The 119,438-nt window shown below is 38.9% G+C and overlaps 1 protein-coding gene across 2 annotated transcripts; it reads right to left on the reverse strand.

Annotated features, from left to right (window-relative positions):
• Positions 1-22,078: 22,078 nt before the first annotated feature.
• cacna2d1a (calcium channel, voltage-dependent, alpha 2/delta subunit 1a) lies at positions 22,079-118,478 on the reverse strand. 2 transcript variants are annotated; one of them, XM_026146519.2, is made up of 39 exons: positions 118,047-118,478; positions 96,804-96,885; positions 95,003-95,119; positions 78,683-78,742; positions 74,914-74,949; positions 74,122-74,287; positions 65,888-66,019; positions 64,072-64,141; positions 63,284-63,334; positions 60,596-60,695; positions 55,129-55,287; positions 54,439-54,543; positions 54,264-54,342; positions 52,869-52,918; positions 52,640-52,729; positions 51,534-51,596; positions 50,756-50,839; positions 50,557-50,631; positions 49,851-49,922; positions 49,582-49,653; positions 49,418-49,479; positions 48,992-49,068; positions 44,102-44,162; positions 43,917-44,014; positions 42,080-42,164; positions 41,867-41,929; positions 39,715-39,824; positions 38,204-38,278; positions 37,747-37,814; positions 37,606-37,644; positions 37,449-37,520; positions 34,339-34,491; positions 33,238-33,290; positions 31,552-31,607; positions 30,322-30,439; positions 29,573-29,682; positions 28,825-28,907; positions 26,400-26,488; positions 23,601-23,775 (listed from the first exon to the last, which is right to left on the reverse strand). In XM_026146519.2, the coding sequence occupies exons 1-39, from the start codon at positions 118,124-118,126 to the stop codon at positions 23,739-23,741; spliced, it is 3,252 nt and encodes a 1,083-aa protein (XP_026002304.2). In that variant the 5' UTR covers positions 118,127-118,478; the 3' UTR covers positions 23,601-23,738. The 2 variants fall into 2 exon arrangements, with proteins under 2 accessions (XP_026002306.2, XP_026002304.2); XM_026146521.2 differs by lacking the exon at positions 26,400-26,488 and having other exon boundaries at positions 22,079-23,775.
• Positions 118,479-119,438: the final 960 nt, after the last annotated feature.

Here is a 119,438-nt window from a genome sequence, read left to right on the forward strand (position 1 = left end):
TCAGTCTCACCCTCTGTAAGAAAATGGCTTTTTTGACGAGAGGCATTGTGGGAGATGAAGTTATTCAGAATATGGTTTCCATTAGGTTTTTGTTTAACTCTTTTAGCTTAATTCCTATTGGTTATTCAGTTTTTGTATAGCTTAATTGAGAAAGTGCTAGAAAGTGTTGTTGCCAGGGCAGAGTGCCAGCCTTAAGCAAAGTTAGAGACTCACAGCTCAAACTTAACATCTTAAAGTTTATAAAACTGTTATAGATCTTGAAGATTTGTCAAATTCGTTAAGATCTTAATATTTCATATAAAAAATTAGGACTGAAATTATTTTTCATTAATACATTTAGATCTTTTTTTCAATTAAATACCCATGAGACAATAAGTTCATCAACTATGACACCCACTAATATATTACTGTCAATAGTAAATGTGAATTTATTGATAATGAATTTCTCTGCAATAGAAACGTAACATAGGAAAAAGAAAGAAAAGTCAGATTAAGTTTTGGTACTTTGACAGTCTTTATATTGACAGCAAGTTAAATGGCTAGATCTTGTGTCTTGCCCTATATTATAATATATATATATAATATAATATATAATAATATATTGTATTAAGGGTAGTAAAAAACACCCTCAAAATTCAATCCGGTTGTTCTAGCCGTGTCTGGAACTAAACTCCATATATCAAACGATCACTATGGCATTACTGAGAGCTGAAAAACTGTCTAAAGTCTTTCATCTTTAATAAAACGATCAGCGTTCTGCTCTACCAGGTGTAACAATTGAGTTTAACATCCAGGCATCCATAAAAACGGAATTCATGACATTTAACGGAGTTAGAAGTCAGATACTTACGTTTTATACAGTAAAAGCCGTCTGTGTCCCTCGAAGTATCTTAGAAAGATTCGGAAAGATCCAACAAGGTTCCCGCCGGTCTTTAAGTTACAACTTGTGACGTAATCTGTTGTCACCCGCTCTGATTGGCTAACTACGATTGTGTTTCGTGATTGGACTGCCTTGTAATGATTTTATGTTATCACTGTTTTGGGTTATTTTTGTTTGTTAACTCGTCTAATTTTAATTATGGAATTATCATTACTATTTTATAAGTCTCAAACGTAAAATTTGAGATTTATAAAATCTGTTATAGGGCTTTGGAGTTGACGTCACGCCGCAATGCATTGTGGGAGCATGTCACCATTTTATCAGGCCACGAATCAAAACAAACACACTCGTTTGGACGGAAGATACAAACCGTACTTAAAAGCAGCTCAAAACAAAAAAAAAACTTTATAGATTCAGATTATGTCGGATGCGAAGAGACGGTACTTGCAAAAAATAGCGTGCATTGGAAATGTGGACCCGTATGAAAAAACGGCAGTGGAGCAGAAGCCCCGAAGCCTGATATATTTCCGTACCTGTGGAGTCAGCGCATACACAGCGAACCATTTCGCAATTATAAATGTCTGGAGGCGCACATCCGATTAACCAATGGTTGGTTACAAGATTTGGCTATTTTTAGACTCCACGTTGTGAATACCTCATCATTCAAACAAAGGTAAGTCAGCTTGAGTACTGCGAGTAAAATGCGTTTGATTTCCCTCCGAACATTCAGATTAGTGCAGCATAAATTCATTCATGAGGGGAAATTACAGTGAGAACATGTTGAGGCTGTTAGATGGATAACATAGTGAGTTCAGTGCACTGATATGACCATTGTCCTGAAGGATTTAGTCATTCTCTATGGTTAAAGAAATTGCACTAATGAATCCATATTTATTATATGTAATTCTAATTACATGTCTTGCTTCCGTGTTTGTGTGCTGTGTAACTAAAATACATTTATTTTAGTTTTATATATTGATTAATGACCTGCAGATTTGATCATCACTTAAGTTGAACTTTATGTGTTGTCTTATAAATCATACACAAAATGCCACATTGAAAAAAGGTTTTATTATCATTTTGACACTTGAATTAAATTTATTTCCAGAAATAACTTTTAAAATTGAATATCAGTTACCTGTATTCTAGTGCTATTTATTAAAATTACATTTTAAATAAAGGTATGCTATTTGGGTACTCTGTCGGACACTGAGAAAGGTCAGAGAAATTATACTCTGAGAGACTTGGTAAACAATGCATGCATGGTTGTTCAATTCAGTTCAGTGTTGCTGTTTGTCTACTTGTAAAAAGATAAATTCACAGAATTATAAATGACTCTGACTAATTCAAGCTTCATTTTGAGTGCCATCATCTAGCCCTCTTTGTACCTGGTGGATGTCACAGGCCTCTGCCTCTCAATTATTTTATAGCCATTGTGTGTAATGCTGGGCTCACACTGTGCGATTTTTGGCCCATTTTGAGCCGATTTTTGAGTCGTGCGACCGTTTTGGCGATCGGCCCGATTTTGGCCTTCATCGTGCGTCGTGCATCGTGTAGTATACGTGGGGTAACGACAAGCGATTGACACTTCACGACGAGCTCCCGATCATCAATCGCTTGGTCGTGAGGATTTCAAACCTGTTTGAAATCCTCGCGACCGTCGTGAGGGTGTCACCGCAGTTTGTCACACTGCGCACGCGCAAACACAAATGTCAGCGAAAAAGACGGAGCAGCACGGCTGTGCAGCGTGTGATCTGGACACAAGCGGTGGAGGCACAACTTGTAGAACTTTGGCAAGCTCATCCGAGCCTTTTCGGTGTGGCCTCACAAAATTATCACGAACACAACAACCGTGAAAATAGTTGGATCTACACTGCTGCTCAATCACAGCTGCCTGATCAATGTTTTTCATTAGCAATTTAGCAAAGTTGATGGTGGTGGTGTGTCTGTGTGAGTGAAAGACAGAGAGAGCGAGCGACAGAATTTCTGTTATAACCTTCATTTTATGCACGCACAGTGTGAGCACTCAGGTCGCATCAGAGCATCGGGTCGTATAGTGTGAGACCCTGCACCGTGACCTATGAACTTCTAACCCCTGCGAGTAAATCGCACAGTGTAAGCCCAGCATAAGACTGCCTCTCTGCTGGGCAGACACTGCGACTTTTTTCGGCCCGATTTTGGCCTGCCTCGTGCATCGTGTAGTATACGTGGGGTAACGAGAAGCGATTAACACCTCATGACCAGCTCCCGATCATCAATCGCTTGGTCCTGCCTCGGGACTGTCCTGAGGGTGTCACCGCAGTTTGTCACACTGCACACGCGCAAACACAAATGTCAGCGAAAAAGACGGCACAGCACGGCAGTGCAGCGTGTGATCTGGACACAAGCGATGGAGGCACAACTTGTAGAACTTTGGGAAGCTCATCCGAGCCTTTTCGATGTGGCCTCACAAAATTATCACGAACACAACAACCGTGAAAATAGTTGGATAGACATTGCTGCTCAATCACAGCTGCCTGACGTTTTTCATTAGCAATTTAGCAAAGTTGATGGCGGTGGTGTGTCTGTGTGAGTGAAAGACAGACAGGGAGAGCGACAGAATTTCTGTTATAACCTTCATTTTATGGACACACAGTGTGAGCACTCAGGTCGCATCAGAGCATCGGGCGGTATAGTGTGAGACCCTGCATCGTGACCTATGAACTTCTAACCCATAGGTGTCAAACTCTGGCCCGCGGGCCAAATTTGTCCCGCAGCCTAATTACATTTGGCCCGCGAAGCCATACCAAATTATTATTAGAGCTGGCCTACTGGTATTATCCAGCTTATATATATATATTGTTTAGTATTAAACTTTGCTTGTTCCATATTCAGTTTTTCAGCAAAACTTGTTTGAGTCCATAAGAACAGATTCATTCTTAAATCTGGAGGAAGATTTTTTTTTTCAATAAATATTAATGTTAGCCCGCGACTTTGTTCCAGTTTTGAATTTTGGCCCTCTGTGTATTTGAGTTTGACACCCCTGCTCTAACCCCTGCGAGTCAATCGTACAGTTTGAGCAGGAGCTGAATCACGCGACTGACAAAATCGCACAGTGTGAGCCTTGCTCTTTCAATCAGAAATGAAGCTGAAGGTTGTCTCTTCACACCTACACCAAGACAGAGCAACCGTGAGACAAACCCAAACAGCACTGAGATTCATATTAAGGCCTCACCCTTTAATGTTCTTTTCTAACCTGCAATAAATAATATGTTATATGCTTGTTTGATAAGTATTTTTTTTTAAAAATATTTGTTATTGCTTTTTTTCAGGGGTTGGAACCAGGGCCAGCTATTAAATGGTCATCAGCAGACCAAGGCTCAATCAAGTCGTGGAAGGAGGAATCAGGTGAGATAGTAAGCTGCTGTTATATACAATATTAGTGTACAACAGTCAGGTAACATGCTCCAAGCACAATAGAAAGTGCAATGTTTAAATATAATTAATATGATTATATATACATCCTACAGCAGCTATTCACAAAAGTAAAGACAAATAAACATAAACAGTAAAACTTGTAAACAGACCAAAAACTGTCAGACATTGATAATCCAGTTAAAAGTGATTTAAGTGATGAATAAAGTGCTCAGGTGCAAAACTATTGTGTGCGGGGTAGTTTTTAAGTGTATATATTGTTGTTATTATTATTATTGATATTATTATTATTATTGTCATTATTACACAGATGACTTTCACAGTGCCTCATTTTACCCTCATATTATTATGTGAGGCATTTAACAGAAATAAACTGTACAACGACTTGGCTGGTGACCCACTTCACATCTCCTTGCTAAACACTGGAGAATCATGCAAAGACTTTGATGTAATAGATTGACCTCTAACAGCAACCATGGGCATCAGTGATGAGAAAACCTGTGTTGAGACAGCATTGGTGAGTGTTCTTTGTTACCAGCAGCCCAAATTAGCCACAACATCTGTAAACATTTACCAAGATCCTCTTCTTTACCTGCCACTGCTACTCTACACTGTGAGTACAGGCTGGACCCCACAGAGTGTGTGTGTGTTTAGTGGGAGAGAGAGGACCCTGCCCTTATTTGGCAGCATGTCATTGTAGGATTTAAATTGAATATAGTTAGACTGGTTGACTGGATTAGAGCCTGTGTTTGTGTGTCCCTCTGTGCATTTGTGTTTCAATATGCCTCCATATTTGTAATTTTGTAAGTTATTACTATTCTGCTAAATCATAGTATTTCTGGTACTTTTCGGTACTTGTGCTAAATACAGTATTTCTGCTAAATCATACTATTTCTGCTTTTCATAAGATTTGTGCCTAATATAGTATTTCTGCTAAATTATAGTATTTCTGCTTTTTATACTATTTGTGCCTAATATAGTATTTCTGCTTTTTATAGGATTTGTGCCTTTATTCTTTCTGTTATCTTATACTATTTCTCCTAAATTCTTGTATTTTTGAGAAGTTATGTTTCTGGTAAGTTACAATATTTCTGCTAAGTTCTGCTATGCTATTGTATTTCTGCCAAGTATTATGTTTCCTCTAAGATATTGCAGTTCTGCTAAATTATTACATTTTAGCAATGTTCCTTTGCTTCTGCAAAGTTTTTACAATTTCTGCAACTTTTCAGCTTTTTCAGCTACTTTTTGCATACAGCTTCAGCTTTAAGCATCCACACTGCATTTTCGCAGGAAATGCAAATTTTTCTAGTTATTCTTCAAGTTGCTTCCGTACACTTTTCGCCGTAGAACTACTTCCACAATTTTCAGCCGATTTTCACCGTTCAAATTTTAAACTATTCTGCTATTTTTGCTCTTTCCGGCTATGACTTTTGCTATTTTTTGCTATTATACTTTTTAAAATATTAAGCTTTTTTCCTTTAATTTGTCCCATTGAAATGAATGGGAAACTTCAGCAATTCTGCTAAAATTTGCTTGTTTTTGAAACTTAACTACTTCCTCATACTTTCACCTAGAACAACCATTCAAATTTTAAAATGTTCACAAATTATTGGGCTATTCAGGTATGATTCAGCTTTTTCAAATCTTTTACTGTTTTACTTTTATGCCTCTTAAAGTTTTGAGTTGCAAAATTGTGATTTTTCACAAAATACATGTGTTGTTATGGTTGCTATGCTCTTGGCTTCCAGTGTGCCACTGAAGCTTTTGCAATTTTCACTTCATGTCCGAACAACTTCCTGCTACTTGCTCAATTTTCACTCAACTTCCACAAATTATACATCAAAACGTAGGTATTTTTGCTGGCTTTCAGAAAATGTCACCATCATTGTTGTGGGATTTATATAATTTTGGCAAATCTCCTCAGACTAACACAAGGTCAGAAAACTCTCCATATAAAGTCAATGGAGAGTTTGTTCAAAATCACCGCTGCATTTCTGTAATGAGAGGCATATTCGAATCGTCATATCTCCTTAACGAAGCAAAGTTAAGACATGAGGCTTGTCCCGGTATATCTTCAGACACTCGTGACGCTCACAATTCAAGAATTATTTTCTCACCTATTACCGTTCTGAAATGAGTTGGACTTGTTTGAGGGTAGGAAATTTGTCCTTCGCTCAGATTTCTTCAGATTTCAAACTGTGGAAATGAACCACTTTTTTCTCTCGTCATAACTTTTTGTTGGATTTCCACAGAGACCTGAAAATTTCCATGATTGTTCACCAAACCCTGCTGTCTCTTACGGTGAAAGAATGATATCGATACTCCAAATAGATTTAGAGTTAGAAAGCGTTGTTTGAGGGCAAGTCAAGGCAGTTTTTGCTTCGCTCTACTCAGTTATGGTGCATTAGAAGTCAAATATCTTTAATAATTCATATTTTAATGATAAATTGTAAACACTGGAAGATTCCCCCATGTCTTCTGAACAAAACGGTGTAAGAATGACCGCTCTAGCCCCTACGGTTAGGAAATTATTTTCATTTGTTTGAGGGGAGTCCTCACTATGAGAAATAGGCTGCAATAATCCTGTGCCTCTCTGTGCTGCGTGTGTAAAATGAGGCACATGTTTTGGCGGGAAAAAGTACACAGGCTCTCTGATTGGTGGATTCAAATTCAGCAGCTCCCAGGCTGACCTAGAAACTTACTTCTCTCTCCCTGTGCATTTTTTTGCTGATTTTTTCATTTAACAAGTATATTTGAGGGACCCTCAGCATGTTCAGCATTTTTTCAGCTGTCCATTTTGCTTTTCCAATTTTTCTGTTTAACTTATTACTATTGTGCTAAATAATACTATTTCTGCTAAATTACAATATTTCTGCTTTTTATACTATTTGTGCTAAAACATAGTATTTCTACTAAATGTAGTATTTATGCTTAATCATACTATTTCTGCTTTTTATGGGATTTGTGCCTAATATAGTATTTCTGCTTTTTATAGGATTTTTGCTCAAACATAGTATTTCTACTAAATGTAGTGTTTATGCTTAATCATCCTATTTCTGCTTTTTATAGGATTTGTGCTTAATATAGTATTTCTGCTAAATTATAGTATTTCTGCTTTTTATAGTATTTGTGCTAAAACATAGTATTTCTACTAAATGTAGTATTTATGCTTAATCATAGTATTTCTATATATATATCTGCCAGGTCCCCAGGCAGCCAATCCTCTGTGAGGACTGAGAAATTCAAATTTTCAAATCAGGGCCTGCACGGCTTCCCAGCCAATCATATATGTGTCCTGAGGCATTCAAATTTGCATATTGGGGCCTTCATGGCTTCTAAGCCAGCCAATCATATCTGAGGGCTGAGGAATTCAAATCCACAAATCAGGGCCTGCACAGCTTCCCAGCCAGCCAATCATGTATGTGGGCTCCAGGTATTCAAATTTGCATATTGGGGAATTCGTGGCTTCTAAGTCAAGAAGTCATCCATGTCATATATCTCTAAAAATTCATATTTTAATGATAAATTGTCAACACTTGAAGATTCCCCCATCTCTTCTGAACAAAACGGTGTAAGAATGACCGCTCTAGCCCCTATGGTTAGGAAATTATGGTCATTTGTTTGAGGGGAATCCTCACTATGTGAAATAAACTGAAAGAAGCAGGTCTATGTCTCTGTGCTGCGTGTGTAAAAAGATGCACCTGTTTTGGCGGGAAAACGTAAACAGCCTCTCTGATTGGTGGATTCAAATTCAGCAGCTCCCAGGCTGACCTAGAAACTTAGTCCTCTCTCCCTGTGTGTGTGTGTGTGTGTGTGTGTGTGTGTGTGTGTGTGTGTGTGTGTGTGTGTGTGTGTGTGTGTGTGTGTGTGTTTAGTGGGAGAGAGAGGACCCTGCCCTTATTTGGCAGCATGTCATTGTAGGATTTAAATTGAACATAGTTAGACTGGTTGACTGGATTAGAGCCTGTGTTTGTGTGTCCCTCTGTGCATTTGTGTTTCAATAAGTTATTACTATTCTGCTAAATCATAGTATTTCTGGTACTTTTCGGTACTTGTGCTAAATACAGTATTTCTGCTAAATCATACTATTTCTGCTTTTCATAGGATTTGTGCTTAATATAGTATTTCTGCTAAATTATAGTTTTTCTTCTTTTTATAATATTTGTGCTAAAACATAGTATTTCTACTAAATGTAGTATTTATGCTTAATAATAGTATTTCTATATATTTCTGCCAGGTCCCCAGGCAGCCAATCCTCTGTGAGGACTGAGACATTCAAATTTTCAAATCAGGGCCTGCACAGTTTCCCAGCCAATCAAATAAGTGTCCTGAGGCATTCAAATTTGCATATTGGTGCCTTCGTGGCTTCTAAGCCAGCCAATCATATCTGAGGGCTGAGGAATTCAAATCCACAAATCAGGGCCTGCACGGCTTCCCAGCCAGCCAATCACATATGTGGTCTCAGGCATTCAAATTTGCATATTGGGGAATTCGTGGCTTCTAAGTCAACAAGTCATCCATGTCATATATCTCTAAAAATTCATATTTTAATATTAAATTGTCAACACTTGAAGATTCCCCCATCTCTTCTGAACAAAACGGTGTAAGAATGACCGTTCTAGCCCCTACGGTTAGGAAATTACGGTCATTTGTTTGAGGGGAGTCGTCACTATGAGAAATAGACTGCAAAAATCCTGTGCCTCTCTGTGCTGCTGCGTGTGTAAACAGATGCACCTGTTTTGGTGGGGAAAAGTGCACAGCCTCTCTGATTGGTTGATTCAAATTCACCAGCTCCCAGGCTGACCTGGAAACTTACTTCTCTCTCCCTGTGTGTCTGTGTGTGTGTGTGTGTCTGTGTGTGACAGAGAGAGAGAGAGAGAGAGAGAGAGAGAGAGAGAGAGAAAGGCTTTTAATGGGATGATCTCATTCTAAGATTTAAATTCAATATATTCAGACTGGTTGACTGAATTGGATCTTGTGTGTGGGTCTCTCTGTGCATGTGTGTTTCCGCATGTGTACATATTTGTGATTGTGTGGCTGTAATAAATTTTTTTGCAGATTTTTGTCATTTAACAAGTATATTTGAGGGACCCTCAGCATGTTCAGCATTTTTTCAGCTGTCCATTTTGCTTTTCCAATTTTTCTGTTTAACTTATTACTATTGTGTTGTACTATTTTTCTAAATCATAGTGTTTCTGTAATGTTTAAGTATTTTTGGCTAAATATATTCTTTCTGTTATCTTATACTATTTCTCCTAAATTCTTGTATTTTTGAGAAGTTATCATGTTTCTGGTAAGTTACAATATTTCTGCTAAATTCTGCTATGCTATTGTATTTCTGCCAAGTATTATGTTTCCTCTAAGATATTGCAGTTCTGCTAAGTTATTCCATTTTAGCAAACTTCTTTTGCTTCTGCAAAGTTTTTACAATTTCTGCAACTTTTCAGCTTTTTCAGCTACTTTTTGCATACAGCTTCAGCTTTAAGCATCCACACTGCATTTTCGCAGGAAATGCAAATTTTTCTAGTTTTATTTGTCTTTGTGAATGATAGTAACAATTTATAAAACTTTCTATCCTAATGATTTTGACCAGAACAGGCTAACCCACACAGGTTTCTATCTGCAAAATCTGTAATACATAAAGAAATATTTTTTACGACTCTCGATGGCCGGGAATGTGCAATGTATTTTCCGTCTTCAAGAGCAGCTGAACATTTATTTGTCTTATCCCTGGCACCATCATTTAAAGGCAACGTTTTGACAGCTTGTTTCTTTTTCACCTCCAAGCTGTGCGCAAATCTTTGTAAGTGCTCTTCTGTTTTCTCTCCTCTCCTGCTCTTTTCTCCCCTGAGATAAACACCACTCATATTTCCAGTCAAAGACAGCTGATACAAAACTGTGGGTGTTGCTGGTGATTCAAAAACCACATCAGACCTCTGGTATTGGTCACTGTATAGCCCGCTGAGGAAGAGCATCCCACATCTGTACTCGTTATGTTTCTGGTTTCCTGATACAGCTGGGGCCTCTGCTTTAGCCTCACTTTCTCTGTGGCCAAAAAAACACATGAAAGGAACATGAAAAGCCAATGTTACCAGACAGCATTTACAACAAAGTGAGTACTTTAATAACCAGCAGATGAGTCACAAAGTAACAGAACTCCCAACGTGGATCCGAGGCAGTGCAGAGACAACGAAGCAGGTGGAGGATATTTGGAATTTAAGCTGTTTTGGATATGCCGGGGTAAGGCTAGAACATTGCCAAGCCAATTATGTAAACCTCTGTTTTTATTTAGGAACCTCATTTGGTTCAAGCTTTGAATGACTATGTATCTGGTTTGTATGATTGCTGAAAGTAATGTTAAGCCTATAACTGTGGCTTCTGATATCTGTAATGACTGTAATTTAAATTTTAATTGTTTTATTTTTTGAATGGGAGTCTATAGGATTTATGTGTACTGCCAAAAGTATATATTCTTTTCTCCACCAGGATAAGATTTGGTTGGTTGATTTAACTAGAAACCCCTCAGTTAATGCTTAATGCTAAAGAGAGGGTGATTATTATTATTATTTTATTGATTTTTATTTTATTTATTCTGACTCGGGATGTACTTTTCGATTTTTGGCTATGTGCAGAGATTAAAATCATATAAGGTCGTATAACAATGCCTTGTAAAGTAAATAAAGTAGTGTCATTTAATGTAAATGGTTTGGGGAGTCATATTAAAAGAAGTAAAATTATGTCAAAAATAAAAAGAGAAGGAATAGAAGTTGCCTTTCTACAGGAATCTCACCTACCGAAGTTTGAGCATGAAAAACTAAAGAAATGGAAATTGAACCAGTATTATTCTTCCTGTCCTCAGAGTTCAAAAAGGGGTGTGGTAATTTTAATATCGAGTAGGTTAAATTTTGAATGCATTCAAGAAATTGGTGATAAGGAGGGGAGGTTTGTGTTAGTTAAGGGGTATCTGGAGGGTACACTGACTACTCTTATAAATGCTCCCCCAGGATCAGAGTTAAAAAATTTTAAACAGGTTTTTGAAATGATTGTTGTAGAGGCACAAGGTACTCTAATTTTGGGAGGAGATTGGAATGTTCGACTCAATCCGTCTATGGACTCATCAAACCCACACGCCCCGGGATTAAATAAAATAACCAAAAATATTAAATTAATTTTAAAGTATTTAGGGCTTATAGATGTATGGAGAGAATTAAACCTCATCAAGAAGGACTATACCTTTTTTTCTCACCCACATTCATTTTATTCTAGATTGGATTATTTCTTTATGTGTCAAAAAGACTTTAACAGTGTGGTCAATTGCAGGATAGGAGTGATGGATTTATCGGCTCATGCCCCACTGTATCTGTAAGTAGTGCTTGGACACGAAAGAAGAGTTACATCTTGGAGATTAAATACAAGTACTCTATGTCCGTTGAAAGAGCAAATTAGCCAAGATATAATAGATTATGTAGCGGAAAATGACAATGAAGAAGTCTCTCCGAGTATTTTATGGGATGCCCTAAAAGCGGTTATACGAGGAAAACTTATAGGCTACAGTACTAACTTAAAAAAGAAGAGAAATGAGCATTTAAGAAAACTCCAGGCGCAACTACAATATCTTGAAGATGCCCATAAAATAAGCACAAATATAAATTTGAAATTAGAAATACAAAAGAAGAAAAATGAAATTGATGAAATTTTTTCAAGTGAAATACAAAAAAATATGGCTTTTTTTTTTACAACAAAGATACTATGAGGTAGGAGGCAAATCTGCAAAATTACTGGCCTATAAATTAAAAAAACAACAATCAGAAAATATAATACATGAAATAAAGGATCCTCAAACAAATAACATTGTGTATAAATTGGAAGACATTCCGTTAGCTTTTCTAAAATTTTACAAAGAACTATACACACAATCTGGATGTTAAAGGTATGATATCTTTCTTGGACTCACTTTGCTTACCAAAGCTGAATGAAAACCAGAATATAATCTTAATCAAGGACATATCTGAAATTGAAATTAAAAAAGCTATTTCAAAATTAAAACCTAATAAATTCCCAGGCCCGGATGGATTCCCATCAGATTGGTATAAGGAAATGAAAGAGTTATTGATTCCCTTGATGAGAACATCATTCAATTATGTTTTAAAGATGGGAGTAATTCCCCCATCTTGGAATGAGGCTTCTATTTCCTTAATAGCTAAAGAAGGAAAGGACAGGCTTGATTGTGAAAATTACCGCCCTATTAGTGTTCTTAACCAGGACTATAAGATATTCACATACATCCTTGCCAAAAGAATTGAAAATATTTTTGTTCAGATAATTAGCTTGGATCAGACTGGTTTTATTAAGCAGAGACAAACGCAAGATAATGTTCGCCGAACATTACATGTTATTGATTATGTTGGAAAAAATAAAATTCAGATGGTCCTTATGAGCTTAGATGCTGAAAAGGCCTTCGATCGGGTTAATTGGGAATTTCTATATAAAGTCATGGGCAAGTTTGGATTTCATCAATCGTTTATCAGGATTATTCAAGCACTATATAAATCACCAAGGGCAAGAATTAAAGTTAACGGGGTGCTTTCTAATGTTTTTAATTTACAGAGAGGGACACGTCAGGGTTGCCCTTTAAGTCCCTCACTCTTTGCTCTTTTCATAGAGGCCCTGAGTCAAAGTGTTATACAAAGCAATAATATTACTGGAGTCAAGATCATGGGTCGAGAGCATAAGATTTCCTTGTTTGCTGATGATATTTTGATTTACTTGACAAATCCAAACATTACTTTCCCCAAGCTGTTATCACTTCTGGAGACCTTTAGCTCACTATCAGGTTATAAACTAAATATATCGAAGACTCACATATTAACTTTTAATTATAAGCCAAATCAGGAAATTAAGTCTAAAGTCAATTTGAACTGGGAGTCGGAGCAGATGAAGTATCTTGGAGTAAATATTACTAAAGATCTCTCTAAGATATATAATGCAAATTTTAATCCTTTGTGTTATAAAATAAATGAGGATACTAAAAGATGGAACTTATTAGCATTTTAAAATTTTGAATCACGTATTGATACAGATAAAATGAATATCTTGTCCAGGATGCTTTATTTGTTCCAAACACTCCCAGTTGAAATAACTGATAAACAATTTCAGGAATGGGACAAAATAATCTCTAGGTTCATATGGCAGGGGAAAAAACCACGGATTAAGTACCAAACTATCCAGTTGGCTAAAGACAAAGGGGGCTTGGGGTTCCCATGTTTGAAAGATTATTATATTTCAGCTCAATTGAGGATATTAGTGTGTTGGTGTAATGTAGACTACCAAGCGAGATGGAAAGAAATAGAAACAGAAACAGTGGCCTTAAGAGGTTTTCCAATTCAGGCAAGCTTAGGGGATGTGACACTCATTAAAAAACAAATTAATCAAGGAAACCAATGGACTAACTTGCCTTTAAAACTTTGGTTACAATTTCTTAATAAGAATGATTGGAATGAAGAGGCCAGGATTTTAAGATGGTGCGCTTTTGATTTTGATTTTTTACCCAATAAGTTAGATGTAAGATATAAAAAATGGGCAGGACAAGGCTTAATGGCATATTGTATGTTTTACGATAAGGGAATTCTTATGGACTTCCAATCAGTAAAAGATCAATACCAGTTAAGCAAAATGGATTTTTTTAGGTTTCTTCAAATTAGGCATCACCTACATAACTTTATACCTAAGAGAACAGATCTTTTCTCTCTACCTGTTTTGAATATATTTGTCAAGGCTTACCAGGCAGATCCCGGCCTCAAGGTGATTTCTAGACTGTATAAGGGTATACAAGAGGTTAAGAAGCGGAATACTACCTACATTAAAAAAAAAATGGGAAAGGGAAACAAATACAGCAATTTCAAATGACATTTGGTATCAGCAGTGTGCTTTTCAGTGGAGAATTTCTAGTTCTAATATATGGAGATGTTTTGGTAGGAAGAGTCTCTGTGGGTTTTTTAATACTCCTGCACAAAGTAAACATTATTCTAATCACTAGCTGCTGGAGAAACTGTGGGGCCCAAGGAATAAAACACTTCCACTTGTTTTGGTCCTGCCCATTGATCAACACTTTTTGGGTATCGATTCATTCTGAGTTACAGACCATTTTTAGTATGCAACTTCCCTTTAATTGGGATGAACTTTTGTTTGGATATTTATACTCAATGAATGTAGATAAAACGTCCAAGCTGTTGTATGGTATTCTGAGTCTGGCTGCCCGTAAGACTATTACCAAGAAATGGCTTAGTGCAAAAATTCCATCACTAAATGACTGGTATGAGATTGTTTATGGGATGTTTAAAATGGAAAGAATTACCTTCATTAATAGACTCCAATATGACATATTTAGTGATATTTGGGTTAAATGGAAACATTACATTTTGTCAAGGAGACCCGATTTTGTTTGAATCTCTGTAATTATGTATGCCACATTTCTGAATTGTTATGTGTATATATGTATATGTCAGTATGTATGAGGGTATAGGCGAATAAATATGTATGTAGGTATGTGTATGTATGTCTAAGTATATGGATGTGTATGTGTATGTGTGTGTGTGTGTGTGTATATACACACTAGATGGTACACCCGTTTGTTTATTTTTGATTATCTGTTTATTTTGGTTTATTTGTGTTCTTATAGGTTGTTTGTTAAAAAAAAAAAAAAAGATTTTTATTTATTCTGATAATTTCTTTGCTCATTTGGCTGCTTTAGATCTTCAACCAACCTGGTACATGTCAGCCACGTCCTCCAGGTCTTCAAGAGGGATATTGAGATGTTTGCACGTGTGCTGAAAGATATGATCCCTCCGGGAGGCCTCAGGTCCACCCCAAGGCCTTAAAACACTTCACCTAGGAGGCACCCAGGAAGCATCATAGACAGAAGCCCAAACCACCTCAGCGGTCTACTTTCAACATGGGGGAGCAACTCTAGTCTCTAATCTCAAATCATCAATCACCAATCTCGATCCTAATTCAAAGTCTGAGCCCCAACACCCTTCAGAAGAAAGCTCATTTACACTGCTTATATTTGTGACCTTATCGGGTTCGATTCTCAAGTTATTCAGCAGCGTTCACATTTACTGCAAACGGTGAACCAATCCACCTGTCAATCTTCTGCTCCACTCTCCTCCGCCACAAAAACGCAAGAAACTTGAACCCATCCACTTGCAGCAGCGGCTCCTCCGCAAATAACATTTAAATGTCATCCGTCTGAGAACCTCAGTCTCGGATTTCAAGGTGCTAATTTTCATCTCCTGTTTCATCCTCAGCTGCAAACTGCCTTGGCATGAGCTGAAAGTCAATGCTCAGCGAAGCAAGAAGAACCACATATTTGCAAGAAACCACTGAACCAGAAAGCTTCCACCCTTTTGCTACACCAAGGACTTCTGTTCATTAAAGTTATATGGTAAATGGTAAATGGCCTGTATTTGTATAGCGCTTTTCTAGTCCCTAAGGACCCCAAAGCGCTTTACACAACCTGTCATCCACCCATTCACACACACATTCACACACATTTATAAACAGAATTAGTGACACAGGTGACAAATGCCTGAGAGTAGAAACAGGACTCCTTATTTTCATGCATTCAGGCCACGGGGGCACGTAAGTGCATGAATAAATAGTTAAAACTGAAAAATTAAAACTATTCATAGTTGTTTCAACTTTTATGATGTTCTCCAGTGTGCTTACAGCTTCATCAGCTTCTAGAAATCACACCCGAAGTCAATTGTGCAAAACATTTTTGATTCCATAGAAATGATGAGAAATGACCATTTATGGCGTAATATCGTCTGTATTCCAGATTTCAAGTCACCTCCCTACCTACTGTAATTCTTACGCAACACATTCTCGCGAAGGACAGTCATAGAGAGAACTTGTGCAGTCATCTGGAAAACGCAGCTCGACTTGGCGTGAACCACAGACCACCATTTTGTGCTGGACCATAGATCATGTAAAGTTGGCTGCTGTTAGGCCACACCTGGATTTCAAAGCAAACGTTACACACGAAATCTAACAAATTTCAGCTAAAACATTTAGAAAAAATCTGTTACCAACACAAACGGGACCTTCGGAAGCTTAAAGGGAAAGGATTTTTCTAGAATCCATATAGTAATGACTGTGATGAGAAATCAGAACTGTTAATTAAAACCAGATCATGTCAGTATTTACAATGATTTGTTATTTAATAAAAGCCATCTTTTTGTCCGTATATTTAAACCGTGAGCCATGAGAACTACTTAAACACCATGAAAGAAAGCCATACTTTTACTCTAATCTCGTTCATCGTAATCTAATATCTTTAAAAAGAAAAAGAAAGCACAAGAACGTAGGCAGTTGCATGCAGTTGACTGCTGACCCTCAGGGTATAGCCTTTATGAATAAAAAATGCGGCGGTTAAAAAAAAAAACACAAATTCTGTAGGAAAGAACAAGATATGCTAAACATATCAATTTCAGCTTCTCCCAAATGAGATCCTCTGGTGCCTTGTAAGTATCACAAGATATTTATGGCAGCAGTTGTGATTGGGTTTTGAGCTCTTGCCAAACAAATGCCTTTATGAGGTGTTTGAAATTTAAATGAAAGGGTAGGAAGTTCATTTGGGACTGGGGTGGTTACAGATGTCTCTCTTGAGCCCCCGAGTCAAAGTAACAACCTTTAAAATGACACAAAGGAGCTAAAAAGCAGGAGACGTGGAAATAAAACAAAACCTCAACAATTTCTTGGTGGTCTTATTCTTGTTCTTTGTTGCCAGATGAAGCTCAAAATGCAGTTTCTTCCAACCCCAACCCACAGAGCTGTTCTTCCTTCCCAATAAGTGTGTGCCTGTTGGATTGTTTGAAACATCTGTGCACAAAGCAAACAAACAACAACAAAAAGACTTTCTCAGTGGTGGACAGCGTATTTGTCCATGGGCACAAAGCGTCATCCATGTGGAGAATGTATTCTTTGGTAATCTAAAACTGGCAGTGCTTTAAAGAGTACTTCCATGAAACTATATCTTCTTCATCTGGTGCGGTGAGGAATGCGAGGGTAAGCATTAGATGAGAAGAGGGACAGTAGGGGTTTGAAGAGTGGACATGCATGTAAATGAAGGAGAAAAAGCACTTAAAAGGTACACTTTGGTGCACAAATACGATTCCGTCTCTATAATCTTTGGAAAGCCCATTTTAGGAAAATAAATATCTTGTAATGAGAGGACTGTTAATACTTACAAATTTAATTACCGACATAATAAACTCTTCATATTTACATTAGAAGCCTTTTACTTTTGGGACTTCAGCCCAGATATCAATCAGTGACAGAGGGACGCAAGCCCGGGGACTTAGGATAACAATCAAAAGCACAACAGGAGTGACCTCTTAGTGTAAACCAACAGGGTCATCTTGTTGCCAGACGCGAAATCCAGAACCCTTGGCAGGAAATCCACCGTGTGCTGTTGACATCGCAAGTCATCCGTGACAGACAAGGAATAATACTTTCGGAGAGGAAGAGTTTGGAGGGGGAAAACAATGGAGTCCAACATAGACACTGTGCTGTCACTGGAAAATACAGCTTTCAGGCATGATACTAAATCTTTTGTACATTAAGGAAAGGGAAAGCACTAAAAACAGAGATGAAAAATATGCATCAGTTATAAAATATAAACTTATGAGCTAGCAATTTCTCTGTCTTAATATGATAATAAATTCTATTTTAAATTTGTACGCCTCTTATTTGCTGCAGAGACGTACAAATTATACTTGTCTAAAATGTCACTTTTGATTGACACCATAATCAAGAATTTAATCATATTAGTCTCTTTATAGTCATTCACCAGCCGTGCTACCAACAATATAGGGCATTATAAAGAAGAAAGTCATTGTAATTGGTCTCATTAAAAATGCCCCAAAGCATCCCTTTATTCTTTATGTTTCAGCAGCACACCGTGCAGGAGTACGGTTAGTTTTAACGTCCATAATAAAGCGTAAAATGAGCCTGTAGTTTGCCTTTGGGGGGCAGTGAGGAATAGTAGCTCTGAAACTGTGTGCACAGCTGGTTTCAGGTTTTAAGTGTAAATCGGACCATCTTAATGAGAAACTCACTTACCATTTGATCAGCGTGCAACAGGGAAATCAGGAATCGCTAAATTTATGACCATTATGGGCCTTTGTTAATGGATGTGTAGCAGAGTCAAATTCAGTGTTCAGCGAGGAGAGATGTGGATGGACCTAAGAATCTTTCGTTTCTTTTCTTGGACAATGTTGATTTTGGCTGGATGCAAGTTTCTGATGTTGGCTAGACACTGGGAGAGCAGACTCGGGGTGCTTCCTTCACATTCTCACACACATTTGGATGGGAAATGTGTGTTGGCAAAGTGACAGAAGTTACTAACAGAAATCTGATCCACTGTGGAAAAAAAAACAGTCATTCTATAAGAAAAGGTCATCAGCCAGAAGTCTTAACGCAATGGAATATCTAGTAATGATAAAGTTTTATTCTGTATATACCTTATTTGCACATGAACAAAAACTTTTTTCTTTCCCAGGATTATAAACATTGTTCTTTTTTTCTATTGTACATTTTTTGTTTTAACATGACTCACTCTGGAAAATCAAGTGTAACATACTAAACCACAATCAAGGGAGACTGACAGAGAGGCCCACTTAGACCCATCTGAAGCTGAGACTGTCGAAGTACTTGGTGGCCTGCCGTAAAAAACAAAGGCAGAGAAAGACTGACCGACAGGCCCATCAATCATCTGCCAGACTGGCAGGAAGGTAATAGACACGCATACACACAAAAGGTTCCAGAAATAAAAAGGCCAACCCACACGATCCACACCAAGAGCACCAACAGAATCAAAAACACTTCATATCACATCTAGAGTACATTATTCCTGAGGTGACAGCATCTGATTTTAGCACTTAAGAGTAGAATGAAACATCTGGATGGCTGTGGAGGTTATGTTCTTTCTCCATTGTTTTCCATGCATCTCTAAAGGGATTCTGTTTAAGCGTTTCATCAGATCAAATTACTTCTTTGAGCAAAGCGACTGAATCACCATGCCAGCATTTTTAGCTAAATAACTACATTTCATGTATACTTCAGAACATTTAATACTAGAGTTACTACACTACCAACTGTTTTGCAGTTTTGTTAACACTTGCATGGACATTGGTTTACATTCATTAAAGATCATTACATTAAGTAAGTATCAAGTTTCTTCTATTTTATATTCATACAAACGCATGGAAACTAACTGCTGTCTGTAATGTAGGGGTAAGACAAGACAAATAACTACAGCAATACTAGCTGCTTTAAGATAATATATTGTAGAGCGATATCTTAAGCTAACTGCTAACACTAATATGCAGCATGCTCACAGTCACCATTGTATCATGCTAATGTTGGCAGGTATTGTGTTTACCATGTTCCTTTGTGATTTCCTGTGTTATAACTGTAACATTTCCAAATTACTAATAAAAACAAAGTATAGCCATATACGGTATATAAATAACTGATTAGCCAACACTATATGACCCATTGGTTTATAAGGTCCTGCTTCAAATCAGTGACAGAGGGACACATCATGTCCATCAGAAATAAATAAATAAAAATAGTTTTTTTTAAGCCAAATATTACCATATTTGGACAAGGACGTAAATGGCTAACCATAGGTGCATGCACGGACAGTGCAGAAGTATCATGCATACATGCAATAAATATACAAATACAATAGAGTGAATTTCACTCACTGACTGGAGCACAGACAGCTGCTAGCACAATTAACTGCATTATTTGTCAGGCAGTTGCAATAAAAATGCCTCTATAGGGCCCAACACTGCAAAGATGTTTGATGGTCCCAGGCTGACTCCAGTAAAGATGAGGTGAGGCCTTAGTGGATAGTTTGTCAGTGACAAATTATCACATAAAGCGCCATGCCTCCAAATAACAAACTGAGACAGGGTTTGAAAGGGTTTGCCAAAAGAAAAGTCAAAAGGCATTTTAGGGGACAAGCACACCAATGTCCATGTCTACCCATCCAGTGGCTAAAGCCCATTAATGAATGGTGCAAAAGGAAGTGAACTCAGTAAAGACTATGCCCATGATGCTTCAGAGTCCAGTTCAATCTAATCACTGTGGATATTTATTGGTAAAATATTTACGTGAGCTCTTAAAGTCAAAAGACCAACAAAGCCGGAAGGCTTAATCCTCTGAGTGCCATCAGTTTGCGTTCACCTGATAGTTGAAATACCAAACATTGCAACATGGTTTGGAAAACTACTGGCAATTGGATAAAGTACTCATGAATTGTAGTAAATGAGCTAAATTACTGGCATGCTCCTTAAATAATTGTAAACAACATGGTCTGAATCGATCAGAAAGACTGAATAGTGATTTCAAACATCATGTTTACCTATCTGGTTCTCTTTTGTTCCTCAGCAGAGCCAAATGCTGTCCCCTCAAGAGACGGCAGTATTAGCTGGTCATACCTTAACATATCACGAACTAATGCCGGACACTCAGTATATTATGCTTTCTATCATTACATAGTAAAGCAGGAATATCATGCAGCACACTGAAACAATTTGAAATGTATCTTGCCTTGGTAACATTGCATAAATGTTATAGTAATAGGCTTCTCCACAAGAGAATACAAGGCCTACTGGATATGGCACTTGATATTCGTAAGGGTTAATAAATGCAGAGCATAAATGCCATTGTTATTTTCACCACATTTTTTTTGGAAGATTATAGTTAAAGATAGAGGAAAACATTGGAAATAAAAAGTTCCTTTGCGAAACTTCCTGACAATGATGGTTTTGGTGGTGGTGCCGGTGGAGCTTTGCCACAAAAGAAGCCAGAAGAGCTAGTATGTCTTGACGGGACTTGCAGAAATGCGTCACACAAAAAACTGACATAAGTCATTGTGATGTAATTGTTTAGCCAACAAAAGGATTCTGAAGAGGGTGAATGTTAGTGGTAATGTGATACGTGTAGATTAAATTGTGTGGTTTTCAACTTCCCCACAGAATTAAGTAGTTCTCTGGAAACATCCGCCAGTGTTTATGGAGTATACACAAAAAGACGCACTCCTCGGTCTCGCTTCCTAGCGTCCACAATTTCCTACACTGTTAACATTTCGAGTGCCATAAACAAATAATTGTTGATTTGTTTTAATGTTCAAATCTAACATTTGGTGTGAATGCTCAGCATGAAAGCATTTTTCACATTTAACCACAGAGTACACATCCCGAACTATCTCATGTTACTAAACAAGGAACAAAAAGAAAAAAAAAAGTCTCAACCCTGGGATATGACCAACTTCTAAATGAAAGGCGTCACACGCGTCCTATTTTATTTAAAATGATGTGATTGGTTCCTGTTAAAGTCATAAATATTAATCATCGACAAAACAAACGGTCAAGTCAGCTTGTTTATGTAAAAATGGCAGTTTTATCTTAAAGATTTAAAACTTGTTTCAAACAATCACATCCAAGTTTGAAGTCTGTGTATAAGTAGGCAAATGAGCTGTATAATTGCAGCAAGTGGTTTTCCACATACTGCATATTCAAAATATTTTCCTCCCAAAATTCATGAAGTGTTTTTCATTCGTTGACATTGATATTTGGCTTTGATAGGAATCCAGTTTGGCCCTGTGAAATTTGTTATTGTTTTTACAGCAGATATATTTGCTTTAAAGCAGTGGTTCGACTGATTAGCGCTTTTTTCCCTTCATAAAGAAATGTACTTTACTGTTCTCTCTTTGGCAATTACAATCACAAAAATTTAATAAAACCATGTACAGTAGTATCAGCACATCACATGGATTATGTAGGTATTTTTAATATATGTAATAAATATGAGAAGAAGGCACACAAAATGAAAAAGGATGAACTTTTTTTGTTGAGAAACTGATATATCAGCCAGAGTGATAGTATGAAGCTCTTGTATAGTAGCTGATATCACAGTATAATAAATATGACAGAGGCAACTTCACCACTACACAGATATAAAGGCTGTTCAGCTCTTCAGCAAGGAGATCAAACCGTGAAGAGAAACAGCAGCTGCACTTTGAATTGCAGTGCCGACAGTAGTCATTTAATTTAAAAAGTGACAGCAGTGAATACAAATATACCCCTTTTCCCTTCATTTTGACCAAATTTTGACATAAATGTTGAATACAAATTTCCTGTAACTCTTTTTTTTAAAAATTGTGGCTATAATAAAAAAAAAAAGCAGAATGATATCCTGACTTTTCAGTCAAATAACCTTTAAATAATTAAATACTATTATTACCATTTCCCATTCAGCAGCCACAGTCTAAAAGGGGGTTTGTATGAGTCACAGAGTCCACATGGCACTAGAGATTTTGTCCACTGAGTAGGTACAGGACACCAGCCAAGCTTGTCCTGACTGGTTTATGCGTGCTATGGCAGCAAAGTTTTTACCGGGGCAATCCAAAACCAAGGCAGAAAATCCATATGATCAGCTACAATGTCAAAATCTGTACACTCAAAAACAAGCACTCTGTGGCAGTAGGAGGTTCCGCTTTTGTGCAAAAACATAACAATGAACATGACTTTCACACTGCAAAAAACAGCATCTACATTAAAGAACAGCATAGTGAAGTGAAGACAATGTCCTCAGAGACACTGTGTAAATGCTCTGGGTAATGTTACCTAAAAATCAGACTGAGACAATATTATTACGAGCAACCCAGATGAGGCAAACGAAGGGCAAGAGCTCGTGATGATGTGATGATTTGGCATCTCTTGCTCTGATCTTGGCCAATTCCTTAACCAAAAAAACAATAAATACCTAATAACTAACCACTGCAAATCGATTCAAAATATACTCTTGCAAAGGGCTGCGCTGTTTCTGGCAGTGGTGAATATAACTGCCCAGCATATTCAATAAACAGCAAGTCCACCCATTGTGATTCAAATCCCTCTGATACTATAAGGCAGTTGAGTCTCTTTGTAAGAAACCAAGTCAGACAAAAACTCGCCAATCAAAACGAATCTTTGGATTCCTCTAATCTCAGCTGGCGGGCACCACTTAAGGATGACGGACAGATAGGTTGAGGTCTTTCCTAGCTTTCATATCATTATATTCTGATATGCATTTCTTTCGTCACTTGTGCCCTGGTGAAATCCTTAAGAGAAACCGCTGATAATACAAAAGAAACTGGCAGAACCCGGGGCTCACGTTTTTTTTGTCTGTTTAAAGCGCTTTTCATCGGGCGCTCATCATTTTGGTGGCAGCGCTGCATGCTGGTTGCCATGTTGGAGATACGAAGGGGTGGAGATACAGGGTTGGATTATGTTATTCGGAGGTCATGATGGGATGGCATGGTGTCTGGTGTCAGTCACAACCCAGACCAGTAGCAGTTGAAGGGACAGCACTAGCCACAGCGACGGAGTCAGGCCGGACACTCCGCCACAGTCAGCGTTATCTTCCTAGTGGCAAGCAGGGAAAAAAGAAACTAAAGTTAGTATTTGTTACAGAGAATACATTTATCTCTATACGTACGTATATATATATATACATATATATATATACATATACATATATATCTATATATATATATATATATGTATATATATATATATATATATACATATACATATATATATATATACATATACATATATATATACATATACATACATATACATATACATATATATATATATATATATATATATATATATATATATATATATATATATATATATATATATATATAAGCAGTCCACCAACAACTTTTCCATTGCTTTTGCTCTTTTTGTAACAGAAAAAAAGTCACTAAAACATTTACATATATTACAAGTACATACTCTTATAATACTTTATTTTTCTGAGTGCACTGAATCTGATATATATACACCAATAGGAATTCTGTAACTTAAGCTTAAAAGGAGAAATGATGTTTATAGACAGTTATATGCTGAGTCAACCAGATGAAGAAAAATAAACACTGTATTTCTCTTAAAAATATTATTTCACTACCCTGCTGCTTGTGCCTTTAGTTATATAAAACTCTAAGATAGGTTTATCAGAATGTCTTTTTACATATTTATGGCTTCCCTTGAAAAGGACCTAAAGACTGCCTTGAGTGCAGTTGCTTTGAAAAATCACTGCTGTGTGACCAGTACAGTAGTAGTAACTGAGCTTTACTTCCTAATGTTGTGTTTGGGAATAAAGAAAAGAAATACATAAGCTAAACAAACAGCTGAGCATATCTACATCTGTTTTTCTATTTTTCTTAGCATTTTTTTTTTACAACACTGGCGTGTTCATTTTAAAAATGAATGTGAGCTTCATTATCTAACAGGTTGAATCTGATGATGTCACTTCTTTTTTCAGTACTATGAAAAGGTTTTGAGCCAGCCCTATTTTAATTTATCTTTTGCTGAGAGCAGCTAGGCTTTCCTGTAATTTTTGTAAGTGGTCTCAAGCAATAGTTAATGAGCTTTTCTGAAGGTCTTTCAAAATCTTTCTTTGGACATTGGCTGATTTTTCAAACACAGACCTATGAGTTATTCAAGCTGCAAAAAGGGACCCAACACAAGGGATGAGGCAGCATTGTGTCTACACAAAACACCACTTAGCAAAGAACCACTTTGAAATTGTATCTTTAGGCTGTTTGTTACGGCATGCTGTACCCAACAAGTTGGTTCCCAAAGAGCTACTAACTAAAAAAATATCTTAAAGTTATCTTCTTAAGAAATAGAAAAAATGTGAACATTCAATTGATCCAGGTAAGGTATGGTAAAGTACACAAGAACTGGACTGAAAAAGGTCTTAAGGAGTGCCGAATCCATTTGTTGCTCAAAGTGTCGTCAATACATTCAGAGGTCAGGAGAGGGTATAACAGTGAGTGTTGACAGACATGCGTAAAACACGGTGGAGTTGGTCTGTCATGGTTTAGAGTTGCACTTTAGCCAGTAGTCTTAGGAATCGTATCAAAACTGATGGAATCATAAATGCTTACATACAACGTCATATATAAAGTGCCTCATTGGGAACAGCTTCATTTGTCTGCGGGACAATGATCCTGAACTCATCGGCAGTACAGTAAAAGCATACCTGACTAGAAAAACCCGCAATGGAACACTATCAGTCAGGAACTGACCTCCCCAGAGTCCGGAGCTCTGCAGGGTAGGATCATCTTGACTTCTTGAACAAAAGGCAGGCACGATCCAAAGAAGATATTTGAATGTTCCTCAAGAAGTCTGGAGAAGTGTTTCTGAAGACTACTTCAAGAAATTCCAAGAAGCTGCCTCAGAGGGTTCAGGCTAAGAATAACGGCGGCAATAACGACTTTCAAGAATTGCCATACTCCATTTCCATTTATGTTTGCACCTGTTTCAATAAATCACTGTACCCATTTCCCTTGTCCTTGCAAAATATAAATGAGGGGTGGCTCATGACATTTGCACAGCACTGTGGCTGGTGACATTTCCTTTTGCAGACTAAATCCTGTCCTCTAAAGCTTGACAGTTGCAGGTTTTTTACAACTGTACAACAGAATTAACAAAGGACAATGAAGCATAGAAAGCGCCCTAAATGAGCTATGCAGGTATCAAACATGTGGTCATAAAATATGAAACGATATCAGGATGTTTTTTTTCATACTTGACTGGAAAACTTTGGATAAATGAATTCCCCTGATATTTTTTGGCAAAAGAAAATAAAATCTAGATGTAGATGATAGGTGAGCGGTCTGTTTTTGCTAGCATCCGGATACATCAGTAACCAGTAGACATTTGAAGACAGATAATGATTGATGGGGAATAATACAAAGAGAATGGCTTGAAGTTCAAAGTCAGTTAAGGACAGGCATGTAAGTTGGGAAGGTGAAGTCAGATGGTGATATAAAATAAGAAGGAGAAGCAGGTGAGAAAATGTGTGGAAAAGCAATGGAAAAAGATAAAATAGTGGAACAAAGCAGGGACATGAAAATGGGGGAGGAGACAAGACTTGAAACACCAAGGGAAAAAGAAGCAAGAGTTACGAACAAGATCGAGCATTCGAAAATAATGACAAAGTGTTAACGAGTGAGCGTTATGGGACTGACCCGAGACAGCACATGAACAGTGGCAGCAGTAACATGAGCAGAGAAGAAGCCAATGGGGAGCCTGCGCTCCTTCGGCACATGACCTCATCCTAACCATCAACAGCCAATCATAAGGCGGGAAACAGAGAAAACAGAGAAAGAGAATCATGCAGCAAAGGGTCCATATAGTTAGCAGGTTAGAAAGGAAATATGAGCAGAAAAGGAAGAAATAATTAGGTTACATACACAAACAGTAGTACAAGGCAGATGCATTCCCTTCAGAGACAAGTGTGAGAGAAAGTTAGTGTGTGGGTGGATGGGTGGGTGTTTGCATATGCGTGTGTAAGTGAGCAACAGTGCAGGCAGAAGAGTTCATTTTTAAAACTTTGACGCTGGAAAAAGAATATAGAGTGAAAACAAACAAAGCACTCAAGCACAGGGGTTTCACACGCAAAGATTCTGTGCTGCTCATAAAAATGTTTGTTTAGCTTAGTTATTCATAAATCAAGAAACAACTGACTGTTTATCTTTGCATGGGAAACCTACGCACATACAGCTTTTGAGGGATTTCACAAAAGACAAAAGAATCCAAAAGAGAAGTGGCATGCACGATGTAAAGATATTAGTTATGGAAAGGTGCCATGGGTTCAGCACTGATACATTGTTCCCATACTGGGAGAGAGTCTTAAGGACTTTGAGGAAGTGACTTGAGCTTTGACCAAAATGACTCTGGTCTCTCCTTAATTGGCCTCTATTATGTTGGTACTTCTTACTCTAATAATAAAAAACGCTAAAATGCTTTTCGCACAGTAAAAAAGGCATTTTGAAAACAGGCTTGAATCGTGAAAACTTAAAATTACACTCCCTGGACACTTTATTAGGTACACCTTACTAATGTAGCACCAGCTTGGAACCCTTTTTGCCTTCATGGCTATTTCTTATTTCTTCATGCCAAAGATTCAATAGAGTGCTGGAGAAATTTCTCACAGATTTTGGAGGATATAGACATGATAGTATCGCACATTTCCTGCATATCCACAATGCCAATGTCCTGTTCCACCTCATTCCAAAGGAGTTCATTGAATTGAGATCTGGTGACTGTAGAGGCCATTTGAGTACAATGAACTCATTGTCATGTTCCCGAAACCAGTCTGAGGTGATTTGAACCTTGTATCATGGTGCGTTATCAATAATCAGAGGATGGGTACACTGTAGTCATAAAGTGAATAAATAACGCAACATTTTCTTAAAGGTTGAACAAGGCAGGCTCAGTGCCTCAGCGTTGTTTATACTGAATTCTGAGCCAGCCATCTGAATGTCACAGGAGGAATCGCGACACATCAGACCATGCAACATTTTTCTTATCTGTTATTGTCCAATTTTGGTGAGGCAATGTAAATTGCAGCCTCAGTTTCCTGTTATTAGCTGACATGATTGCAGTCTTCTGCAGCTGTAGCCCAAGTGCTTCAAGGTTCAATGTGTTAGGATGCTCTTCTGCATACCATGGTTGTAACGAGTTACCGTTGTCTTAAAATCAGCTCAAAGCAGTCTGGTCAATCTCTTCTCACCTCATGCATCAACAAGCATCTTGATCTAAACAACTGTTAATCACTGGGTATTTTAGACTGTTTTTGGACCATTTTCTGCAAACCTAGTTTGTGGAGTTCCGAAATACTCTGAAAATACTAGAATGAACAACTGTCACGTTCAAAGACACATTCAAAGACAAACTCAAGTTTCTTGTCCTTTCTGATGCTCATTTTGAACTTCGGCAGGTCATCTTTATCATGTCTATGTGACTCAATGCATTGAGTTGCTGCTTCGCTTTTGCATTATTGAGCAGAGGAACAGGTGTACCTATTAAAGTGCCTGGAGAGTGCATGGTACAAAAAGCTTTGCAATGGTCTTTCTTTCCAATATAACTACACTCAGTAAAGGCTTGTTGGTTGTATATCTAGTTAAAGGTCATTGAGTGTTGCAGATCTTCTCTGAAAAAGTCTGCTGTTATCAGTCCATCCATTTATCTATTCTCTTCTGCTCATCTTTATCAGGGTCACGGGGATCTGGAGCCTATCCCAGTTATGATAGGGCGAGAACCGGATTACACCCTGGACAGGTTGCCAGTCTGTCGTAGGGCTAACATAGAGAGGCAGACAATCATTCAAAGCCACAGTCATACCAATGGGCAATTTTAATCAGCAATTAATCTAACCCCACTAAGTGCATGTCTGAGGCTAAGGAAGAAAGCCAGAGTACCCCAGAGAGAACCCAACAAAGAATCCAAATATCTTCCTTAGAAGATAAACAGAGAGAAAATATTTGTCTCCCATTCACCGGAAAGCCAGACAAAAGGTCTTTGCAGACTGGAGATGATAAACTAGCACAGAACAACCATTTTTTTTAAAAAAGGGGAAAACATCATCCAAGTCTGATTAAAGGCACTTACATGACTATTGTTATCAAAACAAGCTGCAGGTCCCTTCCTGTACCGCGGCTCGGAAGCCAATTGACAAGGATCAGGCCCTTGTGCTGGATTACTGAAGTCAGGAACATGACAACTTCTGATTGATTCTGCATTAGTAATAGCAGCAACAAATAGTGCTTTGTTCAGAATACACAGTTTTTACGTACAGCTGGAATAGTGTTAAATCATACATCTTGATTACTAAACAAAGACACTAGTTGGAATACGTTGCTTAATACTGCAATGACGCAGCCATCATGTTCTACAATGGTGTTTTCCAAGAGGCTTTACCTCTAATTGATCACAGCTCTGTGTATTTGCGAGAACATCATTGATTTGTTTGTAAGCTATTCAGACTTATCCCACAAAACCATCTGCCATACAGACTTAGAAACCAAAGCATTACAAGTCTCTCATTCTGGGCCAATTTGTAAATGTCAATTATGGCGGAGATGATCATTTTTGTGGGTGTGGGATTCTAAAGGACACAAATGAGGGAAATACTCCACGGTAACCGCTGTCGATAATGGAAAACAACCCTTTTACAGAAGCTTGGAGAATGAACATTCAGTTGTTTACCACAAGTCCTCTTTAAATGGCGAGTGGTGAAAAATATCAGTCATAATCAGCGCCTATGTTCTCCAAAGCACAAACTTTATGAACATCTGTTCCCTGAGTCAAGTGTACACACTGTCTACCAGATTATAGCTGGTGTTTAGTAAAAGGATACACTCCTGTTCTTCCTGCTTTAATATCTTTTCCTGACATTCACAGCCATGTTCTGTTTCTGCAACGATGAAGACGAGGTTCGTCTTGGGCAGCCTTTCGACGTGATAGAGCCTGGAGAAGGGAAGACACACAAGAGACACAAAAGCAGTTGTTGACACGTGGGCTTGAGTCCAGGAAAGATATGATTTCATTCAAACATGCTCACAAGAGATACAAGGAAGTTGAATGTTTAACCAGAAAGCAGTGAAGTGAAGATGCAGTAATTGTCATCTCTTTTCCACAAAAGTAGTCAGCTATTGGTCTGCACACACAGTGGATCACTCAGTCAAGTTTGTCAACTATGCTCATAAGGACACACAAACCTGCCTTACCATGCCGCTGTCCTCCGAGAACTTTACTGAGACCCACATGTTGCTGGTGCTCAAATGATTTGCTCCGCTTTTTTATTTTATTTTATTTTTATAGTGGTCGTTAAAAAGAAACGTGTGTGCAGCTAAAGTGCAGGAATTCCACGCGGCACGCAGGCAGGCACTCCATTAGCCGGCAAGAGGGACCTTAAAACACCACACATGCCCGTGCACATGCACAAATCACACATGAAAATGCCAAGTGACTTGACTTCACTTTTATGGCATGCAAATGTTTTGAAAGGTTTTAGGCCCACATCAGGTATTTTACAGATATTATTCTCTGTCAGCGTCTACACAGCAAGTGCCTATTGTGTAGCTGGGACGGGTTTTTACGGTTTACCTTGAGCACTTCTCTGTGTCGATTACGCCTCTAAAAGACAGGCTGTCATTCTCAAAGTAGTATTGATATTCCTCCTTGATGCAGACCTCCTTCTCCACATCCGGTGCATCATCAGTAGCTGTAGAAGTACATTCAGGTATATTTTTGGTTAACACACAATTAAAACAACAGCTCTGATATATTTTCACCTATTATACCTACGCCAAACATTAGCATTCATTTAGTTGTGTTTTGAATTATTTTTATTTAGAGAGCACTTGTGTGAACCCAAAGCGCTTCACACAACGAAACAACGTCATAACGAGTAGATTGTAAATTTTAAGTAGTGTAACATTCATAGTTTGCCTGTGAGCTTTTGAAAGTTTCCAAGGATATCTGCTTATGAGCACAAGTTCTGGCACATTCCTCAATTGACACTTCTGTCAATCTGTTGATATTTTCGTTAACAGTGGGCATTTGTGTCGTTTTGAATCGACAGCATCATCTCCTTTCCCTTCATAAGGATTTTTCCAGCGTTTCATATGCTACAGGAAAAGATAGAGGAATCATTGGAGCATTTTTTCCTGAGTATTTAAAGGGAATTTTGCTATCCTCTGTAAAGCTGATTAAGCTACAGTTTCTTTTACCATTCCATTTGATTTTGTTTGTGTCTACATTTTGCTATGACACTGAGCTTTAAAGAAAACCTAACACAGACAATCATTCTCTGTAGGTTCAACATGAAGGGAGTGCTGTACAAATAGTACATTTATCCTTTGTTCATATGTGACAATTAAAGCAGCTTAAGAGATAAAGTTTATTGCCCTCCTCCCAGGAGAAACCAGCCATGTAAATAGTAATATTTAAATTTAGAGAAAAAAAAAGGAACATTTCTGGGCATTAACACCAGTTCTCGCATTTTCATGGGGATGACAGCATAAAACTAATTCCAAAGCTTTAATAAACTAAAACTTCTATTTTGCCAAAGTCATATGAAAAGAAGTGTCTTTAACAAAGAGAGAGGGAGGCCTGGTATTCTGTTTTTCCTAATACATACAAACCTAAGCCTGCTAAGTTCCTCTAAGGATGAGGTTGTAACTATTTGTAAAAATGACACTGACTTCAAAATAAACAGAACATCCATCATAATTAATTCTCCATAAGGAGGCAATCCAGGCTGTACAGATCTGCAGACATTTCTTAGAAACAATTCAACCCCCTTGTTCTCATGTGAAATTAATAGGAACCAACCTGCTTCCCCGAAGTTAGGTAATGTGATGCTGACCACTAGCTGTTGCATTACTGACCTAAGAGCAAAAAAGCAATCCCAGACACAAACAAATAGTTAAATTCATTAGATTTTATATACATTAAAACAAAAATCTATTTAAGTACTCATGCAAGCTAAAACCAAACTGCTAAACTAACTAAATTCTATCCAATTTTCATATTTTCATTACTGTGCAAACGTCTTGAGCCGTCACTCTTTTTTTATATTTTGCTAGGAAAATGGGAAATAGGAACACTGACTTCTTGAAATGTGAAAACGTAGGTGGAAATACAACATGTAAGTCAAAAATAGTGTTCGTATCATTCAAACCAGCTTGAAAGTTATTACTTGGTATGATCACCTTTAGGCAAGCTCTGATGATAAAAATCACTCGGACACACGTGGACCGAAGCAGGCTTATGGAAAGCAGGCATTATAGTCGAGACTTTAGGACAACTGTCTTGTAATTTCTTTAAATAGTCTTAAAGATTAGTTCTTTAAGCTTCTTGGTAGACATGCGAAGCTCTTCTTTGGATGCCTTTTGTTTCATTCTCTGTTAAGATGATCCCAAACTACCTCAATAATACTAAGGTTCAGGCTCTGGGGAGGCCAATCTATGACTAATAGCGTTCCATTGTTTGCTTTTCTATACATTTCTTTACATTATGCTTTTATCGGGGCGACTGTGGCTCAGGGGGTTGGGAAGCGTATCTGTGTGCCTCCAGTGTGTGAATGCGAGAGTGAATGAATAGTGGCATTGTAAAGCGCTTTGGTTGCCTTGAAAAGTGCTATATAAATCCAATCCATTATCCAGTGTGTTTGGGATCATTGTTATGCTAAAGAATGAAGCCACTGCAATCAGGTCTGATTGGCAACCTCCTCCATATATTTTTAACCACATATATTGCTGATTTTAACCAGAAATGTCAAATTTTGATCCATAAGACCAGTTGCCACTGCCACAATATATTTCTTTCTCTTCCCTAAGATCGGCTTCTTGACAGCGACTCTTCCATAGATTGTTTTCCAGTCATACAGATTTCTTTTTCTTGAGTTAAGAGCCCTTTTAAGCTTGGATGATTCATAGGTGCTAAGTGGCTTAAAAAACAACAAACAAAACACTCATCTGAAAATGGTTGAGAAATTGGACTGAAAATGTAGCGAAAAAGCAGCCAATGTCCAAAGAACAAGGTTGAGAGACTTTCGCAAAGCCTGGACATCTAAAGCTAGAGAGTACTTTAAAAAGTAGTCTCGCTCCTTGACACAAAATATAAAGAAATGAGGTTTAGCTCAAGCAATTTGCATACTGTAGTTGAAAAGTCCTAATATTTGCTTTAAGGGCGTGAATATGGGTACATTTTGAGTGGCCTTAAAATAAATTTTTATTAAACATGTTGTAATGACATCAAGACAGTGACACAGCACATAAATCAAGAGATGATTTCCTGGAATGTAGACTGTCTAGGGAAAAAAAAAATCAGCTATTAAACAGATGCTATACGTCCATGTGGAGGAACAAATCCTGCTTTCCATGTATTTTGAGGTTAAGGACTTAAAATTCCTGCTTCTATAGAGAATATTTCAGCTAATAATGGAATGACACCATTTCAGACCATATTATTTAAAAAAAAAATTTAAAAATCAAACAAATAACAAAAAGAACTCACCAGGCAGCAGCAGTTGCCCACCATCCCAAATTTAATATATCTGCTATTGTGGGCTTAAAGGGAGAAAATGAGAAAAGAATATTAGATGAGCACCAAATAAAACCTACAATGAATAGTTTAGCATTCATTTTAAGCTGGTTGAGCCTGTCTGAATATCCTGTTTGTGTTTACAGTAGCTGTCTAGTTTTGCACAGCACAAAGACCGAAAGTTCCAGCCAGAGGTTTTATTTTCCTCCTTTGTGAGGAAATTAGAGCACAGTCCTCGTCAACAGATGTGAGGATAACTATGTAAACAAAGAACCAGTGAGAAAACAAAGTAGCACACAGTTTAAATAAAAGCCCCAACATGTTGCTTTGATTATAGTTAGCATGCGAGGGCCTTGTTTCGGTGAATCAGTGCTGTACTCTTTCCTTTTAGTTGACGGTGTCCTCAGTCATCAAGGAGGCTTTACTAACCGTGTTACACTGGCTGCTGACAGAGTCTTTGATCAGAAGATATCTGCGTCTTTCATCTCACCTTGGTCACTAGACCATGTACGAATATGTGGTAACAGCTGGGAAATGACAGTTTTGTTTGTATAGTAAATGATTTGAAATTTTTACAAATACAAATACCTCTATTAAGTTTCGGCTTATTGCCTCTTCCTATGAAGGAAACATTTTAACATCAAGGGAAAGCATCAGTGTTACTGTAAAATCGGCAGATAATTTACATCATTCCACTGGAAGTTGCACTTTTTGTAAGTGACAAAAAAAAGTGCCAGCTTGTACATTGCTTGATGTGTTAGCCAAGCAATCTTTTACTCTGAAACATCCACTTTAGCCATGCTTTCACCATTCCCTCTGCTTTCCCTACTGTCTGCACTATCCAGATGTATGGCTCCCTTTAGAGTGACGTGTGTATATGTGTATGTGTGCATACATGTCATCAAGCAGGTATGAGTACAAATTGCATCATATTTACTTGCGTCTATCCTTCTGTTCATGCAGGGAAATTAATTTGCGTATGGATATCAGAACGTGTAGGTGTGCAGTAATGCGTGGCTCAGTTTGTGTGATAGGTTTTGCGTGTGTTTATAGTCTCTGGCTTATGTAACTTACCACGTAGACGGATCGCAACCCGGCAGATGTTTTGTCCTCTTTCTTGGGATCACAGAGCGACTGGTAGTTATACGTACTCTTATTGGTGTACAGAGACGAGTTGATCAAGCTTCTCATAATACAAGGGTCGATCTCACCGAAGAATTTCCCAATCTAGTTTTGCAGCAGGGATCAGGTATTCAGGGCACAGAATAATAATTATAATTAAAAAATAAATAAATAAGAACTTGCACAAAGAAATCATATAATTTACATGACTAATACATGAGTAGTAAACATGCCTCAAGGTCCACAAACTACCTACAGCCCGCAGATAAATGGTTGAACACAGCCAAAACTACTAAACTTTTAAAATTGATATTGTAGTTGGGATTGTTCATTTACAGAGAGCCTAAGCTTCTTGATAATTTGAATTTATCATTATACTTTTGCCTAACTATTTATTAGGTACACGTTGCTAGTACTGAACTGGACACTCTTTGCCTGCAAAACCACCTATTTTTTTGTAGAAGAGATACAAAGATGTGTGGGAACTGCTCCTCAGATATGTTTGTCCATACCAACATGACAGAAATATATACAGTAATTGCTGCAGATTTGTCGGCTACACATCCCTGATGCCAATCCTCCATTTCACCACTGACGACAGTTACAGTATCTGGTGAATGTGGAAGACATTTGAGTCCACTAAAGAAACCATTATGAAAGATCCGAGCTGTGTGACATGGTGCGTTATCCTGTTGGAACCAGCAATCAAAAGATAATGTTATCAAGCCATCATGTAATTATGGCCAGCAACAATGCCAAGGTAGGCTATGGCATTGACATAATACTTAAGGGGGGGGCGTGATATGTGCCCACACTATTACACTACCAGCCGCCGCCTACAAGGCAGCATGCTTTCGTGTTGTTCATGCCAAATTCTGAACTGCTATCTAAATGGTTGCAGGAGAAATCAAGACTCATCTGAATAGGCAATGTCTTCTTCTGTCCAATTTTAGTGAGTCTATGTTAATTGTAGCCTCACTGTAGCCTCTTGTTCTCAGCTGACAGAAGCCTGATGTTTGCTTTGAACCTGGCCATCATGACCATGTCTACATACCTAAATGTGTTAAGTTAGTGCCATGCGATAGGCTGATTGAGCAGTTAAACAGGTGTACCTAATAAAGTGGTCAGTGATTGTAAATTTGCTGGAAAAAAAAAAAACCCCACACAAAGTAAAACACGTGCAACAAAAAGTCGTGAAACTGTAGACATGTGCAAAAAAAGTTCAGAGAATTTAAAGACAAACAGACAGCAAATCACTCTCAAACCAGGATGACTGACTTCGGTATAATCTGATTAACACAGTCCATCGGGCAGCCATAAATTTTTACTTGGGGGAAGTAGTTTGCCTCAGTATATCAGAGGTATCACATGACTGTGTGCATGGAAGTGTTTAAGTAACAGTGTTTCCAGTAGGGTGTGTGTACAGTAAGTAGTGTTCTGTGTGTTTGTACTTTATGAATGCAGTCAATCGCTCAGGTCACTGTTAACAAGCTGTCCTCCATATATTCATTCCTCTTTATCTTAACATTCGCAGAGTATATAAATCTTTTAATCTATAAAGGTAAAGTGAGCCTTCTTTTCTTTCCACGTGCAATAACGCAAATAATGAATTAACAGTCCCGGCACTGCTAGCTTGCAGACTCCCGGAGGGCGTTTTGGAGAGAGCAAAGGAATAAGCTGGGGAGAGAAGGACATAGTAAGAGGGAGAGAAAAGGGGAAGCTCACAGAGAGAGAAATATGATTGAGGGCACACTGCCTTTTATAAACAAGGTCACTGGGTTTTTAGTACTGCTGAGGCTACTGATTTATCCACCATACACCCAACTCTGATTAGGGAAGGAGTTGAGGTGGCATGAAAACATTTACTCAGATGACAACAGAGGCCCAGTGTCAGCCTTTAGAATAGGACAATAACATTTATTTTCTGTATTTGGGCTTTTTGAATTAGCTAATAATAGGAAGCCATGGGAAAATTTTATTAGGCTCCCTTGTTATGTTTTTTTTTTAGTAATAAAAAAGCAAATTTAGGCTTACTGAAGATTCACAAAAGATTTGTTGTGATATTCAAACATTTTATGGGCTTTGTATTAGAAAGCTGGCAAGTTAAAGACAAACTGCATTAGGTGAGTCCAGGAAAAGGTCAGTCTGTGTGTAAAATGACTGGTTGTTGAATTCAATTCAACTTTGAGCATGTAAGTCCTCTGGCAGTAAAAAAAGAATTTCTTTCAAGGTAAAGAAAAATGAAAGAAATATTGTTTTGACACAAAATATTTCAACTTAAATCCAGCTTACCTTGAACCTCCAATTTCATTTCATGAACAGAATTTGATCAGTTGTTACATTATCTATACACTCATGTGAAAAGTTATGTTTTTATAGGGTTCTATGTCCTGTGAAAAACTAAACACACCCTTACTGTTCCCAAGGTAGGTAGTAGCCAGGTACTGCTAATTAGATACAAAGTTGTGGCAGTTTCCAGATGAGGAGAATTCAAATGGCTTTTAACATAATTCCACAATCATCTGAGCAGCGGATGTCCGAGCAAATTCACCTTAATATGAGAGTCAAATATGAGGCCATCTGTCCAACAGCTAAACCTCGGCTGACACTTGGTCATTCAACAGGACAAATACCCCAAGCATAGTAGCAAATCTACAAACGAATGACTAACAAAGAAAAGAATCACAATGTTGCCATGGCCCAGTCAAAGTGCAAATTCTCCAAACGACCTAATTGAAATTCTGTTGCGTGACCTTAAGAAAGTAGTGCACAAACAAATGCAAGCAAACCTTAATGAACTAAACAATGTTAGGAAGAAGAGTGAGCTAAAATTCCTCTGCAATGATGTGAGACACTGATAAAGTTATACAGAAAATGATTACATCAAGTTCATGCTCCCAAAGGTGGTTCTATAAACTACTAAATGATGGGGTGTTAAGCTTTCGCAGGACTGCAGAGTTCTGGTCACATTAAATCAGGCACTCAGAATCACTATATTTTCAACTGCTGTGTGAATGGAAAAAAAAAAGAAAAAAAAAAAAGGACAAAATCCAGAGGCCCACCTCATTAAAATGGTCAATCTGATTGGTCATCACCAAGAAGCCTCCATCATCCAGAATATAACAGTTTAAATTCTGGAATTAAACAGATAATTAAACCAGCGCTGATTTTCATCCAAAACTAACAGCAAAACATTTTCTACATACCCGAACCTCTTACCTTATCGCCTATCGTACAGCCACACAGCTCATCCTTGCACTTGAAAACATAAAGGGGCAAAATGATGAAAACTGATAGGAACGACAAAATGTATCTAATTGCGCACATGCTGAATATGTCATCAAGATAGGATCTACTCACACTTTTTCTCTGTGAGGTGTTGGAGAAGATCTCTCTCCACATATCTATGTCCAAATGTACACCGACCACTGGGTTAAAACACAAAAGCCAGACATCCTAGATCATACCGGACCTCTGTGTCAACTTTCCACTCTGAACTCAGAAAATGGAACTTGGCTAAAGATCACAGACAACTAGACAACTTGATGTGTGGTTTGTGTATGTGTGTTTGTGTATCTATGGCAGAGGGAAGAAGAAATAGACAAACGTAGTGGCTATTAAATTAGAAGCAGCAAGTGTTGTTGGAGGAAAAGAAGTTCACATTATAGGGTGTGGATCTATAAATAAGATGCATCGCTTTAAGCGTAAGTGTGTTTATGTGTAGGCGGTTTAATAAAAGATGGAGCATGAGAAATGGGCCTTAAATATGTAAACACTCATTGGGTTGTGATTTGTATTTGTGCACGTGTGTTCTTACCAGCTGGTTTGAGTGTGGTATCGTCAATCTTGAGGTTTACTGCTTTACTCACTAGAACTGAACCCTCATATTGAGCTACAAGAAAAACCAAGGAAACGCTGCATTGAAAATGGTATGTGCACATTTTCATTTTATGGCTACTAACAATTTACTGGCTTTATCGTTAAAAGTTAGCAAACTAAACAAATTAACAATTCACAAAACTGTCAAAGGAGCTTGGAAAGAAAAGCGTCTGGACTTCTTTAAGTTGCTTGAAGACGTTTCACTTCTCATCCGAGAAGCTTCTTCATTTCTATGATCAAATGGTGGAGAGTCCCAGATTTAAGCCCTGTGGGAGTGTCCCCACAAGAGGGACATGGACCCCCTAATGATCCTCTACCTAATCACACGAGCTAAGGTGTGAAAACGGGTGTGGGTCACAATCAGCCAAGCTTTCGGGTGAACTGATTGTGAGACCTTTCCCCACCCCATCATGTGATTTCCTGAAGTCAAAAGGCCCGGGATGTGAGTGGGAGTTAAAGCGTCTGGGAAGGGATCTCAGAACTGGATTATAGATGGCAGACAGTTGTTGTCGTAAACCACTGCCTCTGTTCAAAGAGGGCCGTTCACAGTGGACATAGATGGCTTTGTTCACTCCTCTTTCAAACCATCTGTCTTCTCTGTCCATAATGTCAACATTGGTTTCCTAGAAAGAGTGACCTTTGTCCTTTAGATGGAGATGGACTGCCGAGTCTTGTCCCGTCGAGGTGGCTCTTCTATGTTGTACTTTCTCAGACGAGACGTGAAATGTCTTCAAGCAACTTAAAGAAGTCCAGACGCTTTTCTTTCCAAGCTCCTTGGACTATCATGACCTAGATGACAGAGAACCTTCACAGACAATTCACAAAATTGTTACTGCTGTCCCCTCACCCACTACACTCAACTTTCTTTTAAACTGTCCATTTGATGCTCCTTTAGTGACTCATTCATACAACTGTATGGTTTACTGTATAAAAACACTGTATACTACTGAAGCGCTTTTGACTTCAGAAAAAATAAGTTAGTTACTGAGTGTGACTCTAAGTTAGAATCACAATCTGAGCACAAGAGAACCAGATCTGATCACAATACATTGTAACCATTTAGTTCTGTGAAGGTGAAAGTCAAGACAAAGGTGAGAACTGAGGTAAAGGCTCAAGCCTTGTTGTGGGTTTATTTCCCACAAGCCCCCGATAGAGAGATTTAACAGCTAATTATTTAGAGCTCAGACAGTGTCTGCCTCTTTATAGCTTGACACTGATATGTTTGTGAACACTGAACTGTGTTGAACACCCTGGTGACTGCGTTGTAGCCAGTCATTCTTTAGCTTACTTTGCAGGTTGTACGGCATTGCACAAATATGTTACACAGTGACGTGGAGTAGTAACGGACGAGCTGGATCTTCAAAGAGGCTTTCTAGGTATTTTAGCCAAAGTTGTCTTTGGGAGAGAATAACTCTTAGGTGATGACACAACCGAGTAGCTGTTACTCACAAATATTTTCGAATACAGTTGGAGTGAAGATGTACAGATCGTTGTCCAAACTTCGCTTGTAGAAGCTTAAATCATACGTCTCCGCTTGTCCAGTCCAGTCCAGGCCATTACTGTAAAAATAAAGACGAGTGCATTCAAATATTACCAATCTAATACTACCACGACCACATTTTTGACTCTAATATCTATAGATCTAATTCTAACTGCAGTTCTTTGTTTATCACGCTCACATTTAATAACAGTAATAATAAAATGTATTTATAGAGCACCTTTCAAAAATCAAAAACAAGATAGGAAACAAATAGCAATAAAATATTTAAAGAAGAGATAAAGATGAAACAGTATTAGGGGAATGCTGGTAGCAGGAGAAGATTAAAAAGCGAGAAGAAAATAAAAAAAACAGGTAAATTAAAAACAAATTTTAAACATTTGCTAAGAAGAGATGATAGCGATTATTTCTGTCTTATCCATGTTTAGCTGCAGGAAGTTCTGTGCCATCTAGCATTCAATATATTGGATATAAAATTAGTTAATTAACTTGATGACTGCCTTTAGTGTTAAAGAGATGTAAAGCTTTGTGTCATCTGCATAGCAGTGAAAACACTGTGCCTACAGATAACCTGTCCCAGGGGTAATATGCATAAAGAAATCAGAAGTGGTCCAAGGACAGAGCCTTGCGGTACCCCACAGACCAGAGTTGCCAATGACTTACCCTATCCGGATGATCTGATATCCTCGTGTTGGTGATGTTCCCAGACCATCATGAAAAAGTTGTTCCAGGTTCAACATTGCAAGTGACCAATCACATTGTTGTGACGTTATTCTTTTGCGCGCCAAGCCATTCGTGCATTTATGCAATTCCAATGTTGCAAGGACAATATCAATTCTGCTTACTGTTTATTAAAGGGTTACGGTTAGGGTTAGGGTCAGGGTCCGTTGATCGGCGGACAGAGGCGGTTTCTCGCAGCTTAAGTACAGTTTTTGGTTTTACGCCGGTTTTTCCCGAAGTCGCAAAAGTATGACGTCACAACATTCTGATTGGTCACTTGCAATGTTGATCCTGGAACAACATTTAGTATGATGATCTGGGAACAACACCAACACGAGGATATCAGATCGTGCTACCCTATCCTGTAAGTAAGAATAAAACTTCCTTAAAACTGAACCTGAAATGATTCAGTAAAATACAGGTTTTACCAGAATGGGAAGCAACCCATAAATCACTCATCACTCTGAAGGGTGCTAAATGAAAGCAAACAATTCTTCAGCAACAATCCTTGAGAAAAAAATAGATTGGACTCTCTCTCTCTCTCTCTAGTATACCTTTTGTCCTCTCTCTCTCTGTTCTGTTTCCCCTCATCCCCAACCGAAGAAGAGTTTTTTTTCTTCCTACTGTCACCATCCGTTTGATTATTGGGATTTTCTAAAAGCTCTTTACAGTTTCATGATCTCCATCGTATCCTAAACAACAGACGGGATGTTGAGTTCTAGTCATGTGACTTATATAGTAAGATGCCACTTTTTTGACTCCACTATCGTTGATAGGAGCGATATAGGGATGGAGACAAAGTTCTAAATTTATTTGTCAAGCTATTGCTCGACCTTTACTCAAGGTGTATGAACTAACTGGATATTGACTTTTCTGTGGGATCACTCTAGAAGTTTAGGTAGCTAGAGGAGGGGCAGAATACTGTAGCTGGACTTTCTCACAGAAAAGGACCAGTTAAGATGGCTGGAATGCTTCTATGTAGAGGTATTCTAGACATGTTTTGCTGGTAGGATCCCCAGGGAAACCCCAGAACTTGCTGGAGGAACTAAATATCCAATCTGGCCTGGGAAAGCCTTGGCAATCCCCAGGAGAAGCTGGGTCAAGCACCTAGGGACCAAAGTATAAGGTCCAATGGGCCACTTTCCTCAGCTTATACCACCATCACCCACTGACATACAGCAGTAAATGGATATACATTTATATCCAAACATACATAACAAATCTGACTTTATGCCATAACCACTAAAAATCAAGCACTACATTGGTAAGTTGGTGCTCTATAAGCAGACCACATCATAATACTTTATCAGATAATCCTAAACATACTACATATTTCTTCCCATGATCCTAAATCAACCCTGCCCTTGATCATCTAAGAAATACCTTGTGGGGTAGACTCGTGTGATCCCTCCTTCAGTCGCAACATATCTGGACATGACACCGTTTCTGACAAGCAGAGTAAAATAAAGCTGTAAAGCATACCGTTACAAAAACTGGAATGTGCTTTATCTTTGACATTAACTGAAATACTTGAACCACCTGTGTTCAATTTTTTCCACCTGGTCATTCTTTACCAAATACCGGTGCTTCACTTACATCGGATCGTTTTCTTTCCATATCTTGATTAGATCGGAGGTGATGCCAGCATCGAGGAGCAATCGGTTCACCAAATCCACATTGCCTAAACAGCAAAACAGAATTTTGAGCCTCAGTATTTTACCTTTGGAATAATATGCGAGTGAGTCGGTAGACTTCTGTTAGGCATCAGTCTTGTCTCATCTCAATAAGCTGATGTTGCACTTTAGAAAATTATGTGGAATAAAAACAAAAGAAAACTGTGGAGCATTAATAGAGAGTAACCACAAACTCTGCTGTGAGAAAAACAGAAATACTGTCAGAAACAAAAACATGCTTGGAAATATTTTAACATTTGCATCACATTTTATGTATCCAGAACCAAATCACTAACTGAGAGAAGGGAACAAGATTAAACTGAGATATTACCAAAATCACAAACACCTAAAAAGATCCAAATGGAAACAAAGCTGAAAAAATAAAGCTGAAGCAATGTCACAAATGAAAATTTTCAGAACAAATATTACTCTTTGAAGAAAAGAGTGTCTTAAAATCAGAAACAGATAAAAAGTATTAAAGCACTGTAGGAATGAAACACGCATTTTCATGCACACGCCTCCTTCTCTGGGGTAGGTGGTAGGGTAGCACAGGTGTTACCAAAAAAACCCATTTTGCGGTCTTCTGTGAAAAACCACATGACAAAGGTAACATATGATACAAGCTGCTCGTCCATTTCTTTTTTTGTTGCTATGCCCGCCTCTTTGAACCCACAGGCGACCCTCTTCAGTCCATTAACATCGAGGCTCGTCGGTGCACCCCCTCCACCTCCTCCAACCTTTATGACACACCACACACACATCAGAGAAAACAGCTGGTGTAACACTTTATTTCCCTCCTACTCCACCTTCCCTCTCTGTGCAGTGTTTTTCATTAGAGATTCTTTATTGGAGGCAGCCCAGGAATTCCTAATGTACTTCAACTTCTTCGCCACTGCAGTGGCTTAACCAAGTAAAGCGTGTAACGATGCTCAAACCCCCAACAGTCCACATGGGCCTCCTCTCTCTCTCCTTCTCTGCTCTCTATGGACTCCATTAAACTGGCAGCTAATAATGGTGAAAGTAATATTTCAATTGGGTGAAAAGTTTTATTGGATTGATCCTGTTGAGATGTTTGAAGTAAGTTATTAAATGCACACCATCAAATTATACCAAGGAACACAATATAGGAGCTTTTATAAATATCAGGGGACCTTTTGGTTTACTCAGCCCCCCCCCCCAAAAAAAGAGTGATCCATATCAATGAGCGCATGTAAGAAATGGCAAGGATGTTAATGCATTGGTCAGATGTTAGGGAAAAGGTCCACTGGTCCCTGATTTGTGTTTTATTGCTCCGCTCACGCTCTCGGCTTGACGTGTCCTGCTCTTTCTCACAAACACAGAGTAATTGGATGAGGTCGAGCGGCTATAGGTGGGGTGTGGAAGGCATATTGCTATCGAATACTGTGTGTGTGTGTGTGTGTGTCACATCTAAGCCGACGTGCCTCACACATGTGCAGTCAGGCGTGTGATGGTCAGACTTTTAGAGTTAGCATCAAATGGGTAACACGAACGGAGGGGTTCAACATTACAAAGCTTTGCCTAGTCAGGCACACCAAACCATCCAGCCAGACCTGTACTTCACTGGAAAGAGAGACTTCTGGGAGTATGTTTGGGTTGGCACTCTTCCAGTAAAAAAATAAAATTATTTTTTCATGTACACCTACTATAACAAACAGTGCTCACATCATAACCATAGGCACCAAGAACATGCAAAATGGACAAAAATTGTGGTAAATATTTCTTCATTTTTTGATACTTACACATGGGGTTGTTTGGAGTCTTCCTGTCAATGTAATCGTTAAACCTCTTGAGGAACTCTGTGTTGTTGGCGTCAGGCTTTAAGTCCTTGCAGTAATCTCTGTTGGCAATGGAACAATTCTCCAGTCATACTGAGTAAAAGTTATGTTAGAAGTAACTTTATAAAAAGTTGTCTGTGCCTTCTTACCTCGGTGCAATCAGTGTGTAGCCATATTCATCAAACTTGTCAGCCATGAGGCTTTCAGAAACTGCGATAAGTATAAAGTAATATGAGTTTTCCCCAATAAAGGTTCAAAATTAGGTTCAGAATAGACAAGTTAATAAGAGTCACTATATTGAGATTGAGATGAGATGTTCCATCTGAGCGAGACTGATACCTCAAAAAGGTGAAAAAATTATTATAACCTTCTTCCTTATTTCATATGTTTTGAATATTTTTCACGTTTACATGTTTCAGGTCATAATACAAATTTTAGACTAAAATAAATAACCAGAGAAATTACAAAATGCAGTTTTTAAATGATGACTTCCATTACGAAGGGGTAAAAGCTATCCAAATCTACCTGGCTATATGTGAAAAAGGAATTGCCCCTCTTATTAAACATGAATTAACTGTGATTGACTAAATTTACCAAAATTTAAAAAAAAGCATCTTGATGATCCTCACGAGTTTTGATAAAATATTATTTGAAATGAAGAGATTACGTGCAGCAAAACTAACACAGCATTTCAAGGGGTTCTAGGAGTGCTTTGCTGTTCACGACCTGCACAGGTTGCAGTAATGGAATGATGAATTCTGCTCTCTACCAGAAAATCATGAAGGAGGCATTTTTTCCCATGAAACTCAGGCACACTTGAGTCATGCAACACAGCAATGACCCAAAGCACACCAGCAAGTCCACCTCTGAATGACTAAAAAGAAATTAATTAATTAATTTAAAAAAATGAAGGTTTGGGAGTGGCCTAGTCAAAGTTCAGACTTGTAGCAGAAGCACTTCATTATAGTTCTCGTTGTCAAAGGTGGCACAACCAGTTATTAGGTTTAGGTGGCGGCTACTTTTTCCACTTTTTTTAGGTTTGCTTTTTTCCCTTAAAAACTGCATTTTGTATTTATTTATCAGGTTATCTTGTTTTAAATGTATTAAACGATCTAAAACCCTGTATGTCTTGGCAATGAGAGATAACAGGTCTCTTAAAAAAAGTCCCCACAATGAGAAGGTTGTGGGTATGTCAATGAAGACAGTCACAAGTTTGATCATCCGCAGTCTGTTTTCTCTTTGGTAGCTTTCCATTTTCCTTATTCCCCTGACTTTGTTTACATTTGGTATTTTAATTTATTTTAAGTTTGTAACTAAAAACTCCTTGGTTAGGTTTAAGGTAAATGTTGTAATTTGTGTTGAAATATGTCCCTTCAAAACACTGCATGCTGAAACACGTTTAGACTTTCTTTAAATACGAGAAATTGCTGCGAAGCGTCACAATTGAGAAGCTTATCTGATTATCGTCTATGTTGAGTCACAGCTCAGTTTCCAAGGAACATACTTTTTGCATCTGTCAGGACACCAGCAGCATCGACACAAACACACCATTTGGTGTTCTGGTAATGATAAGGGGCTGCGATAACTCGTACAGCTAGACTAACTGAGGCAAAAGTTGTGTTTACAGACCGCAAAGATTCAAATTTTGCACAAACAGGTGAAAATCAGGTATAAAGGCAAAAATAAAAATACACCAGAACAGACTTGGCCAGATGTGCCGTATAAAAGACCGCTAAGACTCGGAACCAGAAGGAGAGAGATGAAAGTAAAGGAAAAAATACTTGCCATTTTTCCCTGGAGTGGAAAAAATCCCAGCAGAGACAAAGTGAATGAACAAGCGAATCATCCCCCAGGGAGGTAAAGACGAGAGGGAAAAGAAAGGGGAAAGAAAAGACAGGGTAAAACCACAGGGGTCAAAGGTGACAATATTTTATTCACAGAACGAGTCCTGAATAGAAATATTGCATTTCGAACTAAAGGTTTTTAGCCCTTTGGATGCAAATGGAGACAGCGCTGATGGACAACACAAAGAGAGGCTTAAAATGCGGTTTCTAAAGTTAGGTTTGATATGTGTTTTTAGCGTTAGGATTAGCATTCTTCTGGCGATGTGGTTTTTCTTTTATATTCAGTCACTGCTTACTAATCCCACAAAGTATCCAGTAATGATGGATAGCAGAGAGATTTGGGAAATGAGGAATTAATTTACTTTTTGGGCTTTTAAATAAAAAATGTAATAAAAACCCTTGGCTTGTTTTGTGAGCTTCTTTAAAATGCTAAATTCATTCATAGTAACTCTGGATTTCAGCATAAATCGATCTCTCATACACAAACAAGAAATAAAAATCTGCACCGACTTAACAAATGCGTGATAAATAGATGAGGGAATTGGGAGATTATGGTTTGGACTTGAACTGTGTTTTTAAACTGACATTTACAGTGCTCTGACTCTCTGAAAAGGAATAAAGCAGACAAGCCAGGCTTCAGTTTCAGAGATTAACGATGTTCTGCTGAGACTTTTGGATTCGATGCCTGCAAACAAGACAAAACTGATGACAAAGCACACAGAAGGGCAGACAGAAGAGGCGAGGCTTAGTGTGTTCAGAAGTATCCTGTCTTTCATTAGGAGTTATTTAACAAGGTTGTAAAAATCAAAGTGAGTCAAAAAGGAGAAAAGTGAGGAAAACAAAGACTCACACTAACTCATGTTCGGGGTACAGACTCACAGCTTTCTCCTTTATGGTTTCACCTTTAAATAATGCAAACATCCTGTCCTCTGTTCTTCCTGCTACAGTAGGTTAGTGCCAAAACCACATCTGAGGGCCATTGGAACAGGTGGGGGGTTAAATACACACTTGCACACACAGACCCGCACACACTGTCTGCGCCGCACTGTGGGTCCACATTGCATGCGAAGCACTGCTTCTCAGAGCAAATAGCAGCTTGATTCAGTGTCACAGAACTGTCATTATTAATCAGAAACCAGCATACGAAGGAAAACAGATCATTAGAACAAAATGCTTCCGTCTTTGTGAGTCCGCCGCATCAGACAGAGTGAACCAAAGGAAAAGACATTACATCCAAAGTCTGCCGGTGATAAGAGAATACAAAGAATACAGGGGCTGTGAGGCAAAAAACAGGAGGAGAATACTTGCCCAAAAACGCTGCAGGGGTCCAACACACCAGGAATGGTCAAGAGTTGAAGAAGGCAGGAGAACGTAAGAAGGGAGGACAGTGAAAAGATGAGGAGAGGAAAGAGGGAATTGGGAAAAGAGAGCCGGAAAGGAAGTAAGCCAACAGGGTTTACACAATATTTTATTCAAAGGGAAATTGAATAAGAATATTGTTCTACGAAAGTGCCCAACAGTTTAAGTAATCAGTTTGTGGAAAGCACAAAGGGGCAGTTTAACAAACGTTATGATATGTGGCAAAAATCTGTTCATTCAGTCATCTTATAAAAGCTTCATTTGATTTGTCTTGAGGAACAAAATGGTTTTTACATTTACATTTAAAGTGGAGCTCTTATTGTCATTACCATATTTCTATTAGTTGACTCTATTGAAGAAGCTTTGCATGAATTACAACTGAAAGAATTCTTATTTATGGTCCTTTTACCTCACATTTAGACTTGGTGGAGCTCCTCAGTTAATCTATTCCCTTTCCTTCTCTGTAACTTAATCTGATTGGCTGCTGCTTAAAAAACAGAAGGTTTAAACAGCAGGTGGGTGGGGCTTCAATGCTCAGAGTTACAGTTGCAGTGCACCTGTGACCATTTTTAATATGACCATTCTCTTTTATAGATCCTGAGGCTTGTAGGGATTAACCTTCACACACTGACTTGATCATTAAACTGATCATGGGCAGGTTCTTCTTTCATGGATAAACACATTAAAAAAAAACTTTTTAAGAAAAAAAACAACAACACATTTTTAAGTGTGTGTGCACACTAATTTCAAACTGAATTTTCACACTAACAGCATCACACTTCAGCACAAAAGCAACTCTGCATTAATTTAATTTGTTAGAATCAAGCTAAATTTGTTCTATTCTGAACTATTGCAATCAAAAACTAATCACTGTAATGAAAAAGAAATCAACTGTTATAACTTTAAAACTTTCAGCCAATACCAAAATCTCATATGTTACAAAAAGCCCTTCCAAGAGACATTTTCAAACTGTCCACATGTATGATTATTGAAAGGTGATGAAATATAACAGACTGCCAGAATCCAGCAGGCTTTGTGTCTTTCCTGAAATAAGAAGTGTGCTGTGGTGGCCTAGAAGTCTTAAAATGTGCTTTGACCAGTATGACTGTAAGGTTTATGTAATATATGCAAAATCAAAAGTAATATTGCATTTACAAGATCCACAAATGTCCACTGAATGCAGACTCTAACCAGGCATGGCTCCAACCTAGCTGCAATGAATATAGACACACAATAAAAATGTCCTTTGAGTAACACTATAAGTCAATGACATCTTTTACTAGTGGGAACAAACAGATCTTAAAAGGGACATGACGACAATGCCACACATATGGACGCTCTGATCTGGTGTATATCATCTCACGACTGAGCACAAATGTATAAATACCCTCTTGGTAACACACACGGGCAGGCTCACACACGCTGAGGTATTTGGCTTTAAATGAAGTGATGAGTACTATATGTGCCAAACGGGACACTTGAGCCTCTCGTCCCGCTTGTCTGGTGACAAAAACTTTGAACACCACCACAACTGAACATGGGTTTTGCAATAGATACACAAGTGACAAGTGCAGGAAAGGAGAGAGCATGTAAATGAATTATCTGTATATATATTATCTCTGTGTGAGCAAATATGGGGTGTGCTATAAGTGATGAATAGGAACTATAACAAGACACACAAGTGTTTTTTAGCCCTTACATGGAGAGCATTGATGTCACTGGAGAATATTAACAGTCATTTTCCACCCACTGCCATGTATTTACTGTCTGTATATATAAATGAGTGGAAAACCTTGAATTGCAAAAGAGACTGAACTGATTTAGTGTGGCACTTACATTTAGCCTGGGTGATTGTGTCGCCAATTGTTGCACGGATGTAATGCATGCTGTACTCGGGCAGGACTAGGGCCAGGCTGCGAGAGGACAAATGATAAAAACATGACATTTTGCTTTGGAAAAAAAATCCTCAGTCTTCCACCACAAATCTTTCAGCAAGGCTTGCAAAGTATTTTTAGCAGGAAGCATAATTTACCAGTTCACATGCAGTAAGCTGCGCAGACACTAGCCACTCTGGTTTTCCAAAAGTTTATTCCAAATTGTGTCTGGATATTGCCCTTACCACAGATCATTTTTAATGAGCACAAAACAGAATTATGACTATGTAAAGTACGAATGCAAAACATGCACGAGGTTTAAAAAGCCTACCATCTGCATGCACCAAATCTACCGTCGCCGAAATCATATTCAAAATATTTTGCGTACCTGTAGTCAGTCCCCTTCACCGGCGCAAAGGTGTACATCCTCTGACCTCGATCGATGTAACGCTTTAGGCAAGAATATTATGACTATATATATATATATATATATGTGTATAAGCTGACAAAATGACCAAATTATCATGATCACGCATCATCAAATAAAATTACCTTATCTGTTGATTTCAGCAGTGTAGATATAGTCGCACTTCCTGTTTCACCTTGAATCATTTGCTTTCTTATCTGTTGACCAAACATTACAAATAAATGATACTATAGTGACACGTCACTTATTAGGACTCATTTGATAGATGTCCAGGGGGCCAGATTGGAGTCTTTTTGGATCCAGGCCATATATTTGGCAACCTTGTATTACAGTTTATCTGATTTTGATGTGACCTCCTGCAATTATAGGAGTCAGAGAAATGTGTTTTTCAAACCTGCACTTTGATGTCATCCTCGATCTCTGCATCTAGGAAATCCAGTGTTACAGGTTCATGAAACTTGGCGGTCTGCGCAGAAATGCGAGCAATTAGTGTTGCGTACCAAAAATGTTGGCAGGGGGAAAAAAAGAAAAAAAAGAAAAAAGGAGAGACTAGTAATCATCTCTTACTGATGTATTTCCAAGAAACTATTTTGATATTTTGCAGTCTTATTATGAAATAATTTGCTGTAATCATCTGTAATCAATTTGTGCATACAACATTTACAAGAAAATGCATATCTCAATGCCGCCCGTGTTGCCTCGCTTCAACAAACACCATCCTGGAGCCATATGGCTGACTTGTGTATAATAAACAACTAAAGTCAGCCAAATAACGCAGTCAGTGTAGAAATCCAAGAAAACATCCCATTGGCAACAGAAATGACTATAGCAGACTGGTAAGCAAAGAAAAAAAAAAAAGAAACATCTCACATCTGATACACAGAAACACAACCTTTCTGCAAAGGTCCATCCTGCAACATGATTGCTAAAACTCAACATAAGTGATCCCACAGGCTGCAAAACCATAACAATAAGCCTGTTGATAATCAGGAATGCCATTTTTCATGACTGTTTGACTGGCGTTATGACCATCTAATGGTTTTTAACGTAAGAAGCAAATCTTTGGAGAAACAAATCAATTTTTCACAAGTTCTGCCTACCTGTGGGTTCAGATTAGGATGAAGCAACACGTATCCATTTGGATCGATGGCAAAGTAGTAGCCATTTGGACCAAACTAGAAGAAAAAAAGAACAGAGGAGCAAATGTCTGTGTGAAAGAGGACTGCAACTAATAATCAAATGTAATATCTACCCTATTAATACACAGGATCTGTGTGTCTTTATTTGTGTTGCCCTTACAGTGTACTGAGGAGTCAGTCTCCTGATATCATCCAGGGACACATCTATCGCCATAACCCCCAAGATAAGCTGGTTTTGAGGTTTCTAAGAGAAAGCCATAAGAAAGAACAGTTTAAAAAAAATCACTGCAAGAACTCCTACTTTATATCCTGCTGCTCTTTTTGGATGAGTCAAGTCCCTTTGTGCATTCTGAACAATTTCAAGGAAATGGGGTGCAACAGAAATCTGGACAGTTTAATTCCCAATAGTGTCACGTGTTGCAATGAGTCACTGACAAGGCATTTCCAGGCTTGTTTTCAGTCACAGTGGAGGTAAGCCCGAGTCCTTCGAGGTAGACATGTGACCTCATCTTGAAGCACTTAGCTACCGGATCATTTCTCACTCTGATCTGCAGTTTTGATCTCATTTTGATTTCTGTTTTACGACATGCTAGATTCTCTTCTTGTGGCGAGCTTCGGGGGACCACCGCATCAACAGAGGATGTAAGTTAGAGCCACAAGAGAGCAGAGGATAAAAGTAAAGGATGAGACTGTAATTGTATGTTTACTTTTTGGTCTGGTAAACTTTATGGAGTATCCAAAAACCACAGACTTAAATCCTCTCATGGGGTCAAAGTGTCAGGCATACAGTACATTTATTTTGTGAGTCAAATGCAACAAAGAAGGATGTAAAAGAACACAGAATGAATAAGTTAAGGCACAAAACAAAAGCAGGCGAGAATGATTTAAGTGATTTTTAAAAAATGGTAACATAGGAGTCCAACAGTGGTTCTGGATACCTTTGAGCCTATGCCGGTTTTGTTGAAGACAGGCAGCGTTCCAGTGATTACCAGGCCAAGCTCCTGCAAGGTTAAACAGGCACAGTTTAAACACAAGTCGCTCCCAGGTGTAAACAAAAGCAATCTCATAATTCTAATCTCAGGTTCACACCATGATATGCTTTACATACAGGAAATTTATTGGTGCTAGTGGTTAACACATAAGCCAAAGAAGTAAACAGGAAAAGCAGTCGGCATAAAAAATAAAATCTCTCAAATCAAACATGTGGAGGTACCCACTGTGGTGACCCCTTTTGATTAAAGGAGTAGGTCAAGGTAGACTTTAATCATGCTAAACGGCATGTCTCACCAATCTCACTGATGTTTGCTGTATGTCTGGGGGCATACCTTTACAACCACATTGACTGTTGTGTCAGGTGTTCAAATGAAACCCAGCTTATTTGATTTTAGATTAAGGTAATTTGGAATTGTATTTACACCTACACAAAAATCAGACACAATATGAGAGACAGAAACAGATGCTCTCAGAAGATTAATGCTTAGTGGTGTCTAACGCAGTCTTAGCATATGATATCAATGCCTTACTGCACGTCATTTTCTGTTTTTGTGCAATTTTGTAACTTGTATGTCAATTTTGTATGCATTTTATATGATCCCTTTTTTTATACTGCTTTAATGACTAGATGTCAGATAAAATCCAGGATGTCTCCAGTAATAAAAGACAGATATTTCCAGCGCTGACATGAGGTCAATACTGTTCCAAACACTGACAGTATCCAAACCAGTTGGCTGACTTTATCAGTATTCTTATCTGAATTTCAACTGGGAAGTAAATCTTAATGACTTAACGACCATGATCTTCTTTATTTTATTATATTTTCTTTTTTAGCAAATAATGTTTCGCAAACACTACTTCAGCAGAGTTCGGCTGAGCAGGATGACACCACCATGTTTAGTATAACTAAATAAAACGTACTTATCTGAAATTCTTCAGAAGACATAAAACAGATTTCTTCTAATTCCAGAGCTCTACACAAGCACAGAGTCTCTGCTTCCACACTCTTTCAATGTAATGCAATGCATTTTGGTTACAACACTTAACATACCAAAGCATCCAGGTAGACGTTAGTCCACTGAACCTGCTTGGCCTTTTGTTTAGCTTTAACCATAGGCCTGCCCAGAACATCCAGGTACTCCTGCCAAGAGGATGAAGGGAAGAATATTACTTTTGAACCTGCACACGAGGCATTCTACCACAAGAGGGCACAGCACACAAGTGGTTAAGTAAGTGAAGTGGGACTTTGACATGAAAGACGTGACTGAATGTGTATTTACCTGAGTATTTAGCCGAATGGCACCTATAGATGGGATCTCATAGTAATAACCTAAGGAAGAAAAATATTTTTTAAATTTTATAAACAAAAAACGAACACCCCCCCCCCAAGAAAAGAAAAACGTATTGATATTGAACAGCAAAAAAACATGTTAATAATCATCCTCACTCCAGATGCTGTGTAAACGCTAAAATTTACCACTTTATCATCTAGTCTCCACCTGGTCGCAATTACCTACAATTAGCCTCACTGACTAGTACTGGGTTGGACTTTTCCTTCATAACTGCCTTAAATGTTTGTGGCATGGGTTGAAGAAGGAACTGGAAAATGTTTTAAGGCAGACTGACATGATAGCATCGCACAGATGCTGCAGATTTGTCAGCTGCAAAACCATGATGTGACTCATCCATTCCACCTTCCCAGTCCCAAAAGTCCTTTTATTTGAATGATCTGTGGTGATTCCGGAGGCCATCTGAGCTCAATGTCGTGTTCAAGAAACCAGTTTGAGATTATATGAGCTGCTGGAAGCGCCCATCAGAAGATGGGTACACTGGTTACTAGTAATTGATATGATCAACATCAATATGCAGGTAAGTTATGACATTTAAACCATGATCAGCTGATACTAAGGGGCACAAAGTATGCCAAGAAATGATCCCCCACACCATTAGCAGCTGATACAAGTTAAGGTGGATCCATGCTTATATGTTACTTAAATTCTGACTCTATCATTTGAATAGCAGCAGAAACTGAGACTGATAAAACTCGGCAGCGTTTTTCAAGTCTTCTATTGTCATATTTTGTGAACTATCACATCAGTTCTGTGTTTTTAAACCACAGAACTGCTGCTCTCTGAATATTTTCTCTTTTTCAGATCGTTGTCTGTAAACTGCAGAGATGGCTGCCATAGGTGAGAAGTTTCTTCTGCTCTGTATTTGTATGCACACTTGTGTCGCTCTGCCTGCCTTCTTCCTGCGATCATCATCATGGAACCTTCAGTCACTCACATACCAGGCTGATCAGAAGGTTGGTAGTTAAATTCCTGGCTGCTCCATGCTGCATACCAAATATCCTTGGGCAAGAAAATAACCCAGAGTTGTTCTCCAGCTCATTCATCAGATTATGAATGTAGCGATTGGTAGATAGGTATGTCAAGTATGTTGATTTTCCTGCCATGTGATTTGCTGATTAGATATTTGTGTTAAACAGGTGTAGCTAATAAAGGGGGCAGTGAGAGTATGCATTTAAAACCTTGTTGTTACAATAAAAATATGTTATTTACAAAGGTGTTACAATGGTACCTATAGAATACATTTTATACTACAGAGGAAAATTCAGGTGAATGAAACAAACGTGTCACAAGCTCTCTAAACCTCCAACGGACCCTGTAATGTACCTTTATTGTTGCAGGCCATCGACTGTATCGGCGCCTTGTCGTAGTTGTGTTTACCTACTGAAAATGTAAAGACACGCACCTACGAGGAAAAGACGAAGCAATCAAATCAAATATTCTAAAAGGCTCATTCTGGTATTTCACTCTGAACATTGTAAAAGACTTTTTACAGGCTTACGTTTTTTTGTGGGTTTTCAAGTTGAAAGATCTTCTCTGCTCTATCCTCTCCGCCATCAGTGAAAAGCATAATAATCTTGTTACAGTTGGCCCTTGAGTAATTCATCTAACGGAAACAAGGAGATGGAAATAAAACGAACCACTATTTAACCAAGGATAAATAAAAACAGCCAAAAGAAGACGATGAAAAAAAGAATTCAACTTGCTGCTACTGTTAAAAAAGATGAAGAGGAATTAAACGGCAGCTCTGATACTAATAAAATCAAACCTGCAATATCTGAAACAACCAGAGGAGGTCGACACATACCCAGTATTCAGGAGAAGCCCACTGGGATTGAGTTGTTAGTGTGTCCTACAGTGTTTGCTGTCATTATTCTTACAATTATTATTGAGCACTGTTTAAGGAACAATAGTGTATAATGCAATTTAACGCAAAAAGCTCAATGCATCAACCAAGTATAACCCTAAACCAGGGGTGTCCAACTCCAGGCCTTGAGTGCCACTGTCCTGCAGGTTTAAACTGATTCAAATGGCTAAATGACCTCCTGAACATGTCTTGAAGTTCTCCAGAGCCCTGGTAATGAACTAATCATTTGATTCAGGTGTGTTAACCCAAGGTGATATCTAAAACCTGCAGGACACCGGCACTCGAGGCCTGGAGTTGCCTACCCCTGCCCTAGACACACGTTACCTGTTTAAGCTGTTCAAAGGCCGTCTCAAAGCCAGCTGTGTAATTGGTGCTGAGATTCGCAGTGATGTTCTCCACAGCGTTTTTCAGTATCTTCTTGTTCCTTACATTAGCCTGCACAAGGTTCCCAAAGCACGACACATTCTTGGCGACATTTTGGAACTGGAGGGAAAAGGTAAGGAGGGATGACGGGAAGTGCAGGGAAGACACTTACACATATTTTCTATTAAATATGTGGCTCCCCCCCCTTCATTGCAGAACCATGTAAAGACGCTTCAACATTCAGGATAAAAAGATTAAAGCGATTCCATTTGAAACAATATACAGTAATTACTGACATATGTCACTTGTGTGAAATGAAATCAGTTTTAATCAAATCTGGACTGACCGAAGGGAGCTATAGGAAAAGAAGAATTGGAAGGAGAGCAGGTAAGGGCATGAAACGAGTGGCATAAGGAGGTAAAAACAAAACAACAACAAAAGCTTTATTATGAAGGAATTATTTGCTTGAAGCAGAAATCACATTAAAAGGTTAAATTACATTTACACAGATTCACACGTGAAGTATCTTCATGTTAATATTGGTGAATAGTTAATGTGGAGGAACAGATGGAACTCAGTCAATTAATGCACACACCTACCCGCCACGTGCACATGCACACATATAATCACACATACACAGAGCACGGACTTTGGTACATGGCTCATTAATGCCAAACATCTGTTTTGGACTCGAGTGCACCCCTCCAATCATGATCAAGTTCAACACTGGCACAAAAACAAACACTGAAACTTGCGCAAATACGAAAGAGGTGCAAAATAAATTCTGCTTTTTCTGTCATTTCAGCACTTTTATGTAAATCTATAAGTAGAATAGTATGAAAAAGTGTTTGTCCCCTTCCTGATCACCTAGTGTTTTGCATATGTTTCAGATCATCAAACAAATTTTAATATTAGACAAAGATAACCCGAGTAATATAATATAAAATGCAGCTTTTTAAATGATGATTTCATTGATTAGGAAAAAAGGTTCTCCAAACCTGCCTTGTCCTCTGTGAAAAAGTAATTGGCCCTCTTGTTAAATCATGTGATTAACCACATTTTTTGGAAAGCTGAGTTCAGTTTCACTAAACAATCAAGAAATCACTTAAATAGAACCCGTCTGAAAAAGTTAAGCAGGCTCAAAAAGCAACAAATCCCGCAACGATCTAAAGAAACGCCTGAGAAACAAAGTCACTGATATCTGTCAGTCTGGAAAGGGTTGCAAAGGGTTACAAATGTCTATGGCAGATTCTAAGGCAGTAAACCACGCTGAGAGCCATTATACACAAATGGAGACAACTTGGAACAGTGGTGAACCTTCCCAGGATTGGTCGGCCTACCAAAATTACTCCAAAAGCACATCGATGACTCATCCAGGAGGTCACAAAACAACTCAGGACAACATTAACGAGCCGCAGGTTTCACATGTCTCAGTTAAGGTCAGAGTTCATAATCCAACAATAAGAAAGAGACTGGCCAAAAATAGTGAAAACCACTGCTGGCCAAAAGAGCATAGGATCGTCTCACGTTTGCCAAAAAACATCTTAAAGATTCCCAAGACATCTGGAAAAATATTCTGTGGACTAACGAGACAAAAGTTAAACTTTTAGGAAGGTCTGAGTCCCGTTATATCTGGCATAAAAGTAACACAGCATTTCAGAAAAGGAACTTCATAACAACAGTAAAATATGGTTGTGGTAGTGTGATGGTTTGGGGTCGTTTTGCCTGAGGACCTGGAAGACATGCTGTCGTCATTGGAACCATGAATTCTGCTGTGTACCAAAACTACTGCTGTCTACTAATGTGGCAATGATGAGTGGGACAAAATTCCTTCACAGTGCTCCAAAAGACTCATCGCTAGTCATTGCGAATGCTTGATTGCAGTTGTTGCTGCTAAGGGTTGTCCAACCAGTTATTAGGTTTAGGGGGCAATCACTTTTTCACACAGGGCCATGTAAGTTTGGATTTTCTTCACCCTTAATAATAAATTAAGAAACGGCACTTTGTGTTTACTTATGCTATCTTTGTCTAATATTTAAATTTGTCTGATGATCTGAAACATTTAAGATTGACAAACATACAAAAAAAACTGGAAATCAGCAAGGGGGCAAACACTTTTTCTCACCACTCTCTCTCTAGCAGAAAACAGGCTTGAACAACATGGAAATAATGGAAATAATAATTCTATTTACGTAGAAACATTTCAATCTGAGACAAAACGGAACAAAAACCAGGCAAATGACAAATTCTGTTATGCTTTTAGAACACTCGAGGCTTGCAGCTTGCAGTATCTGTTTCCAAATATTCAACATGTTGGCAGAAGTTTCAGGGCATATGCTGCCAAGACATTCATCCTCAAAGACACATGCCTACACACATGCACATGTACAAACTTCCTTCATCTAACTAATAATAAAGACCTGAAAATATCATAGAAACAGCAATAAAAAGCCACCAGCCTTGATACCTTGAAAATAAAGAAATAAACTTGTAATTGAACATAAGAAAATTTCAACTTTTTTACAATCTTGTTTCAGTTGACAGAGGTTTGATGGCATTAGGTTATGTACAGCTCTCCTAAGGCCCCACCACAGCACTTCAGTCAGGTTGAGGTCTGGGCTTTGATTGGGGCATTGGAACAGCTTCACTCATATTGACTTGATTCATAATTTTTTTGTGCTGCTGTGGAAAGAATTATTATCCTGTTGCATGATCCAGCTTTGAATACTTTGGTATACAAGGGAGGTCATGGTTGAGTCCTAGACATTAAGATGTCCAAGTCCTGTGGCTGCAAACGAATCCCAAATCATCACCCCTCCATCACCATGCTTGTTTGTTTTTTGCCATACATTATAGCCAAACAGCTCCACTTAATTCTTATCTGTCCAAAAGACAAACTGCTGAAAGATCTGCTTTTATTGAGGTGGTTACACTTGCAGATCAATTATTCAAGAGCATTTGATTAGTGGCTCATGGCTGCTACTTAACCTCTTAAAGCCTAAGGAAGCAGTAAGGGTATATCTAGTTTGTCACAAGACTCCTTTGCAAAATCTCCTTTTTACATGGCATTAAGTAGAAACAACAAATTAAATACATACAGAATAAAGATAATGTTAAACTAGTGACTGACAGATAAAGCACATACAGCATACCAAACAGATGGATGGATGCATTTTAAGATTGTTACTTATTGAATTAACAGGAATTTTCAACTCTAAAATAACTGAGAAGCCTTTGGTTTGCTGGTTTGGTTCCACTTTCCTTCCAGTTATTTAAAAAAAATACTTTCTCCTTTCAAGAAAGCTTTCCGTTAATCTACTAGAAAATTATGAACTATATGAAATAAGAGAGTCCAAGTATAAGGCATACATGTTCCATTATAAATGGTTAGATGGCAACTAGCTGTCAGCCATATAGAATTTGGTCAGAAAGGTGTGTGATGTGAGGCAACACCCTTGGTCGCCATGGCAACATTCTGGGAAAGCCAACTTGAAAAATCGATTAGACTTGCACATGTCAAATTTTTAAGCTTCAAAATGCAGTCTACAGTTTACAAACTTCGCTGGATTTGATCAATATACCTATTACACTTGAGCCTTATTTCATTAACTTCAAGGGCCTTTCTACTTAGCTGATATGACAGCCCCAAACCAAATGTTCAGCTGAAACCGCTGGTTTATTAGGGGAAGTGGAAGAAAATGTAATTAATGTTTAATATGGAAAGAAAACTGAAACATAATGGGTATTTCCTACTGTTAGAAGAATGTGAAGGAAAAGCAAAGATAACAATGCGGATAAAGGAGATTTTAGACAGGACCAGAAGACTTCTGTGCCTAAGCAAGTGGAGCAATTCATTCGACTGCAGCAGAGATGCTTGATCCCAGGCAACCAATCTGTAGTATAAATGCTACTCTTATAAACCCAGGTGATTTATGTCCACGCTGAACATAGAACACATTCAAACTTAAGTATGTGATGTGAAACTAAGTACCTGCGTACCTCTTAATGCATGGACTTGTAAGGAAGAAGCTTACATTACATCCAGTCTCTGGTTTGCTTAGTCCAGCTGAAAGCTATCTGGGCCCTATCAGGACAAAATCTTGCCAAAGCTAAACACAAGCTGTGTTTTAGCTGTCCCCACACAGGCATAGAAATGGGTTATCGATCACTCAGAGTTAAATAAAGAAATTCTCTGGTCAAGCTCTGTTATCTTTAATGAATCATCATCATAAACAGCACAGGTAGGTCCCACCTTTGACACCTACAGTAATCACTTCTATCTGAATAACAAACTGTTACAGTCGGAGTTACAATAAGCCAGGCTCAGATACTGAGACACAGTCTGACACTTCACAACTTATATACTAACTTTATAATTCTGCATCTGGATTTATGCCATTTATACAACAACAGACTAATAGAGTTCCACTGTTTGTGTGAAAGACCGATGCTTGAGAAAAACATGGCTCAAATGCTTTCTGGCTGAAACAATCTTTTGCAATTTTCTAGTTACTTTCTTTGGATTTGATTTTGGATATTTTCTCCTTCACACAAAAAGATCTACAGAGAGATGTCTCTAGAGCGCATTCCTCTACATCACAAAAGATATTAGCTCACTACATACACCAAGGGACAGACAAAAACTGCGTTTGAGGGTTGCCTTTAAGTAGCCCTGCCACAAAGGGTCCAAATGAAGTTAGGGTGTTTGCATTTAAGCCCTTATCACAGCTAATATAATTGTCTCCAATATCTCTTTGGGACTACTCAAATTCTTTCAGCTGGGGGACATTATTAGTATAACCCTTTTCAACTGTGTTATTTTTCTTTCCACAAGTAATATCTGTAGGAGGAAGAAAAGCTTTAACTGACCAGGCGATGGAGCTCTAAATGATGATGGATGAATATTTCCCCTATCCCCATGGCAGTAAAGCTTTGATGCCTGAGAGTCCTACCGTATTTCAATTGGGCAGTCGGGCAATTTCCACTACATGCCTCTGATTCAAAGTGAAATAAAAAAGAAAAGAAAAAAAAGCATACTTTGATTCATCAAACTTATCCTGTGGCCTTTTGCGGCTCGCCCAAGCTGTGTTTTGTGTTGTCACATATAAAATACTAAATAAATATACACACATACACACACCATATGTGTCAGATAAATGAGCTTACAAGCATGCATGCATCCACGCACGAATGCAGCCACAATGAAGATCTATCCATGTGTCGTCCATGAAATTACTAGAAAGGCCGCTGCCATGTTTAGACCAATGACTCGATCCAGGCCAAGGCTGCTTAAACAGCCAAGCCACCGCATTAACAAGAAGTCCGCATTCAGATTCATCACCGCGCTTGCCTGGAAATTCATTCATTCATTCATTCATTCTGAACAGACAGATGATGAGATCAAAGCATTAGCTGTGTGAGTACTCACAGAAACCACGTTCACAAAGTCATCATCCGAGAGGGTCTCCAGCATCTTGCTGACAGATATTTTGATGAGTTTGAGCGTGAGCCCCGACACGCTGCCGCTCCTGAAGATCAAAAACGGAAACAAACTTTGTCTTAGTTACGATATCTATCAGAATAATCAAGTATTAGAAATTCATCTTCTATTTTGTAAAAGGGGCAGTAAAATGTTCTTTTAACATAACTTCATGTTTCCAGACAGTGGAAAAATGTCAGTCTTAGTTTTGCTGGATCTCAGTGCAGCATTTGATACAGTTGACCACAACATATTACTCAAACGACGGGAGAACTGGGCAGGTCTTTCAGGAACTGTACTAAACTGGTTCAAAACATACTTAGAGAACAGGAAATACTTTGTATCAATAGGTAACTTCACATCTGAGCAGACAAGTATCACATGTGGAGTTCCCCAAGGTTCCATCTTGGGACCCCTTCTGTTTGACATTTACATGCTCCCACTGGCACAGATTATAAAGAACAACAAAATAAACTATCACAGCTATGCAGATGACACACAAATATATATCACAATGTCACCAGGAGACCGAGGCCCTGTACAGGCTCTTGGTAAATGCATTGAGGAAATTAATGACTGGTTGTGCCACAATTTTCTCCAGCTAAACAAAAACAAAACTGAGGTAATAGTCTTTGATGCCAAAGAAAAACGATTACAGGTCACTAGAGAACTTCAATCTATACATCTAAAAACCACAAACCAGGCGAGAAATCTGGGTGTAGTGATGGATGCAGACCTAAACTTAGAAAAACACATTAAGACAATAACAAAGTCAGCTTACTATAACCTCAAGAATATTTCAAGGATAAAAGATCTGATGTCTCAACAGGACCTGGAAAAACTAGTCCATGCATTCATCTTTAGTAGGCTTGATTACTGTAACAGCATCTTTACAGGTCTACCTAAAAAAATCAGTCAGACAACTACAGCTCATTCAGAACTCTGCTGCTCGAGTCCTCACTAAGACCAAAAAAGTGGACCACATCAGTCCAGCTCTGAGGTCTTTATACTGGCTGCCTGTCCGTCAGAGGATAGACTTTAAAGTTCCGATGCTGGTCTATAAAACTCTGAATGGTTTAGGACCAAAATACATCAGTGACCTCCTGACCCAGTATGAACCTTCCAGATCCCTCAGGTCATCTGGATCCGGTCTTTTATCAATCAGTTCCCAGAGTCAGAACCAGACACGGAGAAGCTGCATTCAGTTTTTATGCTCCTTATATCTGGAACAAACTCCCAGAAAGCCTCAGATCAGCTGAAACACTCAGTTTATTTAAATCCAGGTTGAAGACTCACCTATTCTCAGCTGCATTTGAATAAAGCACCAAATCCACACTTTTAAGCTTAAATTTCAAAACTTATATTTTAACTACTGATTTTATCTACTGTTCTGATTTTATCTACTTTTTTTTAAAATCAATTTTAAATCATGCTTTTTATTGTTTTTGTTTTTTAATGTCTTTGTAAAGCACTTTGAATCACCTTGTTGCTGAATTGTGATATATAAATAAACTTGCCTTGCCTTGAAAGACTCTTTTAATGAACCTCTATTCCTTTCACAATAATCTTACGTGCACCAGGCAGCTGAGAAGTCGCAAGGTTTCACAAATATGAATATCTTTGATGACAAACCTGATAACATTTTTTTAACTTTACTACCACCTGTCAGCACTAAGCAGAGATGTCAAACAATGTGACTTTATGTTTGTGTGACATTAAATAAAGTGCATTTGAAATCCTTGAGTCATATCACAATAAATAATTTTCGCACTCTGTAAGTCAACAGAACTTAAATAACTTACACTTTGTTTACGTTTTTAATTGCTGTGAACATTAGGATAAAATGAATAACAAAATATCTGTGTCAGCAATGTCCAACATCTCTTCCCAAAACAAAAATGGAGCCTATAATGTATAAGCAAATAATAAAACTGCTTCTTCTAAGCAACAGACTAAAGGAGGACAGAACTGGAAAAATCAAGGTGGCGTTCATTTAATGTGGTTTTCAATAAAGCATAGTGATGACAGCTTTTAATGAGCCTCATTAATCTTATATGTGCCAATTACCAGAGCTGTGTTAAGAGTTGCAAGTGTACAAATTTAGTTCAGTTCTTCATTCATCATATTTTGCAGTTATTTAGCCCTAGAGCAGGATTATGACCGTCTCTAATAATGAACATTCACCTGAGTGGATAATATCACTTTGGCATCAGAAGCAGTAACACAATTACACAATCTTGATAGTGCTACGCATTTGTTTTAAGGTAATGAAAATGGAGAATCGATAATGCAGAAAAAAAACAATAACAATAATATATATATTTTTTAAAGTTACGCAATAGAGGATTACCTTGAATTGGGAAATCAAAAACATAACATGTGTGTTCCTGGAAAATCCTATGTAGTTCTGTAATATGGAAACTTTAAAGCATAAATCTCAGGAGAAAATAACTGGACTGTGAACATCGAGGTTGCTCAGTTCACTGGCTGCTCTTTCTTTGTCATTGTCACATGCGAGTACATCGCAGCAGCGCCCAGCGGGATGAGGCCAGTCAGAGGGTTAGCATCAGGGCCTTCTGGCACACCAAAGAAAATAAAAGCTGACTGTAATGGATGAATCATAAGGTCGTCACTCACGCATCCACCAGGATCAGCATGTCCTTGGGTGAGGCCGCCCCCTGGATGTACCTGGTGAGTAATAGCAGACACACATACATAGGTTGTGGCTACTAAGCACATACAGATATATATGTGCACAAAGAAGTGGAAAAACACACATGCACAAAGGAACAGTCAGTAACTGTAATGCAGAAAGGCTATTTTTAAAATGCAAAGCACAAAGACAGAGGCACATATTAGTTTTGAGGCTGTACATTTGAAATCTTCTCACATTCACCTTTTGTGAGCAAGAAAGCAAAAACTTACTAACTTACATCAATTGCTTTGCATTTCAAATCAATCTGAACTTTGTAATAGTTAATTACATGTCTGCTCTCATTTCTTTAATAAGCAAACAGTTGGTTGTCTTTGTTAGAGTGCTCAGATGCTAACAGGCTGTCTGAAGCTAATGAAATTTAATAACATGTTTAAAAGTGTACTGGTGGCTTCCAGCCAGATTTTAATAATTTTCAGGCAACTAATTAAGCTTTTGTATTGCTACCCTTTGATCTGCAGTGGCTTAATCATCATAGTCCTCTGATGTGTTTGTTTAAATTAGTTTTGCTTTTGGCAACAGATGTGAATGTGATTGTTTTAAACTATGCGTGCATGCAGATGCTCTTATGACAAACCGTGTAATGAAACATGCAAATACAGTTATTATAATAAATGTTTCACATGACAACTGCTCAAAAACACCAGATAAATATGGAAGCTCGATGACAGTAAGGCACAAAAACCTCACCACACTGAGTAGATGCACCTACCATGGTCGTCTGCGCACATCGTAGAGGTCGATCTTATTCTGGGATTTGCTTAGGTCCATCCATGGGGATGCTGAAATTTTGACAAAAGGAAAAAACATGGTTATTTAGATTTAGACCTTAAAAAAGTACATTTACACCGATAACTGACATTTTCGCTTAATAGGACTTTCTTACCTATAAAATTACATTCCATTTTAAACTTTGCCTCAAGGGGCACACTTTAAAACACAAGTCTTCAGAGCCTTTAGCAGACAACTTGTCTGTCACTCTTAAAAACTTCAAAACCGCTTTAGCTAAACCTGTAAAACTGAGTACTAAAACATATATACACTATATGGACAAAAGCACTGAGTCACATTACACCTGCAGGACCTGACGCCTATGGACACTCATGCCATTAAGCTTGTGGTGCACAATTTTTGGGCTGATGCTAATGCCAGAGTAGATTTGAAAATGCATTTACTGAGAAAGCAGAGAATACACCTGTGGTCATGGATGTACCTGGAAAATTTAATAATGTTGATGGGTGAATGTAAAGGGTTAGGGTGAAAACTCCTGAATTCAACAATCAAAAGGTGTTGCCCATTACTTTTGTCTTTACAGTGCATCTTCTTTTTAGTATTGTACACAATCGAAAATGTAAGACTTCCTCAAGTCTTGTCACTGTGACATTGCCAGAGGAGTCTTACTGTGATAAAACAGCAAAGTCTTATAATATTGGTATGTTTTATGCTCCTGGTGCTTGGTCCTTGTGTGACTCTGTCTTTTGCTATGGATTCCCTAATGATAAACTCTTCCTTAGACTACAAAAGAGGATTTGAATGATTCAAAATCAATCTGTGCTTTTACAAAAACTGTGAACTTATTAACATTACCAGAATTTCTGAATTGAGAATATGGACTGCTATTAATTGAAGTCACAATTATGACTAAACTACATGTAATTTGAAAAATTGAGATATATTGCAATATTTCTGTTTGGTTAGCAGTGGTTTCCTTCATGTTGTTTTTCTATTAATACCTTTTTGTTGTTTTTCTTACAGTGGAGGCATGAACAAACATTTTAGCAAGTTGTAGAGATTTCAAAAGCTGTTACCCTTGAGTTTTTTTTATCACTTTTTTCAGTATTGCAGGTTGTGTTTGTGGTGTGATCTTAACATCATGTCTACTTCAACTGAGAAAAGCATCAGTCCAGTCTGCCATTAGTGGATAATTTGTCCTGTTTCCTACTGATTAAAACCACGGTCTTTTCTAGTCTGTCAACTTATGCAAATGCCTAATTCGTCCTGTAAGATCTCTGTTGAGATAGCACACTGATCTGTTACAGCAGGCTCTGTCAAAACTAAACAGTCTTTGTGTTCCTTTATTTGCAGGAAGGGGCATTAATTGTAACCCATGAGTCCTAGTAGTTTCAGGAGAAATGACGACAACAACACTTCCTATATTCAAGTATTGTATATAAATGCCCAGTGTACATAAAATAAAAGACATAAAAGGTTGTACTTTTATACATTTTTTGCAACTATTGTTTGCAACTGTTAATTTGACATTTAAAATGCCACTATTTATTTTTACAGGAACCAGGAATTTCCTATGTAAAGTATAAAAAAAGAGAAGAAACACTTGCAAGTGCATATGTTTTACAACAATTATTTAATGACTACTTTGCCTATTTCCCATCCCGAGTTGTGCCAGATTTGCATGCATTTGACTGTAAGATGATTTCCCTTTAGTGGAAATTTTGTGTTCCTTTGACTCACCACCAAATAGTCACATAGTTGCAGGTCTAAGCCCCATTGCAAGCTGGGCTGCTTACCTGGGAAGTAACGAGCCAGTCCTGTGGCAGAGCCAAACACTTGCCAGAGGAGAGAGGGATCTTCCTCTTTGTTCTTCCGGAAAACATCCTCCAAGGCTTCTGTCCAGTTTAACTCATTCAGAATGATGGTAGCTGAAAAACACACACACATGGACAAACACATAGAAATAAAGATGAAATGAGTCATACTTGTGCAAAAGTATAAAATCATAAAAATCACACAAGCACAAAATGTCAAGATGTTTCAGAAAGTATTTACTCTCAAAAAAAGCAATTCTGGAAAAAAAACCTCACTTGAAAGTCAGATATACACACACACTTGGATTTGGCAGTATTAGTCTACTGACACTGACGGCAAAGAGGAAGCTTCCTCACTGATGTTCAAAGTGATGTCTGGCTTCTTCAGTGAGATTTATATTTTAGTTTTTTGCTCTAAAAACATTTTCTATAGCGGGGGAGCAAAAAAAGAGGTAAACAAAGACAGGAGAGACATGAAGGTAAAAAAAGGAAAGTATGATTCAATTTGGTATTTCTGGAATAAGAAAAAATCTTCCAGGTACTCACTGACTGGACATGCATTGTTTTGTTTACCTGTTGGTCTACAGAAGCTCACGCTGGCTTAAATCCCAGACAATGTTTTTAGATACAAAGAAATCACAGTCTTCCTGGAAGCGTAGGCTACTTGTTGAAATGACTCATACTTGTGTGGCCTATGCAGATGCCTCCAACAAAGTGAGATTGTTCTAAGAGCAACTGAATTAAAAGAGGAAAAAAACATCAACATAAAAAAGGGGGCAGCCAGGAGATAAAGGCTTTGCTGAGGCAGTCGTGTTAACAGTTAGGCTGTCTGCTAAAATGTAAGAAAGGTTAGAGTGATGTACCTGTAACTCTGAAACTTAATTCTAAACTAAATGAGCATTTTCAGCTTTTATGGAGTCAAATCAGGACATACACAAACTCACATAAAGACACATAATAATGTCAGTTGAAGCAGGCAAAGACGAACTCGGAGGATCTTATAGCAAATCTTATATAAGGTGCTCTATTTGACTCTCTTCAACCTGCCTGCAGTTGCTGGCAGTCTATGAGCCACTTTCCAATTACATATATTTCTATATGTATAAAAAAATCTAGAACTCCTTGCCTTCTTCACAAAAGCCTGTTTTACTCAGCCCTGTAATTCTTTGTACCACAAAGAGGGAGTTTGGGGTACTTTGGTACTATAGTGTAATGTGTGTGTCCCAGTGATAAGTGGCCCTTAATGGATTACTCCTGCTGGTTTCTCCACTACGACTAACAAGAAGTCTCAGGATAAGACGCACTGTTATGCCCTCACGCTGCTCATACTGTACACTGGAATAACAGGGAAAGAGCATCTTTATTATTTCATTCAATTCACTGCCACAGGATACATGATCTGTGCGAATGTCAATACATAATGACAAAATGAATCCCTCACAAAGAGAGCAGCTCCTCGCTCACTACGCATGTTTTTTTCCCTAGCTGCATCTTATACAATTGACAAACTCATTATAGTCTCCTCTAGGAATATGGATGCAGACACACATATCGCAAACAATTGAGCTCACACAACCCACATGGGCAGATTAGGCACCACTGACAAGCCCTTAGCAACAACACTGTAGTATTGCAGGGCTGTGTCCTTTAATCTCAGCTATAGACTGGAACAAATTACAGTAAACAGATCCATCTCAGTGCTGACGTGTCAATAGAAGGCTTGAGGTCAAAAGGGTCAGAGGAAGAAATGAGAAGCATCAAAGCAAAAATGCAAACTCTGGAAAGCTCTATTAGTCAGGTGGAGATACTGAGATTTGCTATCCTGTGGTGTGTTTGCATCCACTGCCATTCACAAGAACTGTATTATGATATAAACTCCTCTCTCCTGTTTAGCTCTCTTGATTATATACAATTTGATCCAGTGAAAACTTTATAAAATGCATAATAAAAGCGCTCTGAGCTCAGAAATTGGTATGGGACTTATTTGTATGCCACCAGACTTTTGCTACACTGGAAAAAACTACCAGTCCTTGTTGTAGATAATTAATTACTGACCGATCAGATAATAATTAATTCAGAAAGGATGCTTTGACAACAACCATGGCAGCCTCATAAATCACACGATTCAAATTCAAACATGGGAGATAAAAAGTGTGAGAGAGTGGGAGATAAAAAAAAATTAATGATTCTTGGTCCAGAGAAGTTATGGGAACTGATTATGGAAAAGATAATTGAAAGTATTCACTTTGTGGTGGGTAGATGCCTCCAATAACACATCAAGCAGGATTCTGGCATAGACTGATGAGTGAGGGTGTTGGCTTCAGGACGAACAGAGAAAGCGACAAGGTGCAATGCCAAGCGATGCCCTGCAGTGTTCCCCTGTCATCAGCTAGCTGGTGGCTCAAACTGCCTATGTGTTTCAAAGTAATTACACATTGGGGACTGATGTGGTGAGAACCTGCAATCATCATATCAGAAGGGGGCCCTCCAGTCCCTGCCACTCACAACTGATTGTGACATAAGCACAAACGCATCCCTTTTGCAGCAATTCACACATCATTGGCATCATCGCTGTGCGAGGCAAAGCAGGATCGGACCCGAAATGCAGGACTCGGGAGCAGGACTAAGCTAGAAAGCAGCTTCACTGCTGAGTTTACAGGTCATCAGATAAACAAATGCAGCTACTCAAGATTACTTAAACAGAAGGCAGACAGACTCCAAACAGACGGCTCACCCAGCTAGAGGGGATAAGAGAACGACATGACAGGGAACAGAGGGCGATAGAGGACTTAAATGCACACATGAGCTGGGGGACAGGTGCAAGTGAAGAGATTCAATTAACGAGCAAGAGGGGGGAAGCAAAACTGAGCACAGCACACAAGACAAGCGGTTGTCAAAATAAAACAAGAAACTGACACTGAGACTAAAACACATGAACCAGAGTACACAGACCAAGGATGAAACTGGACAAACACGGAAAACATAACAGAAACACAGACGAGGCAAGGGGAACCTAGGAGGATAGGAAAAACTTGTGGATAACTAACAAAGAAAACTATGAATACCAATCAAAATGAAAAAACAACCTAACCAAAGCAAAGGTAATACTTAGACTGAAAACTACAAAGTTAAATAGGAAACATCAAACACAAAACTCTATTCAAAACAGAAAACTCTGGGTACAAAACCCAGGATGTATTTTTCTTGATAATATAACAATATTGAAGAAGAAACTACACAGAACAACTGAACAATGTACAGTTAATATTAAAGAAGCACACACTGGCCCTGACTTTTCTGACTTCACTGATTGTACCTCTCCAATGACCAATCCTGCTAATCAGTGGCTCCACCCTGTTGCTGCCTCAATTAAATGGAGCATGGATGTCGTGCTCCATCAGTCTAATGTGAGCAGTTTTCTCCTCCTATGCTTCTTGTCATTAAGAGCTCTCTACTACTAAGAGAAATGTTTGTAAACCATAATCTGATTTGTTTTCCACTCTGCCATTATCTCTGATTTAGTTCCATGTAGCCTTACCGGCCACACTACACACAGGCTCACACTTAGTTGTTAAACCAAACTAGAAATAGAGGTGTTCCTCTGTGGTCTGATTTGGGCAGGAAGTTTAACTGTTTTGGTTTACTGGCGTTTTTTTTGTCATTTATGTAGTAAGCTGGTTTCATTCTCTTGGTTTGGCATGTAAAGAAGAAAGCTTTCACAAGGCTCTTTCAGCCCTGTGAAAAATTAAGAACACCCCATGATTTAATAGCTTGTAGAACCCCTTCAAGCACCAATAACTTTCAAGCAATCATTTTCTGTATGGCTTCCATCCATCTCTCACATTGATGTTGAGGAATTTTGTCCCACTCTTTTTAAACACTGACATTTGCAGACATTAATTTATGCACAACTATCTTTAGGTCCCACCACAGCATTTCAATCAGGTTGTGCATACTTTGTAACCGGACTGCACACGTTTGTCACATGACTGTTTCCAATGATTTTTGTTATCCTGTTTTGTCACAGTGCTTTACTTTAGCAGTAAGTAACCCTACTTTAACAACTGGTTTTACTGGTTATTTGCTGCTCTTGTGTACCATCTCTGAGCTGCGACGCCACAGCCACTCCATATGATTTGTAAAGATCCTGCTGATTGTGTTGATAAACCTACTCCATTCTAATCTATTTAGCTGTGATGCTTGAATCAAAGAACTGGCCAGACTATCTCCATCTTGTCCTTGCCATTGCAATCAGATGACGTGATCAAAGAAAGAGACAAAAAAAGAAAATGACTGTGCATAAGTCTCACTTCGAATCCAGTGGATGAGTTTTGAAAAAGATGGTGGTTTGTGGACCAGATGGATAACACACTTGAGTAAATACTAAGTAAAATTACTCTCTGTACACATTACATTTATGTATAAGCATAACCTGACCTGGGACCACAGATACAAGAAAGATGGAATCTGCAGGAAAAACATTTTGAGATTGTGAAGAAAGAAACCCCCACACACCAATGTCTGTCTCCTTGTTTTCTTAGGAGTTTTCAAGAAAAGGTGAAATGGGATTAAAAGAAAGAAACTTTCTCAGTTTGGCTACTCATTTGGGGGAGAATCCAAAAGGTATGCTCCTATCAGCTGATTAAAAAAAAAAATCACAGGAAGGCATCCAACTTGTCGCAAGGACACAATTTAAAGCTGCACTAATGTAATGACTGTGAGATGGGAAGAAAGATAAAGGAAGGATACGCACACAGAGATAGACAGAGATGAAAATGAAGATACCTCAAAGTTTGGCTGCCAGCATCGTAAATAAATTAGGACGTGCATCAAGTGGCACAAGAGTGCAAAAAGAAAAGAAAATCAGTTCATGTGCTGTGAGCTTTTCCAAAGGGGCTGTAACTATAACACATACACACGCAAACACGGTGTCACAGTATCCCAGCATGTCAGAGCGTTTGTGTGTCTGGGGCTGACAGGTGCCACACAGTGTTGATGGAAACGGGCATCAGACGAGCCTCGGATCTCCTGCCAAGGCCGCAATGCTCTCTTCTCATCTCTTCTCATCGCATTCATGCCAGTCTGCTTAATGAGAGAGGAGACATGCATACACATGATCCATATACAGTAGAGTAGGTGCATATGATGTGACACACACACATATGCACACAGCCCTCACACCCAAAGTGTTTCTTCCTCTCTTTCTCCTTACGACACACACACACACACACACACACACACACACACACACACACACACACACACACACACACACACACACACACACACACACACACATATGCACACAGCCCTCACACCCAAAGTGTTTCTTCCTCTCTTTCTCCTTACGACACACACACACACACACACACACACACACACACACACACACACACACACACACACACACACATATGCACACAGCCCTCACACCCAAAGTGTTTCTTCCTCTCTTTCTCCTTACGACACACACACACACACACACACACACACACACACACACACACACACACACACACACACATACATACAAACCTAGCCTTTTCTGGTAAGCATGCACACACACACACACGTAAACATGATAATGAATCCCAGTCTGACCACCCACATTGGAGCAGTGGGTGGAATGGATACCAATCAGTAAGACTAATGCAGAGGAGAAAGACGGTAGCGCATTTGTCTCCTCACAGCACACTATTAATATGCCTAATATAATAGAGCGAGGGATGGGGAAGAGAGGATAGAGTGATAGAGGGTGGGGTGAAGGGAATGAGAGCAAAGTACTGAGGAAGACAGAAAAAAACAGAGCTAAGAAGGTACACACAAAGGCATGAAAAAGGAACTAAAGCATAAAGTAAAGAGAAAGGAAAAAGAAAAAGAGGAAGTGATAGGAAGATGTAGCGGTTGTGGAGAAAGTCTACTGCAATTAAAGGGTCGGATGATGCATTGCTCCTTTAGCATCAGTATAGCCACAAGGACGCCAGCCTTGTCTAGACAAAGTCCCCTAATCAAGTTACCAATCCTTCCTCCATACAACGAGATAGAACATCGGGGCGTGGCTAAGTGTGTGTGTCTCCTCCTACACACACACGCACACCCAAAGACACACAGATATTGCCATAGCAACGCTGACAGTACTACCCAGAAGGAGAGGCAGCAATGTGGCAGCCTGTCCTTGGAGATAGAAAGCAACAGCACTAGCACAGCTTTATTACTGCGCTAACAGGGACTCTGCCCAGACCCCACCCTCCATCTCCTGCTCCTATAATGGTAAAAGTTATTTTTTTTAGCTGTATTTTACTGAAAATCGCTGAAAATATTACCTTAAATGCAATCGGTAACGCAGTCTATTAGGTCAGGTTTTTAATTTAGAAACGAAAATTAACATTCACAGATTTGTACTTTTCCTCACCAGTTCTTTGCTGGTGTTAGTAACAACAACAGTGTGGAGTCAGTTCTATCTCAATTGAGAACCAGCCCACAATTCAACAGGTTTAAGGGCCATTGATTATGTAATACAATAAGCAGAGTTAGCAGAGTAGCTTTCAAGTCACACTAACATTAACATGAAAGTAATTTAGGGTTTTATGGTCCCGCTAGAAATAGACAGAAGGACAGACGCCCATGAATACTGTAATGAAGCAAAAAACAGTTGAACGAATCACACTAAGAACAATCCCCTCCTACCACGCAGGCCCCCTACCCTTCTCTGTCCTTTCATCGTCATAACTGCGGCTTGTAAAAATAACTGAGTGCATTTGCCCATTTGGCTATGACAAAAATGTCTGCACAGTCAGAGGCCCGTCACTGTGCACATTTATAGTCCAATATGTTGACTGACTCGCTGTATAAGGGCATTAAAGTCATGTGACTAAGTCCACCGAATTTAGCCACGGGCCCACAGAGAAGATCATCACTGGAATTGATAATGAATGTTTCTGCACCAACGCCTGGATTAGAAAAAGTTAGTTAAATGTTCTGATAAATGTTACTATCATGTGTAGTTTAATGTAGTTTGTAATGAAGTTGTGACACATTACTGTAACGTGATATGTTAAGCTGCAGTCAGTGATGAAGTGTGACTATGAAAAGCTTTTCTAAAGCTTGAACTGAAATAGTAGAGTTCATTCAGATTATTATGGTGAGGCAATTATGACCTTTAATTCACTGTTAGTTTCTCAAATTACAAGCTTCCCTTTATGTTGTCTGCCCTCTTAATTCTAAATGTCCTAATATAGTATATAGTTTCTATATCGCATATAATCTATATGCATGCATATCTACCAGCAAGGACATTTAATGCAAGTATTTCTATGCACATGTACGTACAGGCATGCTTATAGCTATATATTTGTGTGAACCAGTGTCCAGTCATTATACTCACACGGTAGATGCCCATTTTGTATTTGACACTGTAAGGTCCTAGTAGATCAAACGTCAGTTATATAGCTCTGAAAAAGTTTATAGCTAAACTTGTTACATTTAATTACAGCAAGCTAAATTTAGTATGATCAATGACCCGACCATTCTGTTTTCCGACTCTGTGCTGGGGGCTTCAAATTGGCCTGGGTAATCCTCTGGTGCACTTTTGAAGAAAGAATTCAAGTGTTTTGCAAATTTTGCAAAAATAGTGCCATGATTCGTCATGTAGAACGGCCACAATAAAATGACGTACAAGCAGAGTGCAACGGCCAGCGCAACACAAAATTTGGGGCCTTCGCTCTAGGCAGCGCATGCCGCGTCCTATGGGAAAGGGCCTTTAATCCGACGAATGATAAGAAGTGTGCTTTTGCATAGGCACACTTAATAATTCTATGGTGTGAACATTAGAGTAAATAAAGACCCTTGGACAAAGATACTAAAAGATTACTGATAAACATGGTCAAATAGCTGTGAACAGCTTCAGGCAAATACAAAGCATCCTGCCAAAGGCCAATATACAGACCTTCTATGAGAGGTCAGTGGGGCCATCGTGGACATGAGGGAAAGGAGCAGCTGGTGACCAGGGTAAAGTGGGAGCTACAGACTGCTGACCACTGGGAGGATGGCATTTGGGTTATATATAGACTGGAATGGTTTAGCCTTAACGTGGAACTGTCTACACAGTGCAGACAGCACTGGAAGGCTGAGGTCACATCCTGAGTACTGTAAATAGTACATATTGTGACGAAAGGTAAAGAGAGAGAGAGAAACCGTGTGTGTTTTTTTTAACTTACACCCTTCATATATATCCGTTGGGATGTGGACGGCAGTTGTGTTATAGGAGACGTCTCGTTTGAAGTCTGGGTCAAAACTGAAATCCTCGGGAATGTATGGGATCCTCTTCTTCTCCTTTCCATCTTTCTTCCCTTCTGTATCTGACTCGCTTTCTATCCCACTAAGCTACACATGAAAATAAAGAAGAATAGCAGAATTTGATATTTTAAAATCGCATGGAAAACATTTTTGGCTTTATGTGTGTACACTGTAAAATTACTGCATAGTACGTGTAGTATCTTCATGTAATGGATAATGTATGCTAAATGTTATGCAGTGATAGATAAATGCCAGTATCTAGATAGAAGTAGATAGAAAGGGGAGAGTCAAACAGAGAGTGACATTAGTGTGCAGTGGGTGTGTGGTTGTTTCCCACTGGGGCTGTGGAGAGGAATTAGATGTCGAAATCTGTTTATCAAAGCAGACAAATGATGTCCAAGGCCAGGAGAGGCATTAAATGCGTGATGCACTAAACATGAACTGGCCCTAATCCATAAAAAAAAAACCCTGTCTCATAAACACAAGTCAAATATTAGTACAAGCACAAAACAGCTTTTGTGGCATGCACAAATTTGTACTAACAGAGATTTATTTGCATAAATTTTAAAGTGTTACAGTTCTTAAAGGCTACAATGAAAACTCAAATCAGTTTTTCCCCATTGTAACAATGCAACAATGCTGCTTGATGTGGATGGCTTGTAGGATTTTACTGGAGAATTGGCATCACATCAAATTGCTCAAGTTGTACTTACGCCGTCTTTGGCATTGTAGTAATTGATTTTCTCGACCTGCAAAAACACCAAAACAGGAAAATATCAATAACGCATGACAAGAAATACACAAACTCTTACACAAACAAAGCATCTAATGCTGGTCCAAATCTTAAAGGTGTTTTACCAAGATTACCCTCACAGATGGCCATGCTTAAAAGGGTGTGGTGTTTCCTTATTGCTCCCAGTCTTGCCACATTGTGCACTACCTGGAGTACACACTGGTATATGTCAGTGCAGTGTAAAACTAAGTGTACAAGCAGCTAACAAGTTGACCTGTCACTGACAGCAGCAGAAAGTGTGTATTTCAGTGACCAAAACAGAAAAGGTTTATCATCAGGAGAGCATGAATGTCCTAATTCTACACGTAGCACGAAGAGCGAAAGATTTCAATTAAAAAATTAAGGTTCCTATCCTAATTCCTGTTACCACTGGGATTCCATTCTGCAACGATGGGTCACTGGAGGCTAATCACCAAATAGCTTAATAAAATTCTGTATCTCAATAAATCATGTTCAACCGCAAAAGAAAAAAGAAAAGAAAAGAAAAGAAACAGAAAGCAGATGAACAAAACTTTAAAAAAAAATGCTAAAGCTAGTCTCAAAAACCATAACAGGGCATCTGAATCTCTCAGTTTAACATTGCACCTGCTACTTTTCCCTGCAATCCAAGTGAGTTTGCGTCTGATACTGAGCAGCAGTGAAGTAAGTGGTGTTGTTTTGCTCTTACACTGCTGGGCTTGCTGTCGGTACATGGGCTAGCAGAGTGATAACAAGCTAGCCTAGCTGTTGACGTAAGAATGCCCCGGAGCCACAGAGATGGTTCACTGATTCCAACCACCTGCATACCACCTCTGAAGTGGCACGCCAACAGGACAGCAACTGCTCCTGCCACTAACACTGCTGTGTTAGCTTAAAGAGTTTGTAATTATCTCACACACAAGTGATTTAGCAGGGCAAACTGTGCCAAACACAAACATCTGCTCTCCATTTTTCTGCTTTGACTGCTCCAATATACCAGAAAACTTATGAGATCAACTATATATGCAATGTGTGCCACAACACACCCATACACACAAGTTAATAACAGCAGACTGTCTCATGATGTTTTGTGTCAGGTGACGTTAGTGCAGACAATTTGCACATTAAGGTCACACCATCATACCTCCCAAAGGAGAAAACTGTGTGCAAGAACACTTAATGTGTGAGACAGGCAAAGGAGATGAAGGGAGCGTAAGAACCAAAAAGTGAATACATACATAACAAACGTGTATGTTGTGTGTATGATCTATCTTATCTGAATATGCATATGCTTATTAATGTATTGCATCTCATTTCACACAGGTACACCTGCAGTTCATTTTTACATTTTTAAACACCAAGTGACTCATTTAATGTGCTATCCACTTAGAAAAAACTTGAACATCATCTGTTCCCACCAGTTATGGTGCTTTCCATCACTACTTTCTGTCAGCAGTCATAAAAGGCGACCTTTGTTTTCTCAGGTAGGTCGTAAAGCATTATATTTACATTTTAAGCAGCATAACATTTGGGACTTTAATCCTACTCTTACATGAAGTATATCAATGCGATAAGTGAATACCAAATGCAAACACAAACAACAGCAAAAGGATTAAAAATGATTATGATGCACTGACACATGCAAATGTGCTGTTCTTACTGCAGCTGGCACTGGCTTTCAAGTGTCAGCAGGAAGAGGTGTCCAGCATTACTGACCCAGTTATCAAAGGTGACAGACAGAGAAGACACAGGCACATACACACACAAACATACACCACTCACAATGCTCCACTTGCTATTTCAATAAATGTACTATTATCACATTAAGATGATATTTTTCATGTCTTAGTATGGTGGCAACAGTCATGGTAAAAGTACACTCTCTGTCAATTCTTTGCGCATCAGGACATATCGCACCATGTCATCATTTATTTAACAAAAATTAAGTAAAAAAGACGAAATGCAGAAGCAGTGTGTAAAAAGAATACACCTGGTCTGGAACATTTAGGTGTGTTATTGTAACAAAATGCCAAGAAGAAGCCATGAAGACATTTGCTTATAATGCACAGCACCTTGTTTGGTGAGAACCAAAGCTCATCAGCACAAACAGCTCATACCGACTGCCAAGCACGGGTGATGATTTGGGCAGTCACTAAGTCAACCATGAACTCCTCAGCATACCAAACTATTTCAGAGTCAAATGGCAATCTGTCCAGTGGCTTAAAGCTCGGCAGGACAATGATCCCAAGCAAAAGAATGGCTGAAAAACAAAAGAATCAAGGTGTTGCAATAGCCCAGTCAAAGCACAGACCTCATCTCATTTTAAAATGTTGGGACCTTAACAGAGTTGTGAATACATCTATGCCCATAAACCTCAATGAACTGAAGCAAACTTGTGATGAAGAGTAGACCAAAACTCCTCCACACAAAGTCATACAAAAAACGATTAATTTATAGCTTTAGCAACTTTAGCTGCTAATGCTAAAACTGCTAAAGTAGCTCTTAGCATCTATTGTGTATTTGGTGTTTCCACAGGATTCCTCTGCATTTTGGCTTCGTTTTTGTTAAATAGATAACAGCATGGTGTATTATGTGTTTTTGTTATGTTACTGGACTTGGTATAGACAAGATCATTTTTATTATGTCCTGAAAGGCACAAATCATAGAATTGACAGACAACTGACTGATTATACAATATGAAAACACACATCCTAAGTTATACTTTATAGTAATATTACAAATAATAGTCTTACTGAGTCCAAAGGGAAGACATGAATGATATACACAGAATCTGGACAGAGTATTATATTAACCTCTTGTTAATGCTAAAGAATCCTAAACACAGACAAGTACACTAAAGAGCCACAGGTTCACATAGGGATAAGCTGTTTCAGTTGAATTGGGCTGAGGTGTATGAAACTATCACCTTTTGTTTACCGCATAACAATTGCAATGCATGATGTTTGTACAGTGAATACATTTAGATGCAATAAACTCTGCATGACTCTTAGCTTTTATATTTTATATTTCTTTGGTTAATTTGTTCAAGAATCCCTGTCACATTATCTCCAGAATAATTACATTTGCTAGCCAAACATAAAGGGCGAAAAGGATATCGAACTCAGTGAGTAATATAATAAATAAATCAAAACCCAGAGATCCATATCTCGCTGTCTATTTTCAAAGCACAAGAAAGTATGCACGGCATTGAATAATCTTTAAATATAATGTTGAATAATGTTTAAGCTGATTTTTCCTCCAAATCTCCCCCACTATAAAACGTACAAAGAAGGTCATTTTTTATGTGTAAATCGGCTGGAGGAGATAAAATTTATCATTTCCGTTTATTATGAAAAAGTTAGATCTAAAACACTGGGCTTGCTTTCAGGCAAAGCAATTCAATGAGTAAACACTCTTCTTATTATATATGGTAAGTAATACTAAGATTACTGGAGAGCAATCGCTGTGTGCGTGTGAGTGTGCACCTATTCATCATAACTACCTTGGTAGTTTCCGCCTGCTATGTAAAATGATAAAATTCAATCAATATAGTCATTATAGCCCTATTGTGATTGGAATTAGATTTTCCTTCCAATTATTATGATAAGGATTATGAATCACATGTCCCTGCACCTCCCCTACATATGGAGCTCATCGAACCACTTGATCTGTATGTAGACAGCCTTGTTAATGAACATATTAGATAGATCATGCCCTGGCTGCTCACTCACGTCGCTGTCGTCCTGCCACACGTGTTGCATCTGAAGCTTTTCTGCTTCTGTTGCCAGCCTCTAAAAGAAGACAGACAGAAGGAGAGTAGAAGAGAAAAACACATTATGCAAGACCATTTTAATATTATAAAAACCTCTGAATTCTTTTGACTCTAAGGCAGCAACGAAAAAACTACAACTAAGTCAGCTAGAGAAATGGTGATCATAAAAATTAAATGCAGCAGATTTCATATGATTCTTAGCCAGAGTGTATTTCAAGGGAAAATACCACATTTCCCTCGAATACCTTCAGGTATGAATTAGAACCATTGACACCGAGTTGTGCTAAAATTAGACACCCACCTTCCATCTTCTCCCGAGATCTGATCATAATGACTAGGTTAATGGGTTTATAATGGTCCCAGTTTTTAATCTGTACATGGTCCAGAAATTCACTGTATTATTAACTGCCCTTGGGAAATATGAAATCCAGCTCTTTCTGCTTTTGTGTATGTCGCTATGAGTTTCGTGTCACACCCACACACACACACACACAAAATAGGCACGTAATCTGATGGGGGCAAAGGAGTAAATTAATTCACTGTATCAACCCACTCCTCTTCTCATTCCATAATATAATTTTGCAGTAAGATTAAACACGACAGTCGCAAGAATCAGCGAGGCAGCACAAAGTCTGACTGTGAATCCCAGGATGGGATATTAGTCACAGTGTTTGTGATGAAAAATCAAGCTTCAAACACGATTTAGGCACGATTTGGAATCACTTAAACAAAATTACTGAATATAACACCAGATAGCTAATATTCTTGTTGCCATACAATAAGATATATTACACAGAGCTGATCTTTTTATGCAAGGGACAAAAGTCTAACGGAAATCACAGATAATGAGACAAACTTTAAAGTCGCAACACATCATTTTAGCTATTTGGGAGAGTTGCCATTAGTTACCAAGTAAAACAAAAGCACTTGTTCTGTTATCGTTGAACAATTGGCCCCACATTTTCCTGGTGGTAGACAGAACTTCATATCAAAACACAAGTAAGAAGCATGAACATGCACCAAATATTGCACGTTACTGGAAAGCTAGAAAAAAAAAAGCCTCTGCTGATTTAAAATATCAATGTCCATAAAAAGAAAGAAAGAAAGAAATTAGATAAAACAAGCAGAAAGAGTAGCAGCTGCTCACATATTTGACTTCACATTACTAGTTATGCTTGTGCTCCGTACCCCATTATGCTTTCTGGAAGCTGAAAGCATCGCAAACCACGCTCTGGTTGTGTCTCATTAGGGGGAAATTTAGCAGCAGCTTTAAGAGATGGCGGGAGCAAAGGTGAAAACGCGCTACTGCTATGTCTGTGCAGTTATGGTAGGGGGGAAAAAAGGCTTCGGTATAGCTTTAATACACGGCATGTGGGCTACTTATAGGGAAAATATGTATACAACGTTCCTGGTAGCCACCTGCTCTGTCATTGCTCTGTTAGACAAGTTTTATGTTTATGACTCTCCACATGCACACAATCCCCCCCCCCCCCCCCTTTTTTTTTTTTGAGGTATATGAGTCTTGGCAGTGGGGTCATTCTGGTCTTTTTATTTGCACATGCACAAACACACAGTGCCTTTGTAGATTTTGTTTCTAGTTGCCAGTGGCAACCAGGCTGCATGGACTTAATGGGAATATCCTGTCAGTTTCCAGTCAGGTCACTAATGGTGCAAAGACAAATCAGTTTGTGTGTCGTTTCTGTGGTCACAAACCCACAGATGGCCATTTACTGTGGAAGCACTCCCATTTTAGCTCCAAGCATTATCGAAAGAATGAAACATGATAAGAAGACAAGGGCTTTGTGTGCATTTCTGTTGTCCGCACAAAAGCAATTTGCAAAGCATTTTCATCACATTCACATCATGTAAGTCTAGATATCAGTCGCAGCAGGTGAATGAAACTCATTCCAGCATACCTGCTCACACGTTACTAAGAAAACATAGTGTTCAGTACTTAAACACATACAGAATGCAGCTGCTCAACTTAACCATACACAGATGTCCACGTAACAACACAACGATAATGTGGTTGCATACAGTAAGTTTGCACACGCTCATAAGTGGGGATATGACAGCATACAAAATTAACCAATCACGCAAATATTTCCTCACATTTATGGATTTGCATGTCACAGCATAACTATGCCATGCAAAGAGCTTACAAAATCATTAAAGGGATCTTATTCCTGAAAGGTATGAGACAGTCATCAACAATTGAAGAATTACTACATTTCCAAGTATGAACATTTCTCCAAAACTGAACTGAAACCAACAATACTGGTCAGGAAGCCAGACAACTACATGCATGACGTCATGCACGATCACAAGTTAGAGCTGAGGCTTTAATCAAAGTAGATGGAATTATAAACAGTTCCAAATACCACTCGGTTTTTATACAAAACCTTCAGGCATCTGCTAGAAAGCAGGCGATTATGATGAATTTTATCTTTCAGTAGAACAATGACACACAGCATATATCTGAATCAACATCCAAATCTGGCCTCACCAGAAGAAGATTAAAGTTTTGGAATGGCCCAGCCAGAGCCCAGACCTGAATCCCACTGAAAATCTGTGAAATGAGCTGAATAGGGCTGTGCACAGGAGAAGCCCTCACACTCTGACAGATTTGGAGCAATACTGCAAAGAAGAGTGGCCAAATATTTGCCAAGTTAAGATGCGGCATGCTAATTCCTACCCAAAAAGACTGACTGCTATATCACAATCAAAAGATGCTCCAACAAAATAAAAAGGGTATGCATACTGATCTTATTCCTTCCACTGAAATATTTCTTTGTTTTTTAATTAAAAGCTATGGATTACAGAGAGATACCTTCTCACAGGCATTTGTATTTACTATCATTTTACTTGGTATTTCCCTGCAGGCGAGACCTGCTGACCTACCTTTGACTCCTTTCACCCAGTAGTTAAAGGTGCCAGGTTGAATTTCAAGCAGCTGTACACACACACAAACACATGGCACAGGAAAAGGCATTTATAAGGATCTCAGCAGCAGATCGGGAGGTGAAGGGGTCAAAAGTGCCCAGCAGTTTCTTCCACCTTGTAGCTTCTCTTTTATGTTGAATCCACAGCCTCGCAGTGCCTTTCTACTCCTTTAAGCAGTTAAAGGTTTTTTAGAATTTACTGCTCAAAGTGCAACATAAACACATGTCAAACAGTACATAAAAGAAAAATGCAACACCAGTTATCTTACAATACATAATGAGAAGATGTTGAAATAAGGATTTGCTAACAAGCTGGCATAGAAATATACAATATGAGCAAATTTCTTTTAGCAAGACTAATGAGAACATTGTTGCGTTAGTGAGAAGATAATGAAAATGTAGCTTCATGCCTTAGAACCAAGTTACTTCAAGTTAGGGACCATCCACTTTTGTGGGACAGTCAAATACAGGTGAATTCATTAGGACAGACATGCTACTGAATATGAGTTTTACTGATATATGTGCCAAAATGCTAAATTCAAATTGGCGCTACATCGCTGACATTTAGCAAATAAGAAAGAAAAAAATGTTTAACAAGCTTCAAGTGACCACTTCAGAACAGATCTTTCATAAATCCACTGAATACTTGGACACAGCCTGTGTACGCTTGCACGTGTTTTTCTTCTGCTCGGAGAAAATGAGTCATGTCTTCTGTAATTCCTTTAATCTCCTTCTGATGTCACTCGACGATGAGGCAAACTGAATGTGTTATGCTACAAAAATGTCATCTCTGAGGACCCAGAGCAATAAACACCCATGAACTATGTGAGCTATAAACATTATGGCATGTATAAACTGAGCTGGCCTCAAAAGAATGACAAATAATGTGTAACTTTGCCCAAAAACAACAACAACTAACTCCAAACAAGAACTCTGTAGATTTATAGTGTATATTTTCTATTTGTTTTAGTCAGGGTTGCTATCTTTAGCACACTGTTGGAGGATAAATGTGGAAGAAGCTCTCTACTGATCAATAACACCTCACATTATGTTTTAATGCAAGGATGATTTGCCTGATGGAGATGAGTCTTTATATGTCGTAGTAAGGGTGGAGTATAGAAAGCAATGGAAAGAGTTTAAAGCTGAAGAAAATTGATAAAATTACAGTTAATGTATGTAAACTCTTATAATCACTGAGTCCCTCACACATGCTCTCTCTTTTTTATCCTTTGTCTGTGATCTAAGAACACTGGATTAAATATTGTGCTCTGAAACTCCTGTGATTTTGTAAGCACCACACAGAGATGTACTGTGTAAACATGCTTGCTTTACTGACACACGCTCCTGGCAGCCTGATTAGAGCATCTAGTACTGCCAGGACAGCACACACACCTGCCATCTCACTGATGTGTAGGGAGGCACGGGAGAGCAGAGGAAACATGAGCATCTGCTGTTGTGACTGGCAGCACTTTAGTCAGATCTATCCTGCTCAGCCTGTAGGGAGCCAGGAGGAGAGTGGTGAGAAAAAAGTGGTGAGAGAGGACATACATTTGCACACACACACACACACACACACACACACACACACACACACACACACACACACACACACACACACACACACACACACACACACACACACACTGGCACCAGAAGGAAAACAACTGTACAGTGAGTGCATGCAAGTTGACAAATTAACCCTATCTACACAACTCTGGTCTTTTAGAGAAGACATCACTCTCACCAACATACTAACTTAGCATGAAGTGACTTGTTAGAGACTGGTGCTGATCCACTGCTGTGCTGTGGTTTGATAGCTCATCTCTCCTGCAGCAAACTCTTCCAGCCGACCATGCTATCTGTGTGCCAGCTGGCTGCAAACAACTCCCAATTACAGCTGTACCCAGCTGGAAAGTTGATGTGACGGTTCTGCACATGGACACACCTACAGCCACTCACTGATTCGCTGTATGTTTCGAAAGAAAGGTTACCATTTTGATCGTCAGCGATTTGGCTTTACATATAACTATTTACGGATCACAACAAGAACTAGTTGAATGGTGCTTACTTTAGCTCTTTCCTGAAGCGTGACGGAGCAGAGGCAGTGTTTTTGATCGAAACACTCACACACTGTGATAGCTACTGTTGCTGATTCAATTAAAAAGCACAATTTGACCAATATAAAGCAATTTTTTTTAAAAAACAACAACAAAAACAATGAAAACGGTCTTTTTCTGAGGCACTGCTATTGTTGCCTATATCTGAATGGGACTAAAGGTGACAGACAGAGGGAGATAGAGTTATAATGAACAAGAAATCAAATGTGCACTCCCCTCTGTATACATATACTGTATATCTGATAAGTTTCATGTAGGAAAACAGAGATGACAAACACAAAGCCGGAGCACTGCGACAGCTGGGCTGACAAAAGCAGCTAGACACACAAATACACACACAAGCACACACAGTCCAGGAAGTGGTGAATAATGAGTCACTAGTGGCCAAAATCTCTCTCTCTTTCTCACACACACACACACACACACACACACACACACACACACACACACACACACACACACACACACACACACACACACACACACACACACGTGCACTCTTTATCTCATTGAGTCAATATTTCAAATATTAATGCTCATTAAGAAAGACAGGATTATGTTTGCACAATATTGCATCATGTCATTTAAAGCCTCTTAAAATCCCTACTGTGTGAATTCCATACTCAAGCTGTAACATCAAATGAAATCTATTAAACTGCAATATGTTTTGCAAAAGTTCTGGAGCCAAACTATCTGTTTTGGATACTCTTTGCATATGTGTGTATGTTGTTGTTCACTTTATATGTTTTAGAGTCCTTGGGCATACATAGCATTACTCAGTGACTAAGGGCACAGTGTCCTGAGATTAACTGCAAGTATAGGAACTACAGTTGGGAATTGTCTGGCATTTTCCATTCATAACCATTCAGTGATTAAATGAAATGCTATAATGACTGCAGATAATTAATCATATATTTCTAGAAGCTAATTGACATGTGATGATTTTTTGGAGGATTACTTTGTTACAACCAAACAAGCAACTTATGATCCAGAACAGAATTAGCAGACAAACTGAAGACAATTCACCTATGATGTGATGAAGTGCGTCCCATTATTGGATTTGTTAAGTATTTGGGCAAGAAACCTCTTTTATAGAGTCATTAAATTGACAGTGAAAACACATGAAAATTGCGTTGAATTATTATCCTTTTGAATGATTTGCTCAACATAGTTTACAAGATCTTTACATTTTCTTCAGCTATGTTTATATGGTGTCTGATTTCATATCAACTGTGAGCTGCCTGACCCCCGAGGCAGTGAAGCGGCTATAAAAACACGAAATCAAGTCAGTGGATTCAGTAGTGTTTAATTTAAAAGTTCCTTTCTAAAATAATTTCTTGTTTTTCCTGAGAGGTGGTCTAATGCCTTTGCGAAATGCTGTAATTTGACACCAATATTTGCAGTTATCGCCTGTACGATATCAGCCAAATATAACACCACTTTGCTCGTTTCAATTGTACAATTTCTAGAAGACTGTTTTGAAGTGTGATGATTTTTTTTTTTAAATATTTTGATTTAAAATATTTTCTCAGTTCACACAAATTCACAGTTTAAAAAGGGCTTACAAAGAGTTTTTTATATCATAGCATGATGACAATATACATTTTCATATTCAGAAGAGATTCTGAATCCACATCTCAGTTTTAGTGCACCTAAGGTGTGAAAAACACACTCAAAAATTATTCAAGTTAGTCAATCTATTTTTATTTTATTTCTGAAAATGCCAAAAAATATTATTTTTAAGTTTTGTTTATGTAAGTTACGTTTTATGTATATAAAGTGTTTGCTTGTATAAATATGGTTCAAAAATATGCAAAACTGTTACGTAGAAAACACCAAAAACATTCAAATAAATCGACATAGGTCTGCATGATAGTAGTGGGAATTCTTGAGGTTCTCTACATCTATTAGCATAAGATTTGAAAAAATCTGAGATTTCCCATAACTTTATTTTCATGTGTGTTCTCTGAGTACTGTCCAATGCCATGTTTGATTGTTTATTTTTGCCTTTCTTGCCTTGCTTCTCACAAGAGGCAATATTCTAACACAGAGGTGTCAAACTCCAGGCCTCGAGGGCCGGTGTCCTGCAGATTTTAGATAACACCCTGGGTCAACACACCTTAATTGAATGATTAGTTCCTAACCAGACCTCCTTAGAAATTCAAGACATGTGGAGGAGGTAATTTAGCCATTTGAATAAGCTGTGTTGGATCAAGGACACATCTAAAACCTGCAGGAAACCGGCTCTCGAGGCTTGGGGTTCCCCAACCCATTCACTATATGAATCAAAACCTTTAAGATCCTACTGCAATAAGCTTATTACTCAAAAAGGCCCACACTTGTGTAAGATTAAATTAGCATAATTAACCCGCCAATAATACATCAACAGCATGCGACATTCAGAAAATTTGTGTTTATTCAGCAATTTTGGGCTTTCACCAGCACTCAAGTGAAAGACAGCTGTTAGAAAATCAGTCATTATGCGATGTATCCTTTCTTCTCAGAAATGAATGTAACTCAGTACTTGAGCACAAATGGATAAACACTCATGTGAAACTGTACAAGCAAAACTGTTCTTATTTTATTGGACAACATCATTTAAAAAGAAACGTGTGAATGAGGAGTGCAATGACTGTCGTGTGTGTGTGTGTGTGTGTGTGTGTGTGTGTGTGTGTGTGTGTGTGTGTGTGTGTGTGCGCCTACCCTATGATTGGGACTCTAACAGCAGAGTTTAATGACTCACAGCATGTCATCCAGTGGAGGTTTAATAACGCACTTGCACACACTAGAGATCAGTGACTCCTCTGTAATTACGCACCGCTACATAACACAACACTTAAAAGAGCTCTGTTTAAGTGCTTGCACTCATGCTCTCATCCTTCTTGGACAATTTAATGAACATGAATGCTCCTAGACAGCCAATTTTGTGTTTAATGCATGCATGTGGCAGATTAGGAGAGATGAGGGTACTTGAATGGCAGTTTTCTCATTTTGTTTGAACAGTGTGGAATGTTAACCGGGGTAACAAAAAGAAAGCAAGAGAGAAGTGATTCACTTAGGGAGTGAGGAATCTGTTTATGATGCCCATGTTGCTTAGCAACCAGGGTGTCATGGTTACCTGCCGCATCCATGGTCCAGGCACAGTGGAGAGCAAAAGCTCCCATGCGAGGGCAACACGAGAGACTAGAAACATTTTGTTCATTATCTCCCCACTAAAGCGTGAGCCGTCTTTCTCCTCTACAATTAAAAGTCAACTCAAACCTGCCTGACTGAAGGTAATGCCAACAGCCCACTCACAATTAAGGAAATGGGGTTTCTTATCGATGGAGAACCACTCTGAGAGTGATTTAAACCAGGGTTGGAGAACAACTGTTGTTTTTGTTTCCAAAATGGCCACCAATTGTGGCTCAGACTTTGGTGGGAAGCCAACGCCTTATGAATCTGCTGCCAAAGAGCTAATGCAATCCCAGGCCTGAAATAACCCTCACCAATCAATATTCAAATAGACCAGGCCTGTCTGCGCTGTACCTTTGCACAGCCTTTTGCACTTTCTCTTTTGGATGGTGAAACGATTTTTTTTTTGTCTTTTCCCTTTACTTTCCTTGAGAAATATTTGCAGACCAACAAAGACCATCCATGAGCAAGTTCCTCAGTCTTTTTTTCATTCTCTTATTCCTTCACAACAACTTTTCTGCAAGCCAGTTTGCTCTCTCTCAGCAGTCTGTCTGTGGGAGATGGCAGGCTGCCATTTCACCATAAGCAGGTGTTTTTGTCAACAAGCATCCCTCAAGGTGGGCACAAAGCAACAAGAGGAGTTCCTCGAGGGCACTCACAGAGAATAACCTTCCACTTATCCCAACAAGTCAGTCATCCCTGTTAAGTCTTAGGTCATCTTGAGACCATCCATCAGTTAAAGCTAATAATGGCAGCTACTCTAATACTTCTTGCTTTTTATCTCTGCTTTTGAAGTTGTGTAATCTTAAGTGCAGCTAAAGTTTTTAAATGTAAAATAAATTAATTTGTCCGTGGTTATCATCAGTGTTGGGTCATGGGTCATCTTTGACAAAGGGATTTTTTTTTTTGGCAGTGAATTCATATAGGAAAAAATATTTATCCATGGTTTCTACTGTGTAATAAAACAGAATACATCAGTTAGTTATTCACGATCACAAAAACATCTGCATGTCCAGATGTCACATTGCACACAGTATGAAAAATATTCAAATAAAACAATGTATTAAGCATTTAGTCTTAATATTGTGTTTAGATGGCAAGTTTCAACTATGTTTCCAGCATTCCTCAAAGTTTCAAACAAAATAGATAAATAAATATTCTGATACTAACACCTGCTTCCTGAACACATTTTAATGGAAAAACAGTGACAATAGCAAAAGCTATCATCTGAGCTTTTTTCTCATTAGGATAAGCTTTAAAAACGGCTTTTCAGCATATTTCGCTAATTGCTAATAGTTCAGCTTCAGTAACTCTGCCATTCTGGTTTGCAGCCACTTGTAAAATTCCTTCTTTTAATGAGAAATATCGAGAAAATTCTGCTGGTGTCACTGTGGGGAGTGAAATGATCTATTCCACTGGGAGAAGTTAACCACTGGCTCCATCAAAGAGTACTGGTTAAGAGGAAAGCTTCAATAATTGATGAAAACAGAGTCATAGGTGGCCTGAATATCAGAGGGAGGCTATCTGCTGTCAAGGTAGGTAAAAAAAGAAGTAATGAACAAAGGTGTGCATGCACAAAAAGTGTGCGATGTGTAGATAAATTCATAATAAACCATGTGCATGATAGATGTTCAGTAGGGAAATTACCTTAGTCTCGGGTCTTAGTTTGCTTTACACCCACCCAACCATTTCAATTCTCCACATTCATGTTTCAACTATAGACTTCTTATAAAACATGACATACTCTGAAAAGTAAATCCTATGGAGAGTTTGAAACTTTTACTCTTGATGAGATTATAGTCTCACTTAACAACTTACTTAATGTAGCATGATGTTTATTTTGTCATTACGGTCCTATTGGGAGTAAAACAGACATAAACGCATGTATGATTTATGATTTATAAAGTAAGATGGGCCTGCTTTGTGACAGACTATTCATCACTGTGTCTGAGATGGTGTGTAAGGTCAGGTCCACCCCTTGTTCGTCACGGTCAATTAAAAGAAAAAGAAAAAAAAAAGATGGCAAATGCTTCACATCCAAAATGTGATGTCTCAGTGGCTACATCCATTCTTTAGATACAGTCTATGACTGCAATGACGCTCTTCTTCTCAGAAAAGGTGGAAATACGCGGTCTTATTTAACATAGGGCAAATGTCGTATTTCAAAACACTTCTTGTTCAAACATAAAGATGTAAAGCTACTCATGAAGATGATTACAGACTGTTACAGTGTTGGGTAATAGATGCTACAGTAAAGACTTGTGCTATTAAAAAGTAGGCTGTTATTTTACCACAGCAGTGGGCAACTCATTTTTCCAAGGGGCCACATGAGTAACTGGGATTGTTGTGGAGGGTCAGACCAATAAGCTTATAAAGAGACTAAATTAATATTGAGCAGATTATTACAACAGTCTCAGTTTCTCATGTGGCTCCTTAGGAAGATCAGTTGTCCACCTGTGAGTTATAACCTTGCCTACGGAGAAAAATAACTTGTTAGAGTATGTTTGCATTACCAAATACCATAAAAGTTTCTTTGCATTTAGCTGGTGCATATTGGTTACAGAATCCTCAGAGGCTGTGAAGCCAACTGTACATTTATCTCTAAGTGTATTGACTTTATCTCATTGAAGCAAGTTGATATTGACCACCTAACCAACATCAAGCTTATTAATTTCCCTTGGAGCAACATCTTTAGCTGAAATAAAACCTGGCCATTGTGGTTTGAGACCACTTCACTATCCAGAGCTCACTCGATACGTCATCAGCAGGCAGATCTATCTGCCAATATTTGCATTTTTAAACAGCCAACATATGAAAAGTTCAAATGTAAACAAGAGACTAATAAGAATAAGAGAAAAAAAACACCAAAAACACTAAAAACCAGCTGGGGTGACCCGAGTCTGGCAAAGCGTAAATAAATAATCTATGAATTGTTTTGAAATAAAACTAGACTCATTTTAAAATGCAACATATAATCAAAGAAAGATAACATAAATAAGCACAGATAACATGTTTTGTGCATTAAGGGGGAAAAAAATGAAGTTAAAAATCCTATATTGGTGAGGCTCTGCCACTTTCTTCCTTAACAGACCTTCTTAACATGGATGAGGTACTTGTTTTAGCAGCTGATGGACACTTGCAGCATCACCCTGGAAGAAATTAATGTGAACATCCACAATGTAAAACCTCAACTTCTGCTAAAACACTGGCTCACATGACTGACACAACCAGATGATTGGATACCTTCTACTTATATGCCAGTTAATCAGAAGAGAAAACATGGCAAATGCAGATTACCAAATCAAATAATGTTACTCAACTAGAAAAATGTTTAGTTTCAGGTAGTTATAGTTTTGTAATTTAACATAAATTCAACAGGGAAACTATTTTTGCTAGTTCTTTTTAACACACTGTAATGCGGAAGGATACCACATACTTCTATATTCAACAGGAAGATATATAAAAGGACAGATAGGGCTAACACAGGAGCAGAGGGCAAGGCTAAAATGGGAAATTGGGAATGAAAAGTGACACAGAATCAGGATGAAGTGATGGCAAAAGAATTTAGCAGGGTTTGAGGCGGAAGAAAGAACAGGGCTGGCATGAAAGATAAAATGTGTGATCACAGCAGAGAGTAAGAAAGAGGAAAAGGTCAAGAGAAAGCTGATTTTGGATAAGAAAAGGTAAGGATGGCGATGCACTTATGCATGTGAGAGCACGCAGATGGTCACAAGTGGAGCTTAGCCTGTGTGTGAAGCAGTGAAGCTAAGCCACAACAGCAGCTGCCTAAAGAATCTGAGTCATATAGAGATCAGGAAGAAAACCCTCTCATCTCGGCCATACACGCGCGCACACACACACACACACACACACACACACACACACACACACACACACACACACACGCGCGCACACACACACACACACACACACACACACACACACACACACACACACACACACACACACACACAGAGCTAAACATATCAATACCTTCCTCAAAAATAACCAAAAAAAAAAAAATCTAGCTACCGTACAGTTGCTGTCGATGACAACTTTTCAGGATTTCTCTGTCAGTACCATGGTGGTTTCTTTCCTGCTGGGAATTTCAGTTTCACTTTACATCCTTTTAAGAACGACACATGCTGAATACAAAATACTGTGGCATGACATAAAAGAGGCAAATTCTTTGATCACCCATGAGCTGTAAAGAGACAAAACCATGTCCCCAGTCAGATCATCAGCACTTTGGAAACATTAACTTGGAACGGTTGAAACAGATGAGCAAAAAGTGATGTTTAAAAAAGGCAAATGTATATAGTCTGTACAATAAAAGAAAAAGATTGGAGCAAGATTGACTGTGTTCACTGACAATTGATATCAGTCACATATAAACTGAGGGACACGTATACAAAAGTAATTGGACATTTGCAAAGCACCGCCCAGGAGAGCAGTTTGGTCAGTGTAAAGAGAAATGCCACTGCTTAGTTCAGGCGCAGCATTGCCTAAACTTTACAATATACATGATTTTGGTTGGTTTTAAAAATTTACAGTTTAATACTGTCTCAGCTTTCAAATTTAAAAATCATGTGAATTACTCTAAGAAGTGGAAATATTCTTACTGCACCGTTTTGATCTTAAAGGGTCTGAATACCTGAATCTGATCACAAAATACCTGAAATTAAATCAGAATGACTCACGTGGAGTTGAAACCCTACTTTTACATATCTGTGTGTGTTTCCTCGTTTATTCCTGCATGTGCGTGGTTGTTTATAGCAGGGCTGTGTGTCAGTTTAATAGCTTTGAAGGTTCAAACTGTGCTGTGTGAACAAAGAAAGAGTGCTGCCTGTTGCTGAGATGCCAAGATCCATTAGGCTTCTAGTCTCTTGTTTAGGGCCTCAAAGGAAGTGTAGCATATAGAGCACTCATGGACTTCCTACCACTTCCTTATCATCTGTGTTTCTCAAAGATCAGACAATTCAGTTCTTTCCTTTCTCCCAGACAAAAAAAGCTCTGCTCCTTCACATGTTCAGTTATGATGTGCGCAATCAGCCTTTCAACAGAACAAAGACAGAGAAAAAGTGAGGACTTAAAGATAAAAACAAAAAGATATGAGGGATGATGATATGGGAAAAACGACAGAGGATAGTAAAGGAGTGTAAAGTCAGAGAGGAGTGCTTTTTACCTCATAGAGAGCTATTATATTAGCGTAGGCCAGGTCAAAACATTACAGATGCTTGACTTCGATTTCCATTCATTATTTAGCTAAGTAGTCCCTGTAACAATTTATGGTCCTTTAGATAAATTGACTGCCATAAAGTTGACTCCGTTCAACTTCATTACACAAAATACATCACCACCACAACCTATATTCTTCAATGCTAATGCACTGACATTAAAACAGGAGCATATGGTGTTTGTTTTTTTTACACTTATATCATCTCTCTTTCATTTTTTGCTTCCAGCAAAGACTAAACAACTGGCACTAACTTCCACAGGTGAAACACACAGCAGATGGTGCTGATGAAATGTTAGAACACAGTCTGTAGTGCAACATCTATATTCCACTGTCATCAACTCACAGATAAGTCGTATTTAGTCTCCCCAGGTGTGAAGCAACAACACCGAAAGCTAATTGTCCCTAATCCCTTGACAATTATGAAGATGTAAGAAAAACAAAATGCCTGGCAGATATGATGGGTTAATCAATTAGATTGTAGCTATGGCAACAAGCTGTCAGCCTTAATTGGATATTCCGGGCCCTTTGAGTCAAATTGATCGAGGCTGGTAGCATCCCAAGGTCCTAATTTAGTTGGTGAGATACTGTTAAATGTAATTTAAAGGTACAGGGAAAGGTTGGATCAATTTCACATGCTGTCCTTTGAAAATAAAAAAAAAACAAGTGTGTCCAAGAGAAAATAATAATACTGGTCAAGACCTCGGTTAAGTGAGCGTTATCATTTTTTTATACAGTACAAAATACAAAGCACAGCAAAGGCTATACAAATTTTGATCCAGGACAAATGCAGATGATAGAGGAATCATTAATGCATATCTATTGAGCATTGAGCTGCTTATGAAGCATTTCAAAACCACAGACTTCCAGAGAGTATCACAGCAGTGGTAGAGGAGCAATCAGAACCATATTAGAAAGCATTATGGCTGTTATCATCTTTTTTGCCCCCAAAATTCGAGAGTTGGAAAAAAAAAAGACGTTATAGAAGTGACAGAAGTTGCAGTTCCTCTAGGTGCCACTTGAGTCAATCCCAACAGACTCCTGCATTGAAGTACTTAACTTTAGAGCGAGTTTCACATTCTAATAACTCATCTCAGTTAGGGCGTGCCGGCTCTGACTGGCAGGAGACCAGATATAGTGAGGCCGATCAGGCCTTACTTCCACTATCCTGAATCATTAAACTGAACTTCAAGTTACTGTGAGTGCTCTTGGAGCCTTTTAGAGCGTTTTTAATGGATTATCTTACTAACAATATAGTTTGTTGTCTGGTAAAGGCCATCCGAGACGTTTGTGCTTCACTTTTATTCAATGATATTCTAGTATTTAGTCATCCAGGTCATGATAGTCTAAGAAGCTTGGAAAGTTTGGAAAGCTGTGCTGCCAGTGCAGTTTTGAGATCCCTTCCCAGATGCCTCAACCCCAACTCACATCGTGTGTCAGGTGACCTTAATAGATCACATGATAAGGCCAGGCAAGGTCTCACAATGGTTTCACCTGAAACCATTTTTACACCTTGGCTCCTAAGGGATAATCCAGACTAGGGTTTAAACACCATTTGGTTTTACTTCTCGAACGAGAGTAAAACATCTCCAAGAAACTTAAAGAAGTCCAGTTGCCTTCTTTCCAAACTCCTTAGACATTCTAGTATTTTACTAGTCTCCTACAAAGTAGATAATGTATGTGTATTTGTATTGGAACTGTTTTGTTTAGGAATGTAGCATGCTAACTAAGATAGCAAGTACTAGCCGATAATGTAGCACGCCACCCTTCCATCCATGTAACGTAACTCTCAAAGGTCCAGCATAACTTCTGTCATGCTTGGGAATAGAGTCCAAGAACATTGGGTAAGGTCATGGCAGCTATGTTCATCTTTTATACTGTCTATGTTTTTTTGTTTGTTTGTTTTGTTGTGTTTTTCCTGAGCCACAATTGACCATATTTAGACAAGAAAGTAAAGTTTTCAACTATTTCTTGCTAGTCTGGTTAGTATGTGGATATAAATTGTATAGATGCATCTGAGATCACTCCACTAATATAGCAACTTGTAAAAACACTTTAACATGCTGCAGAATTGACACAGTCAAACATTATATATGAGATAAGTGAATTTTAAATGCTTCACAAGACAAAAATACAATGAAAAGGTCCACTTCAATAACTGGCAAACGAACCCTAGCAACAGTTAGGTCTAAGATGTATAACAGTTTAAATAGATGAGTTTTATTAAAAAGTCAAACTAATTACTGTCATGGACTGAAAAATGCTTTTGTGCTTCTTTTTTTTTTCCCTCTTCCAAGGCCTCTGAATTGTCCTCGCAGCCTTTCAATAACCTGCGTGAGGTGAACACGGTTCAGGAACACTTCTGTCTGTTGGGCTCAGACAAATGAGCCATAAAACCAGCCAGTATAGGTTAGGTATGAGGGCAGAACAGGCATCAGAAGTCAGAAAGACAAAGCTTTTCTCAAAGTTGAAACTAAACAGGGTCATTCGTGACCGTGTACCAACACAGACTGCTAACTCTGAATCAAGTATTGTGGGTGGAGGATGTTTGATTATAATAGATCAGCTGTGATGTTGTTCCAGAGGCTGTCCCAAAGAGAAATGAAGATAAACAGACTGTTTCTGTGTGTTTTCCTGGGCCGCTGTGCAAGAAGTCAAGCTGTACCTAATTTTGCAAACAGTGTACATTTTGCATTTTATGATTCCATCTTAAGAATTATGTCACCATGACAAAAGACGCAAGGGAAAACCTTCTCTTCCACTTAACTGATTTCCTATAAATTGCCAAAAGATCATAAGATTAAACTTACCTTTAGGGCTTCGGAGCGGTTAGCCAGCAGTCTCTCTATGTTCCCAGCAGCCGTTGCCACCAGCTCCTGCGCATTGTTGGACTCCACTCTGAAGTGCTTTCTGTGTTTATGATATATCTAAGACAGTCACAATAAAAATTCTGGGTCAGAAACAACGTAACATCTGTCTATTTTCTATTCACAGACAGATGTAGTGTAACTAAAATTAAGAACGTTACTCTGCATTATTGCCCATCTTCTATATTTCATCAGCCTCACTGACCAAAGCACAGTGATTTAGAAAAGAAAAAAGCCTTATGTAACTGTACCATTTACTCTGCTATGGAATATGTCCCAGCAAGAGTAATAAAAAAGCACAAATGCCAAACAGCCAATTATTTAGAAGCCTAAAGAGATTTCACTGTCCAACATTCAAAACACAGAGCTGAGGCATGTTCATGTAGGCACTCAGTGAAAGACTGGTATTAAAAATGATACTATTAAATGTTTGATTCGGATTGTACTAATACATTGTTTTATATTTGGAATTTGTGTATGTATAAATACATTTGAATTGAACATATTAATGCTAGTGATTACTATAGCTTTGGGGTGTTTTGAAAGCTGAAAATGAAATTTCCGCACTCGTGTGCATAAGCTGATACCAGCATTTGAGGTTGTAATTTACATGAGTCAGCATAACTGTTCAGGCAGCATTGTAACACCCCTTTTCAACTCCCCCTGTTTTGCACATTAATCTCATTCAGCTGCCCATAAGACTTCCAAATACATTTAATTCTTGTTTGGAGTGATACGCCATCCCAGAACATCAAATGAAAATAGGTTTTGTAATGATTTTTGCCATGTTTTAAGGCTGAATGCTTTTATTCTCAAATGGATCCAAAGTAGCACATGCATTATATCAATCAATGTGGATCTAAAAAGCTTCTTCTCCTTCTCATATGTTTGTGTTTTTGAGTGTTTAAGTGTCTGCGTGTGTGTAGGAGCTGTAGCTATCACAGTAGAGAAGTGAAGTTAATCTCATGTGAGTGTGTACAGTGTGCTGGTGAAATGAAATGATGCAGATGCAGCGTTATGTCTAATGAGAGACTACTATATGAAGACTGGTGATGTGTTGTGACACCTGAGGTCGTGCAGAGAGAGCTAATGAGACTAAGAGTATTAAGTGACAGAAATTACACATAATATTTTGTTCTCGTCCTGTAAATATGGATTTGAATAGATATAAATTTATTTATAGAAATCGTTTGTGCACAGTTGGTGCAAACTGTAAAAACAATAACGATTTATTAAGCACAGTGTCAGTACTGGTATTTGGGGTGTATGATAGGTATATGATACCTATGTGTGAGACATGAAAAACTTCAGTTTTGTTAGATATTTATTAGTCTGGGTTAACCCCCATTCAATCTATATTGTGGGATGAACATAGTAGCTATGGCACAAGATTTTCAGAAAATTTGGCCTTGACTTTGAGGTTGAGATCACTGAGATTTGAACTCATCTGAGATGTTTAGTAGATACAAGTATTGTATGAATTTGAAAATGTATTTGTCGCTTTGTTCTTGAGTCACTGCATTCACAAACGTATGTGTCGCCTCCATCACCCATCAAAAAAAGCAGGCAGAGAATTAGTAGGACTCTTTGTGTTGGCTGTGTGGATGCTCTTAAATCTTTGCTCTGATCAAAAACATCAACCAAGAGCGTTGCACCCCTTTATCCACAAATAAGGAGAACTCACTCATATTTCAGTTCACATTTGAAATCTTACTTGGCGTATATGCATGACAGGCAGTCTTACCTCTATTAGGTCCTGCATGCCAGTGGCTGTGTCTGTTAAAGCGATCAAATCTTTTTGCATTTGGTCCACCCATTCCTTTATCCTGTGAACAGAAAAAGAAAGTAGCTGATCATTCCTTGGCTAATAGAAAGTCTAAAAAATGTTTTATTCATTTTGAATGCAGCCATTGCAATCATATGACCTAAGCTGGCCTTTATTGTTTACTATATCAATACCTATGCTAGATTATCTATATAGATCCACTGGAGGGGAAGCGTGATATAATAAGTGTTAGACAAGATAATGCATTACTCTACTCCACAAGAGCTGTGCATTAAGGCAAGACCTATTCAAAGTTGGCAGCATGAGAGTATCACATCCTCAGGGGTGAGATGCTGGTTAATGTATTCTTCTGATGTGAAAAAGGACAGAAAGAGAAGAAAGACATAAAAGAGCAAGACAGAGACAGATGAGCATTTATTAGGCTTTAGATTTATGTAACTTCAAAACACATCAGAACACATCTGAGATTTCGTTGTTCAAGTCGAAAATAAATTATTCATTTTATTATTTACTTATTTATCAGCCTTGTTGCATTTTAACACATCAGTACAGTCAGTAATATGCTATGAGATCTACTTTAAGTGATGCCTTCTTTGTCCATGAATTCAGTATGTCTAAACAGTTGGAAGGAAAATGAATGCCCTCCAAGATAGCTATCACCATTTTAAAGTTACTGGTTTCTTGGTTTCCATTAGAGCAACAGCTGCTAGTCGCTGATAGCAGATAATGATAGAGGGTCAGCACACATGACTAGAATAGAATAGAATAGTCCTTTATTGTCATTGTACATGTACATGTTCACACATCCTAATGAATTAATTTAAAAATAAGACAATATGCTATAATCACCTGGAAGCAGCCTTCAAGATGATTTAGATTTTACTTGTAGGATTTATGACTGCATGGACTCAATGCTTCGGTCAAAGCAAGGTTCACTGAGCACATTAAGCAGAGTTTGTGAGCCCAGCTGTCCATAAGGAAGAAGGGGTGGGGCATAGCAACAGGTGACTAATGGGGAAACCGTGAGCATGTGTGGATGTGTGGATGTGTGTACTGTAGCTGTGCTCTATAAAGTAGACTTATTGGTCCATTTTTTTCAACAAGAGTTAAACTTAGTCTTGAACAGCTACACAAAATGTCATCTTCAAAGCATGATTTCACTCATAATTATTTATCCTTTGGAAAAATTATCACTTTTTTTAGTGAACAGTATATTTGAATTAAATCTAAGTGTGAAGCATTGAAAGTTGCAGGGTGAGTTTAGAGCTTTTTTGTGTAAGGGCAATAAACAATAAAATATGGTCCTGAGAAATGATCTAACTACAGTAGCTGGGTAGCTGGGAATTAAAGTGACCATTTCCCTTTTGTGTCTGCTGCTCCTTAGACCCTTTTTATGATAGATTGTAGCATCATGTAATAAAACGAACTGTTAAAGGTAGAAACGCAAAATGATGACTCCGCGGGGGTCTAAGGTAGAAAACCAAAATGACTGCTCTCCGGGGGTCTAAGTGCTAATGTCTCATTCTGCCTTTTTTGTAAGCAGTCTGATTTTTATTTAAAAATCACCAGAGTAACTGCTAAAAGTAAAAATAGTGTTCTGATTAGTTACATCCATAAACAAACATTCTCCTCTTATCAGATTTTTTTCCTGATCCCATTGCTATAATAAAAGAAATGGTGAAAACGGTTGTGAAAACAAAAAGGGAGAAACCATCTAAAAAGGGTCAGTGAGCTGTGCAATGCCACGCAGCCTGTTGCCTGCAAGGCCACGAGAAGGAGGAACCACATGCAACTGAGCCAAGTGTGAGACCTGCTGGGACTGCAAGACTTTTGGCTCTTAAACTTGTCTCACTGGGCAGTTATTTTATGACAGGCAGTTATTGAAGCCCTTTTTTTCTGCCCAATTTCTAGTCTGAGTAGTTTGAGTACTACTGATCTGTTTTAGCAATGTCGCCAGACAAGTTTGTGAGTTATGGGAAATGCAGAACCCCACATTGCTCTTGGGTATATGACATTTAGCCTGCTTCACCGGACTTAAAGCCACAGTAGAGTACAGTGAAGTTTGTGTGAAACACATGTCTTTAATATGCAGAAGAGGGGTAATGGATATATTGGAAAAAAATGGTAAATGGCCTGCATTTGTATAGCGCTTTACTTGGTCCCTAAGGACCTCAAAGCGCTTTACACGTTCAGTCATCCACCCATTCACACACACATTCACACACTGGTGACGGCAAGCTACATTGTAGCCACAGGAACAAAGGATGTTAAAGTAAAGCTGCATGGCAGAACAAAAACAGGAAAACCTCAGAGGAGATTGATTGATATAGTGAAGGAGGACATGCAAAGATTTGGTGTGACAGAAGAGGACGCTAGTGATAGACTGAGATGGAGGCAGATAACCCGCTTCTTCTATGGTAACCCTAGAAGAAGAAGAAGGAAAAAGAAGAAGAAGGAAAAGTACCTTAAATGGAAAAGAAAGTCTGACGAAACAGTTAATTAAAAAAAAAACTTTTTTCTTGTGTCACAGGTAAAAAAAACACTTCTATGATACACCTACGCTTCCTCAATTATAGCTTTTCCACCAATCGTCCTCGCTCCTCTGTCCTTTAGATGCAACTTTGACATGATGCTAAGATTGATTTACGGCTCAGAGGCAAGATGACAAAGGACAGAATAGATGAGGAGGTAATGAAGTCAATGTTCCTTCCCAGTGAAGAGAGAAAAGAAAAAGGAGAAACTATGATAGAAAACCTAAACTGGAGCAGAAGAAAACTGGATTCCAGTGGAAGAAAACAAAAATTAACAGGAGGGTTACTGATTAGATGATTGATCACAAGTAATCACAAAGGCAGATAAAGACAAGAAGTAAAGAAAGAAAAAAAAAGAGGGGACTAGTGAAGCACTGACAGTGATGCTTGCCCTCACGATGACTCCGACCTCTGTTCAGTGTCAGAACCAGCTGTCTCTCAGCAGCACAAATGAGCTGAGGGGGCAGCAGCTGGACAAACGGACTTCAACAGGCAAACTGACAGTAAAAGTTTACTAGATAAAAGTTGGCTTCATGTCAGCTTATACTGACTTCCCTGGACTTTAAACATGCTCACACTTTGAGCCTGGAACAGTTTTATACTCGTTAGACACGAAATGAGAAGCTCTCGAACCATCTCACCCACGCATCTTGTTTATGATAGTGAAATGTGACTCAGTGCACATACGGTACAGATCATCCCAGGTTCACTGAATTTAGACAGTTGGGGACACACTTGGTTGGAGTTTAGACAAACAGGTCATCTGAGGGCTCCCGCTCCAACTCTGAAAGGATGACATTAAAATTTCATCACGTTTTTTCCACGTCCTCAGCTGTATGCATAAGTGTGCCAATGAGTTAAACGGTGTGAAATTAAATGAGGTGCTAGCCAGCAATGTCAATATTGCTACAACAGAAGGATAGCGCAGCAGAAACTATAGTGTGTATGTCACAAAGCATGACACTTCCTCACTACTAAATGAGCTGCTCCCTTGACGAAAATGATGTGTCTTAATTCGTGCTTGACCCCTGTGACCATGAGGAAAGTGGTAGCCTCACAGCCACAGGGGAAAGTAGCCCATCCCCCCTTTTCTTTTAGCCTCCATTGCTCTAATGATTGCCTCTCTTAGGCCATTTGTCATGTATACGTGTGTCTATGCGTGCGTACGTCCTTGTGTGTGTGTCCAGGTTCATTTGAAACCAGAGAAAAGTGGGTTGTACAGAGGTTAGATGGGAGTTGCCAGGGTCAAAGGTCAGCAGGAAAAGCATAGACCATTTCAAGAAGCTTTTAATGTAATGAAATTGATGAAATTGACACATTTATGCCTGCGCATTTTGAGTGATGGACCAAAGGATGACAAAACGCTTACTAGTGAAATTGATTAAAAAAAAAAAATTTTTAAACTACAATAAAGTTGTTTTTTTTAAAAAAGGTAAAAAAAAAAAAAAAAAGAAAAAAAAAAAGAAAGGAAAAGGGAGGTGAAAAAACATCATTTTCAACATCCTGACTCACCATAACAAGCTTAATGAAGGCCAAGTAGCCTCGCTGAGCCAGTTAAGAGTAGACTGTCATATTCAAGGGTTGAATGCTGGGAAGTGGACACAATCCCAGAATAGAGAACACGACTCAGCATGAAAGCACAGCTGCCTTACTTCTGACCACTTTATCCCCTCTGGCTTAGCTATGTGTGACTGCTGAGGAAATTTGTGCTCTTCTCTCTCCCATTTGTACACTTCAAAACCACAACCTCAAGCTGTTAGGTGCTGTGCAGCAATCAGCTTGAGGTTTCATACCCTTTTATAACCGATAATGAGGTTTCATACACAAGTGTAGTGGGGTTCATACATTAAGAGAAGATAAATGTGATTCTATGCTAAAAAATAGTAAATATAATGCAGCAAGGATTATTGTTCTTCAGTAAGTTAGCATTGTTCAGCTTCCATTGACAAAATTTTAATGGGATTTCTTTTTACAGGTGTTTTTATTTTTACTGCAGAAAATAAGGTATGATTAGCAAATCGTCTTAGGAATAATAGCTTCAAAATTCACATCTGGGGTATTTATATACATACGTCATGTCGAGACCATAAACATATCTAAAGCTTTTATTAACTACAGGCTTTACAACCATTAAAAGTTTTTATTTCTGAGGTTTAAGACTTATGTCTGTAATCCTCCGTTAAAGCCACTTGTCATGAAATAAGTACTAATTAATTAAAAGTGCAACTGTCAACTAAAATTGACATTTTAATGATAATTTCACTCTGGAACTTGGATTTTAATGTCAGGCTTTTGGCCATCATTCCGTTAAGAAGTGAATGCGGGCAGTGAGACATGCCAAGAAAAAGTTGGAGGAGGAAATGCAAAAGTCAACCTTTTATAATTAAAATGTCTTTAGTAATCCTGTAAACAGAAGTTGTTTTTTTAGACTTTTGACTTTCAACTTCTTAGCAAATCCATAATTCCAAATCAAATGCACAGACTCTAGCAGTGACTGCATTACTTCAAGATGGCATAAATTTAAGTGTAGATTCAACAAGGTGCTGGAAACATTGCTCCAAGATTTTTCTCCGTAGAAAAATAAAAGCTTCACATAAAAGCTTCACACATTCACTGTTGATTTAACTGCACATACATGTAATGCGAATCTCTTGTTCCACCACATCCCAAAGGTGCTTTGTTGGATTGAAATCTGGTGACTGTGAAGGCCATTTGAATAAAGTGAACTGATCGTTATGTTCTGGAAAGTAGTTTGAGATGATTTGTGACACGGCACGTTACCCTTCTGGAAGCAGCTATCAGAAGATTGGTAGACTGTGGTCATAAAGGGATGGACATGCACGGGTAGGGCCCAAAGTGTGCCAAGAAAATATCCCCTACACCATTACATGATTAGCAGCCTGACCTGTTGATAGAATGAAAGATGGATCCATGCTTTCCTGTTGCCTAGATTGAATTCTGACTGCCATCTGAAGGAGGCCACAGAAATCAAAGACCCGGCAGTGTTTTTCCAGTCTTTCATTGCCATATTTCATTGAACCCATGTCACGTGCTGCCTCAGTTTCCTGTTCTTAGCAGACAGGAGTGGAAACTGGTGTGTTTTCTACTGCTATATATTTAATTAGGTTCCTGTTGTCTTCCTATTAGCTATAAGCAGTCTAGCCACTCTCGTCTGACCTCTGGCATCAACAAGGCATTTTTAACCCAGAGAACTGCCAGGCACTGGATATTTTCTCTTTTTCAGACCATTCTCTATAAACCACAGAGACGGTTGTGTGGACAGAAATCGCTGTAGGTGAGGAGTTTCTGAAATACTTAGATAAGGACCATTCTGAAAGATCCTACAATGGCAAATAAATTACCCCGGGGAGAGATATTGAGGAGACTGTTGTCTTCAAAGGTAGTTTACTTAGAAAGATGGTTACTGGGCCAAGGGTAACTGGAAATCAACATAAGTAAAGATCGGATATAAGCGGACTGACTGGGGCTAACTCCTGCCCCCTAGACAGGAAGTGGTATTTTCAATATGCTTTAACAACATGAACACATTTTTTAGATAAATGTCTCAAACTGTCCTTGAATACGACTTTGTTTCTACTTTTCAAATAGTGAAGCCCCATCATTCAGAGTTTACATGAAAAGCACACAGAATTTTTCAACGGGTGTGGAGTTTGTAATCCAGCATTAAAAGACGGTTCCCAGATGGAGTTCAGTAGAAGGACTTCCTCCCAGTATTTTTCTCCTATCTGTACTTTTATACCAAATGTATTTCTACATCTTTATGAGGAAGCAGCAAGGGATTTTTAAATAAATACCCCACAGACTGTATTCTTATGTTTTTTGCTGTCAAAGCGTTTGAAGAGTTTGTCATTAAACACTTTTTTTTTCACATCTCACTGGTTAGCAGGCACTAGCAGTTCGATGGCAGCCAAGTCTTCTCATCTCACTTGAAATCTATTGTATTAATAGTCCAATTTCATGCAGCATGAAGTAAATCTAGGAAAAAGCACATCCGTTTCTTTGTTTTCAAACATGACCTTACATTGTCATTCAGCAGTAGGGGTTTTCAAGTACGCCCAAATCATTTCCAAGCCTTATTGCTAGACTTTTTGTTTTCTTTCCTTCTGTTTTACTCACAGAGAAAAAAAGCAAACAAATCTGACACCCAGAGCCGAGTGAAAATCTAGAATATTGATTAAGCATTGTTGGACGTCATCCTTACTGAATCACTGAAAAATCAGCCTCACACCACCCCAGAGGCCCAGCATGCTCGTGTGCAAGCAGCGCACAAGAATCCAGGGCTCAATATCCAATCTCAGAATTTCCACTCCAGCGCCCTCTTGCCTTGTAAACATCCTCATGTTTTTATACTCTGAAGCCAGTCTGCAGATCCACATCTGATCTCTTAATTCCATCAAAACTGTCACGGAAAAAGCATCCAAAAGCAAACCCCCTCCCTCCTTAAGTCCCATCAAGTTGAGTTATGGTTTCCAAGAGTGGGCGACAGTTTGAAAGCTAAAATCCTCCTCTAATAGTAGTAATTTGGGCTTCTAATCTGTTCTTAGAGAAGAACAAGCCTGATACTATTACTGGAAGCTGAGAACATGCACAAAAAGGATAGGGATGTTTGAGGATGCCAGAATGGATGTAATTGAGCCATTGGGGGATAGTGCATCTAATAAGCAGCAAGCTTGACAGAGCATTGGAGAAGACAAACAGTCACTTTCTGCCCCTCTTCCTGTCTTTTTCTTCGTGCCTTTCCCTCCTTTCTTACATGGGCTTTATCCCTCTGGTGTAAAGCTACCACTAATGGCTTAGTATACTATTTCTGCTTGGGTCTTTCCTCTTAATTCACTTTATTTTGTCTTTCTCCCTCCAGCAGTGACACTGCTGTCTGTCTGTTTGTTGTGTCTAATTTTGCAAATTAGGACTTCATATAGTGAAAGCTTACATTTCCATCACATAACCTACCTATTGCTTCCTTACCAAGTTTAAATGAACTCGGAGTGCTAGAACTTTCCTTCCTCTGCCCCTCCCCCAGCTGGTTTTCCTCCTCCTACATGTATCACAACAAAGTACAAAGGAGACAAGTGATGATATCTTCTCCTTTATTGAGGTCAATAACACCATAATTGCAGGCTTTGTAAATGTCTCTCGGCCTCATTATCCTCTATGGTAGGACGTTATTGATGCTTCAGCCTCTCCTCTATATTTTCCTCTTAGCGAGTCATGCAGAGCGTTTTAGCCTAGCCCCCTGCCTAGCTCTGAAGAGCTCTGTTTAAGTAAAGCCTTGACAGTATTTATTTTTTGTGCTCTATCAAGCACTTACGTGAGGGTAATTACAGTTGCGGAAGAGCTGACTTGACATTGCATGAGATAACTTTGAAATGATGGGGCAATGCTGGTGGGCAGTCGTGCATGGAGAGACAAGGTGTAGGTTACAGGAAGTTGATTCCACTGGGACTGGTTTTATAGGTGAACTTGAATATTGAATTATATTGTTATGCTAAACTGAACTTCTGAGCAACACTTCAGGTGTTTACTTAGCTTTGAATGGCAGGATTTGTGGGATGTTGCTTCATGTTTTAACTGTGTGGGGCTTCCTGGTCAAAGACAATTACATAATAATCAGATAATCTGAGCACCAAAAGAACCACAAGGTATATTTACAGAAATCTTTCAAGTTCTTTTTCAGTTATTCATTTCTTTAGCACAGCTTAATTTTAATGCCTTGTGTAACACTTTTGGATGTCACAGAAAAAATAAATTAATGATGCTCAAAGTAAGATGATAGTGTCTTCCGAGTTTCTGTGAAATTAACTAGAGAAAAAAACCCATAAGATGTCCAAGAATTACAGCTGTCACAGAAGATGAGCTCAAAGTGACAGCCTGAGAAATGGTCCCCAAAAAGGACACTTTTGCAGGAGAGAGCATACATTTGTTATAGTTTTTTGGGGGGCGTTGGTTTCTTTGTTTGTGTTTTTTTGAGGCTGTGGCTTTTCTAAATGTTTTGACTGGAAGATCACATATCAGTGTAAACTGATATACTGTATATCAATAGATAGATAATGATCCAAAGACATTATTCCAGATTCTCAAACCTAAGGACTGACTCTTGACAAAACTGTGACTGTCAATCAAATTAATCAAAATATTTAAATATGTTATATAGGCTCAGGTTTGACATTTTATTAGAAATAAATATATAGAACATTGTAGCTGGTCCCTTATTTCCCAAGTGGTGGCACAGGAAATGGATGAGAATGTCAAGAATTTCAGCAAAGAAGCATTTCCTGGCGCAACCCTCAATTTATCCAGGCTTGGGACTGGCACACTTCTTTTAGTTAAAAAAGATCACCCTAGTAGCTGGACATTACTGTAGAGCAGGGGAAAAACATTAAAAAGTTATGTACATGTACATCGCAGCTATTTGACTAGACGATTACGTCCTCTGCTAATACCTTTGCCCAACCTCCACCTCTCAACTACTTTTTAAAAAAAAAAATCCTTTTAGTTTTTCAGCAAATACAGATTGCCTTCATGGCTTTCTGCCAGACAGGCACTCGAAAACGACGGTAATCAATACAATACAATACAATACAATTTTATTTATATAGCACATTTAAAAAACCACAGGTATGCCAAAGTGCTTCACAGAATGAGTTAAGAGCAATAATAAATACAAATATAAAGCACAAAATACAAATAAAATATACTAACAGGCGGGTGACATAACTAACCAATAATACACCAGGCATAGTAGGCACAATCAGTATATTTTAACCAATGCACGATCTTTGCCCCAATCCTTACCAAATAGTTTTGTTGCCTAAACTGCAGGAAAACTTCTCCCGTTAGCTCAGATACCTCCACCTGTTGGCAGAGAAATCTTTCTTCTTCTTCTTTTGTCCCTAGCTGGTGGCTGGCAAGGGAGGTTGTTCACAAAGCCAATACGTCGCTGTGGGTGCCGTAGGGTTTCCATCTTGGTCAACGATGCACTTCCAGGCCTTGTGGTCTCCTGCCTTCACCTTTGCTTGCTCGAGGGTTAGACGTCCTTGTCTAAGGTTGTCTTCAATTTGCTTGATCCAAGTCTGCTTGGGCGCGTCACGCTTGATTCTCCAGTGGGCGGGTTGCTGCTGCATCAAAAGGCGATGATTTCTCATGCGGCAGATGTGGCCAAACCATTGCAGTCATCGCTTCCTAATCAGCTCTTCCACTGGGCCTGCTGGTGACATTGACTACGTATCACGCTGCTGATGATCACAGAGGGATCGCAGCGCATTTGGAAGACCTCAAGCTTGTTGAGGTCATGATTGAGGATCTCCGACCCATAGGGAAGAATGGGCAATACCGGTGTGCGGTACAGGCGAATTTTGGTGGTAAGGGTGACGTTTGTTTTCTTCCAGATGTACCATCGGAGGGAGGTGAAAGCTGCCGCTGTTTGACCAATTCTTGAATGTATTTCCGCTGTTGATACCCAGTAGCGTTTTTTGATATGGGCGACATGGGCGGTTGCCCAGGGTGGCATCGTGGTGGGGGCGGCATCACGGGCATCGGCAAAAAAGTTGCTCGTACTCATACTCTCCCGACATCATGCCAGCACATTTTGGAGATGTCATAGGCACCGATTGGTTTTCTATCGCACATTTGCTGGGAGTAAGGGCGGGGGATTCTTTGACTGGCTGGAGTGGCATCTAATAATCTACCCGCAAAATAAAACAAAATAAAAACAAACCAACAAACAGGAAAACACCAGACATTATGATACAGGCTTATAATTTGCATCGAAGATTTTTCGAAATTCTATACGTGAAAAGTGAGTGCGAGAGCCCTCGGTGGCGAGACAACGAGGCTCCAGTTACAGCAGTGCAAGTAAACAAACAATAAATATAAGAAGAGTAAGAATATAAATATACACTTTAGGACTAGGGGTAAAGGGATCAATAACAATGTATAATTTACAGTTTAATGATTTAAAGTCTCACACAACCTGTCGAAAGGGCAGGGGGGCCAGGTGCTTCCAAATAGAGCACATTTCATTCATAATGTTGTCAATCCAAGCCCATTATGTATTCATGATTTGAATCCTGGGTTGTGCAAAATCCCAGAAATAAATCCAAGACAAAGTGAATCTGTGAACCAAGGTGTAGATCTATTAGGTTATAAGATAAGATAAGATAACCTTTATTAGTCCCACACGTGGGAAATTTGTTTTGTCACAGCAGGAAGTGGACAGTGCAAAAGTTATGACGCAAAAATTAGAATACAATAAGAATAAATACAGTACACAGCTGTACAGAATAGAATAAAATAATATACTATATACAGTAGAATAAAATAGAATAAAAATATACAATAAGATAAAAATAGAATACGAATGCTATATACAACTGAGTAAAAATACAACGATGCCAGAAAGGATTATTGCACTTAGTGTTATTGCACATGTGTGGATGTGTGTGTTTGTTCAGTTAAAGTCTTTGTTGTGGAGTCTGACAGCAGTGGGGAGGAAAGACCTGCGAAATCTCTCCGTCCCACACCGTGGGTGCCGCAGTCTCCCACTGAAGGAGCTGCTCAGTGCTGTCACAGTCTGCTGCATGGGGTGGGAGACGTTGTCCAACAGGGATGACAGCTTAGCCGCCATTCTCCTGTCACTCACCACCTCCACTGGGTCCAGAGGGCATCCTAGAACAGAGCTGGCCCTTCGGATCACCCTGTTCAGTCTCTTCCTGTCCCCAGCAGAGATGCTGCCGCCCCAGCAGACCACACCATAAAAGATAGCAGAAGCCACCACAGAGTCATAGAAGGTCTTCAGGAGTGGGCCCTCCACTCCAAACGACCTGAGTCTCCGCAGCAGGTACAACCTGCTCTGCCCTTTCCTGTAGAGGGCGTCTGAGTTATGAGTCCAGTCCAGTCTGTTGTTCAGATGAACACCAAGGTACCTTGGTGTTATGTCGTGGTGATCCACGGGTTGGGGGATAGGTGTTCATACTGGAGTGCAAAATTAAAACCAATGGAAGATGGACAAGAAATGTTCAAAGCCATCAGGTGCTCAGTTTAGAAAAAAGAGAAAAGAAGAGGAGGCTAAACGAGCAAAAGATGCAGGTAAGCAGATGTGTCATTGGATAATGACAGGTCATGTATCCTGAAACAATCAGAATCAGAATACTTTATAATCCCTAAGGAAATTATGTGGGTTACAGTTGCTCCAAGAAGAATCTGAAAAATAGTAACAGTAACAGACTACACTCCAAACAATAAATTATGTTACAGATTTTACACATTTAAGAAACAGCACTAATATATACAGAGTCCAGCTCCATCCCCACAACATTACTGGCCTTGTGGGTCAGTTTACAGTATGTAGAGCCAAATACTGTCAATAGGGCTTCTGCAATGTTCTGAAGACAGTTAAACTTGTCAGGTAGTGATGTCCAGCAGGTGAAAATGCAAGCTCCATGAACACGCACAGCTATGAATTCCAGCTGCTTCGATGTTGCATTAACTGGCATTAACTCAGCCATTTAATGCAAGACAAATCTAGCTGCTCATACATACACCTGAAAATCCCAAAAATGCATTGTGAATTCTGTCTCGAGTCTATGGATGTATCCGTGTATTTCCGTGGTGCTGATGCTGATGCTGAGCGGACAGCTCCTGAAGCATTTGAAGTGTCGAAATGTGGAAAGCTAACAACATCCCTCTCACCGGTAGGCTAAGTTATTTTTAGCCAATTACAAGTTGAATCTGATAGTTGGGGTTGTTAGCTAAGATACCGTCATTAAGACGCGGCACAACTAATGTGTCAATGCGAGCTATTTGCGATGTGCACCGCCATTTATTTTTTAATGTACCTTCTCAGATTAATTCACTGCAGGTTGTGCCCAGGGCTGGACTGGGACAAAAAACTCGTCCCGGACATTTTGACTAAAGACCGGCCCACCAGGTATTAAAGCCATAAAGCCTTTGAATGAAAACTAACGCTGTTGTGACAGTGATGTACACGGTCTTGTTGGTATATGTATGATTTCTATACATTTTACATCAGATAAAAACTTTGGTTCTAAGCTTCATATAATTATTTAATAACAGCCAGACATTTTAAATGAGAATAAGAAAGTATTTCTTTGTGCCCCCTTTCCCTGTTAATGCCCTACCTGGCCCCCCTGGCAAAACTTTGCTAGACCCGCCCTTGCACAGTTACCAGCTGTCAGCTACGTAGAAAAGGTTCCTGGTGTAAGTTGTCTCTCAGGAGCAGTTCATAACTTCCCTTCAACTAATTCATGTCACCTAAAAGGTAAACCTGTTTCTCCAGCACGTGTTCAGCTCTGATGATTCAGTAAGGACATCTCCTGGTTTCAGTAGCAACAGGAGAGGGAGGGTGAGAGAATGAGAGAAGAAGAGGCAGCTGTGCAGCGTAAAGACAGAATAAATCCAGCTTTCTGTCTTTTTCCATTCTAGCTGAAGTCCGGGACAAACTGCGTTCCTTTTCAGCTCAATACGAAACGCGTAATATTTTCTCTGAATGCGGGACGATTCCGTTTTTTTACGGGACGGTTGGCAACTCTACTAACTAACCTTATGGATAAAGTTCACTATCAGTAACATCATAGCACCCACCCAGCTGTATAGAAACTCCGTCATGCTAGCTAGCACGCAGTACGAGTTATTGTAACTGACTGTAAAAAGTCAGCACAACGAAAATAAACTCCACCTAAACTTGGTTTATATCTGACCCAGATAGGCTGCAGGTTATAACTTCTTACCTGAAGTTCAGTTCACCTGACACTCGGACCGGCGGTTGCCTCGGGTCTCTCCTCTTGCCTCCCTTTTCTCTCATCCGCCTGCTGGCCTCCACCACTTGCTAATGTGACTGAATCTGTGGAAGCTACGCCATAGCCACCACCAAACAACTGAGTTATTTTTACACACCGGCCAGCACCTGGCCAATCCACCACCTTTCATTTTTTGTACCGTTACAAAAAAAAATAAAAAAATCATCGGCCCATAAAGACGAAAAATCACCATCGGCCCACCGGGCAAATGCCCGATATGCCCGATAGCCAGTCCAGCTATCGTCGTGCCATCAGTTAACCCTTCGCGTGCCACAGCTGGCACGCGTGCCTAGGGTTGCCGACCCCTGGCATAGAGGATAGCACTGACCACAACAGAGATACAACAAGATAACATTAATTAGTAGGGATAGCAAAAACTTCTGTTTATGTTTGTTAGCCACTTGGCTATGATAGTAAACAGTACACACTGATGTAGCTTACTGAATCTTTTGAACAGTGTTCGCCCAGGGCACCAAACAGACTAGGACCGCCACTGTTGATGCCACTTTATTTTCTTGCAGAGAAATAACTGAGTCTTGTGGAAGAAGGAATAAATAGGTAGTTAAGAGCAATATCCATTCATTTGCTTAACCGCTTATCTAACTTAGGGCTACCTGTCTAAAAAGCCATTATTGTGGTGTATTGAAGTGTTCTTATTTCTACATTTAGTTGTTTTAATTCTTTTTTCTCATCCATAAATCGACTGTGCTACAAAAAACAACCTTCCTCCCTTCACTCATCTATTTACAAGAAATACAAGGTAACAAATTCCGACTGGGCCATTTGGTTATCTGAGCACTGCTCTGTTTGTCTCTGACAGCATGAGACTGCCACAGGGGAACTGGGGTCAGACTTTTTTCCCTACCCTGCCCACGTTTGACCTCACACTCTGAAGCACGACGAGCTGGGACTGACTCTCTGTCCTCTTAGCCAATAGTCGACCTCCTCCCCACCATCCATGTCAAACGCCGTGTATTTAACAGCTTCCATTGTATAACCTCTCCCTGCAGGTGTCTCAACACATTAAATCAGAGAAAGCAGAATTGTTGTGACACCTGAAAGTGTCTGTACTTGCTGCAGAGAAATTTCACCTACTGGTGAGATACCAGCACTGTGTAAAGAAAAACAGCAGTAACTCAATTAAGATTACGCTTCCTGTGTGCACTTTTTAAAAGGTTTGCCATCAGACATACTTGTGTCTAAATTTAAAAAAAAAAAGACTTCTTTGGTGAATTTACCAAGAGCACAACACTATATCCACATTCTGAATGTACAACCAGTTTGAATCACTGTCAACTCGGACATACTCTCACTGCACGTCCGAGTCAAAGCCACCGTCACAATATACCACCTTGACTCACATTGTCACCTTGATAAGCCTCTTGATCCATAAGACACAGCACTTAACGTAAAGATGAACAGGGCTGGTAGAAATTGATTCACATCTCTTGTATCAATATCACAATGGTTTCTTTTATTATTGTACATTTTTGGCCACAGTAAGCATGTAGTGGAAATCTAATTTCATGACATTATGTACAATCTTTCATCCTTTAGTCTTTGAAAACAAAGCTATAACAAAAGTTTTTATTCTTTTGAACTATTTCAGTGCATTTACTCTTCCTCTTACTCATCCTCACCCCTCCAGCTGTCTTTCCCCGTGCGACATGTCATTTTGAACTCTGCTCAGATGACTAAACCTCCACATCTCTGTCACCTTCACACTTTCTGAGCAAACTCCCTACCCAGCCATCCATACATCAGACCCTACCCTTCAGCCTCACTACACATACAGACTATCTTGGATGGACGATGTGTATAAATAGAGATTTGAAAGCCCCCTCTAGCCACAATGTCCAATTAACGTCATTCTAAACGCCTACACAAGCAGACTAGTGTTAGTGCTACACTGAGTACTAGTCTCCCCTGACAGCTACACACAGTGCCAGTGTTGGTGTCTGAGGACCGCTGCTCTTATGTCTCAATGCAGCTCCATTAAGGGGCTCGAGAGGCACCATCACAAGCCATCATGGGCCTCGCTCAAAATATAACACATCAGATGGGCTTACAGTGTGTTTTATCCACTTAAAGCTACTAGTGCTACTAGTGCGTTATTATAATAACTTACTGAGTCGTTAACCACAGCTCTAAATATTTATAGGAAACACTTAATGAACTCTCACAAATTAAAATTCTTCATAAGGCAGTGATACTTTTTCTTTCTGTCAAATTGTTTAATTAAATGATTATGTTGCTCATGATCATGTTGCTTTCTTGTGCCGTGTATCAAGCTTGATGACACATTTCTGGCTCATGCAAATACAGACAGAACAGACAAGAGAAGCCACAGGGTATGATGTTCAACTTTCAGTCACAAACAGCCTCTCTCTTCAAACATCTGCCGCTTTCACACTGCTCTTCTGTATCTTTGCCGCTATATTACTTGACTAACTTTTGATAGCTTCCCTGAAATATCCTAAATTTCTGCCTTGAACTGTAGTGCCCTTGCTTTCTGTTTCAACATACAGATGTGCTTCCTGTACCAAAGAGGGCTGCTATCCCAACAGCTGTTAACTATTCCCAGGGTTTCCCAGGCAACGGTGCAATGGAAAATTCTTGGGATTTTTCATGTGAGCTTTTTTTCCTCCCCACATTTCTTCTTCACGTAAGTTGGAAGTGTTAATGTACCATATGTGTATGTATGTGTGTCTTTTTCCTTACAAATCCAAGTCAGACCTTAAGGAAAACTCACGCAGAAGAACGCTCAAAACTTCTGCTGAGGGGAGGGCGATTTATGGGAAGCCCCCTGCCACTCTACGCCTCTCTATCTTTACCTATACAGCTGTGTCAGGACACTTAACACCCCCGTCCCCAAAGACAGAGGTCCTGGATAAATATAGTCAGAGCTCAGACTGGGGCAAAGGAAAATGAGTGAGTAGATGAGAAGAAAAAATACAAATGAGTGAGAAATTAAAGGGTGAGGTGTATAAAAAAAAAAAAAAAAGCAAAAGAAATGTGAAAGAGTCAAGGAAAATAAAGTGAGTAAATAGCAAACGTTATTCGCGGTCAAAGATTTTGCACTGTTGCATGTTTATGTGTAACAGATATTACCCCGTCAGCTGCCTGATTCTGAGCGTGCCTCCTGAAATATACCTGCTGGCACTAACTCCCTTACAGCCAAGACGAAGTCACAGCCAAGGAAACCCTAGACGGCCCCGAGCAGATTATTTCCATCTGCTGCTCACTACATTCGATTCATCCTTTTCAAATCTCTCCCGTATTATCAGTGTCATAATCCAAGTTAGATTTGACACTGGAATGAAATTTGAAGGGAAATCTAATTTAATGACTGCATTTGTCTTTGTTTTGTTTTGTTTTTTCATTAGATGAGACATTCTTAATCGCCCAGTCTTTGCCAAAGCACGAAAGAAGAAAGGCTCTACGGCTCTGTGACTCAATCAGCAAACAAAGCCCACAGCCTTTTGACTAAAATAAAGCAGAATTTATAAAAATAAAAATCATAAAGTAATAATGTTTTGGACACAGGGGCTATGGCTAGCATGATTCTCCAGGGTTACAAGTTTTTTGAGCCTGCTCTTCAGCTCAGTGATGATGTAATGGAAATTTGCATGTAAAAGTATTAACACGTTTTCTTTGCTGCAAGGCAAAAACTCAACTAATTGTATTATTAGAGCAGATTAAAGCCATGATTATTGTCTTTATCAGCATATTAGACTTTGTTTTTGCTCCTGCAACCTATTCCATTTTATGACTGAGTTGTTCAGCAGCAGTGACACCAAGCACCTGGGATCTAGAGGAAGTCTGGCAGTGAACTAAGGTGCACACGTCTGGCGTCTTCTAGAAACTGAGCCAACATTACAGGCCACTGTTGGTGCCAGCCTACTGGGATGATTGAGTGTCGAGTCAAACCTCAAGGAAACTATGCCTGATTAATAAAGGGGGGGGGGGGGGGGGGGGAACTTATGAAGAAAACTAGTAAAGGATAATCATAGCCTAACAAATTCAAACTAAAAGCACTTTTAAAGAACTGACTAATATTTCAGATCCTATTAAATCTTATATATACATCCCACATCTGCTCATGTTAGAAGGCATCGTCTCCCTTACCACTCAGCTAATCGATGAACAAAAAATTTACACAGAAGATGAAATTAATAATAATTGAGTGTTTAATTTCCAAGTAATTAAGTGTAAAAACCAGCAAAATTTCCCCAGCTTACACTGCAAATACATTGTACCTTTATGGATGTAGGCGTTATTATTAAAGTCCTTTTCTTCAACTTTGATTTTAGCATTTCGGCTATTGTTGTCTTAAATAAACCAGATTTGAACAGGAGGGTTGAGTACAAAGTTATCAGCTAACATCATAAAACTAGGCCGGCATGGTGCAACCATAAACAAACAGCATGTGTCCAATGCACAGACACTTGCTAATGCAGTACACAGTAATAAATAATACACAAATCATCAAAATCTGAGCACAGATTTTCCTTTTTCTTTTTTTTTGTGCAGGCTGTTAGTGCCAGACTGTATATACAAGATGGACATAGCCATTGGGACGCCACTCACTGGTTTGGCTGCATTTACAAACAGTATGGGTGCAAGAGAGAGAGAGACAGATTTCAGCTAATTAGTGCTAAGGAACAGACTAAAGAAGAAATGCTCAAATGTCTGTCCTAAAAACGAAATAAAATGAAACAAAACACACAGTTATGTTAAAAATGCTCAGTTGAAACGGTTGAAAGGTGTGGTTCGTTGGCTTAAATCACTGGAAGTGACGCCTCTAGTGGCTACAGAAGCGCCTTTGTTGGCATCTGTCTGCCACTGAAAGAAAAGCAATGACCATAATAAGCAGTATCACTAGGTGAGTTCTATAAGATTTCATTGCTTTATTGTGAATTAGACAGATACCAAGGCACTTTTTGTGCCAGCAAAGACAAAGATATGTTTGTTCCTAGGAACTTTGATGCTCCTATGCTGGCTTGAAAAAAAACCCCTACAAATCCCCGAACCTAAAAACAAAAATTGTATCTTTACAATTTGTTTTCAATATGAACTGGTAATAAATGTTGAACTAGTCCTTTAAGTTCACAGAGGGCTCAATGTGAAGCTTGCTTTCACTTTAAGTGTGGTTTTATATACTTATATATATGTACATGATTTATATCTTGCTGCTTTCTTTTGATATCAAGCATTTCCTCACATTATGCCAACTAATTGCCAGAGATGAGGCCACAAACACAAGACGCATGGCGCTTTAGCTGGTTGAGCATGAAATCTAGTTAGCTTTAAAAAAAAAAAAAAAGCAAGTGAGAGTGGTAGAAACAGAGCAGAGGGTGACAGAAAGTGTGGAAATTAGTAGGATGAAGATAAAACAAGCTATATGTGTCAGTGACCAGGGTAGAAGCCAGGAACAAGCATATGATCAAGCTTTAGATCAGAAGGGAACGTTAGCACAATGAAATGGCACATAGCAGCAAAACATTTGGACATTTTCTGTGTATTTGGCTGCAAGTGTGGTAACAGTCAGCTGCACGTTGGCAGGATTTATGTAGCAAAATGTCCATATATTATATATGTTTGTAATCAATAAGGCCAAGTAGTCTGGATTTTCATCTTGTCTCCTTTTCTCTTTATCTCCATCATGTCTTTTTATCGTTCCTGATCTAACAGTGTGTTTGAATGGTGCAGAGATCTCTGGGGCACAGTCTATGACATCAGACTTTGCATTTCAGATTTGATGATGTTAATCATCTGCCTTTTGGCAACAAAACAAGCCGAGAGGGGAGAGCTAAAGAGACACATAGGGAGAAGACGGACAGAGGAAGAACGAGACGGAAACAGAGCGATGAGAAACAGAGTGAGAAGGCGTGGAGGGGGGGCTGAGAGGAGGAGAGGGGACATGAAGATCTGAGAACAGACAGATGCTGGCATGTGAGGTTAGAGATGGAGCCTAGAGATACAGTCACACTTCGAGTCCATGAGATAGGGAGGAGAAGGAAGGAGTGAAGGAAGCAAGGAATAAAGGGGAAAAAAGAAAGTAACACAGAAAGAAATAATAGTATAGAAAGTGTATGTAGTCATAAACACTGAGCTACTTAAGAACCACATTTCTGAATTTCTTTAATTAAGGGAAACGGGCTGGGTCGGTCTCTCCATCGTTGCCCTTCTACTTTCTCTGTTTTGCTCTGTGACTTTCACCTTGAGGAGTCGACGTGAAGCTTGTCACTCAAAATCACTGTCACTACAACAGTATACAAACACTGGCTGAAATTGCTCACAGTGAAACAGCAAGAATTAAAAGAAGCTGTGCACTGACTGATGCTTTTTTTTTTTTATTACTGGTGGCTAGGAATATGTTTTTAAGAAGGCGCATTACAACTGTGGGTTTATAGTTTGACTCTGGCGTGCTTCCTTCTGAAATAAATACTCATATTTGCAAAATAAAAGAGTGAACATGCACCCGCGAGTGAACGTCCACACCAACATGAATATCATGTACACAACCCACAGATCAATCCACTTAGTGCCCGTGAAATATAGGGAGTAGGCTGGCCACTCTGCGAGTCTGACATCACCATATTGAGCCATTAGGCTAAGTGCCATCATAGCTCATCATCTCTCTAGGACTGAACTTGGGCTGCATTTAAAACCAAAACCTGTAGTCCTGGCTCCTTTAGAACCATCTGGAATATCTTAAACCTGTTGATTAAGTGTGAGGTTCAGCATGTCAGCCGAACAGGCTTGCACTCCTACACTTTTGCTTAATTTGGGCTGCGGACAGATCATCTGTTACATCTATTAATGCTGCAGTGCAAATATGGAAGGTCAAATTTAGACAGAGCCAGAGATAGCTTGACTGTGCAAGCGATATCTCTACTTGATGGCATGGGTTTGTAAACCGAGTTAACATCTTGCAGGGCAAACAGAGTTTTCCACACTGAGCTGAAGTACTGGTCTGCATGCTGGAAATCACAAGAAACTAAACTTTTAAGGAAGGTTTGAGACAACTTTATCACCAATTGCCTAATCAATGCAAGGTGATATTGAAATGTGTCCAGCAAAATAGGGAACTAATATTTTATTTGGAAAACCAATCATCATTTGTATTATCTACTAATCAAGTAACCGTCATGATGAATACATTTACCATTATTCATCAATATTATCAGCAGAAGACGAAAATATCAATATTCTGGATAAATAATGGATTAACTGTCATTTTACCCGTCAATAACCAACTGCTGTCAAAAAAGGCAAACTGAGGAGTATGCTTTCTATATGCTTTCCTATTTACAGTTCAAACTTCATGCATTGTAAACAAATGTGATTCATTACAGCAAGCTACACATATAGCCAAATGTCAGAACTATCTGTGGACATGGTTAAGAGAAAGTTCAGACCTTAGTCTCCCTTCTTGGGATGATTCATGTGACAGTCCGCCATATGTCACACTGCTGCAGGCTGGCAATAAATGGGAAGCAGCTTTTAATATCATATTTCACAAAGTTAAAGTAACGGACAAAGCCCGTGTACAATCCTCATCATCAGTTGGCAAGAAGGAGGACTGTTCTGCTTCCGAGAGAATTTCCCACAAAGTGCGCGTTCACAAACTTAATGTAAGCTTTAGAAGCATATTTAGCACCACGTTTCTCTTTAAGTGATTACCAGGCTGCTTTGCATCTACCGTATATCTCCGAACATGCCATATAATGACACAGGTTCAGAAAAAAGAGCCACATAAAAATTTCTATGATACAACACCGTATTACTTTAAAAAGCCAACAGGCTGTTTTCAGCTGTACAGTACTCACATCTGCGATGTTGGGAATTGCCCGCTCGACTCAGACGAAACGGTCGCCAAGAGTAGGAATAGACAAAGTGAGTAATCCATATCTTTGTTAATTTCCCTAAAGCAGGATTCAGCAGATGAACAAAAAAAAAAAATGGAGAAAAAAAGAAGAAGAATTGCCCACAAATCCAAAGCGCCACTCGTACTTCTCAAACCAAACGCCTCACACCGCCATCGGTGCGCGTTTGGAAACAAATCTCATCCGATAGCTATGTTCTCCCCACCGATGGAGTTGAAGGAGTGTGTTCTTTTTTGGGAGGGGGGTGTAGCGTGTGTATCTGTGTGTGTGAGAGAGAGACACTCTTAAGTGAGTGTTTCAAACTGGAATAGGCTGTTAGAGCAAATCTCAAGCGTGTGTCCAAAAGATTTATAAAATAAATAATAAAAAAAAAAACAGGAGAAAAGGGGAGGGCGCATTTACAGTAGAGCTCAAGCTCGGCCGGCAGAGCGGTGCCACTCCGCACACTACAAAAAACATCGTTGGTTCGCGGGGATGAACACGAGGGGTGGAAGTGTGTTTGAGTGATTGTGATGATTTCACCCAAGTTTTGCATGGCTCGGAAAAAAAAACCTCGCAGTTTATTTCGAAAGTCTTTTAGAAATCTTTACACAAATGGGAAAAGTCAATCTATGCGTAGACATGTACACGTGACCTAATTTAAGATTTTAGGTAACTTTAAAAAATCAGAATACACAACCCTTAATGGCACTTTTTTCCCATGTTTTTTTGCAGTGTGTGTGGTCTCTTATGTTTGTGTTGCTGAGGCGCAAATGGGTTTCCGGGCGCCCTTCACGTCACCCAGCAACAGTTATTTACGGCACACTGGCCTTATCAAACATGGGAGATTCTAACAACACTGCAGCCCGTGTCTTTAGATTTAAGTTTTCCTCTGATAACCTTAAAGCCCGATATGACCTCGAGCTGATCATCATCATAAGTCACACATTCCACTGACTGTGCGTCTATATTATCCTTCCTACAATGATCTTCTTCCTCACAGAGCTGACTTTTGAATGTTTTTTCATGTGCATTCTTGTAAACAACAAAGTCAGGTGACTTCCAGGGCAACTTTGCTCTTGTCTGGTCACATGCGTTGCTTAAAGCATTTCAGGCCCACAACCCAGTTGTAGTCCATGTCAGATTCAGTCAAGCATCTCAAAAAATAAATAAAATAATACACTCTTCCCGTCCAATAAAAGCTCTCCGTTTTATTATGTGTATCATGATGAACCTTCATTTAATTTTCAATAGCGCAGTGCCTCTTTTTTATGCAGAAATGTGATAATAAATTCCACTGGCTCCAAGGGCTGTGGCAAACTTAATATGGAGTGACATTTCCCTTTGCTGGGACAA

Source organism: Astatotilapia calliptera, chromosome 17 (assembly GCF_964374335.1).
Source record: "Astatotilapia calliptera chromosome 17, fAstCal68.1, whole genome shotgun sequence".
Lineage (NCBI taxonomy): Eukaryota > Metazoa > Chordata > Actinopteri > Cichliformes > Cichlidae > Astatotilapia > Astatotilapia calliptera.

Coding starts and splice junctions, on each gene's coding strand:
- cacna2d1a (XM_026146519.2), bottom strand. CDS start 118,126: ATGGATTACTCACTTTGTCTATTCCTACTCTTGGCGACCGTTTCGTCT. Junction 66,020..74,121: donor AACGGATATATATGAAGGGT/GTAAGTTAAAAA, acceptor TGTGTTTTTCAG/CTACCATCATTCTGAATGAG. Junction 50,632..50,755: donor GACTGACTCCTCAGTACACT/GTAAGGGCAACA, acceptor TTTTTCTTCTAG/TTTGGTCCAAATGGCTACTA.